At 38.0% G+C, this 144,179-nt stretch overlaps 3 protein-coding genes across 4 annotated transcripts; 2 read left to right on the top strand and 1 right to left on the bottom strand.

Moving 5' to 3' along the window:
- Positions 1-19,403: 19,403 nt before the first annotated feature.
- LOC128514410 (suppressor of cytokine signaling 6) lies at positions 19,404-25,468 on the bottom strand. The gene is made up of 2 exons (XM_053488257.1): positions 25,310-25,468; positions 19,404-23,682 (listed from the first exon to the last, which is right to left on the bottom strand). Exon 2 carries the CDS (start codon positions 23,586-23,588, stop codon positions 22,011-22,013), a length of 1,578 nt encoding a protein of 525 aa, XP_053344232.1. The 5' UTR covers positions 23,589-23,682; positions 25,310-25,468; the 3' UTR covers positions 19,404-22,010.
- A 12,304-nt stretch (positions 25,469-37,772) lies between these two features.
- rttn (rotatin) lies at positions 37,773-120,852 on the top strand. The gene is made up of 49 exons (XM_053487906.1): positions 37,773-37,936; positions 40,362-40,549; positions 41,528-41,711; positions 41,889-41,969; positions 49,045-49,135; positions 49,255-49,369; positions 50,588-50,735; positions 51,026-51,191; positions 52,159-52,310; positions 52,477-52,595; positions 53,014-53,184; positions 55,446-55,658; positions 57,756-57,868; positions 58,031-58,157; positions 61,597-61,722; positions 61,957-62,073; positions 62,426-62,565; positions 63,905-64,076; positions 66,486-66,585; positions 66,908-66,996; positions 67,833-67,950; positions 69,223-69,319; positions 70,145-70,210; positions 73,858-74,049; positions 75,815-76,054; positions 76,157-76,301; positions 76,387-76,541; positions 77,326-77,545; positions 77,729-77,857; positions 81,044-81,154; positions 81,670-81,828; positions 84,415-84,492; positions 85,240-85,408; positions 86,974-87,059; positions 87,182-87,266; positions 87,633-87,822; positions 90,943-91,033; positions 91,232-91,382; positions 92,669-92,806; positions 96,504-96,691; positions 100,878-100,983; positions 102,952-103,049; positions 103,871-103,948; positions 108,450-108,576; positions 114,887-115,077; positions 115,695-115,977; positions 117,160-117,263; positions 117,486-117,555; positions 120,494-120,852. Exons 1-49 carry the CDS (start codon positions 37,906-37,908, stop codon positions 120,574-120,576), a joined length of 6,591 nt encoding a protein of 2,196 aa, XP_053343881.1. The 5' UTR covers positions 37,773-37,905; the 3' UTR covers positions 120,577-120,852.
- A 2,453-nt stretch (positions 120,853-123,305) lies between these two features.
- cd226 (CD226 molecule) lies at positions 123,306-140,104 on the top strand. Of its 2 annotated transcripts, none has more exons than XM_053488336.1 (6): positions 123,306-123,447; positions 130,205-130,531; positions 131,700-132,041; positions 133,786-133,888; positions 136,254-136,308; positions 138,845-140,104. In XM_053488336.1, exons 1-6 carry the CDS (start codon positions 123,381-123,383, stop codon positions 138,974-138,976), a joined length of 1,026 nt encoding a protein of 341 aa, XP_053344311.1. In that variant the 5' UTR covers positions 123,306-123,380; the 3' UTR covers positions 138,977-140,104. The 2 variants fall into 2 exon arrangements, with proteins under 2 accessions (XP_053344311.1, XP_053344312.1); XM_053488337.1 differs by having other exon boundaries at positions 139,954-140,104.
- Positions 140,105-144,179: the final 4,075 nt, after the last annotated feature.

A 144,179-nucleotide genomic window follows, 5' to 3' on the forward strand; every position in this document is an offset into this window, starting at 1 on the left:
GCTAGTGTGACTAGACGTAAGTGTGCCCTGCAGCACTGGCTAGATGTGAGGCACAGGCCTGGGACAATAACTGAGAAAAATAAGTTGAATATTATAAGAACTACAAATCGCATTACTTGACTAAACCCGATAATAGTACAAATAACAGCATAAATAATATTCACAGCAGGGTTTCATGTTTTTGTTTTTTCCCACTTTGTTGGCATCAGCAGGAGTCTTACTATTTCCACACTGCAAGAATCGTTGTATATCCATGTCATCAAACTTTAACTGCTGAAGTGGCTGACATGAGATATGATTGGTCATAGAAGACAGTTGAGGTATCGTAAATGCTAATAAAGCAGTACAATATACAAATTGCTATGGTTTGTTCTTGTAAAAAAAAAAAATATGAATAATCCAAGTTGTTGAGAAGCAGTTCTCGGAATAACTATAGCAAATTTTAAAGCTGCATTAATGCTATTAAGAGGTGTGTTAAAGCTAGTCAGGGGTAGTTTAATGCTAGTCAGAAGTGAGGTCAAGCTAGTCAGAGTTAATACTAGTCAGAGGTGGGAAACGCTAGTCAGAGGTAGGTTAACGGTAGTTAGGGGTATATTAATGCTAGTCAGAAGTGGGGTCAAGCTAGTCAGAGGTGGGTTAACACTAGTCAGAGGTGGGTTAACGGTAGTCAGGGTTGGTTTAATGCTAGTCAAAAGTGGGTCAGGCTAGTCAGAGGTGGGTTAAGGCTAGTTAGAGTTAATGCTAGTCAGAGGTGGGTTAACATTATTTAAAGGTGGATTAAGACTAGTCAGAGGTGGGTTAATTCTAGTCAGAGTTAATACTAGCCAGGAATGTGTTCCTGGCTAGTACCGCTAGTCAGAGGTGGTTGAACGCTAGTCAGTGGTGAGTAAACGCTATTACAGAAATTTAGGATAAATGCCATTTTATACAGCTTGAGCCTTATGAGCAAAATCTCTACTGTGATGTTCCTACAAATGAGACAATAAAGATATAGGTAATTAAGAAAAAACACATGGTATAATAATAAATATGTTATGCTTATAGGAATAGTCCACAGGATGCTGTAACCTACAAGTAAAGAGGCTAAAACTTGGAGTCAGCGTACGTTAATTTAAACAAAAACAAAGGAAACACTGGGAATCTATAGCTTGTAGAACCTTGTGAAGCTGCTTCAAATACTTCTGTGTTTTATGCCCAAGTGGCTTGTATCTGATCCTCACCACACGAGTGGCATTACTAAGGAAGAGATTTCCAGGCTGACATGCTGTCCCAGGGATGTTCTAGTTGGTCAAGACCCTTATGATGATGCTTCTGTAGAACGTAGTGAGAATGAAGAAGGGAGAGTATGGCTGTGCTGAGTCAGTGCAGTATGTGGAAGTACTGCTTTTTGGCTAGGTATAAGATTTTGTAAGACAAGGTGAAGTCAGTGGCATGTGTTCCTGGTTGCAATGTTTAAAGGAAAGAAATCTATACGAAATATATTTTACACTTTCGGTAGAATGTAGAAATGTTTCTATCATTATAATAGTACAATTCATACAACCTACTGTAGTTGTATCATCCCACTTTAATATCTGGTATGGTTTTTGAAAACGTCGATGAATATCTTGTTTTGAGGTATAAGTGTTTTGGCCGTTGATAACTGTGTGTTGTAAGTGTTTGTAATTAAATGATCCTGGCCAGTGTAATATTTAAATAAAGAAGAAAAGAGCAGCATGGGCACTATTAAGGCTGAATTAGCAGGAAATGGCTGCTTTTCACCTCCTGCTTACAAAGAGAGCAGCTTTATTGAGAAGTCAGATTCCCCCTTTGCTTCCTTTATTTCATTATATTTTATTGTAACTCTGGAGATACTGCTTCTGCCAGCTCAATATTTGGAACTATATTTATTTATATACTTTCATATAACACCCACATATTCTCTCTCTCTCTCTCTCTCTCTCTTTCTTTTTCTCTTCCTTTTTCTGTAAAAGCAGTTGCAGGCACTCATGACAGGTCCTCATCGTTGTGATTCATAGATCCACACAGTGCACATATTACATATTTTGCATTGTAAAATCTGGTTTGTAGAGAAGCAAAGGGAAAAAACCATGCATGACAGAGAAGTCAAAGAATTCAATTTTCCTGATATTCATGGTCGAGGTGTCAGAGGGCTACAGAATACAAATCTGAAGCTTTTACCTGCAGAAGAGGAAAAAAGGCAAAAAAAAAATATTATTAATTATTATTCGAATTGTACGTAATGCACGGGTGCAGGGGTATGATGTACATCCTTGCATGCCATGCATTCCAACTCTGCATGATTGCCCACAATTAAACAAGCACCTGTGCTTTCACAGTGTGTTTTCATCAAATCTCCCTCTACGCTTCTCTATGGTTGGATTTCAGTCACCATCTTAACTTTGTCGTCTTGAACTCGGCATCATTGTTAACTTAAACTTATGCGGTTGCCATTCCATTTTCTTTTTCCCAAAGAGACAAAACGACTCATAAATCTACACAATAAATATTACATTATTAAAAGCTTTATCATTACAATAATTGTACAGATTTACATGCATTAAAGAATACTTTAAACCACCATATTTTGGCAGTGCAGTCATGTATTTAATGCTGCCTTGTCCACTTTGCCTTGCAAAATGAAAATGAATTGCCTTGCCTTGATAATTTTTTTATCAGCATGATATTTTTTGATCCAATTTGTAAACATCGTCAAATCTAACTAAAACTGACTTGCACATCCAATAAAAAAAAATATATATATATATATATTTATTATAAAAGTTATAATATTTTATATTATACAGCAATCCTGCTGTACATCTGTCTTCTTTTTTCTTTACCCTAATAGACTTCCCATAAACTGTAACAGACCTGTTTTCTCATAAGACAGTGTGTAAAGCCGATGAAATCACTTCACTGCACAAAGCCTTACAAGAGGAAACAGAGAGCTGTTTCCAAATCACTAGCTGAACAAGGACATCTAGGGGGTGAACGCTGGTATATCGCCTCTTAACACTCTTATCGCCTCTGAACCCACAGCTGGGCGGCTTATTAATAAATGACACCAGAATAATGACATTAGCAGTTGAAAAATTCTGTACTAATTAGCTGTGAAGAAAAACAAACATCTTAAATCCACTTCTCTTCATGTCAGGTTTGATCAATAAACCCACCAGGTTCATGATCTGGGATCAAAGAAATAAAGGGCAAATCCTTCTCGGCATCATGGATCTAGATAACAGAAACAGGGTCACGGAGAGACAGAGCACACAAAGCTTATTTTTATAATAGGATATCAACCATTTAAACCAAGTGCAGTGATGTGTTAACCAATTCTATTACATTTATACTGTAAGTCTAATGATAATGCTTTCAGGAAGAAAAGGAAGCAAATTAATTAATTTAAGAAATGTATCACTTACAAATAGGCTTCTTGTATGTGCTTGAAGAATTTTTTATTTCATTACAAATTTAAATTTAAAATTTGTGTTTGGTCAATACGCATTCCTAGGAGGGGTGTTCAAGTCAAACTGGGACTTCTGATATAAAATCTCTTGTGAATGAAGGTGTAAAATCGATTGACATTTACAGAGGACTTCAAACACAGTACGTTGATGAGCCTCTTAGCCACAGTAAGACATATGAATGATGCAATTATAAAAGATCCTGGCCAAGGTGGCTTGGAGCCCACAATAGTTGTTCCTGTAAAACATTTAGGGAGTAAAACACCTGATTCGTTAAAAATCAGCAGATAACATGGCGCAAATTTGAAAAAGAGATGCATCTGTCTTTGGGAACTGTACACAAAATCATTCCTGAACACCACGTGCACATTACAGGAAATTGGCTGGGAGTTTTCGCCACATCTCCTTTTACAGTCCTGACTTCCCTCCAAGTCATTTCCACATGTTTGGTCCATTAAAGGAGTTCCTGGGAGGCCAGCGTGTCAGATGTGAGGCAGGCAGTCCCATCGTGGCTCTGGCATACTGAGGAAAAATTTCTGCCTTGATGGTATCCAAGCACTAGTGAAACGCTGGGATAAGTGAAGTAGTGTAGCAGGGGATTATATAGAGAAATAAAGGTAGTTTTTACTCTCTTTACTCACTCTACTGTGTTCTTTTATTCGGCACAATCAAAAGTCCCAGAGCTTCCAGTGTCAGAACCTTCACCTTTCTGACACTTCAGGACGTTGAGGGTTATGCTTTTGCATTTTTTTTATGTAACATGGTGAGTTGTACAATGTATAATAATGTAATAATACATTTTTATGTTATTAATTTGAAGAGAAAGACTGGGAGAGACTGGTGAAAGAACAGTTGTGTATGACTTAAAATCGACTTATAATTCATTATATCATTTATTTTTAAAAAATTGTCATTTTTAGACATTCAGGTGGGTCTCCAGTTTTTGTTTCTTTGATTTTCCCTCCGGCTCAATGCTTATATGTCAAGCTCCGCTGTTGTTTCTAAGCCATTTTAACAGTAAACAATGCTAGGCTAGGAGCTAACGGCTAATAGCTAGCGATCTTTAGCTTTTAAAAGGGCCAGGATTTCCCTAGCAATTAGCACTCAACCGCTAACAGCTAACCTATCTTTCTTTGGCTCTGAAGAAGAGCTAGGTAAGCTGTTAGCGGTTAGCAAATAAATCAATCAATCAACATTTATTTATGTAGCACATTATAGCACTCTAAATGGACAAAAATGCTTCACAGCATTAAACTTAATGACAATTAAATAGCAATAAAATATACAAAACACATACAATTATTAAATACCAAAAGCCATTCTAAATAAATTAGTTTTATAAAAAAAAGTTTTACTTTAAACAAAGGCAGGTCAGTTATATTATGTAACTCAGTTGGAATGGTGACTTCTAGCGTTTGCACTTCGACAGAGGGAACATTAGTAAGTTTTGGTCAGCAAAAGAAAGTGTTATAATAAATAAGAAGGTATAGCTAATCACTATTTACTGTAAAAAAAAATGCATCATGAGGCTTGTAATTTTCATAAAAAAAATTTATGTAATCATTAAAAATAATGTGCATATTTCATTTAAAAAAATGGTTTTCTGTGTTTCTTATAATATATTGAGAACATTTCACTAATAAAATTAAGAAATAAATTTTACCTATTTTTTAAGGAAATGAGTGCAATTTTAGGCTTAATTTGAGAAACCATTTAGGCAAAAATTTTGAGGAAAAAAGGCTTCATATTTAAGAGAATTGGCCCAATTATCCGGGTTTTATTGAGTAACCTTCATTTGAATCCCAACAACAGCAGTGATCAGACGCCATTTTAAAGGAGCAGGCGAACAGTGTAAAATGTTAAGAAGGAAGTTAAGCCCCTTATTAATTTTTATATTTTATTTTGATTTCTTAAATAAGCTCCTTTTACAAATTGTTTTACAGATCTTAAAACTGCTGCAAATGTTATATACACTATTTTACACAATGTTTACCAGCGAAACATGAAATAAAAGCATGTTTAACACCAAAATGCATTATGTATTAATTTCATTATAAAATGTTTTTTATATTATTAAGTAATTTTCCTTAATACATATGAGTACCTTTTGTTGTATCTGCTTAAACTAAAAATTATTCCACTAATAATGTTAAATTCATCATGTGTCTGGCTAAATAATTTAGGCTTTTTTTCAATGATTTATTCAAGTAGATTCTGCTAGGGGGAAAAATAAAGCCGTAAATACTTAAAAATCGTCTGGCCAAATAATTTAGGCTTTTTTTTCAATGATTTATTCAAGTAAATTCTACTTAAAAAAATCAAACCTTAAAAACTGCTTAAAAATAATATGTGCAATATATATATTTTTTTAAGTAGATAGCACATAAGATTTTTTAACAGTGTTGGCTAACTTAGAATTCTTCAGGTCTTAGTTGTGTTTTAACTTTTAAATCACTAAATGTCATCATAAATGAACGCTCTTACATATATTGTTTTCCATATATGTTTTAGCTACAGCCACAGGTACTGTACAAACTGTACAAAGTATCGCTTATTTCGGGACATTTCATCAACATTATAATGATATAAGGCCCAAAAAACAAAGTATGATTATTTTGTTCCTGTATATATCATTCAGTTTTCTTAATCGCTGTTATTTTTTTCTTCATCTATTCCTTTTGACTTTGTTTACTAATGGTAACTTTTACATTTTTAAACGTTATATAATCTTTTCTACTTTAGATATTTATATAGTCATAATGAGATTACTAAGCCTCAGCACCCTTCGAGCAGTTTCATTACTAACAAATCTAAGATGTACCAATTACCTGATGCAAGTGTATCCTAGTTATTATCAACACTCTTTTGTAGTTTAATAACTATTAGGGATTGGTGAATTTACTTCATCAATTATTATCTTACTAGCTTTTACCCAACTAATTTATTGCCATTTTTGCTTATATTTGATACATTAAGGAATCCTATAGCTTAAAACATATACTAGACATACAGTATGTGCCTCCAGCTTTGTGGCAACAGTTTATGGAAGGACCATACAAGGTGGTAACAAAAAGTGCAAGACTAGTTTTGTAACATTTTTTTGTAAGACTAGTTTTGTAACACAACAGATTGCAGCACAAGGATGTGTCCTGTGTACATTGGGAGCTGTGCAACTGGTGCTATACTGACCGTGTGCGTTACCACATCTGCTATTTAGTCATGGACAGCAAGTTCAAACAAAAAGAAAACATGAAATTCTGCATCAAACTGGGCAAATCTGCCACAGGGACGTTTCACATGGTTTGGCAAGTTTTCGGCGATGCTGCAACAAGTGTCAGTGTGTCATACGGAACAGACCAGGCAATCCTCACATGGGATTTGAACATGTGCTGTATTGCTGCCAAGTTCATCCCCAGGCTGCTGATCCAGGAGTAGTAGAAACATCATCTCGAAGCCTGCGAAGAAATTCATCAAGGTGCTTTGGATGACCCGTTCATGTCAAGGTACATTACCAGTGACGAAACTTGAAACCCTGAAATCCTGAAACCCTGAAATGATGCAACAGTCTTTACAGTGAAGCAGCCCATCATCACCACGACCCTCAAAGGCGAAGCAGGTCCACAGCCGCCCAAGTGCATGCTCATCGTCTTTTTCGACATTTGTTGCATTGTGCATCAAGAAATCATTCCCAGGGGCCAGACCTGCAATAGCGAATTCTACTGCCAGGTTTTAAGGCGGCTGAGAGAGGACATACGGCAAAAGGGAAAATTTTTGATACCACCTTGTGTATAGATGTGGTCAGGTGTCCACAAACTTTTGGCCATATAAAGTACCTAGCACAAGAAGCTTATAAAGCACAACCTGATGTGAAGAACACTAGGTTCTAAACTAGAAAAAGTTCTGAACGTACATATCTAAACCATATATATTTAAAAGCATTAGATTTATTTTTTTAAATAAAAGAAACAAAATGAACAGATCTTAACAGATTTGCGTGCAGAGAAAAGAAGAAAAGCGCACTATTGGTGTGGAAAAGATCAAGATCAAACAAAGCTGTAAATGACAGTTGACCTACAGACCCAACCGATCCTCCTTTACCCTCCACTTAAAAAAGTCAACATATCCATTATGTTTAAGGCAGATCCAGGAGCACTAAAGCATTCTCATCTTGGACAGCCTCCCAGGTGGATCGGCTTCGCGACAGCTGTAGATATTTAGCCATCATCCTCAAACAGAATTATTTCAGTTCTGCTCATGTCTGCTCCCGGGGTTCATTATTAATGCATGACTCAGGGCTAGTCGGCTTTGACGCAGATGCTTTACATTATTTACAAACTGGAAACAAGGTGGGAGATGTGGATTACAAGGTGGGAGACTTTTAGAAAAATTTGAATAATGGATGAGAAAAAAGGGGTGCATATATCTGCTTCTAATTCATCTATATGCTTTGAGACATGCATATCTGTCTTTCTCTTTTTTAGAAGAAGAGTTTCACATGTACTTTGTACAAACAGGGATGATTGTGGTGTAAGTGCTGTTTCTGCTGCTGTCTTTTAGTTGTGGTTCTATGACCTTTCTATCTGCTTTGTCAACCAGGTACACCAGGAATTTGGCATGGAGCGTGGTCAGGAATGACTGTGTTTCAATGATTTGGCGTTCCACTCACTGAATCTTAAGGGGAACAACAGAAGTGGGTTCATTCATGAATGTATACCTTCTTTAGAATGTTTAAGCCACCTTTTCTTTTAACTTTTGCTGTCTGGTCAAAGCTACAGAGTACCGAACACTTTTTCCCCAGGCGATTTACCTCATGAATAGTTAAATGTTTTCCTCACTGTGCAATAAAAATATGTGCAATATTAAGATGTGCAATAGGTGCAATACTGTGCAATACCACTGGTATTTATTTGACTTATTTAATAAAACTCCACATCCTACTCCATTTGTTGTCAACTATTTTTTTTCTTCTTTTTTTTTTTTAGTGTTGCATGTGTTGCAAGCTTTTGTCACCAGAGCAAATTCCTTGTACTGTTTGTGCAAACATACTTGGCAAAATGATCCTTCTAATTCTGAGAAAGTCTCATCACCATACTGTGCTTGAATCCTTTTGTAATTGTCAATCAGTTTTACACCTTCATTCACAAGAAACATCACAAGTCCCAGTTTGACTTGAATGTGCTTGTGCAAAAGTAATTTCTTCATCTTTTGCTCAGAACCAGAGTTTAGGGCTCTGATTTTCAGTCCAGTCCCTGTACCAGACTGGTTTCAAAAGAATGTTTTTGTTGACATATAAATCATTTAAGAATAAAAAACATCTTCTTATCAACTTAAGGCATGAACCAGTGAGAAACCAGAGCAGATGATGGCAGATGATCAGGCCAGTGATTAGTGTAATGGTGATGCTGAATGATGCTGATGCTGAGTGGCTGGAATAGAAGAGAGGGGGAAATGAGGCTGCTGCTGAGGTTGTTACTTAGCAACCAATTTTTTTTATTGTATCCTTAGGCATTTCGCAGTCTGTCACAGTAAAACATTTGATCTACATCATTCATTTTTATGGAGTCCTGGGGAAACCTGGTGTCACCTGAGACAGGCATCAATAGGTCTTACATATTCATGAAAAGTCATGGATTGTTCAGTGAAACAGAGGCTCTAATGAAAAGAAGTCACTTTACCCCAAATAAAATGATTTTTTTTATTATTATTATTTGTAATGCGTACTTTGACATTGGTTTAAAAGTCACACATGAATCTAACATATTTACATTGGCCACATTACAAGAGACAAAATGTATACAAATTTAAGAAGAGCGCTGAATCACTGCGGGTCTTCAGAAAGGCCTCTAAGGGATATATTATTCATAATTATTAACATCAAGAAATGAGGGGTGGCTCAAACAGTCCTTTGCACTTAAGCAATGGAAACAGATGTGTTATGTAACCGGCTGCTATCTATACATTAATTTGAAAACAAAAAAACACGGTCTCAATTATCAGACACTCTCATTGGTACCATAGTAAAGGGCGCACATGGATTATGGGTATTCATTTCAGCAGTGTGATGACTCACCACACGAAGCTATCTCAGCACAGAAAACGGTATGATGACGGTTTACACCCACCGATGTGACTGTGAGCTGTGAAATCTATACAGTGAAATAAAAGAGTGAAAATCCAATGCTTATTTCTGTCTTTCTTTTTCTGTAAGCCAAAGACAATGACATCCAGGATTTAAAAAAAATAATAAAATGAAATGAAAACTGAAGCCTATAATATATGGTTGAAACAGAAATGTGTCCTACCCTCATGGATGTGTCCTTCCTGTGCACTCAGATATATCCTCCATATTCCCATCATTAGGAAAATCTATAAATATTTCCTGCTTCTGTCAGGCCTTTGTCAAAATCCAGTGAGTCATTGCAAAGTCTTGGCTGTGTTGTCAGTAGCATTTTCTCATTGCTTGGTTTGTTTCAAATGCTCCGGCTGTTAGTCTATGCAGCGTCCCATCTGTAGGATGCCCTCATTTTATAGACATTAATACACAGCACAAATCATTTTAATGCTATATACAGGATATGGAAACAGTACTACACTCTGAAAGCTAGCACAGTCCTGTCCTACCCTACTGTCTTGTCTCACTAAGCTTCCGTTTTATACTACTTTGGTTTATGCAATATAAAGATTTACAATGCATTATCTAATGTTTTGAACACCTAATGTTTTACAGTTTAGTCACTGGTCACAGCAGGTCACAATCTATTATGTCAAATGTCCATCTATTGTCTACACCCCTTATCTTGTCTAGGGTCTCAGAGGGCCTGGAGCCTATCCTAGTTTGGATGGGGTGCCAACTAATCGCAGGGCACAATCACAAACAAACCCACTACAGGCAATGTAGCAACACCAATCACAATCATGTACAGTATACCTTATGCCTTAGGACTGCGGCAGGAAACCCATCAGTTGTACCCCAACTTATTAAACACCCATGAAATGATTCCCCTTTTGAATGACTCTTTTACAATTTTAGTTTTAAAAGGTGTATTTATTGTTTTTAATTAATGGAATATCCTGGCCAATTAGTTCGTCAGCAGTGTTGGGGGGCGTTACTTTTTTTAATTACAAAATTACTGTCATTAAAAAGTAATCAGTTACATTACAGCGTTACTTTCGGATAAAAGTAAAATGTAAAAGTAGTGTGTGTGAAAGACTTTTTAACTTACACACACACACACACACACACACACACACTAACGGAATCATTGCTGTCTGGCTCACGGATTAAATAAATTGTCTGATTAATGGATTACATTTGTTATAAAATGTAAAATATAACTAAATAACTGAGTACTTAAATGGCGGAGCTAACATGTTAGATTACTTTTTACATCCAGTTACTCCAGTTACTCTCGTACTTGTAATTTGTAACGCGTTACACCCAACACTGGTCATCAGCTGACTTCATATTATTGCCAAATATCGTGACTGGGGCTAGACCTGAGCTCCTGAGGCTTGTACAGTGGTCACCATGCATGATGGTTTTATCGCTGCATGCGCTTCCCTCCCATGATGTTTTTAAAAAAAATTAAGTACAATCTTTGTTCTCCCTAGCAAATTATAAAAACTAATCACATTGCATCACTAAAGGTGTTGAAGTAATCGTCTATCTTTTTTTTTGGTTTGTTTAGATCACATAACATCCAGACAGGTGGCTGTTCACCTTCCAGGTTTTGTAAGATTCTTAACCCAATATCATTATATCCTTAGTGATGCGGGCAAATAATTTGACCCTTCTGAAATGGCAATTTTTTTGGCAAGTTATTATATTGATTTTTTGTTGTTGTTGTCATTTTTCTGTTCAAAACTTAAGATGCACTTATTTAGAAGATTTTTAGTTTCATGTGTTTAAAAAACATTTTTTTTTTAAGTTTTGTTTTGTGTTTGTGTTATTTTTAGTTGATATCTCATTGCCATTTTACTGTCATTTTTTAATGCTGTGAAGCACTGTGGTTCAATTTACAGTAGGTTGCTGTAAGGTGCTATATAAATAAATGTTAATTGATTGATTGATTGATTGATTGATTGATTGATTGAAATTAAAATGCATTGTGTTGTAATACATTAAAATGCATTGAATTGCAACCTCAAAGAGAATAATACCATTTTCAAAAATGTTCTCAAATCTCCAGACTGCTTCCAAGAAATCTATGTCTGTCTGGACAGGAACTCAATCCGTTTTTCAAGGATTTGTTTGGTTTAATTCTTGGGGATTTGTCTTTTTTATGCATGGCTATTTTCACATGACATAATTGCCTGAAGATTTATTGTTTAATTAGGTTCTGTGAAATAAATAACACAGTGTCTCCGTCGTGACTAGACTGTTGGCCTGGATTCGCAGACCTTCATCTAAACTAAAACTTTTACTGCCAAACATAAAAAGCACATCTGTTCCCTGCAGGTACTTCAGGGCTCATCGTTATGCAAAAGATGAGCTGGCATTTCTTTCTGCGTGTCGTTTTAAAGCCATACTGTATATGCAGTGGTTAATCAGACTCATCTTTATTACCTGCTGGTGATAGACAAAACTTCATGCCGAGTACCAGATGGCAAGACTGAGACATAAATCTGACAGACGATTGATAGATGGAGTTACATAAGAAACCCATCTGACTGAAAAACAAATAGTTTCCAATTCTAGTCGACTGATCTAGACAAATCACTTGTGTAATTTATGAACTGGTATAGGGTTATAGAGTATATAAGCTTCACTTATTGCATACTTTAATTTATACTTTTATCTGCACTCGTACTGTTTCGTATTCAGATTAGTTATTTATTTTGGATTGCATCATTATGGGGCTGAAGCTCACCCTGGGAGTATAAACCTGATGCCAGAACATCACAGAGCATCATGCATACAGTACACATGCACACATTTGTTCACATTTAACTATCTAGGGTAGACAATTCACCAGCCACAATGGGTTTGGGAAATGAGTGGAAACTGGGGAACCCAGAGAATACCCACATGGACACGTTTTTCAAGAACATGAAAAACTCTACACAAACAATAATTAGCTAATGGGCAACCCAAGGACCCAGAAGGTGTTAACACTACCGTTTGGGCCACTATGCTACCCTCTACATGGGGCTGTGGTGGCTCAGGCAGATGAGGCCCTGATTTGCTGATCAGATTGTCGGGTGTATGAGTTCCGTCACCACTGGGTCGTCAGTGTTGAGTCCTTGGGGAAGACCCTTGAACCTACACCTGAATTAAATAAGCCACTACATGTAGTGGCACTTCCAAGCCTGGTTAGGAAATGAGAGGGTTCGATAGGAATGGCATCTAGCTTAGAAAGTGTGCCAGTGACTGAAGTACATTCTTCAACCTGAGTCTTGTTGGTTGTCTTCCAGGGGTCTTGAAGGATGGTAAGTCAGTCCTAATTCTGCTTTTTTTTGACTTGAAAAGAGAGAATCAAGATGACCAGGATGACCAGTCAAGTATTAGTTGCATCCAGAGGTGAAGAACTTAAAGGTGGTAAGCCAGGATTGCAATGTGCTGAGAAGGATAGCTTCTCAAAGGCAATGACAACGTTAATAGACAGTAACTGATTCTTGTTGGGTTAATTTTTTATTTAACAGCATGCCTGTAAGGGTTACAGACAGGCACCGCATGGAATCATGGAATCATGGAAAAAGTCGGAATTCATCTCCATAGCTACAGTATACTATCAGTAGGCCAGACCAAGTGAAAAGCTTTAAGAGAACAGGTGCAAATGTACATGAGAAGTAGTTTGAGCACCGGGCATTGTGAAACACCACTATGCAGTATACATGCAAAAATGGACATTTGATAAACCCGCCCCCACAGACAGTAAACGAACTGATGCTAAGCTTAAGCAGTGATTTTAAGTATGGTGTTGATGAGCTTAACTGGGTCAAAATCTCCCGAGAAGTTTAGGTGGATCAGGTTTGATGTCCGTGGCTAATCATTTGGCTTGGAACTGCTCAATCACTAACACCAAGGATGATGAATGTGCTGGTTTGATGGATCCTTAGTGCTGAAAAAAAAAACACAACAATAAAGCAAGTAGCCAGCATGCTCAATACTTTTTAATGTAAGAAAATAGATGCATAGCTGAAAGGTAACTGATTTGATCTTGAGCCTGAGCTATGGTCTGCACATGTTTTTGGTTTCTTTCCACTTTTTTAAAACTTGCTTCTCTATACTAGGTGTGAATAAGTGTGTTAGTGTGTGTTTGCATAGGTCCCTGGAAGGGACTGGTATGGCAGGATGTATTCCTCTCTCAAGTCTGCGGCACCTGGGAACCAGACCTACAGATAAGCTGGGCACTGAAAACGAATGAATGAATAAATGCAACAACTGATTCTGAATTATCTCCACAGTGTTTCCTACATCTCACAACAAACAACACTTTTAAACTTTCTCGACTGAGTTTCACCCCGTTCACAATGACACTTTATTTCATACGGGATATGTACCAGTATGACAAGCAACCACCACTGTGTGTTATGAATAAATCATAAGGCAAAGAAAAAGGGATATTTGTTACACTGTACTTTTCCATTCTGAACCATGTTGTCAAGATCCAACTTCATATGATGTGTAACACTTTCATTTTGCAAAACTATGCATAAAGCTAATCAGAAAGTAGATTTGATGCAGCAGAGTGGTGTATGATATAGTGCTGTGATAGTTTGCTGTGAAATCTGAAATTGTTCTTCTTCCCCTGGATGCTCCGCCTCAGATGGCCATGTTTCCTGCTTACAATGTCACAAGTTTTTGCATTCAGGGGTAGTGGGATGATGAAGGGCCCCAGTTCCATAAATAGGAAAATGATATAACAAGATATCTCAATACTTGAAATGCCAGTTAGTACCTTTTAAAAGAAAATAAGAGTTGCAAAAGTTGCAAACAGGCTGCTCTGGAAAAAAGTGATGTTGCTGTTTCAAGGAGAACAATAAGCAGGTACTTGAACACAAATAACCTGCATGGTTGAGTTGCCAGGAGTTACTGCGCCCATGCCATGAAAAGGCCTGCTTGCATTATGCCAGACAGCACCTAGACAAGCCTCACAGCTCCTGGAGCAGCCATTTGAAGTGATGAGACCAAAATTGAACTTTATGTTTGGAGAGGGGTCAACATGGCCTACAGTCAGAGGTGGAAAAAGTAATAAACTTTTGCACTCAAGTACAAGTACTGTTACTTTAGTACAATTTTACTGAAGTACAAGTAAAGTCACCTAAAAATTCAAAAAATCTACTCATGTAAAAATAAAAATTTACTCAGTAAAAGTTATCGAGTTACTTTTTTTTAACAGCAGGGCTGAGATAGGGGATTCTAATGTAGTTCCAACGAGACAAGCGGATATCAATCTCAAACTAGTTGTTTTTAATTGAAGGAACACTTTTGCATAATAAAGCTGATGCCTTTCTTGTGCTTGAAATCAAAGTGGTCTCTTAAATATGGTTTGATGCTTTGTGCCGGATAGCCGAGAGAAAAAAGAGCTCAGAGCCAAGAATAACGTTCAGCACAAAACCTTTATCGGACTCTTTCAGCGTCACAAAATTATAATACAAAACATAAAGTAAAAGTAAAGAAAAGCGTAAAAAAATAGAGCGTTTTTGGGGTGAAGGGCACACCTGAGCTCCTACTTCGTTCTCTCCATCTCAACACACACACTGAGGGAGGGACGGCAACATACGTATATAATGTAGTATACAACATAGTAGTGGCCGTTACAATGGCCAGGGGTTTGCTTAATAAGAAAAAAAATTTTGTCCATCTCTATCGTTCTTGTGAATTTAGCGCGTTAGTCAGTGCAGTGGTTTTCGGGGTGCATTTTTTTTTCTTTCTCCATTGCATTATTTTTATTATTCTTCATTTTACAGATTTTAAAAACTACTTTTAAAAAGTAGAAGTACTCAATTACAGCAAAGCAAGTAAATGTAATTTGTTACTTTCCACTGCTGCCTACAGTAAAAAGTAGACCTTCCTCACTATAAAGCATGCTGGTGGATCTCTTGTGGCTGTTGAGCCGCAGTGGCACTGGGAAGTTTATCAAAATTGATGGCGAATGAATGCAGAAAATACTGGCAGACAATCTGCATTTTACAGCATAAACACTGTGTATGGGACGCTCTTGGATGTTCCAACATGACAATGATGCAAAGCACAAGGCCATGTTGAAGAAAAAGTTAAAGGTTCTGGAGTGGCACCACAGTCTCCTGACCTCAACCGAGATCTCAAACGTGCAGTTCATTCAAGGTTCATGGAGGCATCGTGCCAAGAGAGAATTAAGGACCTTATGCATAATTAATACAATATAATATATTACAATATGATTATTTCCTCATGTTATTTATTGTCATGTTTTGTTTGATGATTTTGCCATTCTGTTATGCCAAGCTGATGAATATCCTATAAGAAATAAAATTAATTTGTTTTGCCTTCTCACTCATGTTTTCTTTAGAAATAAATCAGACCTGTCTGACCCATCCTGGTGCCCTGCTTCTGGTTGGAGATTTCGTCACATGGATGCCCCGTGTGTCTCTTTGGGATGCGTCTGGTGTCTGGGGATGGTTCTCTCTACTTAGAAGACGGTTCTGGCCTCGACTGGTGTTGGCAGCTGTTAGGACTTGACCGTTCTATAGTTCAGGACTGGAACTTCCTACAAGTCTACCTGAGTTTTTAATAACTACCTGGACTCCATATTAACATCAATTAACATCAACTATTATAGCTGAACTGCCTGCCAACTAACACACAGTATGAATGCAGATCAATTCCTGCTCTCTGTTTCACCCAAATGAGGATGGGTTCCCTGTTAGGTCTGGTTCCTCTCCAGGTTTCTTCCTACTACCATCTCAGGGAGTTTTTCCTTGCTACTGTCGCCCTCAGCTTGCTCACCAGGGACTATCTGACCTTTTTGATTCATACACATTCAAATTTCATACAAACTTGCCAATTGTTAAAAGCGCTATACAAATAAAATTGAATTGAATTAAATTGAATAAATGGTGCACATTTTGCAAAATTCTCCCACATATATATATTCTTTAGTGAAATAATGCACTTTGATAAAGAATTAGGTTGTCATTTTAACTTTGCGCTATATGGTTACGTGTAATGTACAATATACAGTGAAACCTCAGGTTGCGAGTAACGTGGTTTGCTAAGACGAGCAAAGATTTTTAATAAATTTTGACTTGGAAAACAAACAAGTCTTGGTTTACGAGTACCGAGTATCATATATCATGCATGCGCTTTTTGTTTTGATGCCGAGCGTCACGTGATCACAACTGAGCCTTTTGGTGACTTTCTTTCGGTGCACACAATACATTTATTGTCCACAAATGTTTATTTACTTGCACTTAACATTGCATTGCACCAAACATTTTTTGGCATCTCTTTTAACAGAATATTGAAATCTTTAGCTATTTTTGCATCATAATTAAATCAAGTCATGATATAGCAATTCTGGATTGTTTTTTATAGTTTGTGTTTATTTCATTGTTTCATTGCTTCCATTGTTCATTGTTTGGTTTGACGTATGATTTAAAGATGTATTCAGCTTATTTTATGAACTTTATTAACCACTAATCTTTTTGCAAAAACAGCAAGGCTCATAAAATTTGGAACAGCAAAGTGAAGACTAATTCAAGGGGGTTGACAAAATGTCGCATTAACAAATTCAATAACAATAGCCATTTTCATACAACCACTTACCCCTTTGTGGCTCATAAGCATTGGAACAAACTAACATAATTACAACCACAATTATTGCCTTGAATACTTACACGGCAATCCGGTAAGTGGTCTGGAAACCAAGGACCTGACCAAATGCTGAGCTTCTTCCTTTAAGATGCTTTGCCAGGCCTTTACTGCAGCTGACTTCAACTGCTGCTTGTATGTGGATCTTTCTGCCTTCAGTCTTGTAAGTGAAACGCATGACTGACATGTGACTGACTTGGCCAGGGAAGAATATCCCATTTCTTTGCCTTGGGTAGCTTTCACTGTATGTTTTGGGTCATTATCCATTTGCAACATAACACAGAATCCTATTGGTTTTGCAGCATTTGGCTCAATCTTAGTGAAAAGTAATGCCAGAGAATTCATCGTGCTACTTTTATCAGCAGTCAGGTCATCAATAAACACCAGTGACTCAGTTCCATTGGCAGTAATACAAAGCTTAGGCCATAACACTGCCTCCACCATGTTGGACAGATGATGTGGCATGCTTTGGATCTTTTCATTTCATCATACTTTTCTTTTTCTGTCATTAATATTTGTTTCATCAGAAAAAAAAAAATCTGGCAAACCCTTCAGGCAAAGTCTTATCTGGCCTTTCTGTTCTTGAGTGTTAGCAGTTTGCACCTTATTGTGAAGCGTCTGTATTTACTTCATAAATCCATCTCAACTTTAGACGTTGACAATGGCATGCCTACAGTACCGCCTTAAAAATGTCCCAGACCTGGATAGATGTTGTGAGTTGTCCACCATGGACAGAATTCTGCAGTCGTCCACTTTAGTTGTTTTTCTGTAGTCTTTAAGCTTGCCAGTTCCTTCCCTCTTTTTAAGAATGTTTCAAAATGTTGTATTGCCCATGCTTTTGCTCTTTGATGGGTTTGTTTTCAGCCTAATGATATCCTTCTCCTTTGCAAAGACACCTCTTCTGACCTCATGCTGATCATTTAAGTGAATGGCTACCTAATGCAAATGTAACACTCAGAATCACATTCAGTTTTTTTTTTTTTTATCTGCCTGATTAATGATGGAGTAATGAAAGAACAGGACACACCTGGCCATGCAACAATTGTCAAACCCCTTGAATTAAAGCTGAAAGCAATGACTTTGTTTGGGGAAAGAAATTCTATATTGGGAAAATTATTTTAATGAAAAAAGTGTATTTTGGGGAATTCTAAATACTTATTTTTAAAGATCTTTAAACTATAAGTTGAATATATGTTTAAGTCAAAAGAGGGCTTTGGTAATTTATAGATCCAATTTTCACCAGAATAAGTATACCATTACTGCTGAAATATTCGTAAAGGTATTGTGAAATATGTTTTTGCAACTTTGTCCACCCTTCATTTCTTCATTACATCCCTCAGTGTTTAGTACTTCTTAAAACACACTACTAGCAATGAAAATGGTGCACATAACTGAACACATTTAGGTGCTTGTCCTCTATTAACACACTGTTTAAGGCTTTGTGCACATTACAAACAACATGAATCGATTCTGACTGTTCAGTTGGTCGTGATCGTAGTTGCATGTCAAGACAGTTCACATTCATAATTACGAGTGACTTTTATCTGACTCTAATGTGGACACATCTGTCCTCTGAAACGGCACACATGAGCACGACACATCTTCGCTTGCGTCATCAGGGTTAAAACATATTTGTGCGACCGCTCATTCACTGAATTTAAACAACAGATGAGAGTTTACCAAAAGTATGCTTGGGATTTTGCTCTGGAGAACGGCAAGCAGTTGGTCAGCTGTACTTGTTGAGGTCCAGAAGAAGGATGAAAGCCAGAAATCCCTCTTTAGCCGTTTTATTAGCTGTTGCCAGTGCTGACTAACGTGAGAAAGTGCCCTATGCAAAAAGTCACAGGAATACTGATCTGCCTATTGTCATTCCAGTCATATGACCATGTATCGGATATGTATCTGATTTAGAACCATGTATGTATGTGACTCAGATCCAATCTGAAAAACATCAGATTTGTGCATTTAGACTGCCATAAATTTTTTTTAAAAAAAACAGATCTATCGAAATCGGAATTGAATCACTTTAGGCTGGTAACATAAACGTGGCCAAAATTCATCAGCATTTAAATCTCTTAAATGTGCTAAGCAAGACTCATATATAATTAATGCATTTGTAGTGAAGAATTTCAGTCACTGACTGTATTTGCAAACTTTATTTCTTTATAAAGCTGTGCTCGTGAATGACGTCACTCACCCAGGTTTCACAAATCATTTCTCCCAAAAAAAAGTAATTACTCAATTACCACCAATTACTATTCAGCAACTGCTCTTCATATTAAGTCGATAACGTTTGGGGGGGAAACCGGGATGTTAAAACACAACATTGATAGTGATAAAACAATTTGAGGAAATACTGTAGGAAGCACAAATATCACACATAGAAACATAAAAAAACAGCATTCTTCTTCATCTGTTCCCTTTGAACATAAGATCCTTGGCATGTTTGTTTAACCTGCATGTTGGATATTTGACAAAATATCTGTTAAGGCATGTGCCGATATTGCATTTTTCTAACATAATAAATGGTTTAAGGTTTTTTCTTTTTCTTTTTAGAAAAGCCGAGCTATAGTTCTGCTTGCCAACGTTTTCTAAAACCTCGTTAACACAATTACATGATTGCCTTCAAACCTGTCTAAAAATGACGACTTTCATGCAAGGCAGGCTTTATTCTGACTCCCTAGGCAGCCTCTACCTGAACGGAACACTGGGTTACTAATGATATTTTGCGTTCTGAGTAAGAGAATTGAGTCAGGTGTATATCTTGCTGTATTATAGAACTGGTTATCGGCGCATGCCTAACATAAATTTGCATTTGCGGTGATAGAAAAATGTAAATTTGTTGTTGCAGAGATTTTTCTATAAACGTTTTAATTAAGGAACCTGAGTGTCGGGTGCCATCTTGTATCTGCGCAAATAATTGGAGGTAACTAAATCGGATGCTAATTTCAGACATTTACAAACGTTTAACTGTAGCTGCCACTGAAGATGCATTATTATCACTTTATTACTGTTAGTCCTGAAATTGTAAAATAAACCACGATATTATGGTGCGCTGTGTTCACTCCTATTTCGTAAATAACGATTCTGTAGGACGCTCAATCAGAAGTCCGTAAATGAAGCACCTTATTGACTAAATCATATTTTACCAATAAATCAGAATTTCAAATAAAAGCTATTCATCAACCTCTGACAGGATCTATGTTATTACATTTGGACTGCAATTTAATTCATCTGAAAACTGATCAAAATGAAAGTACCGATGTCAATTTAAAAACTGCAGAAGAAAATGTACAGGAAAAAAACTAGTATGTCAATTTATAAAGTTTGCCATCAGTGAGAATGTTTATAATTAAAACAGCCCGATGTATCTGTTAATGCACCAATCAATCGTCTTGCCCATGTACTGATAGGTATTAACAGACCGTGAGCAAATAATGTGATGTGAATGCCAATCAAATAATTAAGTATAGCTTTCTAAGCCTGGATAATATCCTGATCAGACATTGGGCTGCCATGTCTTCAGCTTATTTTTACTTTATCAGCATCACCAACCCTTAAAAAAACAACAACACCCTGATCAACATGCGCATAACGATGTAATATAATTTTTATAACGAACGTGATCTTGAATCAGTCAAGATTTACAGCACTATGCAAAAGTCTTTATGCACATGTAAATAAAGGCTAAAGAGCAAAGATATCTTAAAAATTTAAAAATACAATATAAAGCACAGTAAACAGTAATTAATAAAAAAATATTTTCAGTAAGTCAGTATTTGGTGCGACAATGCTTTGAGCATAATTGAGAACAATTTGTGCCGCTTAATAAGATAACTAGCTGCTAAGTTTTACTTAGCATCTGGCAGAATCACCCACAGTTCCTCTGACGACCTTAACAGTTGCACCTGATTCTTTTTTGCGTGCGAAATCCAGCAGCTGCTATTTTGTTTTTCTTTTGGTCTGAAAAGTAGTCGCTTACATAATGTGCTGCTTTTTTTTTTGCCATGCAATTTTTTTTTCTCTATTAGTTTTTTTACTACTGATGTTTGAAAATTAGAAATGTACCATACTGACTTAATCTTAATGCCAGAAAGTTCTAAAAGAAAGTTTGTACTAAAAAATAGACTTTTGCATAGTACTGTACTTTGAAATGTCTCTCACTCTGAAAGTTTCCTTCATTACCCACAATGCTGTTCGTCTAGCTCCTGAGAAGTGGGATTTACCACTACCATCAGCTCAACCTAAACACATTAATGCAGCAGGGTTTTAGTCCTTTACCCAGTCCAGCTCTTTCACTTCCTCATCTGTGATCTCTGCACAAACTTATCAACACTAATCAAATAATTTGCACTAGAATTGCTAGACATATCAGAAATATTTCAATATAAGCATATTACATGAGTTTCAGGTTAAACATGTCCTTTCATCGACTAAAACGTATGTTCTGTCATATTCATTATAAAAGCAGCATAAATTAGAAACTAGTTTGAATGATTTTGGAAAGATGTGGTGACGACTGATGATCACGTTTTTAACTAGAATTCTCCCGTCAGGTTCCCCAATTGATCTGAAACCAAAGTGTACCTTTCTAGCTAATCTGAGCAACAACAAATTGACCAAGATGAGACAAACCAATGTTTTTGATACAAAACAAACCTAACGGATCACTTGAACTCCACAAAATGTCTGTAAACCATTTAACATCAACTCGATCCAAAAGTGCAATTTTACTACTGTATCCCAGTTCAGTAGTGCTTTTCCTGCAAGTAATCTTTCATTTTGTTTGGTAAAGGTAGTTTCTGAATCAGGTCAATCCGTGTGTATTGCCGAATAACGAATCGGCACGAGTACTGCAGCGAACGCACTTGCATGAAACGAGATACGGGATTGGTCAATCGGACCGGGTACGTCACAGACCCTGGCTGCCGCGATCTGGAGTAACAGAAGGCGCCGTATTCTGAGTCCTTAATAGAGTGCTCGATAAGGTCAACGATGGATGTGTGTCCTTCTACATCGGGCTGTTCGTAAAAACTGAACCTTCCGTTCGAATGTTCGATCCTGGTGTGAAGAGTCTTGCTTTGTGATCGGAAGCTCAAGCTGAGAAGATAGCGGTCGTCTGAGCTATCGCGCACCAAAAAAGAACCGTCCTGAAGATTGAGAAGCTTGTCCTCAGCCTCCCATCGCGTTATAGGTCCCCAGTACCAACCCTGCTTAGCGAGTTTCTTCAGCTCTTCCGTAAGGCTTGTGACAACCATTGGTCCACTGCTTTGTACTGAATCATATACCCTGCTAACTCCAGGGGCGAAATTAGGGTCGAAATTGAGATGCTGCCTCACTCTTTCGGCAACGTGTGAATCAGCACCACCAAATCCAGAATAGGTTCTTGGAATTTCGCCGCCAGAAACAGGGGAAAGCGAAGGCGAAAGTGAAGGAGCCTCGGATCCTGAATTTTGAAGGACTATTCCCGGGCTGCCGAGTACAATCCCGTTCACGGACTGATCCATGAGAATATCTGATGTTAGGAGATCATGGTCGACATGTCCTTGATCCACATTTAACAGTTCGTCATTGACTTGTTCCATCACCTCTATCGGCGAGGTGCCATCCAAGCACAGCGAGTGGGACGATTCGGGGTACATTCCCTCATCTAAAGGCATTGTGTACTGGATGTAATCCTGAGGTCCAATAACTACAGGCACATGTTCTTCCATGTTTAAATGCAAGTCATTGTTTGGAGGCTCTAAAGTCTTTATAGACTCGCTTCGATCATCAAAAAGTCCCTCCATCTGGATGTCATGGAATTCTTTTCTGACACCATTAAAGGATGGACTGGAGCTTGGTGTGTGAACCATGGCTTTTACCTTCACCTCCATCTTAATACAGGCTTCCTCAGGGTCAACAGCTCTTATGGGCCAAGGCGAAGGGCTGTAGTGATGACTCCGCAGAGATGCTGATCGTAAAGGGCGCTGGGCTTTGGCTTCATTAAAGCTTATGGGGACTGACGAGGACGAGAATGTATCGTCATCATCTCCCAAGCCCACTGAAGCTGACCCACCTTTACTTTTAGGTTTCTGCTTAGAAGAAAGCCTCCTCTTTAAGGTCCCCATAAGACTTTCGCTCTTGGATCTGTTCTTGTGGGCCCTTGCGTCCTCACCATGGAGGTCACAAGCTAGCTCTTTGGCGTAACAGCTTCCAAAAAGTGAGTCGTCTTTTGTGAACTCGGGGGCCAACGTCGGCTTCTGAAGCATCACAAAATCTCCATCCTCTTTGCCCTTGATGTTGAACGACTTTCGGAACGTCTTAAGGCTAAATGTCTTCTTCATCCTGACCTTTCCACGGCATGAGAGGTGATAGCCAAGGGTTCTATCCTTCCATGCAACTGGGAGATGCTAATCACAAAGCAGTTAATCTCGTCATCTGTGGGGAGAAAAAAAGACAAAAAAAATTTTCTTTACCATAATAAACAAGTTGTATGCATTGTGTATACCTATTAAATTACTATCTTTAGCGTAACTACCTCAGACACTTAATTAAGGATTAGTGAAGTGAACTTTCTTTATATAGACTGCAAAAACAAACAAACAAAAATTCACACAATCCAAGATTTTACTGACCACCTTTAGCTTTGATTATAATGCACAATGTGGTGGCAAATTCATGTGTAAAAATAATTCTCTCTTTCACAATTTAAATACTGGAATATGCCTGTGTCATCAGGAAAGAAAAACTCTATAGATGTGATAACCTGGTCATTCAGTACATACAGGTCGAAATGCGTGTACATAAGTCAAGGCCTGCTTCCAGAGGCCACCATGCACTCTGGAACAAGGTAAATTTTGACTGGTCAGACCACATGATCTTTTTCCATTGCTCCAAAGTCTAATCTTTATAAACTAACAAACTAAAGCCTTTTTTTTCTAATTAGTTTCACAGACAAGTGGTTTTCTTATGGACACACACCTGTTTAGTTTAGAGTGAGTTCTCATCACATTGTGTGTTTATTAAAATGCTCTTACTTTCACTGTAACAACAAAAATTTGGTTTCTCGAAGGTTTAAGTGATCTCTTTTCATAATTCCACATTTCTTTTACAAAGTTAACGATTCAGCACTATACTTCCAGGTCTCGATAATGTGTTGATGGGTGCTTAACCCAGTTCCAGTAATTTCAAATCTCCGTAGTTGTTTTCTTTGCTTGATGCAGCCCAAAAAACAAAAGAAACCCTTCTGAAATAGCAACTTTTTATCAAGTGGTGTATATAAAATGTATGCAATTTAGTAGTAGACATAAAAATATCCAACTTTTTTTTACTTGATTTTATTGTGCAACACTTTGCCCAAAAATGCACTGTTTTTGTTTCATCAGAAACTGACTACAAACATTGTAAAAACGTTTATGTATTTATTCACAGCTCTTGGTTACTGTTTGTTTATTTTGCTTTACATTATTCACATTTTGCAAATTTAAAAAATATATATTTTTTTTATTTTCAAAATTGAAAGTGACAATTGCAATTTGCTATAAATACACGTAGATACATCTGGGATTTAATACAAGAGCATAAACTAGCTGTGTTCTCTAACATTACATGCTGGCTAGTTAGCTACCTAGCTATATAATAAACAAAATGCGTTTGTCAGGAAACACTCTAACCTGCAACTTAAATATTCTGGGATTTAAATATCTTTATTTCCAAAAATAAGTAAATTCCGCTTAGCTAGATAATCTTTCATTTGCGTAGCTTTAACCCAGGTATGGGCCTAACTAAGCTAAGCTAAGTCAGCATACTCCAGGCCTAGACATACCACACTGACACTAAAAACACTATAATATTCAAATGTAACAGCTAAAGTGCTGTTTCGATACAGAAAAGTTTATTAACAGCACTTAACTCTGACTGTTTCAATTTATTTAACGTAAAAGCAAGCAAAACTTAGCGAGCTAGCCAACACTAACAAAGCACAAATGAATAACGTTAGCTTAGCTAAACAGAAAAAAAAACAATAAAAATAGAAAAGAAGCAAATAAATAAATGTAGCACTTACTTCAATAGCATTAAAAGTGAAATTCACCTCCCGTTGTATTTTTTTTTAAACGGCTTGAGACGGAAAGGCAGGAATGATGTGTTAGCTAAAACGCTAACTTCTGTGCTATCTGGCTAACTTAGCTAGCTAATGTGTGTACATCAGTTTCACACAGCGCGTCTGCATTGTGTACCGGTGTGTTAACGGGTCATGCGCGTGAAGCAGACGTTATAGCGCTTCCAACTTTATTTATTACCTTTTTATAAACAGATAATAATAGTGCTAGGCTAAGTTGTAGTTAAGCCTCTATGTCGTTTCTTCCTTTCTTGGGGGCTTTGCTGTTTTCCTCCTTCCTCCCAGGGTTGCCAGATTGAGTCCCGAATCAACCTTTCTAATTAGAATAAGCCACAGTGTCAGTCAAAAGTTTGGACACAAGTTTGTATTTGGATTTATTCGGACACGTCTCAATATAAACTGTTCAAAAGAAATGATTGCATATTTTTGGAGGCCTTTAATATTTTTATAATGTAGAATAAAAATAAAATCAGGAAAGATCATGGAATTAGAAGGTGTGTCCAAACCTCCCCGCACCTCCAGGGTCGACGGTTCGATTCCTGCCTTGGGTCCTGCTGTGCTTGCTGGGTTTCCTTTGGGTACTCAACAATACAAAAGAAATGTCATTTTCGTCAGATTGAATTAAATATATAATAACTACTATGACCAGATTATGAAGTGTGCTACTGGTCAACCACATGTTAAAATCAATAAATAAATGAGTTATGCTATTTTCCATGATGTACATCATCAAAAAATCTTTTTGCATCATAAACTGCACTGTGTTTAACTTTGTAACGTTGGGTATTTATTTTTATTCTTATTATAATTCTGAGCTGTTTAAAAAGTAGGTGGCCCAGGAAGTCCAGGGTCGAGGATCCGAGTCCTGTCTCAGGTTTGTGCATCGTTCTCCCTGGGCATGGTGGGGTTCCTTAGGTTGCTATGGTTAGCTTACACATACCAAAGACATGCAGAGTAGGCAGAGGTGTCAAGTAACGAAATACAAATACTTCGGTACCTTACTTAAGTAGAAATTTTGGATATCTATGCTTTACTGGAGTATTTATTTTTCAGCCGACTTTTTACTTCTACTCCTTACATTTCCACGCAATTATCTGTACTTTCTACTCCTTACATTTTAAAAATAGCCTCGTTACTCCTATTTTATTTCAGTTATTTTTATTTTTTTTGTCATTCAAAAAAAAAACAAAAAAACAAAACATACAGATAAATCGCGCCATCCGGATGGAGCGAATTTGATTGTGGTTAGATGAGAAGTATAAACATACCATTCCGACACCCTATTGGTTGGTACGCGATCCATCGCACCTGCACATGACGTCACGTCACACACTCCAGCAAGGACGTTTGAATAAAATAGCATTTTCGGTTGATAAGGTAGTTATAAGTAGACGAAGATGTGCGTGATAAAGACTCAAGATTCGAGCGAAATGTCACAACCAAGCACCAGCGAGGAAGGTAACAGGAATTATATATATATATATATATATATATATATATATATATATATATATATATATATAATTAATCATTCATTCTGACAGCACTAATGTTTATTGTAGACAACCATACAAGGGTAATTGTTACTAAGCCTGCCCTGGGTACACTAATTTTCTTGTATGTTGCCCTCACAATTTCTGCAGCTAAGCTTGGATGTACATTTACATTTCAATAAAGGTTACCGATGACATGCCTCTGAAGGTTGACTTTTTGCACAATTAAAATACTTATAGGCAACTAGTTATCATATCTTCTTCTTCATAAAACATGTTAATGCTCAGTAGTATACATATATGGTGCTTTAATGTATTTGCATTGTACTAAAATGCATTATTTTTCAATTGCCATATACAGTATCCCAAATCACTATGGCTGTTAAAAAATACAACAAAAAAACAACATATTTTTCTTTTTTCATGAGGTGTTAGTGCAGTACAGTATATAGGCCCGAGGCTTTTATCCTTAATGCTTTTTTCCCCCCTTACGTTACTTTTACTTTTATACTTTATGTAGTTTTGAAACCAGTACTTTTACACTTTTACTTGAGTAAAAAGCTTAAAAAGTTTTGAGTTGATACTTCAACTTCTAAAAAAGTCTTTTAAAACCCTAGTATCTATACTTCTACCCAAGTAATGAATGTGAATACTTTTGACACCACTGAGAGTAGGACAACTACTCCAAATTGCTCATAGTCTGTAAGTGTCTATGTTGCCCTGTGATGGAATGGCACTCAAACCAAGGTGTACCCCGCCTAGTGCCTTAAATCCCCTGGGATGAGTGCTGCTCTACCCTGTACAACAATCTAATAGAGTACAACAATCTAATGATATATTATAATTCTATATAATATAATTTTAATATATCATATTATATATATATATATATAATATAGTTTATATAAATTATAATATTATTATTAGTAGTATTATTATATAAACCGTTATATTGTTGTGCAGTCTCATGCAGCACCTATCACAGAGTCCTTGGTTATATAATAAAAAAATATAACAAATCCAGCACAATAAAAAAGTAAAAAAAAAACAAAAAACAATCTTATATATTGCTAATGAATTTTATTATATTGTTTGTATTATTAAGTTACGGTCTATTATGTTTGTTTCTGTTATGTGTATATGTGTGTGTTTCTTTGCTCAGTGATGAATTGGCACCCCATCCAGGGTGTACCCCACCCACCGATAAAAAGAATTAATGTTTAATGTGTAATAATACAACAGTATAAGATTGAGGTGTTGTAAGTAAATGTAACAAGTTTATACACCCAATGCCTTACGGTATGTACTACATAATCTTGTTAATGTTTATTAAAAAGAGACTTCACCAGTGGGACTCAATACTTTTTATGACTTGGAAAAAAAAATAGTCTGTCTAGTAAATAAATATAAGTTAATTGAGCAAATAAGTAAATAAAGTTTTAAAAGAAAAAGAGAGAGGAAGAGAGAGAGTGAGTACTACTTAGGTCTAGTTAGTTTGCATACAACAACCTCTTACATTTTTTTTTTATTCCTGTCTCAAAGTTCATATTCTATTTAGTAAACAAATGATTTCTGGTGATGAACACCCATTATTTGTTAGGTTTTCCCAACTGTCCTGGTCAGGGAGCACTGATTCTTATACATTGAAGGTCCATAAAAATGAATTTAATACTGAATAGTTACCTAGTGTCTTGATTACACAGTAGCAACCGAAACCTTCAATAGGTCATCCACCTAATAATCTTTTTTCATAAAATCCAAGTGCGATATTAGGTAGAACAGTAAGAAGGCACTACGCTCAATCTGGCCACCCTGTGTCCCTCACCCACTCCTTTGTTGCTGTTAAAAATGCTGGTGATGGAGGAATACTGTATATGGCTCCTTTATACCCCATGTATTAAAATCATCATCATCATCATCATCAACCAGTAATGTAAAATTATGCACAGCCCAGTGCATAAGCATATATAAACCCCACATACCTGAAAGGAGCATATGCAAATAAAATAAGTTATGAGTTTCTTAATGAATTATCCAAAGCAAATTATAGATGTGATTTTCAGTCTCTATAAATAATAGCATCCTTATACTAGTACAATTAATAATAAAAATTATTAAAAAATCATAAAAAAAGAGAAATTCTACACAGGCCAAATTTGCATTTTACTGATACCATGATGGACCTTTAAAAGTTTTTATTTTATTCTTATTTAACATATTCTATCAATTCAAATTAAATAAAATGAAATTCTAATTTTATTTGTCACATACACGCCAAGGCGACTTGGTGGCTTAGTGGTTAGTACTATTGCCCCATATTTCCAGAGTCAGGGTTTGATTCCCACCTTGGGTCTGTGTGCATGAAGTTTGCATGCTTCGTGCCCTGGGACAGGCTCCAGGTCATAAGTATACCATTAATCAAAGTTATTTAGTAGCATATCTAGTCATATGAAAACATATAGTGTCTCAGCTGTTTAGACAATCAGTAGAGGGGTTTAGTCAGAGAAAATTCTTCATGCAGATCTTTTGTGTCTCTTGAGGGTTGATGGGTCAATCTGAGCCATGCTAGTGTCTGTATGAGAAGCTGGTGCAGAGGGAGGTACAGTATGATAAGTAAGAGGAGTCCAGTTCATTTTTGGCAGGCGTCAATGTTTTAAATTTAAAGCAGACAGCCACAGGAAGCCAATGTAGAAAGATGATGAGAAACTGAAAACAAGCTATCCAGCTGAATCAGTTACAGAAGACTGAGTATATGCACAGGGAAGCAATGTACAGTAATACAGTTTGAGTTTGAAAGGTTTTAAACAATCCCTTTCTTGGCTTTCAAAGTCAGAAACTATATGTGTCAAATGTTACAAAGGAGAATCTCTGATGACCTGAGTAAGGCTTACAATGAATGTAGAGAATGATAGTTTCACCAAGGTTTCATACATTGTCATGTGGAGTTATCGAAGGAATCTCCAGCATCTCAGTCTGCCTGGCATTTAGTTTCAGGTGATAAGTTGACATCTGTGACAAGATGTCTGCCAGACAGGCCGAGATATGAGCTGAAATATGACTCTCCAAGAAAGCCAAAGAAAAGATGGGTTTGTGCTATCAGCATAGCAATGCTAAAAAAGCATGTAAGATTGTTACTTTGCTGAGAATGCAGATATAGAGGAAGAATAGTGGAGGACCAAACACTGAGCCTTGTGGAACACCCTGCATAATTCTAAATATTTTCACATGTAAAACCTGTAGCATCTCATTGAGCACTCATTTATTAATGTCTGTGTGCGCTTGTGCAATGGATTGACACACTGTCCAGGGTGTACCCCACCTCATGCCCAAAATCTTCTGGGATAATCTCCAGGTCCTTGCAACCTTGTATGTAAGACAAATGAATGCTTAATGAGATTTTACATAATTTATATCTAGGTTGACATTTAAAAATCAAAGCAAAGTCCTTACTACAAACATTTTAGTTTAAATTTTATTTATTTTTTATATTATTCTTGTCAGGAAAAAAAACATTTAAAAAATCCACATGGGATTATTTGTCCTACCTCAAGAGGAACCCGAAGGAGGGAGACATGATTTGTTCAGCATGTCCAGAGCATCACTCAGACTGATTTAGTACCTCAAAGTGACAGTTTGTGCCAATGGCAAGGTAATCGGAGGTCCCTGCATGAACTGAAGGAAATTCACAGCAGAAAATATGTCTTATTGACGTTTCAGACAGAAATTGTAATGTTCTGACCATGTTGATTTGGTGGTGTTTCGCATCCTTAGATTCTTCATGTTTCTCGTTTGCGGTTCTTAATTTGGCAGTCATTTTTAGCTGAAGCAGCTTGCTGTTCTAGAAAAGAACCAAAAAAAAAGTGAGATGTGTGTAGGAAGAACAATAAAAGCTATAAGGAAATATGAAGCATGATTCATAAGCCATATGCCCCAAAATGTAAAAGATTCACTTTATTCAGATCTCCCTTTCTCCATCTTTGCATTTATTTGTTCCAAAGTGTAACTAAATACAGCCAGTCTTACCAACACCTCTATCTGCATTGAAAAAGTCACATGTTTTGTCTATACACACCACACACACACCAATGTGGAAAAAAACAGCATAGCCATTTCTGAATTATTTAAAATAATTCTATGATCTATGATCACGATCAAATCTATGATGAACAAAGACCTTAAACTAGATGCATATGACCAGATCAGGATACATTAAAGAAGAGAAAACAAGACTGCTTCACTTTTTCGAGCCCTTTTACCCTCATTAGGGCCCTTAAGTTGCCTGATATACATTGTATTAATTACACCTGCAGCAGATGGAGTCCCATCCAGGTCAAACTAATGTTATTAAGTCAGCTGGTGTAAAACCCTGAATATAGAAAAGTAATCATGGTTTTAAAATGCTTATATTTATTTATATTAATACTTTCATTCCAAAATATTCCTAATCAGTTGCTTATCTTTGCTCCATGATAGCAACTAATCCAGAAAAGTCTATTCTAATACAGTACTGCGCAAAAGTCTTAAGCAACCCCTGATTTCTATATATTTTGCTTCCAAAAAAAAAAACTTTCTTGTGTTTTTTATTGTAGTCTTCTTCCAAACACACTCCCAATGCAGTCAAAGCATACCTCGAGTCCCCAAAGCCCGGATCTCAACATTATTGAAGTGGTGTGGGATCATCTTGACAGAGAATGGAACAAAAGGCAGCGAACATCCAAAGAAGAGCTTTGGACCATCCTTCGTGAAGCCCGGAGAACTATTTCTGAACACTACTTAAAGAAATTACAAGAAAGCTTACCTAAGAGAGTTCAGGCTGTGTTAAAGTACAGCTTACTTGTTTTATACTAAATATTTGCTTTAAAGCTTTTTATAATTATACATACTCCTCCTGTATTTACATGTACTGTATGTATGCACATGTTGCAATAAATTACTGTATCTGCAGTCTTGTGTAATTTTTTTTTGTGAAATACACTGTCTGGACAATGCTCTTCATTTTCATTCAATTGTCTTTAGCTTTGGTTGCAGCACACAATGTGGTGATCGGTTTATGGGTAAAAATGATTCCTCATGCGCCCAGAACCACTGTTTCACAATTTGGGTCCTGGAATATGCCTGTGCTATCAGGGAAGAAAAACTCCATTAATGTGAAAACCTGCTTATTTAATACATTCAGGACTTCAGCTGACTTCATTTTGTTGCCACATAACGTTGCTAAGCCTCGACCTGACCAACTGAAGGAACTCCAGGTCGTAACAATGCCTCCAGAGGCTTGTACAGTGGCTACTAGGCATGATGGGTGCATCACTTCATGCACTTCCCACCTTGATGCTGAATCACACATTACCCTGGATTAGGGTCAATCTGACCTCAACAGTCCACACAACTTTTGTCTATTGCTTCAAAGTCTATTCTTATGCTCCTTTTGTCTTAGCCTTACTAGCAAGTGTTTTTTAATGGTTTCAGCTATTTAGTCCAAATCCTGTGAGTTCTCAGATGTTGATAATGTGTTGAATGGTTCTTAACCTAGATCCAGTAAATTCAAATGTCCCTAGTTGTTTTCTTTGCTTGATGCAGCCCAATAATTCAATGCTCTAAAATGGTTTTGTTGTCAGGCAGTGTGTAAAAACATGAGGAGAAGCTCAAGACTTTTGTACAGTACTGTATACTGCACCTTCCTAATAAGATTTGCTTGTATAATGTAGATTCCTTATACAATGTCAGCTAAACTTGGGCCACATTTAATTTATGAGGTATAGAAATCTAAACGATATTGAAATTATGAGAGATTCCACTTCAAATACGTTTTATTTTTTTTATGACGATTAAACTCAATATGATTTGCCCCGAGTTAAACATTTTACACTATCTCTCTAACTTCTTTCACTTCTTTTACTTTAAATACTATCTGTTGGAAAAGATAAATCTCTAAGCCCCGACTAAAATCCTCCCAATAGACCACAGTCATACTCGTAGGATCTTTTTTTTTGCTTCAATTGAGAACCCATATATGTGCACATTTTTTAAGTATCCACTTTATCACCATACATGCTAAGAAAATGGAAAAGTGTAAATCAAGCCCACGGGTGTGGTTTAGCCTAAAATAACAACACTGACACACACTGGTGTATTGGCCATTGGGTGCACAGGGACAAATCCCGGTGGGCCGGTGCATCAGTGGGCCTGTCAGTTGTCAAAAAACAAACAAGAACAGAGCAAAAAAAAATGTATAGATGATTAAAAAAAAAAAACACATCTTTACCATCCCTTTCTGTCTCTCTACCGGCCCGTCTGCACTTGGCTGTGTGTGGGCTTTGTGACTAAAATTACAAAGTTAATTTATGCTAGTTAACATACATTACCATTCCAGAGTAATTAAAGATAAATTTAGAGTAGCTCGCTGCAGAAACATGCCCAATGGAGATGAAGTAAGGAGGGGCTAAAAATAAATATATATATTATATAAGTATATATAATCAAGCTGTTGTATATGGCAGCACTATGTCGCCTGCACGTCCAGGGTCTAAGCTCGATTCCCATCTTGGGTCTGTGTGCACGGAGTTTGGGTTTTCTTCCCATGCTTTCTCCAGGAATCTGGTTTCAGTCCAAAGACATATAGCTTAGGCTTATATATTGCACGTAGCGTGATTGTGATGCACTGATCTGGCAACCCGACCCCTTAAGTAACTGCCATAAAAACAACAGATATACCTCAAGGGTATAAAGTAGAATGTGGGCGGACACATGCAAAGTTGTAAGTTTCAGTTACACAACACAATATGTATGTGATAAACAGGGTTTCAGTGTATATATATATATTTTTTTTTACTGTAATTGTTTACATTTCTTCACACATACAGTATATGCAAACACATATTTGACCTCTCTACACCAGTCCAGTCCAGTGTGGAAAGTCCAGTCCAATTCTGAATTCCCGTTCCCAGTACACTCCTGGTGACACATATCTTGATTCAGTCATGCGCATCATCTGCATGGTTGGTGCAGAAAAGGGGCTGTCTACAAGAAAAACAACCTCACTGTATACTATCTGTTGTGAAAATTTATGAGATTATTATCGCTTCAAGGCTTGTTTTTCTGCCAGGAGATGGCATGTACATGACAGTAGGTGGAAGTTTTAACAAGAACAGACAGAACATCAACACAGAAATGATTGAAAGAGCAACGCGTCTCCAGTTGAATTACTCACAGAGGTGCACTCATCTGCAGGGAGAGCTAAACATATATGGCATTGTAAGGGCGGCAATTATACCCATATGTATGTAATTATATTTCATGTCATGTTAAAAATGAAAGGTATCAATAACTCTAAAGTTATAAGCTTACTTGGCAGATCAATTTCTATCCGATCATGTTTCTTACAGAGCATAGATGATAATCAGAAAAAAAAGATGATGCATCCATCAGAGTGCATAAGGACGAGAGGACAAGAAACCAACAGGTAAAAAATGAATACAGAAATAACTCTGTGGGTCTGAGGGCCATTTTGCTGAGATACACTGCTGTCTGAGGAGACGTCTCGCTGAGAAAGGGTGTCTCACTGAGAGAAAGGCACTGATTTTTACAATGATTTTCAGCGTGAGGACAAAAAGGATGAGTAATATGGACGCGAGGACACACAGGCTCTGTCCATTTCCTGCGCACCAAGTGATGCGAATGAGTGATCCCAGATCAAACCTGATTACCAGTACAGGGTTTCACACAGAGAATAAAGAACAACAAGTCAAGCCGAACCCATTCACACATACTGTGTTAGACTGGCAGCAACAAGCACAAAGTTTCAATTTGATCTTCATTCACCACATCTGTAAGATATCTGTGATTACCATGGATGGAACATTGGAGACGTTATCCTATATTGAGGACAGAACAAACAACCAGAAAAGTCACTTATGTTGGAAATCAAAGGTCAGTTGAATTCTGTTAATACAGATTTCGAGAAAGTGAATTCAGAAAGGTAATTATGATATCGCGTTTTCTTTTTTGTTTACAGAACAAACGCGGTATATACTGTAATTCTTAAGCCATCCCCTGACTAAATACTAATTAATATGTTAGCCTATCACCAACCACCATGCTGGTGGGATACGTGAGGAGGATTGAGGTATACATGCGCCACTACATCTTAGAGCATGAGCAATTTGCATGTTCAATATACCCTGCATTTCCAAAAAAATGGAAAAATTTCTGAAGGGTCGTATTGTTGAGCTGGAAGCAAAGATAAAAACTAAAGAATATAAAATTACTAGATCAGGTTTAAGAACCTTTTAACACATTATCAAAACCTGGAAAGATAGTACCAAACTAAAAACTTAGTGGAAGAAATGTGGTCGAAAAAATCATGAGAACTCACAGGATTGGGAATAAACAAATGTGTAGCAATAAAAATACAGTTGTAAGGGTAATAAAAAAAAAGGCCTTCAATTTCCTAAAAAGCATAAAAACTTTGAAGCAATACAGTCATGTGGTTTAATCAGTCCAAATTTACCCTGTTCCAGAACGATGGGTTAGTGGTCCATCAAGCATAGGTCTCTGGAAGCAGTTTGATGATCTGGGATTGGTTTAGTTGGGTAGATGTAGGCTCAGCAATGGGGCTCAGCAATTCAAGCTTAGGACTCAAGCAGAGACCTGGAACTGTGAAACAGCGGCAATTCTACTGATCAATTATCTAAATGAGTGTCTGTGTTAAATACTCATACAGTACGCTACAAACTGGAGTTTCATTTTGAAAAGTGTAAAAAGCAACAGTACATGCATATGTGTAGGTATGTAGAAAGGATGTTTAGAAATCAGAGATGTTTGCGTATGTGTACTTCCACCACCGTGCCTCCTGGCGCCCACATGCTACCATTACCTACGGCATAAGCTCGGCCTGACGTACCTGTTTTCGTCATAAACGAAACTGCGTGCTGTTACATTCAGTAAGGAACGCCTGACAAAACATGCACATAGAATTACAGCATTACCACAAAGATAAACTACACACACGCAAAAATCTATTCTTTAAATGAAAGAAGAGTTCCCTTATCAATACCTTCTACAAACTGACATTTCTCTCTATTAGGTCTAAAATGTCAACAAATAAGCGTTATCTACCGACACGGCCAACAGCTGATACACATCTGGCTATATTGACTGGTGTAAGATTAGCACTAAATACACTCTTTCATTTCAGTACAAAGGACTACAGTATCAGAGCCAAAAAAGCCTCGAATAGTAGATCTGCTAGGATATGCCAGTATTGATCTCCAATAGAAACAAATCCTTGTGTGTAAACCATCAAAGATTGATGTTGTGCTGCCATTTGTTATCACTAATAGATGTACAGTGCAAATGCCAAGGGTGCACTTAGGGCTTGCCAGAGCATAGACAAGGAAAAAACTGATAGCAAATATATATATATATATATATATATATATATATATATATATATATATTTTTTTTTATTATTATTATTTTTTTTATTATTTTTTAATTGGCTGTGTAGCAATGAGGGTTGAACCATAGAGCTAATACAGGCTTCTAATGTCTTTTTGGTTTTGAACAATTCATGTTTACACTTACTTCATTTAAAACAAAAATAATAATAAAATTAAATAAACTGAGTCTCATTTTGTTTTCATTTTTTTAAACAGACAGGTAAGAAAGGCTGCTCTGTTTAAAAATAGAGCGAAATTGGTGTAGCAGAGATGCTAGGAGGAAGAAAGGAATAAGTGAAAGCAGCATTGGCTAAAGATAGTAAATTATTTTAAGTTAAAATATTAATTGAGAGTTGTGGCTAACATTTTTGCAATCATTCATCCATATGACAAGGATATTCCAACATCACTAGTGTTAACCTAAAATTGCTGCTTGCAGTGAAGGTACGCTAGCTAATTAATGCTAGCTAGCTAGTCATGACTAGCATTTTTATAACATAAAGATGCTCGTAGACCAGTTCATCTACTGCACTTGCTCAACACTTTTTAATTGATTTGAATTTTTGAGCTGTGTTCAAGTTAAATCAGGACTTTCCTTACGGAGAATAACAGAACGCAGTTATGAGAATAAGAACTCCTTTTATGTCTCTATATACGTAATCCCCTGCTACACTATTTCACTTATCCCAGCGTTTCACTAGTGCTTAGATATGAAAACTCTGGCCTCCCAGGAGCTCCTTTAATGGCCCAAACATGTGGGAATCATCTTTGAGTGAGGTCAGGAACGAATAAACTGTTGTTAAGTGTCTTTCACGAAAAAACCCAACAACACGATTTAACAAAGCATCAGACTTTTTAAAGGCATCACAGGCATAAAAAAAACATGTTTAATATTTCAATTATTATTTTCTATTATCTGGACAGGGTGCCAATCTCTTGCAGGGCACACACACACACACACACACACACACACACACACACTACAGACAATTTGGGGACACCAATTAACCTAATCTGCTTGTCTTTGAGTTGTGGGAGAAAACTCACCAAGTATATGGAGAACATGCAAACTATAATGCACACACATCTGAGGTGAGAATCTCACCCTGGAGGCGCAAGGCCGATGTGCTAACCACTACACCATTGTACTTATGAATATTATTATTTGTTTGTTTACTTATTTACATACTAACTTATTTTTATAGCATATTTTAGAAACAGGATTCTGCGTGATGTGTTCTTTTATCTTACAGGGTGCCAAAACTAATGGTCCTAGCCCTATCTTGTGTCTTGCAGTTTAGCTGTCACTCCATTGCAGCCGTGTTCTTACCTGAGTCCTAAATTAACACTTAGTGCACTAAGTATAGTGTCTAGACCATTACTGTGGTGCTTGGTACTTAGTACACACTTATAGGGCACAAGGAGACATTCAGGATACAGCCAGCTTTGCAGCTCGGCACAGAACCGGAAGTAGTCGAAACTGGCGCCGTGGTTAAAAACAAAGCCGCGACGGTGCACTTCAAAGTGAAAGGACGTTAAACGAAAACACGAGAAGCTTCTAAATGTTGGAAATAAGTGTGTAGTTAGCTACTGCTAACCTTAAAACCGCGCCATGGAGCTAGCATCACTTATTAAAAAGCTCGGTAAGTTGACGGCTGCGTTCTGCGCCAGAGTTAACGTTTAAGCTAGTCGACTTTAGCCGTGTGTTTGATAGTTTGTGTGTGTTTCTATTTAGAAAGTGATAAAAAAAAAGGGGTTATGTATTAAATAAACTGTCTAAACTGTTTCTTTAATCTAAAAATAATATTTAATTGCACGTGCGCTACACTTTAAAAGTGTTTAAATTAAAAACGTTGAGTTAAAGTCCATATACAGTAGATAACTTACCTGTATGGTATTTCTATAATGTTTTATACAGTTTATCTACACTAATAATTACATTTGACTTTGAAATACTCGAGTAATATACCTTTATTATGTTATTATATAGTCATTGTCCAAGTCAGTTTGTGTTGCCATGGTGATTTCTTACCGTTAGCCGTCAGTTATCAAAGTTGTTCAGGGAAAAAAAAATATTTACTTAATTTAAATTTATATCAGATAAACATGTTTAAATACATGTTAAGAAATGAAACAGAGCAGAAATTATTCTGTATTGTTTATTCTTGTATTTAAAGTCTAGAAACTGATCGCTCTTAGCAAGGTTCTATTGGAGCAACTCATGAATATGCATAAATATGCTAATTCTATTAGAAACGCCCCATTTCTATCTGATGTCATAAGTAGTCTCCATCCATCCATTCATCCAAGAACCTCCGTAACTAGGGGCCGTGAATGCCAACATATTTATTCCCATAAATATTAGTTTGAGCAAATGATTTTTTTTTATTATTATTGCGCAAATAATTGTACAAGTAATTGTTTGTTATTATTATTGAGCAGATGATTGTGCAAAGTTTGCAGTGAATGTCCTAAGATCTGTGTTATTAGTTAGAAGCAGTCTGATTATTGGTTATTTTTAGAAATGAGCCTTAAAGGGAAAGTTTACCCTGAAACATATTAGACGTGTTTCCATTGACCTACTTGTTGTATGTTTAGTGGTTGTGATGCTGATTTGTTGGTTGATGTTGTAGTGGTTCTGTGTCGTGCTGATGTCACAGGGGAACGTTACTGATTGCAGTTGCAATGGTGGTCAGTAGAAGCAGGGTCCAGGATTGAGGGTTCGATTCTCGGCTTGAGTCTGTGTGCGTGGAGTTTGCATGCCATTCCATTGGTTTAAATGTAATTTAAGTGTTTTAATTTAAACACGTTGAGTTAAAGTACATATACAGTAGATAACTTACCTGTATGGTATTTCTATAATGTTCTTTACAGTTTATCAACACTAATAATTACATTTGACTTCGAAATACTCAAGTTATATGCCTTTATTATGTTATTATATAGTCATTGTCTGAGTCAATTTGTGTTGCCATTGTTGGGTTTCCTTAGGGTACTTATGCAGATAATATTGGCACCCTGACCATGGTGTACGCCACCTTGTGCCCTAAATTGCCTGGTATAGGCTCCATTCGCTTCAACTTTTTTTTTTGGTGCAGAAACGTAGGTAGCAAAAGGACTGGCACCCAAACATGTTTCAAAGGCATGCAAATAAAATTTTATTTATTGGAAATAATAATTGAAACATAAAACATGGAAAAAGTGATTTTATTAAAATATTAATATTCATATACTTTTGTCTGTAATATATAAGGGGCGTTCAAGTCAAAGCAGGACTTTTTTGCTTTGAGGCAAATGTCAGGCAAAACTGATTAGGAAGTCTGGGCATTATGTAGAAAATAAAGGTGTTCTGTCTTTCCGCACTATCACAAGGTTGCAAAATCCCGGTTTGACTCGAATGCCCCTTGCATATAAAATGTTTATAATGAAAGCATGACTTTCAATGACGAGTTTATTTTTTCCTTGGGATTTAGTCCTTTTGTCACGCTATGTAAAGAGAGTGTAGCATCAGTTCAGTCCTGATAAGTTCTCTCACTTCCCAACTGGTACACTTTCAAAAGGTGTACAGTACATCTTTAAAAAAAAAATACAGGCTTCAATGCTATCATGCTCGTAAACTCATAGATCTTTACATCAGCACAGCTCTGATGTACAGCCGCACTGCATTCTGGAACGCAAAGTGCAACATGTTGGATTCCATCACTGCTTCTGTCCTCATTAATATGATGATAATAGTGGGCAAAAAATAGTTTGAGATGAATACCGCAGTTACTGCTAACTTTTTACAGGAGGTAAAAAAAAATACATCACTAAAATAATAAAGCTCAAGAATTGCATTTCACATCTTGTAGATATTTAAAGTGTTTTAGAGCAAAGGTTACTATTAATGAGAGGCAGTCTTGCAGACCATATGTCAGTGTGAAATGCCCATGTAAGTGTAAGGACGTCATGTAACAGTAGGTGATCGTCCTTCAGGGCATTCTCTGTGGATTTTTCTTGCTGTTGTTTGTTGTTATTATTATTATTATTATTATTATTATTACTGTTGTTGTTATATTTTTCCCCCAGCTCACTCGTTAGTGGAGATCCGAGTTCGTTCCCTGAGGAACATTGTCTCCAAGCTTCAGCTCAGTCTCATCTACCCGGCTGATCTCGTTCAGGAGAGACAGCTCTTCATCAACCTGCTGCACTGGTTTAACTTCCCCGAAGTCCCGCTGCAGGAAGACGTGCTGCAGCTCATTAACACACTCGCTATGGTAGTGTAGCACAAACGATCACACAAACTACAATACGACCTGGACCTTAAATCTGCCAGGGAGTATTTTGTTATGCACTCAGATTTTATTCTGTGAAATGAATAATCTTGACTTTGCAACGTGTCCAAAGGCTCCACCACAATTACTGTGGTGTAGTTATCGAATAAATCCTAGTCTTACACATCATAAAGACAGTGTCACTCATTCCTGCCACATTGCTTTGGCGATTTTTTTTTTGTACAGTACTGCACAAAAGTTTTGAGCTACCCCTTATTTTTTCCATATTTATCGTACAAAGAGCTAGACTTTATTGTATTTTTAATGTAGTGTTGAGGTATAATTCTCCAGGTTTCCTAAAGGATTTCTTTTGGCTTTCAATTACAGTCCAGGCCCTGTACCTGAGCAGTTTCAGATAAAGATGACCTATGAATCATTCAAGCATAAAAAAAAACAAAAAACATCTAGCTTAAGGCATGAACTAATGAGAAACATGATGATGACATTTGATCAGGCTGGTATTGTCTCATCAGGCACTTTACAGCCTGTCGCAGTAAAACATTTGTTCCTATTGGGGATGTTGCAGTTTCGCAAAGTTGCAAAAAATATTTAACTTAAAAGTGCTATTTTGTATTTAGATGTATTTATCTAGGTACAAACAATCTTAAAAGTATTTATCTCCTCAAAATAAAACAAAACACAACATCTAATAATTAAATTATTCACAAACTACATAAAGTCTTGACTAATACTGTATATAATTAATTGTGCAGCAGTTCAATCTTGTTCTCCTCATGACTGGTCATTGTTCTCACACTTGATCAGTAAGGATATGCAGTTTATACTGCATTGTGTACAGCCCTGCCTTTAAAATGGAGTTGATTTGCGTTTAAGTGTAAATCATCAAAGATTAATACAACCCAACAGCTGCTTATTTATCATGCTACCTTTTGTTTTTGTTTCTTTTCTTATATGTTAAAGCATCCAACCGGTGCACATATGTTAAGAGACGTAGGAGCAGTGGACTTCCTAACCCAGCTCTCGTCCAACATTGACCCCCAGCTTCGAGGCATCACAGAGACGATTCTTGACCAGCTCTTCCACCTTCACACTCACCCAGCGGACACTTCCTCCGACCAGCAACCGAGCTCTTCTTTTCAGCCCAGTAAGCTTTTAATGCACGACACACCGTGTGCCATTATGTTGATTTGCAGCGACGCATAAAAGAACGTCCTCCAAGTGCGCCACCCTATCAAAGAGTACCAGCGGCACCTCTCATTCACCATGCCGGTATAAAATTGATTTATGGCTCCTTACTGAAGCTGTTTTTTAATATTCTCAGTGGAGGAGATGTCACTTAGAGGATATTTCCAGCAAAATGCGTCGAGGCCAACAGATGCCGCACCAACGCCCAGCGTGTCAGGTATGTTTCCTCCGAGAAACCTTATATTGACTTAATGATAAAGACTTTTGTGGTTTTTACAACACTACACACAACTCATTGTATAGAACTTGATTCATTCGACTGCTGTGGAATTATGGGGAAATAATCAGGTTTGGAGTAAACATATACATTCCCCAGTTGTTGATTAGTTTAATCTAACAGAACCTCCCCAAGTGCTTTATTTATTATATTTACACACATTTTATAGATCTGTCCACCACTGATGTATTTATTTTATAGATATGATAATTATAACATGTAAATAGTTCCAAAATGTGGTGTGACGATAAATAAATGGCAATGTATAAATTAAAGTGATCCATTTTTGTCCTTGCTGAGTAAACAGCATGGCTTGAACTTTTCTAGACAAAACTGTTACCTTTTTTTTTTTTTTTTAACTGACAAAAATCAAAGAAAGTGGTGTTTCTCATGCAACAGACTAAAAGCCCCGGAGGAGCTTTAGGACGTGAGAGGTGGCTCCTTGAGCATGTCAGTGACAGGTGGCAAATCTCAGCGACGGTCTTTAGTGAGGTTTGCTCAAAGCATGCGGCAACGCTCGAGGTTCAGCGCAGGACCGGCAGGCCTCAGGCGCACTTCCTCGGGCGAGTCTGCAGGGAAATAGAGAGAGAACAGAGCGAGCACACGACACAAAGCAAATAGAGTGCATCCAGTATTTCTCTGTACTAAAAGTCTGTACAGGGTTTTTATTCTTCTTCCTTGCCTTGATTTCCAGTCAGACAGACTTATTGCTGTTACAGCCATTTAGCTGGTAAGAATAACAGAAAGGATGTAATGGAAATGTCTTAAAGTTGTGAATTTTGCTCCCTGGACTCAAAAGCAGCACCCTGTCTAGTGTGTGTGAGCAGCTGAGGGTTAAGGGGCCGTGCTCAAGAGCCCGAATTAAAAAATATATATTTTTAAATCCTGTTTAATACTAGGGCTCCAGATCAACAACTCCAAAATGTAACCCTTTTCATAAGGTAACCAGATGAAATCATGTTGCTACGCTGATTTAAACTAGGGCTGCAACTAACGATTATTTTGATAATCGATTAGTTGGGCGATTATGGTTTCGATTAATCGATTAATCGGATAAAACTTAACCGCTTCTTTAATTTGATATTTTGCTATAAAAAAAAAAAAAAAAACATAAATCAGGGTATTATGTATAAAAAAACTTTTAAAAATGCAAAAGCCACATATAGAGTTTAATAATCTTTAATTTTGACATTTTAAACCTTAAATGAAATGTAGTATATAATATATACAGTATATATATATATATATATATATATAGTTTAAAAAATACACTGATCTATTGGACTATAAAAAAAAAACTGTAGAAATGCAAAAAGCTAATAGTCACAAATATACTGTTATTTGCATTCACTGAAAACCACAACAATCACTAAATGTAATATTCTACTATTATTCGCACCGTGTAAATTAAGCTTATCTAAAATAGCGCCATGTAACTAATCACTATTGTTCGTGAGGTGATTGCGCAATGCGATGCGAGCGAGATACACGTGAACAGATCTAGCGCGACTGTCCCGAAGTTAGCAAACAGTTTAAATAAAAGCACTTAAACTATACAACTTACACAACTTACACGATGAAGAGATACAGTTTTTACCGACCCTGCTGACGTTTCACCATCCGTAACGCCAACATGTTTTCTTTTTAAGTGTTCGTGCATGACATGCAATGAAATCTCGGTCTTGAATAGCGTGCAGGTTACCGTCTTCTTAGAGGAGTTTAATGTAAATTGCTATAAAACCTTGGAGGACTCGGGGCGCGCGCTTTTTCCTGCCGGTGCTTCTGTAACCTCCATTGCGCGAGCAGCTGTGTATGTGTGTGTATTTGTGCATCTTGTGGTCGCGCGCCTCAGTGACGTAAACAGCCCAACTAATCGATAACGGCATTCGTTGACAACGAATTTCATTATCGATAATTATCGATTTTATCGATTAGTTGTTGCAGCCCTAATTTAAACTGAAGCCATAAACACAAAAAAATTAATTAGCTATCTTATTTAATGATGCTGACCGAATATGGAGTCAGTACCTCAATGTGAGACTGTACTTGGGAAGCTCACTGGTTAAGGTGTTGGACTACTGATGGGAAGGTCCCTGGTTCAACCCACGCCACCGCCGAGTTACTCCTGTTAGTAGGATAAAAATTTACATCGCCCTGAATAAGGGTAGCTGCAAAATGCTGTAAATGTAACCTTTTACTGGTCAACTCGCTCTTTTTGTCGATGGCACCTGATGTAGAGGTGGGAAAGGTTTGGATGGACAAGAAGTTCTTGTCAGTTGTCCGTGTTTTTTGACTAACGATCAGTAAATACAAATGAAGTGATAAATGAATCTCTTAATAATCTCCAACTGCTCATCTGTGCCTTCATTCAACCAAGTACATTTACCATGGACAGAGCTCAAAGTACAGAAATGCACATGATACCAAGTCTGCGTTCAATAACGAGCAGTTGCAAAAAGTTTGCCCGCATATGGCAGTTGAACAGTCTTATGTTTGCAAGCGCTCTCTTTACTGAAGGCAGACCCCGCATATATATAACCGAAAAGGCAAAAGGAAACAAAAAGATCAAATCCCCCTAAGTAAAAGATATTTTTTTTAGGATGAGGTTTCAGTTATGGTGTTGAGAGAGTTTGTCTGTAGGGAAAGGCTGAGCCAAAAAAAGTATGCAGTCTTTGCTGAAACTAGACGAGTGTGAACCCTCTGAAATGAAGATGGTGTTTATACCAAGCGCATAAAAAGTGTTTTTCTTATTTGAAAAATTCATACCTTAGGAGGAAAACTAAATCTAACATGGCCATCGATGAGGTTGAGTTGAGAAGCGAAAAAATGGAATGCCTAGTTAAGCATCCCTAGTAAATGAAATGTCCTAGTTGTTTCAAAACGGTGTCCAGGAGAAAAATGGCATCTGCAATCGATTAACTACAGTAATAGCAGACCGTGCCCTCTCACACTACTGTTCCTGTACCTGTTTGTTCTGTTCCTGCGAGAGTATATAAAAAAGTATAAGAAGTGCGTACTGACGGTACTGTGCGTACTAACCCTTAAAACTCAGCATGAATCCGCGCTAGCAACACAGCATTGGTCAATAAATGTTTATAAAAAGAAGGCTTTAAGTTAAGGTATCATTAATTTAAAACATAAATTGACATTGCAAAAATGTAAAAGTCACGTAGCACTTAAAAAAACAGAGCATTAAAAATTTTTTTTTATAAATAAATAAATATGCTCTACCATTCAAAAGTTTTAGAACACAAATTTCTCTTTTTTTTGTTTAGTGATTTATTTTCTACATTTTACAACAATACTGGGGATTTCAAAACCATAAAATAACACATATGGAATTGGGTAATTACGTAACAACAAGAAAAACAACAGTTAGTTATTTTAAGACACAGAGGTCAGCCTTTCTGTAACAGTTCTTGCAAGAACAGTATTGTCAAGTGCATTTGCAAAATCCGTCAAGCACCATAATGAAACTGGCTCTCATGAAGGCCATCCCAGGAGGGCGAGACCAAAACCTACCTCTGCCGCAAAGGAGAAGTTCATTTAGAGTTATCAGCCTGAAAAATTACCAATTAACAGCACCTCAGATTAGAGGCGTTATGACTTCTGTACAGAGCATAAGTAGCAGACACATCGCAATATCAACTGTTCAAAGGAGATTAATGCATTTTTTTGGACGCCTTCAGCATTCCTTTACAATGTAGAAAAAAATAAAAATCAGGAACCATCATGGAGTTAGAAAGTATTCTAAAACTTTTGAACGGTAGTATATATACACACATACATACATACATGCATATACACTCACCTAAAGGATTATTAGGAACACCATGCTAATACAGTGTTTGACCCCCTTTCACATTCAGAACTGCCTTAATTCTACGTGGCATTGATTCAACAAGGTGCTGAAAGCATTCTTTAGAAATGTTGGCCCATACTGATAGAATAGCATCTTGCAGTTGATGGAGATTTGTGGGATGCACATCCAGGGAACAAAGCTCCAGTTCTACCACATCCCAAGGATGCTCTATTGGGTTGAGATCTGGTGACTGTGGGGGCCATTTTAGTACAGTGAACTCATTGTCATGTTTAAGAAACCAATTTGAAATTATTTGAGCTTTGTGACATGGTGCATTATCCTGCTGGACGTAGCCATCAGAGGATGGGTACATGGTGGTCATAAAGAGATGGACATGGTCAGAAACAATGCTCAGGTAGCCCGTGGCATTTAAACGATGCCCAATTGGCACTAAGGGGCCTAAAGTGTGCCAAGAAAACATCCCCCACACCATTACACCACCACCACCACCAGCCTGCACAGTGGTAACGGACGTGATGGATCCATGTTCTCTTTCTGCTTACGCCAAATTCTGACTCCACCATTTGAATGTCTCAACAGAAATCGAGACTCATCAGACCAGGCAACATTTTTCTAGTCTTCAACTGTCCAATTTTGGTGAGCTTGTGCAAATTGTAGCCTCTTTTTTTCTATTTGTAGTGGAGATGAGTGGTACCCGGTGGGGTCTTCTGCTGTTGTAGCCCATCCGCCTCAAGGTTGTGCGTGTTGTGGTTTCACAAATGCTTTGCTGCACACCTCAGTTGTATTTCAAGCTATTTCACGTGCTATTTCAGTAAGCTCTTCTATCAGCTTGAATCAGTCGGCCCATTCTCCCCTGACCTCTAGCATCAACAAGGCATTTTCGCCCACAGAACTGCCGCATTCTGGATGTTACACAGGCTTCCTGGTTTACATTTCCACGGCCCATGCACAGAAAGCTGATTGGCATTTTAAGATTGCTCATAATGTGTTAATGGGTGTGTAAATGTGTGTGCTTGGGCCTTGTGATTGGTTGGCACCCCATCCAAGGTGTACCTGCATTGTGCTCCAAGTTCTCTGGGATAGACCACGATTCTCTGTATAGACAATGAATGAATGAATTGATCTATAATTTTAACTTCTGATAATGGTGCTAAACTGGAAAGTTGTCAGTTATATCAAATAAACTGGATCAAAAGCTACTAATACATAATCACATGTAGCAGTGCATCAAATCTAAATCAAACAAGCTCCGTCCTCAGTACAGCATACTAGATGCACATTTAGGGCAAACCCAGACTTTGTCATGTTACAGGTCCAGGGTTCCTAGTTCAATCCTAGACTCAGGTTATTGTCTGTGTGTTCTTGTCATATTTGTATGGGTTTTTCTTCAGTTTCCCCGGTCTTCTCTTATTGTATTTCTGCCCCCTAAAATCCTGATCCATTCACCTTCACTACATAATAAAAAATTTTCATTCTTTGCTACCTTTTCCCCGAGATTAGACTTAGATATGCTGTGTTTAGAGACTAGACTATTAGAGATGCTGTGTTTATGCAGTTCTTTGCACTCTTTAACTCTTCTGAAATATTGTGTTATTGTAGAATCTGTTGAAGCCCCTTGTTTCAAATCAGCACGGAGATATCTGGGTTTTTAACCTTCCACGTTCTCCTCAGTTTGTCTTTCAGTTGCTGGTATTTCTCCAGCCTTTCCCTTTGGATGTCACAGTTACTTGGGATTGTCAGATCTATCCCCACTACTGTTTTCTGCGCCTTATCTATTATTTACTCCTGCGCGCAGCTCTGAAGTGTTTGGATGGTGCCATTTGCCGTTGGCTGAGACTGGAGGATTCTTTTGATGATGTTTACATGCTGGGTGACTTTCACTGTAATTGTGGATAAACATTTTTTTTTTTTTATTTATTCATTTTTTTTTAACCCACAGCTCTTTCGCATTTCACGTTTAGCCTTGCTCTGTACTATTTGCAAGAGTTTTGCCATGAGCACCAGAGCTAGATTTACTAGATGTGGGGAAAATTGATTCAGTTATGTGTCTCAGTTCTTTGTGTGATTCATTTATCACCACAGTGACTTCAAAATCGATTGAAAAAAATTAATTAATGAATTCATATGAATTCATTCATATGTTTGCATTTGAGGTGGTCATGTTGCAGAGATCCTTTGTAATCATGTATGTATGAGTATGAATAACAGAAAGGATGTAATGAAAACGTCTTAAAATTGTAAATTTTGCTTCCTGAACTCAAAAGCAGCACCCTGTCCAGTGTGTACCCCGCCTTTGACCCTGTACAGAATAAGCAGTATATAAGATGAATGAGTGAATTAATATATTGTACATCTGATCAGATTAGGGTTAAGGGCTGTGCCTCAAGAGCCTGAATTCACTTTTCAAATACTGTTTAACTAATATTTTAATACTAAATTTATTGCTATATGCTTTACAGTTAAAGCTTCGATTGCAGGCATAATTCATTCTGAAAGTGTGCTTGTATATCAAAGCACTTGTATATTGAAGCACTCGTATATCAAAGCAAATTTCGCCATAGGAAATAATAGAAACTCAGATGATTTGTTACACAACTCCAAAATATGCATATAAAAATTATAAATACAAAATGTTAGGTAAAAATATAACATTAACCCGCACTGCTGCTGCTTCGAATTGTAAGCGGTGCGTGTGTGTACAAAACAAGACCTAGGTATCGTGATAATGTTGTATCAGGTGGTCCCTTGTTACTTCCATCCCTAACGTTTACATCGATATTTCCTTGATCTGATTGGAATCATTCCGATTAGAGATTTTACCGTTCACATGTTTATATAGACGCTGATAAGATAAGTTTGTGTTTAAATGGAATACAACTTTTTGACATGTGCATAGTGGTTTTTCCTGCTGTAAAGCATTTAATCTTTTAAAAAATTTAACAGAAGTTTAAAAAATAGCACTATTTTTTTTTCTTCTTTTAGCCTTTAAGGTTAGTTTAGGTTTCCCTTTTTTTTGATAATTGTTTTCTGTCTATTTGTCCTGATTGTCTTCCCAATTTTTTTCGTGGCACGAAAACGAAGGCTATTACGTGTTTCCTCCGAGAAAAATGAAGACATGTTGGCTGTTGATTGTTGAACCTTTTTCCTGATTGTGATAATTTTTGACTCTTGTATTTATCCTTTGCTTTGCAGTGAACACTTCTGTAAGATGCTTAACGTTTTCAGTCTTCCCTTGGTTGTCTTTGACTGCAACTGACAGACATATTTTATCGTCAAATGAAAGGTATGTGTGCTCAAAGCTCATCATTGCTGTCTTACTGTCTAGGATAAATCCACTCATATTTATTATAACGTTCAAGGATTGTGTTTGAACTGTCTGACTCATTCTTGTTTAATGCACAGTTCTTTAAGAAGCGGAAATCCAGACTTGGTACGGACCACCTGCGAGCTTCTGCGAGACGTCATTATGCAGGATTTTCCAGCAGAAATATTCCTGCAGCGGCCAAGTATAGTGCAGGTAAGCCATTTTTATACATAAAACCTCCTTTACTAGATCTGACAGATGCAAAGACCACGCCTCCTTTGTTTGGACAACCTACCACAATTTGTTTTCTTGGGCTGATATCTACTTAGGCCACACCTTCTTCTCTACAAAGCCCTAGCAGAGATGACATGCCTTTTTTCCCTCTCTCGTATTAACTGCTACATTGACTATACTTCCCTTTCTTGGGTTAATTTGTGTATAGGTCACACCTCCTTTACCAAGACTGACATATACAGAGCCAGTGATTCTCTCCCTTGGAATAACTGGTACGTAGCCCCTGCCTCCTTCCCTGGAGGTGATGTGCAGTGGCCACACCTCCTTCAGTAAAGCTGAGATATAGAAGCTATAGTATGCGTCTTTCACTTAGACTTACCTATACATTGGCCATTGATCCTTCACTTTGCCAACATGTATAGGGGCAGGCTTCCTTTAAAACCACACCCCCACAGTAACTGATAAGCACAGCTTCTCAGTCACACCTTCACACCTTCTCAGTGATCGACAGACACAGAAGCCACACAATTACACTCTGACTGACAGTCATAGAAACCACAGTGATCAACAGGCACAGAAGCCGCATCTCCACAGTGACTTACGGGCACAGAAGCCGCTCCTCCACGGTGTCTGATGAGCACTGAAGCCGCTCCTCCACGGTGACTGACGGGCACTGAAGCCGCTCCTCCACGGTGACTGACGGGCACAGAAGCCGCTCCTCCACAGTGACTGACGAGCACTGAAGCCGCTCCTCCACGGTGACTGACGGGCACAGAAGCCGCTACTCCACAGTGACTGACGGGCACGGAAGCCGCTCCTTCACAGTGACTGACGGGCACAGAAGCCGCTCCTCCACAGTGACTGATGGGCACAGAAGCCTCACCTCCACCCTGACTGACGGGCACAAGCCACACCTCCACCTTGACTGACGGGCACAGAAGCCGCACCTCCACCCTGACTGATGGGCACAGAAGCCGCACCTGTTGGCATTCATGAGTGTTTTCTGCTTACACCTTACTATTTTTCGACAGGGTGACTGTAAATGCTATAGAACACTGCAGCAGGGGTATGATGGTTTCAAGTTATTCACTGAGAGAAAATGCTGGACTATTGATTTACTTGGTTTATTACTACTAGACATGATTTTTGTGTATATATGTGTGTTTTTTTTTTTTTTTTTCATTTTCTTCTCCCCAGAATCTGATGCAGCTTCTCAGTGTGAGCCCAGAGAATGATTCCACCTCGCTGGCTCTCCACGCTCTGGCCTGCCTTCAGCAGCTCTGTGGAAGCTTGAAAAGTCGGCTGCGTTTTCACAGAGATCCCAGCTTCTGCTCAGCCAAGCACGGTATAACACACCGGACTTAACACACACCTCTCCACAACTCTGCAAGTGTTTTCTCACTTATTAGTACTTTCTGTATTACCTAATTTTTTAATCAATTTCTGTCACTAGTACCTATGTTAGGGAGCTATTCTTATAGCTAGTAATGTACATGAAAATATTGTTTGTTCATTTTTACTCAAATGTCTAAAATTCCTAGAAAGGACCCATGCTTCTAAATGACCAAGTTTAAGGGACAATATGAAAGTTGAGCTTTCTGAATGGGACTGAATATATCTCTCTGTTCCTTGTAGATCCACTCTCTCAGAACTCTTCAACATCGTATCCTCAGGAGGTAAGAGGGACCCAAAGGTCAGGGGTTTCGACTCCAGAAGACTTATCCCCCCGCCCTTCTGTTCTAGGACGACCTGTGATGAGAGTCCGAGGGGACGGACAGGACGGCGATGCTGCCTCTACCAGGTTCCTATTAAAGAATTTTACTATTGTTGTATCATGTTATACAACTAATAACAATTTGTCAAGGTGGAGTTAAGCAGCTTTTAAATTTTTTTTAGCTGGGCTGAAATAAACTTCTAACAAAGATACAGTATATGATTACTGCTGGTTTAAGAAATTACATACCTCACTATTATATAAGGATCATTTAAGTCAAGTCAAACCTGGACTTGAAATTCCTTGCCAATAAAGGTGTAAAACATGCATTAACATTTTAAAGAAGACGTATGGTGAAGATAAATATGAAGATAAAGCGTTTGAATGGTTCAAAAGAAATCGATGTTGAGAAAACGACGATCCCGGCGGTATCTCAGAGCCCACTGCAGTCATTTCCATGAACATTTAGCGACTGAAACGCCTGATCATTAAAAATCAGCAGATAACTTGTCGGCAACTTGCAGAAGAGACACATTTGTCTGTGGGAACTGTACAGACAGTCATTCACCACCACCACTTGTATATTACAGGAACTCAACTGAAAAGATTTGGCTTATTCCATCTATCATACCCCATCCTGTCCTTGCTCCAAGCCATTTACACATGTTTGGGCTATCAAAGGGGGCCAGCGTTTCATCCAAGCTCTAGCGAAACGCTGATATAAACGCTGATATATTTGGTGTAGCAGGGTATTATATAGAGAAATTAAGGGATTTCTGCTATTCTGCACAATCAAAAGTCTTGGCTTGACTTGAACAGCCCTCATATTACTCCAGCATCCTTCATTTACACAAAAAGAAAATGATTAAGTCTCCCGCTTCCTAAAAGACTAAATCTAATTTTGTATAAAGCAACGTAAAAGAATTCATTACAGCTTAGTTTTTGCTTTGTTTACAAAAAAAATATTACAGAAACCGGCTGTGATTTTTTTTTTTTTTATAACACCGTGCCTGTAGCGAGTGATTACAGATTCTCTTTGACTCGGTGCGTGCAGCAGTAGCAGCAGCAGCTCTCAGAGAGAATTTCCCCTCGGGCCCAACCTGGAGCCGGAGGGTGAGGATCCGCCGGAGCTCCGGCTGCAGCAGTGGAACATGGCCAGATTTTGTATGGAGACCCTACAGCACACACTTCCTCTCCTCGGGACAGGTGAGAGTCTTCTCTCACTTTACTGTGAGAGCCTCCAGATGTTTTTCCTTCCTTTTTAAACTCCTCAGGAAAAGTGAGAGTCCTCAAACTTCAGCTTCAGAAATGTTCCTTCCCCCCACTCCAACTACTCATCCTGCTCTCTTGTGTCTCCTTGCGGATGTTTCAGAGAAGATGAAGGTTTTCCAGAAGACGCTGGAACTGCTGTCGGATATCCTCGCGTTGCTGAGGGTCATCGTGTCCCCGAATGAGCTCTGGGACGAGTGCAGCATCACCGCCAACGAACTGGCAAGTGCTTTAAATTTGTTCATGTTACAAGAGCGTGACTGATAATATCAGGGGTGTCTCATTTGCTTAAATAAATCATTTGAATAATTCATTTTGGGCTTAGTCTGTTCATTTGGAAAGCATTTTTTTGTATTAAATTGCACCTCTTGGTACACAGTACACTTAAAATAGTGCTGAATAGATTTTTTCTGCAAAGCTTGAACCTCTCCTTCATTTATTTTTAATGCACCCTTTGCAAAACAGAGCTCGCTTCCACTAAAACTCACTTTGAAATGTGTTGCTGCCCCCTGCTGGTTTTCTGTCACCATTGACTCAAACTTAAAAAAAAAAAACGATTAGCAACTTTTTTTTTCCCACTCTCTCTCTCTCTATCTCTCTCTCTCACTCTCTCTCCCCCCCCCCCCCCTCCCCCCCACAGAGAGAGAAGCTGCGGGTGTGTATAGAAAAGCTTGGAGACATCATGTGCCATCACCGTCACGTGGCATCGTCAGAGCAACCTGACTCAACTCTGATTCACCATCGCATGTCCTACATGGGGACTTCTGTCTTCACCATTCGCCTTCTGCAAACACTCCTACCTGTGGAGAAGGTGAGAAGGCATAGAATTAGTATTGGCTATAAATAATTAATGCATGGCTGTGTTCTGATGCACGTACGTACAGCATGCTGAGGAAAGTCTGTCTGCCTATTTCACAGAGAAAGGGGCACAGAATTTGTAGTGCCATTCTTTTAACATTAATAAGGAAAATCAAATGGGTTTAGGTGCAGTTGATCGGTACAGAGGGCCCCAACTTATCCTTTTCTTTCCACATGGTATTTTTTTTTTCCTTTTAGCATGGTTTTATGTGAATATGCTCCAATGAAAAGTGGAGTCACAATTTATATCCCGGAATTGCTTATTTCCTGTCCTCACTTACTTATCATCTATACCGCTTTTTATTTCCTGTTCTGAAATGTTTTATCATTTTTATAGTATATCAGTTTGTCACTCATTACATTTTTAAATATATTAATGAAATACAATGAACAGCCATTTCCTCCCCAGACCCTTTCTTTTGAAGTAAATAATCTAAAAGAACAGCTTGATATTTTACTAAAAGGCCAAAAAGGCTCAAAATCCTCTGTCTTTAGGATTTCACATAAACCACTACATAAAGTCTTTCTAGACCTTTTAAAAGGATAAAAGTCAGGACTCTGTGGTGGCTAGTTCATCTGTAAAATTATTTTTCATGCTCCCAGAACCACTCTTTCAAACTTTTATTGCTGGAATATGATTGGATAACCTTATCATTCTGTACTTTCAGGTCATCAGCTGACTTAATTTTATTGCTACATAAACTGAACAATGAAGCAGGATCAGATCATAACTCTGCCTACAGTAGCACTATGCATGATTTTATTTATGATGCTATTCATGCTATTCTTAGTAGGGTTGGGAATCACCAGGGATCACAAATTATGATAATATCAGGACACATTGGTGCCAATTTGATTTGCATTTGATTTGCATTTGATTCTATAAGTATCACAATTATAGAAAAAAAAAATTTCCTCATATTTTGTTATGGTCGTAAACGAACTTTTATACAAATAATTTGCTCCTACAACACAGGCTCAGTGGTGCTTGCCAGTGTGGGAATAGTTTATAGTGCCACCTGTAGGCTCATAGTGGAACGACACTATTTTACACCTCAAATGCAAAAATATATAAATTCAACAGTTATGTATTTTTTTTAAATCCAGTTTGGATTCAGTGTGACAATACATAATATGCCACACCAAAGAATCGCGATATATAACTGGATACATTTTCCCTCCATCCCTACTTCCTTTCCAGACAGGAATAGGCTCAGTCTAAATTCATCAGACCACATGACCTTTTTTTCTATTGCCTCAAAGTCCAAACTTTAGGCTTGCTGTCAAATTGATTAATTTATCCTGATTAGTCTCACTATCAAGTGATCCTTAAAGCTGTTTAGTGAGTTCTCACCACGTTATGTATGTTGCAATGCTCTTACTTTACTTACTGCAATGCTCAGGGTTCACTAATGTGTAAGACAATTTTTTTAAACTCATGAGCTTGCTAAAAGTATTGAAACTTAGTTGTTTTCTTTGCCTGATGCAGGCCACTAATTTAACCTTTCTAAAACACAGTTGCATCTTTTCCACACAAGTTTTAGAGTTGCTGTTATGGAAAAAACCAACATCTTTTGACCAATCAGGAACAGTTGTATAAACTGTATGTAACAGTGCATATTATTACTTGTATTTTTTTTAAGAAGTTTTGTCAACTTTGATTTTCAGTGTTTGTTTATAAATACTAATTGTTGCTGGAGCAGCTCGTTTTTAGCTTTTTTTTTGGTGTGTGAACCGTTTTTCAGATGCATTCGATTAGCAAATATCTCACACACTCTTGGCATTTGGTTATATCGCGGTTGGTGTTAATAGCTTTTGTAGGTTCTTTGCAGTAAAATCCTTTTGTATCACTTGGCAGTTGTCTTTTCACATCTTCTAGTGTGAAATTGTTACCCAGCAAATATTGTTTTTTAGTGCCACAGGTCAATGCTGGCTAAGAATAATCTCTTTTTAGATTAATTTCATTCAATCATTAATTTTTTTTTTTACCCTCCTTACATACTTAGTGTTTCTCTGCTGTGCAAGAGTACCTAAAGCCTTTTTTCTTACAAAACTATTAACAACAACCTTAGATGTAATTGACAGTAACGTGTATTCTTTAATTGATTATCTTTACAATACTGGCACATTCTGTACATGTAAGTGTATTTGTGTGTGTGTGTGTGTGTGCACATCAAGCCATGTTAATCATTTGCCTATCATTTCTTCTTAAAGGCGAGTGAAAACGTCCCTGAGGGTACGACGTTCGCCATTTTCCATCTCTGTCTGGATTTCCCCTTCAGTCTTGCGTTTCCCAGCATCCACGAGTCAGCCGTGGCCTACCTGGAGCAGTCAAACACCGAAAACCATGCCCTGTACCGCAGAGTTAGTCAAGCTGCTAACATGATGGAGGCTACTTGTTCCTTCCTAAAAGATGTTCGGGCTGAGGTAAGGCTCAGAGAAACAGCGAACCTGAATATGCTGAACGAGCAACCTTATTGACGGTGCTTCTTCAAAGTTTTAAAATTTAAGCTATGTTCTTTTACACCAAACTCAATCATCAATGTGTTTATGGAGCTTGCTTTGCGCACTGGTAAGCAGTCATGTTGGAACAGGAAGAGGGCTGTCCATAAACTGTTACCACAAAGTTGGGAGCATGAAATTGTCCAAAATGTCTTGGTATGCTGAAGCATTAAGAGTTCCTTTCACTGGAAGTAAGGGGCTGGGTTAAACTCACGAAAAGCAACCCCACACCAGTGCATAAAGCAAGGTCTATAAAGACATGGATGAGTGGGTTCAGTGTGGAAGAACTTGACTGGCCTACACAGAGTCCTGACCTGCACTCGATAGAACACCTTTGGGATGAATTAGAGTGGAGACTGTGAGTCAGGCCTTCTCGTCCAACAATAGTGTCTGACTTCACAAATGCGTTTCTATAAAAAGGGTCACAAATTCCCATGAACACACTCCTAAACCTTGTGGAAAGCCTTCCCAGAATAGTCGAAGCTGCAAACGGTGGGCCAACATCATATTAAACCCTATGGATTAAGAATTGAATTAGACTCAAGTTCATATGCATGTGAAGGCATGCGAGCAAATATTTTGCCATACTATACCAGATATGAATCTCTAATATAGATATTTGATATAGATATACATAGTATCAGCACTGACCTATATATGGTATATAAGTGTTGATACAGTGGTGAATAAGACTAAGTAGGAAACACTGGATTGTGTTTCTGGTACTGTTTAAGTAAAATTTAAACTAAGGAGAAATATACGTCTGGTTATCATTAATCAGTAATTACTGTCAAAAAAAGAATTTTTAAAAAGCAGCAGAATTAAAAATAGAAGCAAGAAGTAAAGACAGACATCATCACTGATGCAAAGCTCTGTAGGTTCCCGGTGTCATCTTAACAAACAGACAAACAACGGCTGCTTGAGTGTTAATCGCACCCCTTAAGAAGATTCTTCAGGGTGCTAAAAGCGAGGGCGTCGTGCTGCCTTCAAGTATTTTCAGTTACACACAAGAATAATTATGTGAAATTAATATGTGAAAATACAGTAAGTGCTATGTTGTTGTAACATACCTTAATGTTTAAAAAAAACATTTACATGGCTATCTAAGCAAAAGTAAAGGTTTGCTTAGAACATTTACAGGTTACAAGTATTACAACTTACAACCCCCACCTTCCTTTGCCTTGAAGATTTTATACTTTTGTTGCCCAAAGAGTTTAATTGTTTTGCTTCATAGTCCAAAGCAAGTGTACAAGTTCTTTTCACATGGATCAGATGTTTATCGTTGTGATGTTTTCCCAGGTAAGATTTCTTTCTGACGACTCTTCTATGCAGATCATGTTCATGCAATCATGTAGACTGGTGCATCATGTTAGCTAAACCTTCTTGCAGGTCATTTGGAAATCATCTGTATCCTGCTCATGCCTTGACATCCACAATTTTCTTTCATGGCCATTTCTTAGTGACGATGGAAATAGTGAACTGAAAATTATTTGGAAATCCTCCTTTCCTTTACCTCAATTAATTATATTTAGTTCTTGTGTAAAACCTTGTGTAAAATCTTGTTCTTCTGGCCAATTTCATGTTATAACCTGATATTTATTTATTATTTTTTAATTTATTATTATTATTATTATTGTTATTAAATTTTTTTGGAAAGGTTTTTTGCTCTCTACCTTTTAAATCCCTTACATTATATTTACAACTTAATATTATATTGGTTCATATAAATTAGTTTAGTAATTTTTAATATGTATCTGCCATGAAATAGCCTGTGAAGCTGATATGGCAATAAACCCTAATACAAACAATACAACCGGGTGTGGGTCCAATTCCTAATTTATTTTACTCATAAAATCCACTGAGTAACTGTGCATTAACATTTGTTTGCATCCACATCAGAATGTCTTACAGTGATATAACAGTAATGACTGAAGATGGATAAATAAGGCAATAGTGGTATTGTACTGTATAATGTAGGTATTAATGTGTTTTCTGAAAGCATGATATTGTTGTACTCTGCAGGGAGAAAAGAATTGGCTGGAGCTGCTGGAACTCGCTGGCCAAGCTGTAGATGGCTTTCCCTACCATCAGCACCTACCTCTCATTAAGGAATTCATCAACATCTGCTCCTTCTTGTAAGCTTTTCGAAGTATCTGTAATTACTTCAGGAATTATTAGCTTCTGTTAGACAAATAAAGGTCAGAGTTTTTTTTTTTTTAAGCAGCAGCAGTTGTTTTAGAATTAATCTTTAAGTATCGTTGCTCTGGATATAGTTTGTGTGCATTCTGTGTTTTTAGGTGGAAATCTGCTCAGGCAAGCCCACTGCTTCAAATGGAAAGCCAGAAGATTCTTCTAAAGCTATTATCACATCCTTTGCTGCCAGTGAAGGCTGAGACGTACGCACGCATTTTGGAGGTGGTCAAGGTGGTACAAACTTAAAATGCAAACGCTTCGTATTGACTAACAGTTATTTAGGTTATAAAAGGTGAATGTGAAAACTAATGTTACACAAGTGGGACTCCTGATTGTGCAGGATGGCAGAACCTCTCTGTTTATTTCTTTACATAATTCCCTGCTACATTTTGCACTTATCCCAACTATCCTCACTAGTGCTTGGATACCATTGATGTAGAAAGGTTTCTCAGTACCTTGGAGTCCATGATTGGACTGCCTGCATTATGTCTGAAATGCTGGCCTCCCAGGAACTCCTTTAATGGTGCATGTGAAAATGGCTAGGAGTGAGGTCAGGACTGTAAGGTCATGTTACAATAAGTGGTTAAGGCATGGGGCTACGGTTCGGAAGGTCCCAAGTTTAAATCCCACGACCACCAAGTTGTCCCTGTTGGGACCTTGAGCGAGGCCCTTAACCCTCAACTGCTCAGTTGTATAATGAAATAAAAAAGTAAGTTACTCTGGATAAGGGTGTCTGCCAAGTGCCTGAAATGTAAATGTGTCTCTTTTGCAAGTCGGTGACAAGTTATCTTTCATTTTTTAAAGATCAGGTGTTTCACTCGCTTAAACGGCAGCAGTGGGCTCCGAATAACCTCTGCTGGGTCCATCATTCACGGACTGATAGCCTTCTTTAAACCGTTTGCACCATAAAAGGTTAAACTGTAGCTAGTTCTCTGATCACCGTGCTGTATCTGAAATCTTCTATAAACCTTCATTAACAAGAAATTTTATCACAAGTCTCTGTGTCACTTGAACACTCCTTGTATAATTAAAAACACAACGACTCAGATTTACTTACCAGATAAGTAGTACTAGGCGGCATGGAGGCATAGTGGTTAGCACTGTCGCCTTGCACTTTAGGCCAGGGTTGATTCCCATTTCTGTGTGCATGGAGTTTGCATTTTCTCCCCGTGCTTGGTTAGTTGAAATGCAATTTGCCTATGTTGCCTGCAGTGGATCAGCACCCTGTCCTGAGTGTACCCAGCCTTGTGCCCCAAGTCTCCTGTGATACGCTCCAGGCCCCCCGTGACCCTATAAACAGGATTAATCAGTATAGACGATAAGCGAGTGGGTAAATAAGATAACAAGTACTAGTTTGCATGTGTTTTAAAGTTTGATTTAAATAGAAGGTAAATGGATAACATATAGCAAAATGTGGATTTGTCCAAATAGATGTGACAATTTACATGGAGAAAAGTTACAAATACTGTTAGGTGTAGACAAAAGTAATATATAAATGAAAATATTTTCACAGGCTCTGTGTAAAAGCTGTCGGTATTGGAGGTGTGGACATGCAGTGAATATTTAATACGAACCCAGAATCACCTTGGCAATAATAAATCATACATTTTAAGCAGCTTTTGAGTATTTCACTAGGGCATAGTCCCTAGGGCATTGTTGCGCATTAAAAAAAATAATTTTAGCTTATTAAAAAGGGATTGTTTTAATACATGCAGTCTGTTATTTTAAGTTGCAATATTTTTCTAAAGTGATATTTAGGCGTTGTAGGTCTTTTTGCAAGTGCAAAATTCATTAATTGATGTCTTATGTTTTTGCTAAAGAAACGTTCCATATTGCATGTCTTGGATGTTTTGTGTAGTTTAGACCTCTGATAATAGTGACACTAATGCTGTAATGCAATTTTAATGAAAGAAAAAATGTAAATTACTTTCCCCTTCAATATCTTTCCCTTCCCCAGTTATACTCTGCTGCATTCTGATCAAAGCATTGCAGAAGGTCTTATTTTGTTAGTTCCCTGGGAACAGACTTGACAACAACTTCTGGAACAGACTCAAACAGGGTCCTTGCTCTCAGCGAAGCACTTTTTAACCCAAGAAGCAGATTGCAGTAATTGACCACCCTCCCAACTCACACCGTCTAGCACTGTGAGGCTTTTCCCTAAAATCAAGTCTGCACTCAAAGTAACCTGCTTGTTCCAAAAGTGAAGAAGAAAACGACAGGGCATATGAGACAGCTCAAGGAAGAAGACCGAGTGCACCGCTCTGAATAGTGAAAGAGGAGAATGAGGGGAATATATTCATGGGGAAAGCAAACAATATATATATATATATATATATATATATATTAGATTTTTTCCTTGATTTTCTCCCTAATTTAGTCGTGTCCAATTCCTCCGAGGGCTTCCACATTAAGGCTACTACTACCACTCAGTCAGGAGGGCCGAAGACTATCACGTGACCACATGACTCCAGCCGACTGCATCTTTTCAAACTGCTCCCTCACGCACCGTTGTGGGCGGCATAACACACTTAGAGGACAGCGCTATCCGCTCCTTCCGCTTGCGTGAGCTCACAGACGCCCCTGATTGCCGTAGAGCCGTGATTAATGTGGGAGCACTAAGTACCTCTCATCCCTCCCCTCTGAGAGAACTCGGCCAATCAGCTCTCTCTAGACCTCCAGCTGCGAGAGGTTACAGCATAACGCGGGATTTGAACTCGCGATCTTCCATGGAATCTTCTATAAGATTCCATAATTAGTTTTTCTTTTTTTAAGGTTTCTGTGAAAATGTTAGGATTGATGTTAGGATTGATTGATTCCAGGTTATAAAACATAATTATTATCTCATGGTTTAACTAAATTCCACTGAACGTATGCTGTGATGTGCAAATTAATTACAAAGATAGCTTAGGTGAGGTGGAAGGTTTTTTAATGTGCAGAGTACACAAACCCTGTAAAAGTAGAGATGCCATAGCCTAAATATTACTCAAGTAAAAGTAGAAGTTATGATTTAAATTTTACGGCTGCAGAAATAGGAAAGTTACTTACCTTCAAATTTACTCAAGTATGACAAGTACTAAGATTGTATTAGCTTACAGTAGCCTTGAAGTCAAAGTAAAGATTCTCTCTCTCTCTCTCTCTCTCTCTCTCTCTCTCTCTCCCATCTGTGAATATGCTGTTTTGTTGCCATCTTCAACTGTCTCCACTTCTGATTTCAAACATCTGTTACATAATTAGTAAAGGCAATTATGCATAATAGCCAGTGGGTGGTGGGTTACTGCTTCAAATACTACTCTTGTTATGTAACACAACATGACGAAATGTAGTGAAGTAGAAAGTACAATTACAGAGGGGCCCAAAAGATATACACACACACACACACACACACACACACACACACACACACACACACACACAATGTACATATTTGATGTAGAAAAAAGTAGAGTAAAGGTAAAAAGCATCCACTAATAAAACTGCTCATGTGAAGTTCATATACATGAAAACTGCGCTTAAGTACAGTAACAAAGTAAAAGTAGATGTATAAATTAATCTATGCCCTCTAGCCATTTGGATTTAGGAATCCAGCAGCTCTGTGTGAAATGACTGTTTATTTTATTATGAATTCCTTAACACTCGTATTAATACAATACGTTTTTTTTTCTCTCTGCAGGAGTGTTTGGGGGTTCATAATGTGTCCAGACAAGCTTCTTCGATCTGCACCGGCGTGCATTTCATATTCCACCCCCGTGTCCTTTATGAAATCAGTGCCTTCGGCCTTAACGACCAGACAAAAGAGGTGAGTTTCCTGTTCCTCATCAGCCAATGAGAAGCTGTTAATGTCAAAAAGAATGTTTAGATTTGTTGACCTATTGCTTTGTAATGTTAGCAAGGGTCACACTCAATGCAACACTTGACATTGGGAGAGACATATCAGCACGTGTGTTTCATTGCGCCGAGTCTTGTTTGGATTAAATGGATCGTGAGCTTGACATCATAGAGCCATCAGCTTGCTTTATGTGTGATCCAAAAGGTGAATTCAGCTGCCAAGGATCTTCTTCTGTACCTGCTAAAGGGACGATTGATGATGACTGCTTCGAGTTGGAGTAAATTTAATGAAGCCCTTTACCCGGTTATTCCCGTACTGCAGGTACACACACACACACACACACACACACACACACACACACACACACACACACACACACACACACAAGCTTGCAAGTGAAATGAAAATGCAGAATTAATTTTAATGTATTAAAACCATGCTAGAGGCTAAATTTTAATTCCCAGCATTCTGCTTTAAGAGTCTTTCATACACTCCTGCTAAAAGTGAAAAAGAAACATTCACGAGTGATGAATATTCATTGTCTCGCCACGTCTCATTTATTTTGTCGAGGACGCTCAGTAATTGGATCATCCTGTCAATAAAGCGTAGCTGAAGTACTCGGTCTTCATGATTTAAAAAAATATATATATTTATTTTAATTTTGCTGTGTTAGAGTCATGCAGGCACAGAGGATGCCCTGGGAACCAGCATCCTGCTGATAAGTGGGCTCTCGGATGAGATTGGAGGCACAGCCCATACCTCAGGAACTCGACTCTCTGCCATAATCAGACTGCTCTTCTCCAAACAGCATGTGTGAGTTCTTCTGACCGACAATTTGGCATTCTGTACAGCAGCTTGGGGGAAAAAAAGTAAAATAGTGGTGGGTTGTGGGTCTGCCGAATTCACAGCACGTCCTTATGGTTCTTAGATGTGCTTCTGTGGGTTTCCAGTTGGTTTTTGCTTCCTGATGAGCGGCATACGACTTATGAACTTGGTATCCATGTTAATCTGTTGTATATATTTTGGTTTGATGTGCTTTCAAATACAAAAAAGTAATGTATATTTGCTTCATTTCTGTAAAATATGGGGTAACTGGAAATGGTGTAAACCTTAGGCTTCCACACAATACTACGCAATACAGCTTCTTAGGCAAAGATCAAATAGTTTCTAAAGCTAATGCATCTGTTATGATTAAATTTCAGAGCCTTTAGGCATGTAACTTGGATGTATCGAGTTAAGCATTCTGTTAATTATGCATCTAATGCAGTTACTGTTTCACCACCACAGGTCCCAATCTAAAGCTAAAATATAAAGAAAACACGACTGTCGCATGACTGCATTGTCATGGGAAGCCTGTAAGATCTGTATTTGTGAATTGACCATTAGCTTGATGGCTTTGGGATGAAATGACCTGTTATGACACATTTTGTAGTAAATGACTACGAGTTATAACTGTTTAAATTATTTCTGCAGTAGCTTTCAAATGGCACTGAAGTCAACGGAAATCTGTCAGTTTAGCTGACTTTGGAACTCTTAATGTTTCAGTAGATCGTTCTCTTTTTTTTCCCCCCTTGGTCAGAGAGTTAGTTTATTTAATCAAAAGAGATGTGGTCAACCTATAGAACATTTTATTAACAATAACGAAAGGCGGTTTGTTGTTTGATTAAGTTTTATGTTGACAAAGAATTTTCTTATGCCCTGGTTAAGATTTAGAAATAATAAAAGGAGTCTTTATTAAGCCAGAGTTTGATTTAGAAAACATGAATTATTGTTTACACACAAGTTGTTTGTCCTGTTTATAAAAAAAATATGATAATTTCTAATCAGTTAACTCAATTTATAATTGATAAGGATTACTGCAGTTTTTTTTTCTTGTTTTAAGTCAATGCATCAGGGCTTACAAGGTTGGCCTTGTGTGTTGAGCTTAAGAATGTCCTTGATTATTACTGTTTCTTATATTTTTTCTTGGTGGTGTTGTGGGCTTGTTTTACCACTGTAGCTGAATAATTCGAGTAAAACCTCTGTTAATATTTTAAAGCAGCACCGTGCTTAGTAGCTGAGCTCCGGCACTAACTCGTGTTAGTGTTAAGCGGCTAAACATCATCTGAGCCTTTTTACTCTGCTGTAATTTTAACATCTGTTTTTTTTAAAGGGTAAGAAACAAAGCAGCTCAATACCTGTCATCTCATTTGGCCAATTCAGAAGACAACAAGGCGTCCCAGCCTGAAGTGGACAACTCAATTCTGTCATCACTGCCATCTCTTTTTGTCACTGACAAATGTGTGGACATCAGACTAGGCGACTCCAAGAAGTCTTATCTTAAGGTGAGCTCACATCATTTTGGAGAAAAATAAAAGAGTTAGTCCAAACGTTTGCTCAAGCAGTGCTTTGTCTTCTTTTGGAACTGGTTTTGTTCACGGCAAAACTCAACAAAATACAGTATCTGGCATGTTGTGTCTAAAATGCCAGTTACTCAATTTGCGTTTTTTTGTTTATAGAAATGTTGTATACAACCAATTTCACACAAGCAAGAGCATGATTGTGGGCATGACATTTACGGTCCAAACACTAGTAGTGTGCAGGTTCCTCTTGTTCTTCTAAGAATTTTTTTTTTCCATCATCCAGGCCTTTTTGGGACCTTAACATGCTCAAAAACTCTAAAAATTAGCAGACATGTTAAAATCTGCAGTCATTCACTTTGGCTTGGCCCTGGAAGTGGCACACGTCTGTCACTGCATAACCTGGAAAATCACTTGCAGGTTTACCGGTACAAAGTTTACATCTCATTAAACTGAACAACTTTCGCTCTGTTATTAGGTCTAATCCACAGGAAGTCATTTATTTTGTGTTGTTTGTAAAACATACCCAATAGAATTTGATATACTCCTCCTAGGGGATTTTTACAATTGACACCATCCAAGCCAATGTGATCTCAAGACTTGGACAATATTTTTGAGATCTCAAACAGTTCAGCTATGGCGATATAAAAATTTATATTGTAATATAGGTTAGAAGGAGAGTCAGTTTTCTTGTTCAGTGTACATTGCCGAGATCAGTTTTATTAGGCCCAAATTTTCACTTATGTCCTTTTGGTATTTCCCCTTAAAATGCATGTGCCTACTGTGCCCACTGTCTTTCTGGTATATATTTATATATTTATGTAATGGGTGAAAGTAGGTCGGTATGGCGTATGGTACTGGAAAGAGGAGAGAGCAGCTCAAATTCAAAACCAGTCTACCTGAGCCACCAATAATGAACTGGAATCCATATTAACTTAAACACGTCTCCTGTTATACTGAACTTCCAGTCTCACACAGTATGATGCAGATCAATCCCTGCTATCCGTTATCACCCAAATGAGGATGGACTCTCTGTTGAGTCTGCTTTCTCTCAAAGTTTCTTCCTACTACCATCTCGGGAGTTTTTCCTTACCACCGTCGGCTTGCTGATCAGGGACAGTCTTATCATTTTGATTTATACACATTCACATTTCATACGAACTTAAATAATTCTTTTGATTGTGTAAAGCTGCTTTGCAACAATGTCAATTGTTAAAAGCGCTATACAAATAAAATTAAATTGGGGCGGCACGGTGGTGTAGTCTTTAGCACTGTCGCCTTGCACCACCAGGATCCGGGTTCGATTTCCAGCCAGGCTCGATTTCCGTCTCTGTGTGCATGGAGTTTACATGTTTTCCCCATGCTTCGTGGATTTCGTCTCGCAGTCCAAAGACATGTAGGTTAGGCTGTTAATTGGTGTTTCCAAATTGCCCGTAGTGTGTGAATGAGGGTGTGTGTGTGTGTGTGCCCTGCTATGGATTGGCACCCTGTCCAGGGTGTACCCCTAAGCCTCCTGGGATAGGCTTCAGGTCCCTGTGACCCTGAATACAGGATAAAACGGTATAGTAGATGAGTGAGTGAATTGAATCGAAAGCATTTTAAGCAAGAAAGTACGTCTTGATAATGTTTCTTTAATCAACACTTTGCCTCTAAAGTAATTGGATTTAAGTTGTTCTAAATTGCCGCTAAACTGTCTTTATTGTTCTTTTTTTCACGGCTAACACGTGCAAATTACACGAAACTGAATCCTAAATCCCTCTCTAACCCCTGAGCAAGGGCACTACTTGGTGCGTGGAACAAGCGATTGTAAACCCTATGCATCTATGCACACCATAATGTACTAGTTTTTACACTATTTGGGATCCAATCCTGGAAATCAAGCTGAACTTCTAATGCGGAATAAGTAGAAATATAAGGTAACTCTCTTAAGTTTCTCAGCACTGTGCACCACCTCTATGGTTAATTACACTAACTTTTGCTCTATATCTGTTGTTCACAAAATAATATGTGTTTGTGCAAGGGGAAGGGTTAACGTTCGAGCACTTTAGGGTGACATTTTCTATTTCCATGGTGCAGATACTGTATACCCGAGCACAGCTGGTCTAGTAGATGGCATGTCAGAGCCACAACATCTGTGTCCATCTGCTTTCCATTTTTCCTACCAGCATGAACTTTGTCATCATCTGCACTTTTGAAAACTTTTGCCCTACAGGCATTTACTAATATAGAAAATTTAGGCCATCTATACTCAAAACACTCTCACTGTAACAGATTGCTACAGAACAGACCATAGCTAAAGAAGGTGAAATATTTTAAAAGGTGCAGTAATAGTTGTGTATTATTTATTTATTTATGTATTTTTTAATTTTTATTATTTAAACTGCTTTTTCACAGGTGGAGTGTGTGAATAAGCTATACAGTATCTTTACCTCAGAAACGGTGGATATGGTCCTGCGCAAATCTGCAGCCGAGCAGCTGGTGGTTGTTTTGCAGGGTGAGAGACGTGTCGACTTCTTCCTCTTAGTCGCACGCTTGAGGTTTAGTGGATTATTCCTGGATTTTGTGAGGCGAAAGGGGCTAGAGTGTGTTCAAATTCAGTAAATATGTTGTCACAATAATAGCATTAATATCTTACACCTACTATAAAGATTTTCTTTTGTATGTTTTTTTTTTAAAGGAACGTGTGTAATCAGCAATAATCAGATTTATATATCACCACTCGATTAAAACATTCATGTCAACAGCTTATAAGAGTGATATTGTCTTAAAGCTATAACCACATAAAGGTACAGTTTGCTTTTATTTGTTTTTTTTAGATGCTGCAATGCACACAGTACTGAAGACACAGGGACTGACGGACAAACTCGTGTCTTTGATTACAGAGAGTGTGAACATCAGTGGAGGGGTAATTTTTTTTTTTCTTTTTTACCCGCAAATTAATTTGTATAGAAACAAAAAATCTGTGTATATATTTTTTTTCCTACGGGGGAAAAAAAAAAGACCAGGAAAGACTTTTTGAAGAAATCCGACCAGCGTTGCGCTAATGATGTCAGTCAGGAGTTCGTCAGTGTTAATTAGCCTGTGTGGTATGATGAGGGCCTCCCCAGGCCGAAAGCTGCCAGTGCAGTGGAGTGTTTTGCCCTGCTAATGAGGCTAATTACGGGGAATAATGTTTCATAATATCTGGCAGATACCCGTAGAGAACAATCTGATAAGCTGCTGCAGCTAGTTAACGCTTTTATGGAATGTTACAGTATCTCATACACCCTGCTGAGCTCTGCACTTTTCCTGATTATTTTTTTTTGATCCACCACCGTATCTTATAGAGCGTGGAAATGATCGAGATCATAAAATGAAAAGTTCAGAGAAATTGTACTGTAAACATGCTGTGCTAATAGGCATTATTAATATTAATATTATCAGTGTAAGGGTGTTCAAATCAAACCGGGATTTTTAATGAACTTTTTGTGTAAATGAGGGCATAAAACCATGGGCATGTATCATTAATTTTAAAAGAGAGAAAAGAAGACAATGGGCGATATGATATGTAATGTATGTATAAATGTGAACATTAAATCTCTCTTAATATACACCTCCCTCAAGAAAGTCCTTTTCTGTCACTCCTTTTCCAAACACACCATTTCAGTGTCTGTAGCTTTAAATAAACTGCCTCTGAAACTGCGTCCCTTTGCTGAAATGCATATTTTTTCTTTCCTTTTTTCCCTTTCCCTTCTCCTGCAGTCTGTCGCGTGCCTGTCCGAGCCGGGTGTTACGATGCTGAGGAAGTTAGTATACGAAGATCCGTCACTGCGTCACACACTAGCTCAGCAACCGGCTTTTCTCCTCACACTGGTCCGAGGTACAAACTGCACTCTTTACTCCTCCAGCAACTCAGAGAACATAATACAGTACTTAGCAACATGTGTATATATATATGTTATATATTTATTTATTTTTATTTTATTTTATTTTTTACTAATAGAGTAATTCAAAGCAGAATTTTTCCTCTCCTTTATTTATTTATTTTTATTTGAATATTTATTTATTTCTTTTTAATGTGTGCATTATGAAATGCCCAGGGTTAATTCAGTTAATAAATTATACATCTGTATTTATCTTGGACTGAAATAAAATTTTATTTGAAATGTAACCCTGTAAGAAAAATATGAATGAATTAATTTTCCGATCTAAACTTAATTCAAATTTAAAATCACACATGGCAATAGTTTTTTGATAAATTTTTTAATCCATCCTGTTTTTAATGATGCCATAAATATATATTTATTTACTATTACATAAAAGTGAATTATTACTTGAAGTGTTACATTGTTAGAAACCAAGTTAACACTGTGAACACAAGACGTTTTAGCTCACACTGATTAATCAAAACAGTCTAGTGACTTCAGTGTCCCGTTCTTCCTTTTAATGAGCTCTAATAAGCTTTAAGGCTCTGGAGTAAGCATTGTTAGCATTTTTGGCTTCATCCCCTCCTTCTTCCTCGCCCTTCTGAAAAGCGATGCCAATGTTTATTCCGGTTTTGCAAATGGTAATTGCCGTTAAGTAATTTGAAAGCAGCGTGTGTGGTTTATTTATTTTTATTATTTCTTTCTTTTTTTTTTCCCCTCACAGGAGAATAATCTGCCTGTTCTGGCCACTTAGTTAATGGTTTCAACCATATTTTAGTTTCAGAACAGAGTAGAGGTGGGGGATGGGTTCGGGGGGGCATTGGTAGGTGTCAGTAAAATGAAAGACTAATATTCCAATAATAAGAATAATATCCATTATGCAAACACCTTAGTTGGAATGGTCTGATGCAGCTTAATGCAGCTATTTTTAAATGGTGAAAATTAATATTGTATTAATAAAAAAATATATAAACTTCATGACTTTTTTGTTTCTTCATGGTTGGAGTAAATCACTATTTTTCTGGGCATATTTGCCCCATTTAGGGGTGACATAAGGTGAAATAACACATTACCGGGCGGAAAATTTAGCTCTCTTTCCTGATCAGTAAACTCAGTGTGAGCAACTCTCTCTCCCAGCAGGCTTTACTTCACACGTTCATCCACTGGGTCTCTGTCTGAGCATGGCTGTAATGACTTAATTGTTAAATTTTGTTTAATTTTTTAAGCCTCGCTGCTTATGAAGGCCAATCAGAGAGATGTGACCGAAGCCGCAGCACTGATGTGTTTCCTGCTTTTTGATGAGATTGCAACAGTAGATGTGTGGTATGTACAGTACAAATGTCAAAAGATTTCAAGGCTTTTGTGTGCTAGAGGTCCCAGGTTCAGATCCCGGAAGAGCCCCCAGTTCAGCCACAGTGTCACTATCTAGCGACTCACTCATTTCTTTTAACGCACACACTCTGCCATTAGTTTTTAACATGGCTTCTCCTCCCAAAAACAAAATAGTTTATCATTATTTTCTGAAGTGGAATGGATTTCATAGAGCAGTACAACAATATCTGTCACTATTAAAGTGTTGAGAGTTCAACGAGGCAGTCTTAAATTACTTAAAATGGTTATATTTGAAAGATTTCTGTGGTACAGCTGAAATAACGCTCCTTAACATGTACTGTCAAGTTGTGGAAAGTATAGATTCACACAATTTATTGTTATTTCTTTCTGGCACAGACACACAGAAAAAAAATGCATAAGTCAACAAAATCGTCTATGGTCATCCTCAGAAGTAATTTGGCAGTGACTTTTTTTTTTTTCCATCTGTAAGTGTCCCTGCCCGCGTAGCTGAGTGTGTAGATGTCCATATTAGCGCTCTAGATGGACGAGTAGTGAGTGCATACCTCTGAGCCAGTGTTAAAGCATTCTTAAAGCAGAGAAGTTAATCTACAGTGTAGATATGCAGGGATTTCCTTGTGATTAAAATTACTTTGCTTGATTTGTTTGCTTTTTTAAATGTTTGAAAATTTATACCACTAATTCAAAGGATTATCATGTAAGTGATGGTCATTTCGGGTATGTATTTATTATTATTATTATTATTATTATTATTATTATTATGTCAAGGGTTAATGTGTGTCATGCATTTGTTATCAGCACTGGGAAAGATGACACGGGTACAGCTTTTACTCCATTCTCATTGCCCCTCTGCATTATCAGAAGGTAAGTGTGTTTTTTTTTTATACATTTTTTTTTTAATTAAAATCATGTTTTCCATAAATAACTAAAAATAATTTGGTTCAAATGATTAATAGCATTGCTGAATGTGTGGCACTAATTACTAAAGAATTTCCACACATGGCTGTGCTTGTGTCTTTTATGTAGATTGGACATTTACAGTGCATCCGGAAAGTATTCACAGCGCGTCTCTTTTTCCTCATTTTGTTATGTTACCGCCTTATTCTAAAATAAATTAAATTCCATATATATTCTGATTCATTAAAAAAAATAATAATAATAAATACAGTGGTGTGAAAAACTTTTTGCCCCCTTCCTGATTTCTTATTCTTTTGCATGTTTGTCACACAAAATGTTTCTGATCATCAAACACATTTAACTATTAGTCAAAGTAAACACAAAATGCAGTTTTTAAATGATGGTTTTTATTATTTAGGGAGAAAAAAAATCCAAACCTACATGGCCCTGTGTGAAAAAGTAATTGCCCCCTGAACCTAATAACTGGTTGGGCCACCCTTAGCAGCAATAACTGCAATCAAGCGATTGCGATAACTTGCAACGAGGCTTTTACAGCGCTCTGGAGGAATTTTGGCCCACTCATCTTTGCAGAATTGTTGTAATTCAGCTTTATTTGAGGGTTTTCTAGCATGATCCGCCTTTTTAAGGTCATGCCACAACATCTCAATAGGATTCAGGTCAGGACTTTGGCTAGGCCACTCCAAAGTCTTCATTTTGTTTTTCTTCAGCCATTCAGAGGTGGATTTGCTGGTGTGTTTTGGGTCATTGTCCTGCTGCAGCACCCAAGATCGCTTCAGCTTGAGTTGACGAACAGATGGCCGGACATTCTCCTTCAGGATTTTTTGGTAGACAGTAGAATTCATGGTTCCATCTATCACAGCAAGCCTTCCAGGTCCTGAAGCAGCAAAACAACCCCAAACCATCACACTACCACCACCATATTTTACTGTTGGTATGATGTTCTTTTTCTGAAATGCTGTGTTACTTTTACGCCAGATGTAACAGGACACACACCTTTCAAAAAGTTCAACTTTTGTCTCGTCGGTCCACATGGTATTTTCCCAAAAGTCTTGGCAATCATTGAGAAGTTTTTTAGCAAAATTGAGATGAGCCTTAATGTTCTTTTTGCTTAAAAGTGGTTTGCGCCTTGAAAATCTGCCATGCAGGCCGTTTTTGCCCAGTCTCTTTCTTATGGTGGAGTCGTGAACACTGACCTTAATTGAGGCAAGTGAGGCCTGCAGTTCTTTAGATGTTGTCCTGGGGTCTTTTGTGGCCTCTCAGATGAGTTGTCTCTGTGCTCTTGGGGTAATTTTGGTCGGCCGGCCACTCCTCGGAAGGTTCACGACTGTTCCATGTTTTTGCCATTTGTGGATATTGGCTCTCACTGTGGTTCGCTGGAGTCCCAAAGCTTTAGAAATGGCTTTATAACCTTTACCAGACTGATAGATCTCAATTACTTTTGTTCTCACTTGTTCCTGAATTTATTTGGATCTTGGCATGATGTCTAGCTTTTGAGGTGCTTTTGGTCTACTTCTCTGTGTCAGGTAGCTCCTATTTAAGTGATTTCTTGATTAAAACGCGCGGAAGGAGTGGCTAGCGCTTCCTCCGAGTGTGTTACTCCGCCTCTAACGGTGCGTGAGCGAGCAGTTCGAAAAGATGCGGTCGGCTGACGTCACGAGGTTCGGAGGAAACACATGATAGTCTTCGCCCTCCCGGCTGAATGGTAGTAGTAGCCTTAATGTGGGAGCCCCCTAGTGACGGGGAGGAATTGGCTACGACTAATATTGGGAAGAAAATTGAAAAAAAAAAAAAATATATATATATATATATATATATATATATATATATATATATATATAAATAAAAACTGCATTTTGTGTTCAATTATGTTATCTTTGACTAATAGTTAACGGTTTTTGATGAGCAGAAACAGTTAAGTGTGACAAAAATGCAAAAGAATAAGAAATCAGGACAGGGGCAAATAGTTTTTCACACCACCGTATATATAATATCCTAAAATATACAGTGTATATATATTCACACTCACATCTACACACTCAGCTACACAGTGTGTGTGTGTGTATGTATATATATACACTCACCTAAAGGATTATTAGGAACACCTGTTCAATTTCTCATTAATGCAATTATCTAATCAACCAATCACATGGCAGTTGCTTCAATGCATTTAGGGGTGTGGTCCTGGTCAAGACAATCTCCTGAACTCCAAACTGAATGTCAGAATGGGAAAGAAAGGTGATTTAAGCAATTTTGAGCGTGGCATGGTTTTTGGTGCCAGGTGGGCCGGTCTGAGTATTTCACAATCTGCTCAGTTACTGGGATTTTCACTCACAACCATTTCTAGGGTTTACAAAGAATGGTGTGAAATAGGAAAAACATCCAGTATGCGGCAGTCCTGTGGGCGAAAATGCCTTGTTGATGCTAGAGGTCAGAGGAGAATGGGCCGACTGATTCAAGCTGATAGAAGAGCAACTTTGACTGAAATAACCACTCGTTACAACTGATGTATGCAGCAAAGCATTTGTGAAGCCACAACACGCACAACCTTGAGGCAGATGGGCTACAGCAGCAGAATATACCAGGGTACCACTCATCTCCACTACAAATATATTTAGTTATTTATGGAAAACAAAGGAAAAAGAGGCTACAGTTTGCACAAGCTCACCAAAATTGGACAGTTGAATACTGGAAAAATGTTGCCTGGTCTGATGAGTCTCGATTTCTGTTGAGACATTCAAATAGTAGAGTCAGAATTGGGCGTAAACAGAATGAGAACATGGATTCATCATGCCTTGTTACCACTGTGCAGGCTGGTGGTGGTGGTGGTGGTGTAATGGTGTGGGTGATGTTTTCTTGGCACACTTTAGGCCCCTTAGTGCCAATTGGGCATCGTTTAAATGCCACGGCCTACCTGAGCATTGTTTCTGACCATGCCCATCCCTTGATGACCACCATGTACCCATCCTCTGATGGCTACTTCCAGCAGGATAATGCACCATGTCATAAAGCTTGAATCATTTCAAATTGGTTTCTCGAACATGACAATGAGTTCACTGTACTAAAATGGCCGCCACAGTCACCAGATCTCAACCCAATAGAGCATCTTTGGGATGTGGTGGAACGGGAGCTTCGTGCCCTGGATGTGCATCCCACAAATTTTCATCAACTGCAAGATGCTATTCTATCAGTATGAGCCAACATTTCTAAAGAATGCTTTCAGCACCTTGTGGAATCAATGCCACATAGAATTAAGGCAGTTCTGAATGCAAAAGGGGGTCAAACACTGTATTAGTATGGTGTTCCTAATAATCCTTTAGGTGAGTGTCTGTGTGTGTGTATAAGATTTTGGATCTGTTTTTTTGGAGAGGCTTGATGGATTTTCATCTATCTTTGAATGTCTGATAAGAACAAGTTTTCAACTCATTTAGTCCAGTAATCTGTTTCGTGAATAATTACTGTGTAATTGTGTTGTTTGTGCCAAAACCATCTCCACTTTTTTCTTTTCCAGCAGTACAAGTGTATCTCCTGTTTAGCATATGCATTTGCAAACTTGTTTTAACATAGTTCTAAAAATGCAATTTTGCTTTGCACAGGTATAATCTGCCTTTTCGCGCTGCGTCTCACCACGCCGTAAGTCCCAGCTGCACCGTACTGCCTCCTTATACTGATCTGATGGGTCGGAGAGCTGCCAAAGAGGCGCTGAGCATTAGCTGGAACAGAGCCTGGCACTGCGGCACCGACACTCTGCTCTCACACAGGAGAGACAACACCACTCACACACCTGAGTAAGACACCACACACATCGAGTATCCGTGGCTAGGAGGTTACACCATTTCGATTTAATGTGGAAGTCATTTGCCAGGAGTGCAGTATGTGTAGGCAAAGCAGTGACACAGAGAGGGTAAAGTGTCTGTGTGTGTGTCTGTGTGTGTGTGTGTGTGTCTGTGTGTAGTGGACCAGATGCAGCAGTGTTCCTAGCCTGTTTACACCTACCTTGTTTTTTTCCATTTTAAAGGTTGTAGGTAGAGGCTGTAGATAATATTTTCATATACAGTGCACTATATTTTAGAGCTTAATTAAGTATGTATAGTAAGGAAAGCAGAGAGGTCTGTAAAAGAGCTGATTTTCAGTTTAATGCTGTTCATTTAAATCCAATTTGCAGTGATTAATGTGGTACTTACAACTAGGACTTATCATGCAGAATAAATTGACAATATACCAGACTCCTATTAAATTTTAATGCTTGCCATTTCATGTTCATATTCATCATATATCATATGTCTTTACAATTAAGCGAGGCTGCGCTGGTTTTTTTTTTTTTTTTTTTTTTTTTTACATAAATGGTCGCGTTTAAAGGCGGTGGTTTAGATTCTGATGAAATATCTCGACTCATATCTACTCACGATAAAGCAGGCATGTTTGTGGTTAGGTGTACGTTATAAGGTATAAGAAAGTTACAAGGGTTAGATAAACTAATTGTATATAATAATAATGGATATCATTTACATAATCTGAATGGGACATCCAGAACATCAGCATGAGTAAGTAAATACTCAGAGCAATGTGGAACTTTACTTTTAAACCAGGGCTGTGACCAGATTCGCATGTGGATCTCCATGTTGTTGTGGCATTAGCACGACAATGCCATTTTCAGCCGTTAATGCAATCTAATGCATACTCCGTTCTTACATGTTGATGATTTTTGGCACTTGCTGGCAAACTCAGACAGTTCGGAGAACAGTTTTTGAGAATCAGGTCTTATTAAATTCAGCCATTTTTGTAAGTCTAAACTGGTATTAGAACTGTTATTTCAAACTTTATCTGGAAAAGACAAAGAAAAAAAAAACTTAAAAAAAGACAGTAACAGAAATTCTTCTTTGACAGGCTCCAATAATTCACACACATTAAAAACACAAGCAAACAAATAAAAGAAAAAAATATATATATACTTACATATACAGTGAAACCTTGGATTGCAAGTAACGCGGTTTGCGAATGTTCTGTATGTATTTTGTGTCTGTATGCGTGTGTGTACAGCGCGTGTGTAAAGCAAAAGCAGGTCTCATTAGAGAGGTTAAAGATCCATTTTCTCTCTCTGTATCAGCTTGCATTTTGTGTGCCCCCTAATTGGACACCGTGCCCCTTCACACACATACACACTTTCTCACACCACACACACACACACACGTGGATGAATAATTTGAGTTTCCATTATTTCTTATGGGGAAATTTGCTTTGGTTTACAAGTGTTTTGAAATACAAGTCCACTTCTGGAACGAAAAGTGCTCGTAATCCAAGTTTCCACTGTACTGCAATTTACTCATATTGCACAGAAAATTACAGAGAATAGATTTTATTTGTACATAAAAGCTCTCAGCAACAATCTTTTAATCATATGAAGTTTTGGGGAAAATTAAAATTTAAACATTTATAGGAAAAACACAGTAGTTAACAGTACAACACTTTACTGTTACAAACCTAAACATCACAAAGACTGCTCTGTGTTTGCAGTTGGGACAGTTATTGTAACTAATTTGTCCTTTGCTACAGGTTTCATGCAGATCTGGTGATGTCAGAGTCTCTGGTCATGTCAGTGCGAGTGTGTGATCTGAAAGCGGGGCTTCAAGAGTGTGTTCATGCCATTCGCACAGCCGGATCGCACGCCGGCGTCACCAACGCTGTGACCAGAATACACCTTTATCTCCTGACCGATCAGCTAGCTCTTAAACATGACGCACACGCTGCCAAGAGCACACTGCAGAAACTCAGCTGGCATGGCGCTCTAGAGAGGTACATATATAATCACACACACACTTAATGTTACGTTTTCAATTTTGGGTTTTCCGCCTAAACCCCAGTGGTGCGTGGAATATTTTTTCCATCACTGTCTAGATTTCTCCAGGTAAAGCCTGCTTGTCCCGAGGACGAGACGCTGCTAGGTGATGTCTTGTCGTTCCTGAACACTTTCTTCAAGCGATCTCAGGCTGATTCTGATGATCAAGATCTGAAATGGCTTCTAGAATTACTCCTGAAACAGGTAACTGGGCATACGCTAATTCCATATGGTACTGAGACAAGGTGGTCAAGATGGGAGGACGTGACCGATATGTGTGTGTCTGTAGGACAAACATGTCCTGCTGGACCTGCTGCTAGAAGTGAAGACGCACGGGGACCCTCAGAAAGACACCGCGATTCAACGCTGCGGACATCAACTGCAGAGAGAGCTGATCTCGCTGTTCAACACACTACTGCTGAGGCTCACACACACCTCCGACAGGTTCGCCATGCACACACATGCAACAGCTGATCTCTTTTTCTGGCTTCTTCTCTCTCTCTCTCTCTCTCTCTGAACTTTTTTTTGATGCCTCTGGCTCTTGTCTTCTCTTTCGATTTTTTTTTTCTTGATCTGTGCTATCTCTACCACATTGATGATTGGAGGATGAGTATTCATTCGTTCATTCCTCTTTACTGACCACTTTATCTAGCCTCTTTTTCCTTTATTGAACATCTTATTTTCTCTCTCTGTATCTCCCTTTCTGTCTCTTTGTCTGATTTCACTCTTTCTTAAGGACGTCTCTTTCTTTCTCTTGCTGTCTATCTTTCTGTCTCTGTCATTCTACATATGTATCTCCCCTTCTCTTGTTAAATATCTGATCTCATTCTTCCTTTAGGATCTTTCTGTCTCTTTATCCATACTTGATCTTATCAATCTTTTTCGATCATTAAGGATCCGAGTTCATTCATTCATTCATGAATTCATGAATTACTTCATTCGTCTTCAGTACGAATTTTTCACTTTCTGCTGGTTACGCTATGTCTTTCATTGTATATCTATTCATATATCATCTCTCTCTCTCTCTGTGGCTCTTTCTCTTTCTTTTCCTTTATCTTGTTGTCTCTAATTTCATTACACAGGTCTAAGATCTCTCTTTCCTCTCTCTTCCATTCAGGACCTGATTTATCTCTTGCCTTCCTTTAATATATGAAATTTCTTCTGTATTCAGCATTTAACCTGCCATCCTCTCGCTCTGTCTCTCTCGCTCCCTTTCCCCCATGTTCAGGATGTGTACGCTGCTCGCCGGGCCATTTGCTTCCGAGTTTGCTGTCCGTCTGCTGCAGTGTCTTCGTGTTTCAGATGCCCCACGTTTTTACGGCCTCCCCTCTCTGGAGCGTTCTGTACGCAGCATGACATACACCACCGCTCTGCCCGGCTGGAGCACTCACACGAGCAGCATGGAGCCACACGCACTCTGCCGGAAATATCTCAGCGGCCTACTTGAGGTACACACGCTACACACACTAAAGCATGCACGTGCATACACACACGCTGTTTTGGCTGTTATTTTCATGTTGCATACCATGTAGCTAAATACGTGCATATGGAGATGGGGATAAGCTTTATTTCTTGATTATTGTTTTATACTTATTTATTAATTTATTTATCTATTTTTTGTTTGTTTGAAGGTAATTTCCTCTTTTTACGTGGAGTGGGGAGGAAATGCCATGTCCTTTATGGGAAAAGGAGTGACCAAAAATGCAGTGATCTCTCTGCTTCATCTTTCCCATGAGATAATGTCTGAGAGCAAGCAGGAGGTACGGAAAGTTATTGAAAAATCATTTATTTTTTGCAGTCATTAAAAAAAAGACTAATTATTAATGTAAACCACGACTCGATCAACTTTGCATCATATAATTTGCATGAATTACTTAAACTTTAATATATGATCCATATTGTCGAGCTAAAATAGCCTATTTTTTAATTATGGTTTACAGCATTTAGTGAACACCCTAAACGACTGATAGAAGTGCTTTAGAGCCTCTAATAAAATTTCATCTTTGTGCTGGTTCATTAGGTCTAGAACTAAGGGTGCTTTCTATGGTGGCTGAGAAGTGCAAAACTAAATAACAAATTCAAAAACAAAGTAACAAAACGAAATAACAAAACCCGAAAACAAAATAACAAAACCGAAAATGATATAATAAATCAGAAAACACAGCGACAATTCAAATAAACTAGAAAATGTAAGTGTAGTTTGCGACAAAATTCTTGCATCTCAGTGGCAGATGTCTCGTCCAGTAAGCGCTAAGACTTTCATTAGCAAACTACACATTCCTTTTCCAGTTTGTCTGAATTGTCGTATTTACTGATTTGGTATTTTGTTTCCGGTTTTGTTATTTTCTTTTCGGATTTCTTATTGTTTTTTATTTATTTTGTTTTTAATTAATTTATTTATTGAATTTGTTATTTTGTTCTTGGATTTATTTTGTTTTTGGATTTATTTAGTTTTTTAATTAGTTATTTTCTTTTTGTTTTGTTTTTTCTTTTTGGGTTTATTTTCTTCTCTGATTTTTTTTTTTTTGTTAAATGTTGGATTTATTTGTTTCTTGAGTTTTTTTTTTTTTTTTTTTTTGGATTATTTTTTTTTTTTTTCTTTTTTTTTTCTTTTCATTTGTATTTTTGTTTTTGAATTTGTCACTTCGTTTTTTAATTTTTACTTTTGCTTTTGGTTGTGTTTTCTTGTTTTTTGCTTTAGTTATTTTGTTTAGCACTTTTCTGCCACCGTAGCTTTCACGATAAGGACTTGGGCACAGACTCCAGAACATTTAAATGCTGGTACATTTGTGTACTGTGAACACTCTGTACTAGGTCAGTGTGCTATGCTTGAGTCCACTTTCACGTCAGGCATGATTGATTCGGATCGTGCCTGGGTATGGTTTTTCCACTTTCCCTCTCCCTTGCTAGCCAGCTTTTACATTAAAAATATTGTTACATACCGAGTACACTTGCATGTTTAAACTCTTCAATACAGCAGGTAGTAGTATACACCTAGTTGGTTTATAAGGTGGCAGTAAACACAAATAGAAGAAGAGTACAAGAGTACAACATGAACTTTTGAACACATTTTTACACAGAACGATGGTTGTTATACGCACCACAGACTTGGAATAACCCGAACCATCCCTATAGGGCAGTGGTTCTCAAACATTTTCTGTCATTTTCCACTTAAGGGGGTGGGCGAATTTTCAAGCCCCACTTGTCAACAAAATGATAACGAAATCAGCCAAGTTTACTATTTATTGAAATCAATTTCTAAACCAATAAGATCAAATAACACCAAGTTCAAAACGGATAAAATATGTGTGCTATTGTTATAACAGGCTTACTGTCACTTATCTAGAGCTTTCTTTCGAAGAAGTCGAGTGGCTTATTAACCTGACTGGGGTGTGTTGTCTCTAAGTGTCTTCGTACTTTGTTGGGTCTCGTGCTGCCAGCTGTTTAAAAACACACACAGGTCTCTCCTCTGGCCCACCATGAATCCAAGTGCAACATAGGCTTCATCATGGTGTCCTTTCAGCTGGCTATTTGGTTGATTAGGCTGATAGTGCTGAATCACCTGCTATTTTGTGGTCCATGGAACAAATGTATCCATTGACGTTATTTAGCTCACTACATACAGTACGCTACTGACCCGGTGTTATGCTGTAAAATGCCCCCCCTGCTACGGATTGCCCCCATACCCCCCACATAATCTCTTTCAAATAATATATTAGAACATAAATTCATAGGTTTAGGGTTTACAAATGTTGTATAGGTGAAAAACATATATTGCTAATAAAAATCGTTTATAAATAATATAAAGCAAATAAGATACCCACATATATTTCCTCTCTATATTGTCTCTAAGCTACATCCGCCTTAAATTATACATGTTTAAAAGCATAAACACCGTTATTCTCTACGTTGCAACGGATGATTTAGGGATCATCGCAAAATGTCGCACACCAACAAAAAGCGTAGAACGATATTTATCTTCCCTTCTGTTCAGCGCCTAAAGGATCAAAAAGCAACTTTGTTGCCACACTGGAAACTAGAAATGCCAGACTAGAACTGCCTGATAAAATATTAATTTTTAACAAAAATACAGAAACATCAGCATACACACTGAAATAAATGAAATGACATATATAATACCGAATGTTTCCTTATATATTGTTCCTCTGCAACTAACATGCCGACGTTAAACCGTTATTGTTGCACTATGGTCCCACTTTTTCTCTGATGTTATTTGAATTTATTTGTTTTAATGATCCATTTTTTTGCGTGTGATTGTTTAGTTTTTCGAGTGTCCGATCTTTATTGTCAATGAAAAAAAGCATGAATTAGAATAGGTACTTTCCTATTATTTTCCACTAATTCCCTCCTGTTCATTGCGCCCCACATGTCATGTCTGTATTCCCCACTAGTGGGGCGCGCCCCACACTTTGAGAACCACTGCTATAGGGGAGCTGAGAACAGCGGCAGCAGATAATCATCCCCTTATGTTGTTACTATTTAGGCCTCCTCCCTAAATATGTCATGAATTTTTCATCAAATGTGTTTTGACTTGGCCGTGGTAGCTGTGAGATTAATGCATACACTGCTGAAAGAGTCTGTATTCTAAAAGCTAGTCGCATTTTCTCCTAATGTGCTACCGCATGAAACATACCGCGAGATAATAATGCGAAAACGATCAAGCGTCGCGCGGGGTAGTCAAAACAGAGCTCGGTTTCTTTTCCACGGAAGAGCTCTCTCCCGCGCTGTTGACGCCGAACGCGGGTTTAAAAAGGACTTTCTCGAGTCATAAAGAAGGACCGAAGAGAATGAGTTAGTGTTTGATAAATAATAAAATACAAAGTGTTCTTGGCAGCAGACTCAGACGTTTGGATTCTGCTGTATGTATATTTAGAGGATGTAGAGTCTAGAGTGAGTGTGTGTGTGTGTGTATGTGTTTTCTCTAGGACTGGATGTCTCTGTGGTCTCTGGGGCCTGAACAGAGTGCTGATGATCCGAGTTCTGCTCAGTTTGGCCTCGCTTGGTTAATCCCACTGTGGGTGGATCGCGACCCCGAGGTGAGCCACACAAACACTCTTAAGTACGCATCTTTATATTTGGCATGGACATTTATATTCATGCAGTACATCTTGGCCAAATATGCACAATTTCGCTCTGCACACGTACAGACGGTACATGAGATGCGACGAGAAGCCGCGTTATCAGACTACAATGTGTTGGTTTCAAGGAAAGGAGACAAAACCCACTTGATGCCACTTTGCATCCGCTGTAGTTGTAGTACTGGGGTTAATATAAGACATGTCATTCAGGAAACACACACACTCTCACACAAAGAAGCAAGAGTGTGTGTGTGTTTGTGTGTGGATGATACTGTCGAGTAAACAGGAAAGTTTTAAGCTGAGCTTTGATAATCAACAAAGAACATAACGTGCACAAAGCAGTGCCAGGGAAAATGCTTGCCAAGTTTGACTCTGACACTAGATATGTACAGTATATATGTGTGTGTGTGTGTGTGTGTGTGTGTGTGTGTGTGTGTGTGTGTGTGTGTGTGTGTGCGCGTGCATGCACTTAGGTACGCTGTGCCAGCCTGGCGCTGGGCGCGGCTCTCTCTTCGTTAGAAAGCGGCTGTGTGATGTTGTCGAATAGCTGCCAGAACATCTCAGGCGGTTTGTGGGCGACGCTGCTCAACATCTTGCTGGAGAGACAGGAGTGCAGCATGGTGCGCAGAGAGGTGGGCGCATACACACACACACACACACACACACACACACACACACACACACACACACACACACACACACACACACACAGTGCACAGCTTTTGTTTCACATTTCTAAAATGTCAGCATACTGAGTGCAAAAGGTTGCTGCTCTGAATCTTCTGTATAGAAGCAACAAAGCTCTGCCATCAAAAGCAGTTGCCCTACACACACACACACACACACACACACACACACACACACACACACACACACACACACCTGTCTTTCTTTCTGTCTTTATTCTGTCTCTCTGTCACTCTCCTGTCTCCCTCTCACTCTTTCCATCTCTCTTTAAATGTGTTTCTCGTTCCCTCTCTCTTTGTCTGTCTTTCATCCACTCTGTCTCTTTAATTAACTTTCACTCCGTCACTCTTTCTGTCCATCTCACTCCCTCCATCTCTCTGTCTCTTACTCTCTTCGTCTATTTTCCTGTCTCACTCTCTCCATCCTGTCTTCTTCCCTGTCTTTCTTTCTGACACTTTATCTCTCACTCTTTGCCTCTTTCTTTCTTTGTCTTTCATTGCCTCTGTCACTCTTTCTGTCTGTCTCCATTACTCCTTATATCTGTTTCTCACCTTCTCTCCATTTCTTTGTCTGTATTTTTCTCACTCTCCTCTTCTCGAGTGAGAGAAATACAGACAGTATTCTCGGTTAAACCTTGTCACTTGATCTCTCCATCATTTTCCCCCCTGTCTTTCTTACTGTCTTTCTTACTCTCTATCTCTTTGTAACTTTTTTTTGTCACTTCTCTATCCTGTCTGTAACTCACTCTCTCCATGTATCTGTTTGTTGTTTCTGTGTTTCTGTCCGGCTTTTAATATTGCCACCTTTCTTTTTTTTTTTTTTTTTAATTGAATTTTGTAAATCGTTACAGCAATGCCAGGCTTGATTCCCATCTCTGTGTGCATGGAGTTTGCATGTTCTCCCCGTGCTTGGTGGGTTTCCTCCGGGTACTTCAGTTTCCTCCCACAGTCCAAAGACCTGCAGGTTAGGCTAATTGGCGTTCCCAAAGTGCCCGTAGTGTGTGAATGAATAAGTGTATGAGTGAATGTATGAGTGTGTGCCCTGCGATGAATTGGCACCCTGTCCATGGTGTACCCTGCCTCGTGCCCTAAGCCTCCTGGGATACGCTCCAGTCCTCCCGCGACCCTGAATACAGGATAAAGTGGTATAGAAGATGAGTGAGTGAGTGATGTTACAGCTATAAACAATTTTCAGTCAATTTTTGTTGTGAAGTAAATGAGAAAAAAACAAACAATGCAAATTCTTTTTTCCTTTTGCCATCCTGCTTTTAGCGAGTGATATTTAAGTAAAATGTTTATGATAATATGGACAACTAAATGCTGCAATAAACTAATATAATACAACAAAACATGCACACCGATCGGCCACATTAAAAGCACTGACATGTGAAGCAAATAACAGTGATTCTCTTTCTGTATGGTCGCCTGGCAATGCGTGGAATATATTGGGCAGTAGATGAACAGTCAGTTCTCAAAGTTGATGTGATAATAATGATAATAAATATATTAATCTTTTTCCGAGCTCATTTTTTTTTGGGTTGACGGCTGACTGCAAGCTCCAGTACATACACGCGATAAAAGCATTTATGGTTTGCTGCAGGTAGATAATTTAAGTTCGGCTTTTTATTTCATAAATTCGAGGAGGACTTAAATAGACATTGAGGATTTTATTTAAGAGTAACATTTAACCATGCGCCTTTTTTTTTTTTTTTTGAGTTTAAAATTGTTTTTATTGCATGCAGAAAAAAAAATCGTTTTTGATATTTTAGATATCTGAAGAGTTTCGTTGGTCTCTGTGTTTTCTTTTCTGTTGGAAACTGGTCCAAATGGCTTTTTGAGTGTTTAAGGTTGCCGACCCCTGATGTAAACCTATCGGTTATTGTGATGACGCAATATACATAAGTACACAGTCACATCAACATGCCGTCGCCAAATTTACCAAATTTAACACCTACCAGAAATTTTACAGACCAAGTATTCCCTGATGGCAGCGACCAGTTTGAGCACGATACCAGCACCCTCCAGCACTGCAAAATCATTTCGGGGTGGTGTGAGGAAGGTTAAGTGTTCACAGCGCCTAGAAATTTCCCGGCTCTCAGATCTGATCGAGCGTCTGATCCACAGAGGCCACAACTTACAGGGTTAAAGGATCTGCTGCTCACCAACACACCTTCAGAGCTCAATGTGCAATCCGTGACTCAGTGCTTCAGAGTTGTTTTGGTGAGAAAAGACAGACTGACGATATTAGGCAGGTGATTTTAGTCTTTTTTTTTTTTTCTCCCCCACCGCAGCCACTGTTACTCCTACTAATATTAATCTGTAGTAATCGTTTGTGTTTTTAATCTTTATCATTACCCTTGTTTATATGCAGAAGCCGCAGTATAAGGAAGCTTTTCATACACCTGAGCGTCATTTGACTTCACATTAGTTTTTCTGCTGCATTTTGCAGACAGTTTTAGCAGCCAGATGGCAGCATTGCTGACTGAAGTCTTGTTTTTCTTTTCTCCTCCTCTCCTCTCTGTCCTTACTCAGGCAGCGTTTCTTCTACAAAACCTGCTGGTGATGCCGATGCCTGCCAACACCGAGGAGGCCCGAGACTGCTTCTGGCAGGTAAAAGAGCAGAGCTGGAAATAAACAAAAGTACCTCAGTAAGCTCGTGTGCAAAGTTTCGGCCATTTGGAGAGTGAATTGTGAGGGATGGAGGGTCTGACGCGGAGTGTGTTTCACCTGCGCTGCTGGAATCGTTCACACCCACACACACACACACACACACACACACACACACACACTGTTGTGTTCTGTGTGAACGACTAAACTGTGACTTTTAGGTTCAGTAACATGTAAAGTATATAATCACAACCGTATGTTTTATTTATTTCCATTACACACCGTCTCTGTCTCTTTATTTTTTCTCACTTCCTCCATCTCTTTTTTTTTTTGTCTCTTACACTCTCTCTAACTCTTTTTTTTCTGTCTCGTATCCTCTCTGCCTCTCTTTGGCATCTCTCTCTTTCGCATTGGTATCATGGTCTCAACCTCCTTCTGTCTCTCTCTCATTCTGTCTATCTCTCTCTCTGCCTTTTTTTCTGTATGTCACTGTGTCTGTCTGACTCCCTTTATCCTTGTCTCTTCTCATATTTGGCATCACTCTGTTCATTCTCTGCCTTTCTGTCTTTCACCTATCCCATGTCACTTTTGTCTTTCTCTTCCCTTTGTCCTCCCTTTTGTCTTTTCTTCTGTGTTTCACTTATCTCATCTCTTTTCCTGTCTCATCTTAAGAAAGACAATCTCATCTTTCTTTTTGTCACACCCCTTTCTCACTCTTTCTGACTGCTTGTCATCTCTCTCCCTCTTTAGAGCCCATGTGTTCATGATGAAGGATCTGGCGTGTCACTCGTGGGTCTCCCGGCCCTGCAGGCTCTCCTCTATCACTGCCATTTCTTTGATCATGTGACTCAGATGGTGAGGAGCTGCTACTCGTCTCGATACACTCCCACGCCCCCCTGGTCGGTCGGCGCCGCCGCTGGTATGCACACAAGTCTAATGCGTTTGTGTATGCACGCAAGAGTTCCCTGTCTTTCTTTCCTTTAAACCTGCTCATGTCATAGGACTGTCCACGATCCCGAGATCATCAGTTTTTTCCTTTCTCTGAATATTTAATCAATTAGGTAAAATAAAGCAAAGTATCTGTTTGTAATTACTAACCTGATTTAACTTTGATCCTGACGATGTACATTTGTGCAACTATATAGTGCTGTGAAACGTATTTACCTAATTTGCATTTGGATAATCAAACACATTTTAATGTTACACAAAGATACCCTGAGTAAATACAAAATTATGTTTTAAAATTGTGAATTTAATAATTTATTTATTGGGATTTTCCCCAGTTTTCTCCCTCATTTAGTCGTATTCAATTCCCACTCACCACTAGGGGGCTCCCACATCAAGGCTACTACTACCAGACATGGACCACGTGTTTTCTTTGAACCGAACCATGTGACACCAACCGAGTCTTTTTGAACAGCTCGCTCACGCACCGTTGTGGTCGGTGTAACACACTCAGAGGACAGCGCTATCCACTTCTTCCGCTTGCATGAGCTCACAGACGCCCATCTTTGGCAGTAAAGCCGGGGTTAATGTAAGAGCGCTGGATGCCTCCCACCCCACCCCGCTGAGAGAGCTCGGCCAAAAAGCTCTCTCCCGGCCTCCGGGCTGCGGGAGGCTACAGCATCACCCAGGAATCGAACTAGAAATCTCCGGGTGATAGAACGAGAAATTTACCACTGCGCTACTCGGAGGCGTGATTACATTTATTATTATTATTATTTTTTTTTTTTTATTAAAAGTAGTGTTGTGGTCTCGAGCTGCTTTGGAACTTCAGGTCCTGGATGACCTCCCTTATTTGCTGGAACCGTGAATTCTGCGCTCTACCAGAAAAATCCTGAAGGAGAATGTCCAGCCATCAGTTTGTGACCTTAAGCTCAAGCGCACGTGGATTTGCAGCATGACGATGATCTGCAACACACTAGCAAATCTGAAAAGAAAAAAAAAATCTAAACTGGCAGGGGCCTTGTCAGAGTCCAGACTTAAATATGACTGAAATCCTTAAACAGGGTGTTTATGCTCGAAAGCCCTACAATGTGGCTGAATTAAAACAATTCTGTAAAGAAGAGTGGGACAAAATTCCTCCACAGTCATGTGAAAGAGTTATTGCTAGTTATCGCAAACAATTGATGGGGGAAAAAAGGGTGGCATGACCAGTTATTAGGTTTAGAGGGCAATTACTTTTTCCATATATGGTAGGGCCAGGCGGATTCGGGCAGCTTTTTTTGCTGAAATTATTAAAAATTACGTCTTTGTGTAATATAACATTTTGATGATCTGAATCATTTAAGTGTGACAAATATGCAAAATACTGTAATTTCTCATGGTACTGTAAGTGAGGTGTGTGTGTGTTTGTGTGTGTGTTTGTGTGTGTGTTTGTGTGTGTGTTTGTGTGTGTGTTTGTGTGTGTGTTTGTGTGTGTGTTTGTGTGTGTGTGTGTTTGTGTGTGTGTGTGTGTGTGTGTGTGTGTGTTTTTACATGTAGATAAGTCCGGTAGGCACTGGAGAGACGGCTCAGCTGTGTTGAATCACACACACGGCTCAGACTCCATTTCCACCTCCAGCACCTTGGTCAGTCGATGTTAAAAAAAAATCATATTATAATCTTTGTTAATCAATAATGTATTATTTGTTTTATTTATTTATTGTTTGTAATTGTGTGTGTGTGTGTGTGTGATCTGTTTGTTGCCCAGCTCCTGAGTGACACTCGTTCTCCCGTCGTCTGCTCCTTCTCCGGAGCGGCACAGGAGCCTTCGTTCAACAGACTTGGCACACAAGGTCTCTCACACACACACACACACACACACACACACACACACACACATGCACCTTTACACACCTGCGCTCACTTACACACATAAACAAAGCACACCTTACTTTCTCCTTTGCAGAATTTCAAAGTCCTTGACACTGGAGACTCCTTCCTTTCCTCACATGACATTTCTCATTAACATGTTGTTTATTGTATTGCAGTTTATTAGTGGTAACCATGGAAACGGCTTGTCAGACTTGTGAATTCAAGAGAACTGCTGTAAAAATATGGATTTATTATGTTTTTTTAAGTAAGTGAGCGCAGGTCCGTGAAGGTGTGTGGTTGTGTGTGTGTGTGTGTGTGTGTGTGTGTGTGTGTGTGATTTGTTTCAGGTCAGAGTGACTCAGACAGCTCCGAATCACTTCTTCCTCAGGAGTGTGTAGGAGGATCAGAGTGCATCTCTGTAGTAACCCCTCACCTACTGTCAGCTGTGTGTGGATTACTAACCAACCTGCTGTGTGTGCTGCCTGAGTTTACACACACAGCGCTCAGAGAGAACCACGTCCTGCAGGGCCTGCTGAGGTTTGTACAACACACACACACACACACACACACACCATTACGAATGCATGTTTTCAGTTTCTTGCTTTATCTAAAACTAATACCGGAATGGTGTACCACTAAGCTATCGGTCTGTGAGTGACCAACACACCACATCACACACACACACACACACACACACACACACACACACACACACACACACTGAGTAATGAAACCACCAGACGCCCACACACCACCACGGTGCATGTGTTTGCTTGTACAAGCTTCTAATTGACAATTACCAGTGTGTTAGGAGCGTCAGGGGGGAGCAGGATCAGCTGTAACACTATAGCCTGGATTAGACTCGCTTTAAACCTCGACTGCCTCGTTGCTAAAGCCGCACAGTTACACCGATTACACGATTAAATCTGATTCGTTCTGTGTCAGTTTTCAGTTAAGAATCGATCACTTTTTAAATGATTCAAGCAAACGTGAACTGGTCTAAAGTTGGCAAATTTCTTGAAAATATACTACAGCTTTCAACCCCTTAGGTTATTGTTGATGATGCCAATCACTTTTTTTTCTCTTTGCAAGTGTTTTTGTGAATAAAATGATATTGTAGCAACCTAGAAAAAATATGTAGTTAAACAGTAGACGGTTTTCTTTCCAAAAAGGTAATTGCCAAATTAATGTTTGTTATTAAATGAATGTTAAATTTATGTCCCTGTGCTTAGCGCTCCATTCAAACGCAAGATTTATGTAAACGTCTCTATTCAGATGTATGTCAATGCTAATGCTGTGTTGTTTGGGGGAAGTTATGTGCTGATGCATGCCCGTGACCAACAGAACAGGAAGAGCTTGAATTAATAAACAAAAAAAAACATGTTTAATATTTTCATGTAAATATTCTGACACGCACGTAAGAATCTCTCCATGATAAAATGACTTAAATCTACGTGAAGCGCTTCACTCACTCACTCACTCACTCATCTTCTATAACGCTTTATCCTGTATTCAGGGTCACGGGGGGCCTGGAGCATATTGCAGGAAGCTTGGGGCACGAGGCAAGGTACACCCTGGACGGGGTGTCAATCCACCGCAGGGCACACACTCACTCACACACTTATTTACACACTACAGGCGATATTTTTTTTGGGAACAACAATTAGCCTAACTTGCATGTCTTTAACTTGTGGGAGGAAACCAGAGTACCCGGAGGAAACCCACCAAGCACGGGGAGCCCATGCAAACTCCATGCGCACAGAGACGGGAATCAAACCCGGACCCTGGAGGTGCAAGACGACAGTGCTAACCTAACTTTAAATAATTATTCAACACTGGACACACACAGCAAAATAGAAATACAGAAAATACAAACTGCTTCCATCTTCTGGAGTACATACAAATTAATAATTTTTTTGTTTGTTTGTTTTTGAGGTGGTTTCTTCTTCTTTTGAATTTATGGGTGCTTTCCACCCTCCTGGACTGGAGTGTGGAATAGAAGGTCGCAAGAAAAAAAACAACATCGCAATGACATGACATTTAGTGTGTTTAAATTTGGGTCGGACCAATATGTGACATGAAACATTTCGTTTTGGTTTGCTTGTATTCAGTAGTAAGTTCCAGTTCGCTTATTTTCAACATCGAACCAAAAGCCATGTGGATTATATATGGTGGTGTCTTTACCAGCTGAAAACTCATAAAGAGTTTATTAAATGTAAAATTTAATATTGAAAAGAACACAAGCTTGGCTCCAGATAATAAGAATAAAATGTCTCCAAAGCGCCTTATGTTTTTATGGCGCATTGGAGACATGGCGACTGTCCCCCACAAATGAATGAATTAAAAATAAAATGCAAACGGTGATCCGCACCACAGTTTATTTTGGAAGCAGACAGAGACTCACCTTTTCAGGCGGACTCAGTTTGTGTACCGAGGTTTGGATGACAGAGTTAACATTTGTTCAAGTGAACCGGACTAACAGAGCAACCACTAAACCAACATTAAGACAAATTACCTAGCATTTTAAAGGGAGATACTTTACTTACTTTTCCATTCTCAAATGTTTTTTTCATTCTTCCTGTTATAATATAAAAAATAATATTATGTAAATACTAAAAGAGAAGGCGGAAGAAGAAGGAAGATAAATAAAAAGAAATAATAATAAGATAATTGTAAATCATCTTCTTCTTCCTCCTTCTCTTTTTCTTTTGATATGTACAGTACTGTGCAAAAGTCTCAGGCACAATATTATATGCTGTACCAATTTTGTTATAGATGTTTATCATGTCTGCATAATTATGTACAAAATCATGTAGTATTTCCATATATAACTTAAAAATGAAAAAATAAATAACATTACAGAACATATGCATGGCTGTAAAGAAAAAATATATAGTACAAGACAGACCAGTTTTCAGATGAAAACAAAAAACCTAATGTACGCTCCTGGGATTTTCATAAAAATAGAAAGGAGCAAATGTGACAAAGTTACCAGAAGAACTCATATTTTCCAGCAAGTTCAGTAAAACCTAACAACTGTTTTACTTATAAAACTGCACAAATCTGTGTCTAAAACTCCTGATTTTAATCAATGACTTTTTATTTTAATGCTCTTTATTGCTCTTTATAGAAGTTTCTTTTATGCAGAAATGTTTTTAAAAGCATCTTTTGCTTATGCCATATAAGGTAATACCAGTTACCTTCTTTAAAGGTAACTGTTAGATACTTTTATTATTTTATATATGCTCAGAATGAATGAGATGAAAAGAAATAGAATGGATGGAAACACACACACCCACCCACACACCCACACGCACTCACAGGCTCTTGTCTCGGTTTACCGCTGGCTTTTTATAACCATAACCACATCTGTAATGTATCATTTTCCTACCTCTGGATGTGGCCGGGCCGGTGGTGAAGCGGGCAGGTAGGATGCTGAAGTGTGTGAAAGTGCTCGGGGTTTTACATTGTAAGTGTTGGATGCTGTTGGATGCTTTAGAGCGGCTGTAGAGAAACGAGAAGTCACATGTTCCGCTTTCGGAACGAGACCCGGCTGGTATTGACGCTGCAGAAGTGAACCCAGATGGGACGGGGTGTAACTATGAGCGTGTCAGCACTCCAGCCTGTGTGTGTAAGTGTGAGCTGTGTTTATTGCAGTGTGCTGGATGCAGTGGAGCTGGAGCGATGTCTGACTGAGCTTAACACACCTGATTTACCTTCTTCTGATGTGGAGGACGCCAGGAGCCAGGTGTGTGACACGCACTCTCTCTCTCTCTTACGCACACACACACACACACACACTCAAAGTCCTGCCCTGGGACTATTTTAAGCCTTGCTGTGTGAGGATTGTGATATTAATGCTTAGTGCTTCATATAATTGACATGAACGTGTTTCCTTGAACTCATCACCCCTCTCTCTCTCTCTCTCTCTCTCTCTCTGCCTCAGGTGTTGAGTAGTGTGTATTATGTACGGAGTGTGTGCAAGCTGGTACAGGCTGATGTTGTGCTCAGTGAGGATTGTCTCTCCCAGTCAGAGCTCATTAGACCTCTGCTGAATAACCTCATCTCCATCCTCATGCTCTCACACACACACCTCGGTAAACAGCAGCCAGCTCCCCTAAATTAACCTTCAACAGAATGCAGCATGACATCTCGATAGGTTTATAGTCTGTACCTTACTCTTCTTCTTCTTCTTCTTTTTTTGTTGTAGTCATCTTTATCTTCCTCCTCCTGTTTTTCCTTTATCTTTATAATCTTTCTTTGCTTCAGATCCTGCTGTTTCTTCTGTTTTACTCGTCATCTTCTACTTCATCTTCTTAATCCTCATGCTCTTTTGTTTCCATCTTTTTTTATTCGCTTCTTTTTCCTCTCCTGTTGTACTTCCTTTATCATTATCATTATATTATTATTTTCCTTCTTTTTCCTCCTGCTATTTTTCTTTTGGTATTTACATTTTTTTATCCCCATCTCCTTCTGTTCTTATCTTCATCCTTCTTTCCTTATCATTACCTCAACCCTTTTTCTCTTTCCTTCCTTCCTCCTCCATCTTCTCTTCCTTCTTTTATTAGTGTTCTTTATCCTCTTATATTTGTTGATTCTTGCTCATCCTCTGTTTGTCACCTTTCTTCTTCTTCTGCTTCAACCTTGTCAAAGGCTTCTTCATCCTCCTCCTTCTCGTCCTCTTTTTGTTCTTTCTTTAGTATCTTCCTTCTTCTTTTTTCTTCATCCTTTCCTTTTATTATAGTGTTGTTTATCCTTCTAGTTTTTTTCCTCCTTCTTTTTTTTCAGTTTTTGCTGCTGATTTCTTCATCCTCCCTATCTTTCTTTATCATTGTCAGTCTTATTCATCCTCCTCCATCTCATCCTCCTTTTGTTCGTTCTTTGCCATCTTCTTTCCTTTAATTATAGTATTGTTTTTTTCCTTTTTTTCCTCATCCTTCTTTTAAGTTATTGCTTTTTTTTCTTCATCTCCTTCAATTTTTTCATCCTCCCTATGTTTTTTCTTCATCATTGTCAAAGACACATTAATACTCCTCCTTTTCAATCTCCTTGTTCTTGTGATTTTTTTTATTCAAGTTTTTTTTTACTGTCTCTTTGTCACCATCTTCCTTCTCCTCCTCCTTCTTCATCGTCACCTTTCTTTTTTACTTTTCTCCTCCATTTCCCTTTAATTTTATATTTTCTTCTCATTAATTGATCGATTGTTTTGACAAAACTGTGTGTATAATATAGAAGTTTCCCTTGTTAACAGTAATAATGATCATTATTAGATAAACTATTTGATTAAAATAAGTGCTTTTTATTCAATGATTAAAACATAAGAAAAGGATTTATTGACTCTTCTGCCTCCATCAGCCTTTGATGCCCATCTGTGTATCCTTAGATATGCATACCCAGAATGCATTACTGCACACCTGGACAGATGTGTTTACGCTGCTGGCGAGTCTCCTGCGCAGGAACTACCCCGCATGTGGCCCACTTGTGTGCGGGACTCTGGGGAAACGCTGGCAGCACTTCTCAGGTGAGCAGAGGAGAGCAGGAAAGAGGGATATGAGGATACGTGATGTGTGATTAATGAGGGGTGCGAGCAAGGGATCGCGAAAAGAAAGGATCCAGAAGGGAAGAGACTTGTGGGGCGTCGCAATACAGGAGGGTGATAAAGGGGTAATGGAACGAGGGATGACAAAGTGGAAAAAGCAAGAAAAGACTCTGGAGGGGAGAAGCAGGGAGGACAGGATGATGACGGGGAGAACGGGGATGAGCGATGAAGGAGATTTACATCAAGGATTGATAAAAAGATAGAAGGCGATGGTTAAGGAAATGGAAGAAGAATGAGAGTATGTACAAGGGAGAGGAGGAGAGGGTGCATGAAGAAAGATACAAGAGAAATAATTAGGAAGAGAATGATAAAAATGGGGAGGGAAAAAGAGAAAAAATGATTTTAACTGGAAAACTGAATGAAATCAAATGAATAAATGAGGAAACAATCAGTTCTAGATTTAAGGAAGGAGAAAGTGGAAAAAGAAACGAAAAAGAGGGACAGGTAATACATAGGAGAGAAGCAGGAAAGGTGTAGTGCTGGATGAAAAGGAGAAAAGGAATAGAGAAAATGAAGATTATAAAATAGTCACAGAAAGAACGAGTCATAAAATGGTGGCATAAAAGAAGAGAGTATACAGGAAAAGAAAAAATGAAAAGCCAAAGCTGGAAATGAAACAAAATCTGTGTTAAAGGAGTTAATTAGTTCGGTAAAGAGTTGAAGGGGGGAAAAAGAAAGAAGAAACAACAGATAATGGACAAGTGGGGAAAGAAATTATGCAGAAAGCAAGCCATAATTCTGGAAAAGGTTAAGGATGAGTGAGTTCAAGGGGAATGGACAAAGGAAGAATATCTTTAAAAGATTCAGCTTTGGAATAAAAAGAAGGAGAGTGATGCAAAAGGGGAAAGAAGGAAACAAGGGATAAGTCATGAATGAGTCACATTCTATATGGGAACGAAGTGCAAGAGAACCGATGAGGCGTTACCGGCCGACGTACTGTATAAGAGACGAGGAAAAACACTGCTATGAGGTATAAAAAGATGACGAAGGAAGGAACGAGTGACGAAATGATAAAAGCAGAAGGGAAGACAGCTGCAGGAAGCGAGAGAGATACAGGAAGTGAGCCGGGTGACAGAAAGCATAAAGAACGGATGAGCGGCACAGAGAAAGCCATGGGAGCTATGGCACAGGAAGGGAAGATGAAGTGATGAGAGAGGAGCCGGGAGTGAGGGATGAGTGCTGAATGAGTGACAGGAAGGGGGGAAGCAGGAGAGTGAAGAAAGGAAGAGAGACAGCTTGTTATTCCTGGGTGGGCCGTGCTCCTGCTGTTCGTGACAGATCGGGATGGAGGGATGTGAAAGGAGGGAGAGGGAAGGAGAGATTGTAACTCTGATGGATGTGTGATAGTCGTGGAGCAGGTGGGTGGGCTGAGCACTCGCCACAACACCTCTAGTGATCCGTCGACTTTACTACTCGTTAAAAGCTTCCGGTTGATTCAGTGTCACAGTGACGTGTCATAGAGATACTGGAAGGAAATGATAGATGGAGGATGGCGGGGTTCATGTATCTCCACACTGAGATGTCCTTATTGCATTACTGCCACCTATAGGTCACACTCCTTCTCATCTTCCTGGCCTCTTCAGTTTTGGAAACGTGTTTTTATGCCGTTAATTAGCAGAAGTTATGTGCGGTTAAAAGCCTACAATCTGCCCTTTTCTTCAAACTCTGTGAGCAAATAAGTCTCCATTACACCTTACACACGCTTTTACACCTCTCTCAAAACACCCCAAGCTCTAATAAATCTCGAAACATGCTCGCTAGAAGCCCTGCGCGGCCGTGTACTCAAAACTGCTAAAGCCTCAAGACTTTGAAGGCATTTGAGGCTGTAGAGCGTCACCTTTTCTTTATAGTCCTACAGGCGGTACCCCTAAATTATTCACACATTAGCATCCTGTGTGAAGGTGAATTAATATTAGGAGAGAATTATTTTCTAAGTTTGTTTAGAAATAATAACTGCTTAGTAAATATGTAGCTTTTTGTTTCATTTCAAACACTGTGAGGGTTTTTTGTACTGTTTAAATGCTGCCCTTGGTTTTAAGCGAGATAAGGAATGGCTCTATTCAGTTCAATTTAGTTGTTAAACAAAGGTATAAAACTTTTATGTTATGACAATTTTTTTTCCAAGGTTCTAAAATTTAATCAGAACAAAATCAGAAAACAAAATTGATACAAAATCGCAATTCATGATTTCATGATAATATTGAAATGTATCATGATAATATTGTATCTGGTGGTGACTGATGATTCCCACTGCCAAAGGTAATGTTCTCCAAGTCCCCTTGGTGCAGCTCTGACTTGCCAAAGCATGAACTTCACTAGTTCTTTAAAGGTCTTCGAGTTCTGTAACTTGCCAGTTGGGGCCTCCATGGATTGACCTCAATGGGCTTGTTTTTTAAGCACATTTCACAGACATGCGATCAGATCAAGATCTGGGGGGTTTAGCGGGCAAGTCAACACCAAGAACTCTTATGTTCTTCACATTATTCCTGAGCAGCCATTAGGGAACACCATTTCCACAAAGAGGTGTGTGCTTGTCTGCAGCAATGTTCTGGTAGGTGGTCTGTCTCAAAGTTGCGTCCATATGAATGCCAGGACCCAAGGTTTCCCAGAAGAACATTGACCACAGTGCATCCTGGTGTAGGTGCTTTTGGGAGTGGACAGGTGTCTGTACGGGCACTCTGATTGTTCCGTGGCTACAGCAAACTGCAGTGCACTGTCTGTAAGCTTGGACCAAGTTTGGTAGGCCCTGACCACCGCAGACCAGGAACATCCCACAAGAGCTGCAGTTTTGGAGTCGCTCTGACCCAGTTGTCTAACCATCACAAGTTACCCCAGTTGCATCAAACTTCCACTTGCCCATTTCTCCTGCTTCCAGCACAATAACTTCAGGAACAAACTGTACACTTTCTGTCTAATATAAGTCCTTCCAACTTCCAGGTGCTATCGTAAAATGATAATCAACTTCACTTGTCAGAGCTTATAAAGTTATTTATGATCAGTGTATACAAACCATAGTTCATTTAAGGCTTCAGTACTTTCTACTGTGACTAACACAGTTAGACCATTAAGAAAAAATAAAATAATTATGAGCAAAGATAAATAAGGCATTTGATGCACCGTGTTTCTTTTTTATAATTCAGAAAGAATTCCTATAGGTCTTAAATAACAAATATGACCTTGCTCTGAGCATTCTTGGTAAATCTGTACAAAAGCATTGGAAAGCGTTTAGACGATCAACTCGAACTGCATTGCTCTTATTATGAACACACAGTGCAGGGTGTACTTTATACATACACCTACATATGCACTAAACCAGATGAATTATAATATCACTGAAAATTCCATTAAGGGTTTACTTTTTTTTGATTAACAGCTCTTACTCATAATTCAGGTTGCATTTATTGACCTGTTTGATCACGATTGTTCTTTTATTCCCACCCCTGACCAATGTAGGATTAATATCGTTCACAGTTTGCAATTTACTCCTACACCCCTGATTACGGGGAGGAAAATGACTCTTAGATAGTCTGATTGCTGGCTGCAGCCCAGCCCTACTAGCCTGCTCATACTTATTACTTTTTTCTTTTCATTTTTTTTTCATTCTGTTTTCTTTCCTTAGAAACCATCCGTGCATGTGTGGACCAATCTGGTTCGGATTCATCGCTGTATACTGTGGCTGCACAATTCCTGTGTGTTTTGTTTTCTGAAGAGGCGAAGAAGAGAGGGACGAGTGAAGAGAAATCGGCTCCTCTGACTGCTGCTCTGAATTCCGAATCAGGAGAGAAACTGTGCGAATTGCTGCTGGAGGTAAAGCTGGGCTGTTCACTGAAATAAAGTGCAGGCACCTCAGTGGGATGCAGGAAACTATTTCGCTTAAGGCCATGTGTCTTCTAATTAACTGACAGCAGTAGATAAAATAATATCTGCGGTTAAAGTCAGAAGTTTACATACAGGTTTGACAAATATATTTCGGAACGCAGTTTTTCCACAGTTCCTGACATTTAATTGTCACTATTCCTGTTTTAGGTCGACTACTTCATTTTAAGCATGCAAAATATCTAAATAATAGTAGAGAGAAAGATTTATTTTAGCTTTTATTTCTATCATCACATTCTCATTCAGTCAAAAGTGTACATACACTCAACTAGTATTTGGTAGCATTGCATTCAAGTTGTTTAAATTGGATAAAATATTTTCAGTAGCCTTTCACAAGCTTCTTACAACAAGTTGCTGGAATTTCAGACCATTCCCCCTGGAAGAACTGGTGTAACCGTTGTAGGCCTCCCTACTCGCTTTTTCATTTCTGCCCATAAATTTTCTGATGAATTGAGATCAAGGCCACTCCAATACCTCAACGTTGCTGTCCTTTTTTTTAATTTATTTTATTATTATTTTTTTTTTTACAACTTCCAAGTATGTTTGGGTTCATTACCCATTTGGAAGTCCCATTTGCAACTAAGCTTTAACCTCCTGACTGATGTCTTGAGATGTTGCTTCAATATATCTACATAATCTTCCTTTCTCATGATTTTGTGAAGTGCACCAGGCCTTGATGGTGCCACACAGCTTGCAAGCCTACACCTTTTCAATGGCGCAATATTGATAGTCATTATGACCAAACAGTGCACTTTTTTTGTTTCATCACACCAAAGGAAATTTCAGCAAAAAGTAATCTCTTTTTCCACATGTGCAGCTGCAGACCATAGTCTTGTGGTCTTGATTTATGGTGGCATGTTTTTTGCTGAGCGGCCTTTCACGTTACATCGATTTAGTTTTAATGTGGATTTAGATATTTTTGTACCCGTTTCCTCCAGCATCTTCACAAGGTCCTTTTGCTGCTTTTCTGGGATTGATCTGGTTCCTCAATGTTTCTTCCTGTTGCCATCTCAGGAAGTTTTTCCCTGCCATCGTCGTCCTCGACTTGCTCATCAGGGACAATCTGATCATTCTGATTCATGCATGATTCTGTAAAGCTGCTTTGCAACAATAATGTTTTATACAAATAAAACTGAATTCAACTGAATGTTCACTTTCATACCAAAGTACATTAATCTCTAGGAGCAACATGATGGCAGTGCAGATTCATGGTGTTTATGCTTGCAAAGTTTTGTTTGTACAGATGAATATTGTACCTTTTGAAGGTTGTTTTAATTTCTGAGGTCTTGTCGGATTTTCCCATGATGTCAAACAAAGTGGCACTGTATTTTAATGTAGTCTTTATAATACCTCCGCAGGTACACCTGCATCTGTCTCAAATGTTTTCAATTAATACATGACGCAATTTTATGGAATTTTCCAAACTTTTTAAAGGCACATTTAGCTAAGTATATATAAACTTCTGACCCACTGGAATTGTGGTAAAGTCAAATGTAAGTGAAATAGTCTACCTGTAAACTTATACTTGTGTGTCGCATTAAGGAGATGTCCTTACCCGACTCGCCAAAACTATCAAAAAATTATTATTTAAATAATAGTATGGTTAAAAAACAATTTATAAAAATTCAATCTAAGTGTAAATAAACTTTAATTAAATTTTATTTAATTTTATTTGTATAGCACGTTTAACAATAGTCGTTGTCGCATAACAGCTTTACAGAATAAAAAATAATATGAAAATGTGTATAAAATGTGAGAAAATTCACTGTATGAATCTTAATAATCAGATTGTCCCGAATGAGCAAACTGAGGGCAACGGTGGCTAAGAAAAACTCCCTGAGAAGAGAACTGGTGTGATATAGAGTTAATAGAGTCATAAGCAGATCTATAACACCACTTATTAATAATCGGTCACGCTAACATGTAAAGGGCACAAGAAGTTCTGGCTTCAAATTACTTTCGGTCTCAATATTAGATATAATTCGTTACTATAAATAAAATTAAAGGTCAGTGTTTTTGATTGAAGTTAACTGTCGCAAGCTATTCAAAAACACTCCCATCAAATTTCCCTCAAAGCCATGCCCACACAAGCTGCTGAAGCAAAACAGGTTTTTTTTTTTTTTTTTTTTTTTTGCATATACAGTAAGACTGTGCACTTAATATGCTTCCAAACAGACAAGTGCATATACTATTACTCTTATTATTACAATACTATTTCACCTCGGGGCATCTCTGTCAAAGTGTTCCTGATCCCAAAATCTTGCCTTCTCATCAAAATGAACAACTTTGTGATTTTGTTACGCTGTGGTGGAGAAACAATAAAAATCTTAGGTGAAATGCAATAAAAAAAAAGAAACAAAACAGTGTAGCTATTTTTATAGTCAGTGCTATCAGGAGTGATTTTTCTTTTATTTATTTATTTATTTATTTTTGGAACAGGTCTTAGGTATGACCTGCTATATAATGTCTTATAAAACAAATTATTATTGTGCATGAAGCAAATAGTTGCAAAGTTATGTTATTTCTTTATAGCCTTGATCTCTAAACTATACTTTTATGTAAAACATCTCGCATACATCCAATAGCATGTAAATAATGTGTTTGTCATGAAACTCGACTATTAATGTTTTTTTTTTTTTTTTTCAGTTTTTTCACTTTCTTACAAGTGAAAACAAACTGCCTGAACCAAATAAAATCGTATATACATTAATATTAAGTTCAACCTTTAACTTTGATTATGGAACATGGTGTTGCGATAAATTCATGTGTAAACCAAGTTGGTTCCAGAGCTATTTTGTAGCAGGGCCCAATTATGAACCAGTTGTCTGTTTTTCAGACAGTAAATGCATCGGCCCTAAGACCGAAAAAACGGTTCCATGGCGGCACAACACTTACGTCATGGGCTGTGGGTGGGATAATCATCTCCATCTTTACAAAATAGACTCAATATGCAATAGGCAGCTCAAATGCTTTCTAATAATGATAAAGCCAGGAGAACTGCTCGCATAGCTGTGTTGAAGTTCGCCATTGTTGGTGTGCTTGCCACTAGCATTTTTTTTTGTTGCTAGCATTTTTCTTTGCCACATGGACTGGACTGATCTTTTGATCTTTGACCTTTTTTCATTGCTCCAAAGTCCAACCTTAATGCTTCATATCAAATTGGAGCATTTTTTTTTCTGGTTAGTGTTGTGTGGGTTCTCTTCATATTGTGCCTGTGTGCCTAATCACATATCTGTGATTTTAACTGTAAATTTTTATCTTTATCTTTTTTTTTTTTTTTTCCAACCACATTTTTTTTACCACAAAATTGACAGTCAATCTCCCTAGTCATTTCTCTGACATCAGGCTCCCTAGTCGTTTGCTTTGCTTAATGCAGGCCAGTAATTTACCTCTCGGAATTGATTATTATTATTATTATTTGTTTTTTATTTTATTTTATTTATTTATTTGCAAGCAATAACTCAAGGACCAGATGGGATTTGGTAAAAAAAAAAGTGGGTAAAAAAAAATAAAAAGTCCCTTGATGAAACACCCCTTTGTGGTTTTTATCTGGAACTGTCATAATACACGTGAACATTTTGTAAGGTCTAAAACGCTTCAAGACAGTCAATGTGTGTTGATTTTTATCAGTTTCCTGCGCTCACATTAACCAAACGCCTACACCGGAAAGTTTCTCATGGAGCACATACAAAGCTCTCAGTCGTCAATGCAGACAAGTCCTGAACTGCATCCTTTGTTCTCACTGTTTTGTAACTGTATTGCTATTAAAAGCAGAACTTCTGTATTTAAATGAGGACCGGATTTAATGATCTAGAAATTATTAGTGCAGACCCCATAACTCAAATTGAGCTGGGGTGATGATGAGAACAGACACTAAGCTTCACATTACTATATTCTTGTTTGCGTGCATCTAGAAAATAATGGAAAATATTTGAGCTGTAATTGTTTCCGTATTGTTGGTAGTGCACTCAGACCTTTGCATTACACTATAGTGCTTAATTTTATTTATTTTTTTGCTATGTCAAATCAACCAATCTTGTGAAACACCTTCCTTTTCAAGCTATGATTGATCTCCGATGGAAATGTCAAAGATATTCCATTCTGTTTGATCACACAGAGATATGACAAAACCCAGTTCCAGGATCCTCTTAAGAAGGTCACAGCGAAAGTCCTGATGCCCCTCCTAGCCTGCAGCTCCAGCGCTCAGAGTTATGCGTGCAAAGGTGAGAAATCATCATGTTGCAAGCCTTATGAAGCATACATAACCTCACGCTAGTACAGTATAGAGCTCAAAATAGTTTAGTGGGAGTTTGTTTTGAATACTTCTATTGAATAATGGATTCTTTTGTTGTGCTGGCTTGACAAAAAAAAAAAAAAAAACACAGAAGCGCCTACATTTCCGCTCTTATCAAAAAAAATCCATATTTAATGAAATGCAAACTGAAACGTCTCCAAGCCTACACACTGCCCTGCTTTTCCTTTGTGTTGCTCAGCCTTTGTTTGCATATTAGAACATGACAGAACACACCGCAGTTCGATCTGATGACATTTTTCAATGAAATGACTGACATTTTCTAATTTATTTATTTATTTATTTAACAAATCAAACGAGAGAGATTTACTTATTTTAAAAAAAATGTTGATTTTTTTTAGCAGGGTTTATGAAAGTTTTTAGGATTGCATTCTGAGAGCCACGGCTGTAAAGAGTGACTGTTTGAAATACTATAGCCAATGCAACAGACAAATTCACCCCTCCTTTTCTGATGTTTGGGCAAATGATTGGCAGGTTGGGATTGGCATAACCTCAAATTCACCTTATGGCTCCAAAACAGCTCTGACCCCTTGGGGTCGTGACTCCACAAGACCTCTGAAGATGTGTTGTAGTATCTGGCACCAGAATGTTAGCTGCAGACCCTTTAAGAGCTGTAAGTTATAAGATGGGCTCCCATGGATCAAACCTGTTTATCCAGCAAATTCCGGATTAAGATCTGTGGAATTTTAAGGCAGGATTAAAACCTTGAAGTCATGCCTGCTAAGCCCCATACACATTAAGCTGTGCTGTACTGAGTGTTCTGATATCTTTCGATGATAGCCAGGATTAACTTTTCTCCAGTATTTTGTGCTAAACTGGCTTTTCTGTGGGATCGGACCACACGGGTGTCCCTTTGGTCCCCACAGCAGGTACAAATGTGCGTTTTGATTCTCTTTAATCTTGTCACAGGTATTTAATTGGTAATGTTATTTAATTCACCTGGCGGTCATGTTATGCCTGAAAAAGTGTACTACGAGTGTAATCGGTGAAACAGTCAAGGAATTTAAAAAGTCCCAAATATTTTGTAATAACTCTCACTAAGATGAAGCAATCCAAAAAAATACGCTACTGTATATACCGTGACACATGTCTAATCGATTGCATTACACGTGTTTTCCGTTTTCCGCCTGACACATTTTGCGATGCTTCTTGTTCCTGAACGTATCTACTGTAAATGGCGTCATGGCCAACCGCCTCCTACCATATCAGTCCAACTCAGGGACATCCCTACATGTCCAAAGGAGGATCACATTGTACTCATTGTTGTTTTAGTCAGATTGCTTCGTCCTAGTGAGAGTTATTCCAAAATGTTTGGAGCCTCTTGAGTACAATTCATTTTACAGTTATGGGCCTTTTGAGAAATGTTAATGTCTGCACAAAAGGGGCATTATTTAATTGTCTGTGCATAAATTTGTGCACTCTTTTGAAGGAGACATTAAGGAAATATTTATTAATTTAATGCTGATTATAGTCATTATTTCCAGACACTCTTGAGAGAAATACGTTAAACCCTGTTGGCTGGAATATATTTTTCCCCCAGTCGAGAGACTATTTAAAGGACACACCATAGATATGTTATATCCAAAAATCTAAGTTATAATTGAATCTTAACTGTACACTCCTTGGTATAAAATGCAGTTTTATCTGTTGTTGAGTAATGCTTACATTATGCATTATGTTCAAAAAGCAATCTAAAACAGCATGAAGTTTATAACTGACTTCATGTCCCATGAGAGAATATTTTCCACTTGCCTGTTTAAAATAATTCCTATATTTAAACCAGACTACATTTTTTTTTTTGCTAACAAGACGAAGTTTTATCACAAGACACGTCTGATTCTATGTTACCATCTGATCCTTTCTTGCACTTGGTCTCCAGCGGGTCTTATCGACAGCTGTGTGGAACAGATGAAACAGATCCACTCTCAGCTTCACCTGGAGTCTGTAAGACCAGGCAAAACCGCACACAGGAAAAAGGTAACTAGATCTCTGCAGTGTGTGCGTGTCTGCGTGTGTAGGTGTGTGTGTAGGTGGTAGAATCCCCACTGATAATTTGCCACTTCACATGCTGTGATATCACTTTTGGGTTAACGCAAGTTTCCACATTTTCACAAGAGCTGCATATAGTACGTACTGAACAGTTTCGCACCTCTGATTTTATTTTTTTAACTTGCATACGACAGTTCATCTTTAGAAATATCTGGTAGTACTGTATACAGTAGAAATGTTATGATGATATACAGTGCAAATCACATGAGAACTGCCTTTAGGGTAGAAGTACAAAACAGCAAGAAGGGAAAGATATTTTTAGTTTTTTAGTAATTTTCTAGAACAGCATGTCTGACCATATTTCCAACCGCAAGGCAAATCAAGTTTATGTTAATACATAATCATGTCTACGGTAAAATGTGCACTCGTTCATGGTACAGCAGAAGCTCAGCTTTACTGGCCTGTGGGAAATGAAAGCGCTTAAAGGATCAAAAAAAGAAATAGCAACTATGCCACAGTCCTCAGTTCGAGTTTAACAATGCAGTAAAATTATGGACAGTTAAGGTTAATCACAGCAATACCGAACAATTATGGGCATCTATGCTAAGCTTGTTGGGTAATACAGTGACATAAACTGCAGTAAACATTCTTTACACATTTACTTCATTTGCATTTCAGTTATTCCTTACAAAATCTAAATGTTAATAAAATGATTGTCTAGCAGCAGCTTTGTTGTGACAATTGTCAGACATTGGTGTCAGATTTTATACCCTGTGATTTTTAATTGATCATTGCTTGTTGATGCACAGGAGGAGAACACAATAAAGGAGCTTAGGATGGTGTTGGAGATCCTGCGGAATTGTCTCTATCAACATAAAGATTGTAAAGTATGTAGCTGCTTTATATAGTTCGCCTCTTCTACAGATTTAAAACTGATCTATTTGTCACAGCTTGCTTGTTTTCTGTTTTAAATTTGTTTTTATCCACATGCAGTCCCTTGGATTATACAGCAGTGATTAGACAGTTAGCGGTTTGAGATCTGCATTGCAGCCGGCACTCAAATCGACCTTGCCTGTAATCACTTGGAAGTTTATGACCTAATGTAATTTTGACTGAGTTATATACACATTCACCCCATGCAGTTGTCATAATTGAAAAATGTAACTACACAAAACTCTTTTTTTTTTTTTTTGTACCAAGCTGCAAACATGCTTATTTTTGTTGTAAAGCTGGGCATTTTAACATGAGGGGTCTTTTGGAATTGACTCACTTTTTAAGCCTGGTGGTCAGTCAAAGAACTGCACGTTTGTGCATTTCTGCTTTGGACTCTTTTCAGAATCGAAGGTTGCCCCTTGGTGCTTGCCTATCTGATTACTAGTGATGTTTAAATTGCTTTTATAGGAGGAGAATTGTAAATGTGCACGTTTGGGCAAGCGTGTGAGGTGTCCACAAGTCTTAGGCCTTGTCAGTACTAAATTTCTAATTTACTGAAGTACTCCCAAAAGTCTACAGTGAAAATTATGCACACGTCCGATCAAAAACCTTTACATGATTATTTAACCAGTGGTTTAGGTACATTATACTGTGCAGTAAATCATGAAATTTTAAGGGCAGCTGCTATGCACAATTGGAGCAGTGGTCTCTCAGGTGGTTGAGGCTCTGGATTGCTGATGGGGTTGAAGTCCCACTACCACCAAGTTGCCACCATTCGGCCCTTGGGTAAGGCCCTTAACTCTTTGCCCACAGAAAATCACTCCATCGTTGCTGGACCCAAATGGCCAGATATAAAAGGAGGAGGGTTAAGAATCAGGGTAAAAACCCACTCCTGCAAAGTCCACTACTACAATAGAAATGATGGACCTCACCAGAAGTATATAACAACACGGAAGGGGCAAAAGAAACATACACATGCAAAATATAAATTTTTGGGCATTTACATGAGTCTCCAGTCTTCAATCTTGTGTGCACACAGACAGATATAATGTGATTTTTGCCATAAATGTTCTTGAATAGGTCAGACGAGACAGACAGTGTGAATAACTTTTTTTCAGGCATGCAGAGAAAAAAGGCTTGGCAGTTTGCATACAAGGAGCAATCTCCTGCTCTGAAAGTGCCAAAATATCACCACCAGAGACTGGCTCCAAAAGTCAGTCAATCCCTATAGACCCCGATGTTAAAATGCCTAACTTTTCAACAGAAGTAGATGTTTGCAACCTCATACAAAAATGGTTTTGGTCTCCATAGCTAGATTTTCAATTCCTGACAACTGTACATGGGGTGAATTTGTATGTAACTCATCAGTTAGGTATTATTAAGCCATAAAATTAAGCATAATCAGGGCTATGGCAGATTCACATGGCAGCTGCATAGCTGGTGTCGATTTGCTAGCAACCATTGTAGTTTCATTTATCACAAGAAATATAGGAGTTGACACAAGACGTCATGTAGGGTATGGATAACAGAGTTCAATCATATGTAACTTTATTATTTACACTACCAGTCTAAAATTTGGACACAAGTTCTCCTTTCTGTATTTTTGCTATTTTTTATACGGTAATACTGAATACATCCAAACTATGAAATAACACATGGGGAATTACAGTCATGGCCAAAATTGTTGGCACCCCTGAATTTTTTCCAGAGAATCAAGTGTTTCTCACAGAAAAGTATTGCATTAACACGTTTTGCTATTATTCCCTTTGTTCGTATTGGAACAACAACAACAACAAAAAAGGAAGACAAAGCAAATTTTAACATAATGTCACACAAAACTCCAAAAATGGGCAGGACCAAATTATTGCCACCCTTTCAAAATTGTGGATAAATAAGATTGTTTCAAGCATGTGATGCTTCTTTAAGCTCACCTGCGGCAAGTAACAGGTGTGGGCAATATAAAAATCACACCTAAAAGCAAATAAAAAGGACAGAAGTTCAAAAAGAACTGTGTGAGGACTTGAGAACCAAAATTGTGGAAAAATATCAACAATCTCAAGGTTACAAGTCCATCTCCAGAGATCTATATTTGCCTTTGTCCACAGTGCGCAACATTATCAAGAAGTTTGCAACCCATGGCACTGTAGCTAATCTTCCTGGGTGTGGAAGGAAGAGATAAATTGATGAAAGGTTGCAACGCAGAATAGTCCGGATGGTGGATAAGCAGCCACAGACAAGTTCCAAAGAGATTTAAGCTGTCCTGCAGGCTCAGGGAGCATCAGTGTCAGCACGAACTATCCGTCGACATTTAATTGAAATGAAACGCTATGGCAGGAGACCCAGGAGGACCCCACTGCTGACACAGAGACATAAAAAAGCAAGACTACAGTTTGCCAAAATGTACTTGAGTAAGCCAAAATCCTTCTGGAAAAATGTCTTGTGGACAGATGAGACCAAGTTAGAGCTTTTTGGTAAAGCACATCATTCTACTGTTTACCAAAACAGTACAGGCCTACAAAGAAAAAGAACACAGTATCTACCGTCAAATATGGTCAGCAGGACAGTGGCCCTAAACACACTTCAAAAGCAGCCCGGAATGGATGGAAATAAGGAACTGGAGAGTTCTGAAGTGGCCAGCAATGAATCCCGATCTAAATCCCATTGTGGAGAGATCTTAAAATTGCTGTTGGGAAAAGGCGCCCTTCCAATATGAGAGAACTGGAGCCGTTTGCAAAGGAAGAAAATCTAAAATTCCAGGTGAGAGGTGTAAGAAGCTTATTGATTATTATAGGAAGTGACTGATTTCAGTTATTTTTTCCAAAGGGTTTGCAACCAAATATTAAGTTAAGGGTGCCAATAATTTTGTCTAGCCCATTTTTGAAGTTTTGTGTGACATTGTGTCAAATTAGCTTTTTTTTCCTCTCTTTTTTTGTTTTGTTCCAATACACACAAAGAGAATAAACGTGTATAGCAAAACATGGCAATGCAATACTTTGCTGTGAGAAATACTTGATTTTCTGAAAAAAATTCAGGGGTGGCGACAATTTTGGCCATGACTGTATGTAATGTAGTAAACAAAAAAGTCTTTAACAACCCAGAGTAGCTACCATTAGCTTTAATGGCAGCTTGGCACATTCACATAGGTGTCTCGTCAGAGTCACCTGGAAGGGTTTTTAATTTACAAGTATTCTTTAAGAGTTGATTTGTGATATTTATTGCCTTCATAATGTGCTGTAGACCATCATTGCATCATCATCTTGTGCAGAGTAAGAAGTACTGATACAGTAGTAGCTGTATTAGTGCTACTACAACTACTTCACAAAGTTATATTTTTGCAAGAAGCACTCAGGTACTTTAAGAAATAAAGGTCATTTAATCCGGAAAATCTCAAGAACTTTGTATGGAAGGAGGACATCAACTATCAAACATTATGATGAAACTGGCTCCGTCCCATGGAAGGAGGACCAAAAGCTACCTCTTTCGCAGAAGATAAGTTTATTAGAATGACCAGCCTCAGGAACTGCCAGTTTACAGTACCTCGGAATAGAGTGCGTTTCCTTCTGTCAAGTGTGGAGGTGTGGTAGTGTGTATGGTAGCAGGGCTTTGCTGATGAAAGGGCACACTTTTCCAGCTTGACTACCACACAGTTTTACAGTTTCACGAGTTCACTTAGTGGAAACATCATTTGTTTTTCAACAGCCCAATGACCCCAAACACACGTTTAGGTTATGTTAGAGCTATTTGTCTAAGAAGGAGAGTGATGTAGTGCGGCATCAGCTGACCTGGCCTCCTCAGTCACCCTATCTAAATCTAGTTAAGATGGTTTGGAATGAGATTGTTGGAAAACCATTGCAGGTGACTACCTCATGTGGCTGACTGGGAGAATGCCAAGAGTGTGTCAGCAGTCATCAAAGCCCAATCAAAAATGTAAAACACATTTAGGGTTATTTAACACATATTTTTGTTGACAACAAATTTCATATTTGTTCGGTCATAATTTCAGTGTCTTTAATATTAATATAAATTTGTATGTCACAGAACGTTTGTCCATCCTTTATATGGTCCATCATTGCATTATTGTCAACCCATGGGCAAGGTTTTCAACTGTTCTGATAAATGCAAAAAGTGCATGGGGTTCAGTGGGGGGAAAGCAGCACACATATGAGCTGAGTGGTATTTAATCTGGAACAGTAACGGACACGTTTTATAGACCTTTAAGAAGTGATTAATGAAATATTAAATGATAGCTTTAAACACCTAATGCATTTATCTTCACCCACGGTTACATAGGTGAACCTTTTTAACATTTGTATAAAATACAGGTACAAGAATGACAAAACAAGTTGCAAAATGACATGTAGCTTTAAATGCTTCATCTATGAATATTATGTAAAATTACAGTGGGGTTTAGTTTTAAAAAAGTGTAATTGTTCAAATCTTGTATCTCCCTTACAGGAAGTAGCAACAGATTTAAAACTTTCCTCTGTGGTGTTGTCTCTTTGGCCGTGGCTCCTCCTTACCGACTTCAGCATGAATGCAGCATTAGAACTGCTCTGTGTGTACACAGCCAACTGCACCGCAGGTGAGGCTCAAACCTTAAACGCAGTTGCCATGTCCATCATTATAGTGCGAGTCGTACCCAGCCGTGAACTGTCCGACACCCAGCAATTTGAAAATTATTACATTGTTCTATTTCATACAACCTTTTTTTTTTGTTCAGGTGATAGAGACGCACCGTATTGCAAGAAAGTAAAGCATTACTAAAAACATCACGTTATTACATTATGACTTGAATCAAATTATACTTGTTACAAGGCCTAGACAGGAACATGGTGTTTTAATTAAACGAAGAATGGTGTTAGTAAATGTGAAGCAGAAATATGTTGTATAGCATTACCCTGATATTTTTTCACACACACACACACACACACACACTATTAGAAAGAGTCCAATCACGTTAAGGTCTCCAAAGCTTTATATCGAGCGTAACTGAGATTAAGTGAAGACAAATTGTGTATTAAAAAAAATTCTAAGTAGCATAGGGAGTAAACATTACAGGAATTATAAGCAGAGGTGTCAAACTACAGAAACCCAGCACTTGAGAAAAAGTAGAGATTTTCTTGGTCAAGTCCTCCATGTACTTATTAAAAATCTCTCTCTCTTTTTCTCTCTCTCTTTCTGCTTCCAATTTTTAAATGTGCTGTTTTTGTCACTGTCTCCGCTTCTCATTTCAAACACCTGTTATGTTGTAAGACGTGTCCCAAAGGAAAGGCAAGACACGCAATTGTGCATGGTAGCCAGCAGGTGGAGCAATTCCTGCTGATGCATACCGAAGCACCATGCCGAAATGTAGTTAAGTAAAAGTATAACGTATTAAGTAAAAGTAAAAAGTATCCTCTAATACATGTACATTTATGGCATTTGGCAGACGCCCTTATCCAGAGTGACGTACTGTACATTTTGTCTACTTATATTTGCTAATACTTCTATACTATCTGAGAAGTTGAGGGATAAAGGCCTTGCTCGAGGGCCCACCTGTGGCAACTTGGTGGTCTTGGGGATTAAACATGGAATCTTCCAATCAGTAGTCCAACACCTTATCCAATGAGCTACCCTGCCCCAAATAAAACTATTCTCGTAAAGTACAGATATGTGAAACGTACTTAAGTAAAGTAATGAAGTCATGTGCGCGAGGCTTTCTGCACCAGTCATCACTCTGTACTGTAAGGGCTTGTATGCTCAGCATAAATGACTGACATAAGCTTATAGCCACAATAGAGACACTGTTAGTGTGAGTGGACTGTTTTGAATTGCGGTAAAGCCTGAGCAATTTTTCATACAAAGTAGTACACACAACCTACATTTGTTACGTTAACCTACTCTTTATAGTTGTGGGTAGTGGAGATTTAAATTTTGTGGTTTCTCAAACAATGAAGACAAAAAAACATTTTGTTTATTTTTGTATATTGTTAGCACCCTGAAGGTAATTTTTACTATAATAGTATGCCTTAAAGCATTCAATTCTTGTATACCACAGAGATTGACTAATGATTACAGTTTTTGAAAATTTTCCCTGAAAATTCCCTTTTTTTTTTTTTTTACTTGGTTCCTGTTATTGCTTACATTATAACTGAACCAATCAGAAAACTGTCAATGATTTTTACTGAAGTTAATAAGCAGAGCATGTTGCCTAAAGAGAACAATCTTAGAAATATCACAGCCACTGTTACCGGAGACTCCTTCCTTTGATATTAATTATTAACATACTGTAATACCATCAATTACAAAACATTTAACTACATACTGTAGTGCCATGGCTGCCTTTTCACAATCAAAAGAAAGTAACATCAAAGGACGAGGGGGTGTTCAAATTAAACGTCTCTATATACTGTAATCCCCTGCTACACTAATGCACATGTCCCAGTGTTTCACTGGGGCTTGGATATCATCAAGGTAGAATGTTTTCTCAGTATGCTTGAGCCATGATCTCCGACTGTCTGCTTTACAGTATGTCTGGTCTGGGGGAGGTCAGGACTGTATGGAAGATGTGGCAATAATTCCCAGTCAAGCTCCTGAAATATGCAAGCGGTGTTTGTGAATGATTGTGTGTACAGTTCCCATACACAGATGAGTCTTTTGTGCAAGATGGCGTCAAGTTATCAGTCAGTTTTTAAGGATCAGGCATTGCACTTGCTAAATGTTTATGGAAAAGCCGTCAGTGTGCTCGGCCAGGATCATCATTCACGTCTTTAAAGAGCTATTTTTATAGTAGCCCCCTCATCTGTTTGTGTTCTGGTTCCATTCACCTCTTGCATCTTCTCTGTAAGAGGAACAGGCCTTGTCCGGTGCTTCAATTTTTATTCCATGCCAGTCCCTAACACATACATGTACAGTATATACTGTATGTATAACACATACAGTTATTACTATTACTCTATTATTAGAGTAGATCTCTTTAAAGATGTGAATGATGATCCTGGTAGAGCACACTGACGTTTTTTTTTAAACAGAATTTTTTTTTTGATAATTGAACTTTATCCATTATTACATTTATAGTGTGAATTTTTGTGTAAACAAAAAAAAGTTTACCTGTAAAGTGCTGCAGCTCTCTGTTTTGGTTTTCTGTTTTAAAAGCACTTGTTGATCTATGTGGCTGTCTGGCCAAACCTGTCAGATGCCTCTTTGGCTGAATTCTGGGAAATGGCCCCAAAAATAATGAATAGTCTTCCTTTTACTCTGTACCGATTATCCTGTACAGGGTCATGGGATACCCGTCTATCCCAGGGCATTAGGATCAGTACACACCAGATTGAGTGCCAATCCATTACAAGGCACTCAATCACACACCTACCCACACACACACACTCACTTACTCACTCACTCACACACACAGTAGGGGAATGCACTTAGCTGAATCTGCATGTCTTTGGACTGTGGTAAGAAACCCACCAAGCATTTGCAAACTGTGAGTATGCAAACTGCACGCACACAGACCTGAGGCTGAAACCAAACCTTCTGCAGGTACATGGCCACTAGGCCACAGTGCAAGAGTGAATAGTCATTTTTTTAATGATTATAATTATTATTATTATTTTTATTATTATTATTATTATTATTATTATTATTATTATTATTATTATTAATAATAATAATAATAATAAATAAAATTAAATAACCAAAAGTAAGAAATCTTTTTTACACGCTTCTTCCAAGAATCATCTTTAATTGGCAAAATAGACTTAAGTGTTAAATATTTATTTTGTAAAAAGAGTGCTAAAATGCCTGTGATTTTAAGATGCTAGAACTTTACTTCTGTTTGAAATTTATGTTAAACTGTAACATAGTTCAGTTCAGTTTATAGTTTTCTAAACTATATAGTATAAAAAGGCAATTTCCTAAAAAAAAAAAATTTCTAACTACAAATAGGTAACTGTAAGGAGCCATTGGAGTCAAATACCCCTCATTAACGTACGAATTGAGATGCTGCAGTATATCTCTACCACACTGTCCTTCTTTCAAGAAGACCTCTCTAGAAATTTGAAATTGTGCACTGAGAGCAAATGGTGTAAGTGGTGCTATTTTTATCAAGCTATAAACCTCGGACGTCACCTAGGGAAAAATGGTTACATGCTGTTAGTGTAACAATGAAGCTTGAGCTCATGGAACACCAAAAACTAAACAGGATGTGGCTTCACACCTGTGATGCAACACCTTTTGTTTTGTTTTTTTCTTTGCTTCATTTCGAGGTGTGTTTGCCTTGGTTTTTATACAGGGCTGTGCTTTACAGCTTTCAGCACCATATTGAACCAGTTCTCATTTTTTGCCCTTTTTATTAGAAGGAGCAGTGTAGAGTGCACATCCTTCAGGTCGCTATTATTGCAGTTCTTTGCTAGTTTTGTTGTTCACCCCTTTTACTTTCAAAACAGTCTCAGCTGCTTGTGTTTGAATCACACATTTGTCATACAGAAAAGAAAAAAAAAAGAGGAACAACTCCTAGCTTTGTTTATAGTCTAGATGTAAACGGGAGGTACCACTTTTTCTTAACAGATCTGATTTATTTGGGAAGCATGCTTTTTTCCCCTCATGGCTTTTTCTCAGCCATTAGCATGGGCAGCCAAGGCTCATTTATGCCTAACCTGTCTGGTCTGATCTTGGCAGAAAAGCCAATGTGCCATAACCTGCTTAAAAAAGTCAACAATAGAAAGGTATTAGAACACGGGATGCTCCAAACAAACAAGTCCGATTCATGGAGGCTGCATCTCGCAACTCGCAGCACCCAAAGCACACACTACCAGTGTCCCAGTGCCAGACACCACAGCCATGCCCTGAGTGAAACCTACTGTACAAGGGGAAAGGATAAATTACGATAGAAATGGTTCTGTGCATCATTCGCACAATGGCTGCACTTTTTAAATGCTTTATAAGCATTTCACTGCATATCGTACTGTGTATGACTGTGTATGTGACAAATAAAATTTGAATTTTAACATGCCTCTGTTTGTGGAAGTGTATTAGGTTTAATTTGAAACAAGATTCTGGCGGCAGCATATTGTTTCAAACTAGTCCAATGTGCCATAAATCTGCAACCCTAGCAACCGTCTCATTAGCCATTCTGTCTTCGGCTCCAATCCTGAGCATGGGGCAGCGTGAGTCCGTCCCCAATGGGCTCCTAGTAATGCTTGTTGCAGTTCTTATATTGTATTAATGGGTGCAATAATCACTTTCTAGGCCTAAATGCACTGCTACACTAATGCACTTATCCCTGCGTTTCACTAGTGCTTGGATACCTGCAAGATAGGAAGTTTTCTCAGTCTGCCGGAGCCATGATCTCTGACTGCCTGCTTTACGTTTGAAGCACTGGCCTCCCAGGAGCTCCTTTAATAGAAATGGCATGGAGTGAGGTCCAGACTATACAGGGGATGTGGCCATAAGTCCCAGCTAAGTGCCAATATGCATCCATAGACAGATTTTGCAAGTTACCCATCAATTTTAAAGTTTTCTGAATAGTAGAAGTAAATCTGTATAGTGTAAGGGATTATATATATGGTTTATACTGTGTAGGCTGACTGGGCTTGGAGCCTATCCCAGGGAATTTAAGGCAGGGGACACTCTAGATGGGGTACACACTCAGCACACAATCAATCATACATTATGGCCAATTTGGAGACGCTAAAAAAATCCCATTAATATCTGGGGAAAATGCACAAACCCCACGGCCACAGACCAGATGCGGTATTCAAGTCCCCCAGGCTGGAAGTGACTATAGTATTGTACCAAATTATTAATCAATATAAAATTAATGGTTATATGATTTTGTTTGTTTTATTATATTCATAAGGAGATCATTGCATTACATGTAAAACAGTTAAAGGTAAAGCTTTTTCATTAGATTAGATTATTCTTTTCTCTCATTCTGCTAAGTACATGTACAGTACCATGGTAATGAATGAAATGAAGTATGTGGGGTTTTTTGTTGTTGTTTTTTTTAAGCAACAGGAACATCTTCATTACTGAGGATGTTGGGTTTTGCGGTTTCCCAGTAACTTATTGTGTTTTTTTCCCTGTCATATTAAATCCAAGTGAAAGTGAGGGAATAAATGTTTATTGCTGATGTGATTCAGTCATTACAGAAATGTACATGTTTTACAGACTGTCCTGACATTACGTTTCTATAAACGGATTAACAGACTCGTTTCACAGACTTGACACTCTTTCATAAATTAAACACTGTTATCATTGGCAAATTGCTGTACAGTAGCAAGAACATTCAAATTGCTCATTTATATAAGAATTAAAACACATTGGGAAATTTTTTGGCGGAGACAAAAAAAAACATCACCTTAGGTTTTCACATCAACCCAATTCAATTTTGCGCTATTTTATTTGTATAGTGCAAAGCACCTTTACAGTATGTATATACATCAACTTTATAATATTAAACTTTACTATACGTCAACTTTATAATGCTAAATGTATTGCTATATGTTGTATATTATTATTAAACACTATTATTAATAATATAATAATCTCTTTTTTTTTTTGCCTGACTCTGTGTGGCAATATGTATTGATACTGTATATGGAAATAATTTAGAAAACAGTAAAAGGGAAAAAACCTTATAATTATCAGTTTGTCTCTGCTGAGGAAGCTGGGGATGACTCATGGTGTCAAGGAAAACTCTCCCTAAAATGTAAATAGGAAAAAACCTTATGAGGAACCAGACTCATTATGGAACCCATCCTCATTTTGGTGATATCAGAAAGTACCAGTCTGAATATTTTCCTATAACAGGACACCCTCCTGAGTGTTTTATTCATTACGTATTTTACAAATAGCTTCTCCTGTTGTCCGTGCTGTTTATTCATGCTTCATTTGTGCTCTCTCTGTCTTAGCATGCAGCGCTGTATGTGGTAGTTCAGCTCACGCTGCTTTACCTAGAAATCCTGTCACGAACTCTCTGATGCACGCGGTGATGAAGCTGGCGTCGCAGGTTCCTCCTGATAACAACACCATCCACGCACTTTCTTTTTCTCTGCTCGCTAATCTGTCCATCTCCAGAGACTGCCGATGCCTCCTACAGAAGGTACAGTTCATTTCATGGCCAGTTTTATATACCGTAATATAATTTCTTAGGAGGAAGCTGAATTTGAAGGCAGCTCTTGTTGCTTTGTGATAAAGTGCCACTTGAACAGACTTGAAAGAGAGAGGCCTAGGCATCCTTATTTTCAGCAGCCTCGATCATGGGGCTGCTTTCCAGAGAAGAATGATAAGTGCGGTGAAATGTTGACCGTTCTATAAAAAATAATTTCAGAAACTTACCTTATGTATGTCAACAATTGAGGCAAAATGAGGCTCAAACACACCACACAGTTGTTTCTTTAATAATGTACAGTAGCAAGAACATTCAAATGATCATCAAATATAGTGTTTTTAAAATGACAGGAAAGGTGAACTTTGTTGATTCCCATAAGAAACATAGGTAGGATTCTGAGAATATTACAAATCTCAAAACAAGATAAAACCTAGGGTGTGAATTTTTTTTTTTGAGAATTATAGTCGAACTTCCTGCGATTTGATTAAATCTACGAACTATGAGTCTACGAACTTACTGATTGAACTCGGCAATCATGTTTTTATTATAATAATTAGTCACATAAAAAGACACCCAAAATCCTGTTTTTTCTTGTTTCCCACTTTCAGAGCAACTTCCTGCAGCACTTTCTGTCTCTCCCGTTGCCTCGGGGGAGCAGTAAAAGTAGTAAAAACAGCACAGCAGCAGCCATTCTGGCTCAGTGGCTCCAGCTGCTCCTGAACATCTCTTTCGAAGAAGACGGTCAGCAGATGATCATGAAGATGCGAGGAGCTCTGGAGTTGTTGACGGATCTGGCTCAGGGCAAACACGGAGAGAAAAAACACACAGCTCTGCTCATCCTTCATAACATCTGCTTCTGCCCAGCGAACAAACCTCGAGTTCTTGCTTGTGGTAGGAACAGAAGAATAAGAAGTGTCGTTTTATGTGCCGTCATAGTGGCTTAGTTTGATTACACATTTGTTATAAGACATTTATTAAAAAATGCATACGCTCAGAATGGTCTAGTGCTGCATTAGTGTCCTTAGCTAAAACGACACTGCCCAGCCAAAAAAAAGTCACCACCTAGATTTAACTAAGCAGATAGTTATGGACCTTCCATTGGATAATTACTGCAATGATCATGTTCCATCTGGGTACAAGTTATTTGACCCAAACTGATACAGTGAGTAGCTTCTAGGTACTTAATTAACTTATTAAGAAGACATATCCTGTGTTCATGGCAAAGATGTTACTCTGTTTCAGAAGGGTCAAATTATTGTTCTGCATTAAGGAAAAAAGTTAAGAAAATTGGAACTACTAAAATCGGGTTAAGAACTGAAAAAACCCATTATTAAAACCTGAAAGTATGGTGGTGAATTGTCATTTTCAAGGAAAAAAAATTACTGAATGAGCATGAACATAAAGGCTCAATGAAAATAAAAAAGTAGAACTCAGCTGTGTTTAAAAGTAAAAGAGGAGAAGAAAAACACTTATCACTGGGGCTGATCACAAAAAAAAGGGCGTCAGTTTGCCATGGAGCACAAATGATGCATTGTGAAGCAGTAGAAAAAGGTCACGTGGTCTGAAGAGTCCATATTTACCGTCCTCCAGAGTAAAGGGAGCATGAGGGTAAGAATAGAGGCAGATAAAGCGACACTGTACCAGCCTGTAAGGTCAGTGTTATAGTCTGGGGTTGCTTGTGTTGGTGAGGTCTAGGTTCATCAACTTTATGTGCCCTAAAAAGAGATGTCATTTGACTAATTAAATATAGTTCAGGTCTTAACCCTATTGAGAATGTTTGGGATGTGCTGGAAAGGGCTTTCCGCAGCGGTCCGACTCTATCATTATCAATACAAAATCTTAGAGAGAACGCTGGATGGAAATGAATGTTATAACATTGCATAACCTTATCGAAATGATGCCAGGGCTGTAATCATCGCAAAAGGCTGTCCAATAAAATTAGTGCTGATTTTCTTTTCCTTTTTTTTTTCCTTCTAGTCAGTTTGGTGTATAAAGTGATATAATTGATACAGAAAAGCTCATTTTCTATACATGTTTAATCTAATTTACAGTGATTTTCTCTCCATCTCTCAGATAAAGCTGTAGACCTGCTCGTGTCATGTTTGGAGAGCAGCTCATTAAACACCCGTGCTCTCGGAGCTTCAGCACTGTGGGCTTTACTGCACAACAATCAGAAGGTATTCTTTATATGTATCACTGATTTGTGAGATATAAAAAAAAAGCATGCACATTTTTACCACTTATTTCATTTTGACACTGATGAAATTTGCTGCACTTTTGTAAGTGTGTAAATAACTGCATAGCTTAGTAGCAGGTCAGATATTAGACTTTGAGATTGGACCAGAAATTCCCCACAATGATAATGTGTGTAAATTATATGTCTGGTTTTCATTTTAAAGGCAAAGGTGACTCTGAAGTGCCCCTCTGTCAGACTGAAAGTGGATGAAGCATACACGCACGCTAAGACAGGTTTGGAAAACACATGCACACAGTGAAATCAGTGACAAAAAGTGTTACGTTGCTTGTACTGAACAATATTAGGTTTTAGTAATAAGGAATCTAGAAGATATGAACATACTGCTTTGTTAAAACTTTCGCATTTTATAGTAGTCGCCTGATCTTACTCCAATCTTCTGTCCAGTTTGGGTAAACTAATGTCCACTGTAGCCTCGGTTTCCTGTTCTTGGCTGACAGCACTAGAATGCTGTTATAGTACATCACCCTTAGGGGCTGATGTATTGATCATTTTGAGATGCTTTTTGGCTTCCCATAGATGTTAAAAAAAAGGGCTTTTTTAAGTTACTGTAGTCTTCTTTTCTGCTTAAACCAGTCTGGTCATTCTCAACTGACCTCTTTGATCAACAAGAGGGTTCTGCCTACAGAAATGTACATTTAAGAGACTGGTCTGTGTAAAAATGCAAGGAGATCAGTAGGCTTCATACTTCCTTAGGCAGACTGCACTGCATTTAAAAGTGGAAAGTACTGGAAATAAACTGACTCTTTGCATGATCTTTGCATATAAATGAAAACATTTTTACATATACAGTGCACCTAAAAAAATTTCATATAATAAACAATGCCTAATAATACAGATGAGCTAACAGTCACTATCAAAGCAAACAGGTCTTCAATAATTTTTTAGCAGTAGCACAGTATGATGGACTCCATGCTGTGCCTCATTAAGTCCATAAATTAACAGAATGAACAAAATTCTGTAGTGTAAAGTTTTTGATTGATTTTAGGAAATATTCTAATGTTTTGAGATATTGGATTTATAATTTTCATGAGCTGAAAGAAGGCTTTAAGAATGTGTTTTATTTTTAATTAAATTACGATTAAAAGAAAATGTATTATATATCACTATAGTATTAAAATACCTGGGGTGGCCCTGAAGTCAAGATCTCTTAGCATATTTCCCTTTAAACAATTATAGCTTTATTTTTATTATTATTATTATTATTTTTTACACGTAAAATGGCTTCTAATCCAACACTAGAAGATCAAATGGCACCAGACCTAACACCATTCGGCTTTTTTCTTTGGGGTCATCAGAATCAGCCCAGAGCAAGAGCTGTGCTGAAGGAGGAAATCTGCGTGTAAAAACATAAGTTCTGATACATCATTGTTCAGTGTATTTTTATTCAGTGAGTAGCTAAAGCTCTAAGAAGTCAGAAGCCCACAGTTGGAGTATTTGCTATAATTAATGGTTTTAAATACATTTTGGATTGTGGATCCAGACTTATGGGACCGGTAGAAAACTCTGGCCAAATCTATGAGGGGCGTTCAAGTCAAACCAAGATGTGATAAAATTTCTCATGAACGAAGGTGTAAAACTGATAGACATTTACAAGACTTCAAGAATAGTGCGCTGATGAGACTCTTACCTGCAGTAAAACATTTGAATGGTGCAGACGCTTTAAAGAATGATGAATGATGATCCTGGCTGAGGTGGCTCAGAGCCCACTGCAGTCGTTCCTGCGAATATTCAGTGAGTCCTTAAAAATCGACAGATAACTTTTCACCAACTTGCAGAAGAGACGCATCTATCTGTGGGAACTCTACACACCATCATTCACCAACACCACTTGCACATTACAGGAATTTAACTAGGAGTCATCAGGCCATTTCCACATGTGTGCCTATAAAGGAGTTCCTCCCAGACGTAAATAAAGCAGCATGATCATCACTCTAGTGTACCGAGAGAACTTTCTACCTGGATAGTATCCAGGCACTAGTGAAACACTTAAATAAGTGCATTAGTGTAGCAGGGAATCATATAAAGACATAAATGTAGTTTTTATTCTTATAACCATGTTCTTTTATCCTGCACGATCAAAAGTCCCGGTTTGACTTGAACGTCCTTCATTGATTTTTGGATGCTTTCAAAGAAATCAATCACTGAAACATCTGATGGCGTTTTCCCACACGGCAAAACATATATTACATAGCAATGAAGAGAATATTTCACTAATATCATTCAGACATAACCAGTATTTGTATTGCCTTGGTATTATGATAACAGCATGATATATACTCAGCAAAAAAAGAAACGTCCTCTAACTTTCAACTGTTTTTACTTTCAGTAAACTTAAAGTGTAAATATTTGTATGAACACTAAAAGAGTCAACCATTTAAGACATAAACTAAAAATGTTTCACAATGTGTCCCTGAATGAAGGGAGGCTCAAATCAAAAGTACCAGTCAGTATCTGGTGTGGCCACCAGCTGCTTGAAGTACTGCAGTGCATCTCCTCCTCATGGACTGCCTATTGCGGACAGTCTGAGCACTGATGGAGGGATTGTGTGTTCCTGGTGTGACTCGGGCAGTTGTTGTGGCCATCCTGTACCTGTCACGCAGGTGTGATATTCGGATGTATCGATCCTGTGCAGGTGTTGTTACACATGGTCTTCCACTGCGAGGATGATCAGCCGTCCTTCCTGTCTCCCTGTAATGCCGTCTTAGGCGTCTCACAGTGCGGACACGGCGATTTATTGCCCTAGCCACATCAGCAGTCCTCATGCCTCCCTGCAGCATGCCTAATGCACGTTCACGCAGATGAGCAGGGACCCTGGGCATCTTTCTTTGGGTGTTTTTCACAGTCGGTAGACAAGTCTCTTTAGTGTCCTGCGTTTTTAGAACTGTGACCTTACTGTAAATGCCTACTTTCTGTAAGCTGTTAAGGTCTTAACGACCATTCCACAGGTGCATGTTAATTAATTGATTATGGTTAATTGAACATGCATGGAAAACATTGTTTAAACCCTTTACAATGAAGATCTGTAAAGTTATTTGTATTTTTACAACATTATTGTTGAAATACACAGTCCTGAAAAAGGGACGTTTCTTTTTTTGGTGAGTATATAAACTGATATTCTTCCCCTCCCCCCTTTTTTTGTTTTATTAACAGGTGCAGAACAGAAAACAGAAGAAAACACAAACACACATTTACTGAAATGTCTTGAACATCTAAGCCACCTTTTAAACACATAAGTTCCATAAACAGTCTTTTAGTTTTAATAAATGTTAGTGCAAAATTTGATGGAAAATGTACATTCCTATTTTTATTTTTAAAAAATTGTTTCTTATTTCAACATATTTAAATACATTTGATGCTAATGTTATTTAAATCATGGCTTCTCCAGTATGAAATAAATTTTTAATAGTGTTTCTGTTGACCCAGTCTGTTGCGTGTGAATCCTATTCAACACATTACAAAGAAAAACACATTACAAAGGAAACTAAAATCTCAAACAAAGTGAATGGGCAATGATTTGGCAAATGTGAACAGAAATATACAGTTATGAGAAAAATAAAGTACACCCTTTATTATTTCTTTTTTTTTTCCTAAATAAACAATTGTCTGACCCACTTTTAGCTAATTCTATCTAATTAAATTTAATTTCTGCTACTTTTAGATGATTAAATTTAAGTAACACATCCTACTTCCAGTCATCAAGTGTTATTTATGAGATACACAAGTTTAGTTAATAATAATCTCTATAAGAGCAGAGTAGTTTGGGGTTCTGGAGCACTCAGGCTAAGAAAAAAGACAGTGAAGCAATTGTTGATATTCATGACAGATCTATCATATTTGTGAAGGGTTAAAAGACGATCTCCAAACTATTTAAAATTCACTGATGTACAGTCCTGGCAAAAGTTTTAAGAATTACATAAATATTGGAAATTGGAAAAGTTGCTGCTTAAGTTTTTATAATAGCAATTTGCATATACTCCAGAATGTTATGAAGAGTGATCAGATAAATTGCATAGTCCTTCCTTGCCATGAAAATGAACTTAATCCCAAAAAAACCTTACCACTGCATTTCATTGTTGTCATTAAAGGGCCTGCTGAGATCATTTCAGTAATCGTCTTGTTAACTCAGATGAGAATGTTGACGAGCACAAGGCTGGAGATCATTATGTCAGGCTGATTGGGTTAGAATGGCAGACTTGACATGTTAAAAGAAGGGTGATGCTTGAAATCATTGTTCTTCCATTGTTAACCATGGTGACCTGCAAAGAAACGCGTGCAGCCATCATTGCGTTGCATAAAAATGGCTTCATAGGCAAGGATATTGTGGCTACTAAGATTGCACCTAAATCAACAATTAATAGGATCATAAAGAACTTCAAGGCAAGAGGTTCAATTCTTGTTAAGAAGGCTTCAGGGTGTCCAAGAAAGTCCAGCAAGCGCCTTTCTTCTGCAGAAAGTATGGTAAATGGACTGCCGAGGACTGAGGCAAAGTTATATTCTGCAATGAAGCCTCTTTCCGATTGTTTGGGGCATCTGAAAAAAGGCTTGCCTGGAGAAGAAAAGGTGAGCGCTACCATCAATCCTGTGTTATGCCAACAGTAAAAAATTTTGCCCAAAAACACAGCCATGAATAAAGAATGGTACCAAAACACCCTCTAACAGCAATCCCATTGAGAACTTGTGGTCAATCCTCAAGAGGCGGGTGGACAAACAAAAACCCACTAATTCTGACAAACTCCAAATAGTGATTATAAAAGAATGGGTTGCTATCAGTCAGGATTTGGCCCAGAAGTTAATTGAGAGCATGCTTAGTCGAATTGCAGAGGTCCTGAAAAAAAAGGGCCAACACTGCAAATACTGACTCTTTGCATAAATGCCATGTAATTGTCGATAAAAGCTTTTGAAACATATGAAGTGCTTGTAATTATATTTCCGTACATCGCAGAAACAACTGAAACAAAGATCTAAAAGCAGTATAGCTGCAAACTTTGTGAAAACTAATATTTGTGTCATTCTCAAAACGTTTGGCCACGACTGTACAATAAGAGGGATTCAAATAGCGAACCTTTAAGACAATTGCTGATATTCCCACAGGACAGATTGTTTAATGCTCAGTGAAAACCCTAAGAGCTACATCTTGTGACCTATTTAGGAAAAAATAGTAAACTATTTGTAACAATATCCTTTGGAGTAGTGAGACCACGCTAAAGAAGTTCATGCACAGTGCAAAGTTTGGTGTAAATGAAATGCAGCGATCACCACAAACACCTTTTACCGTATGACGCATTTGATGATTTAGCTTGATTTGCAGCCATGTGATTTTCATTGAAATTCGTCTAAAGTGTTTGCATACTTTGTACTTATAGTAATTTTGAAATTTCAGGCACTATGTGGGTTGACATCTTTTTTTAGCATCAAGCTACAGTAACTAGCTATTTGTGATACATGTGACATATTGGACGTATAGTGACTAATAATACTTTTATTCTTAAACAGCGATGTGATATGTCATTTTCTTTAGAATTTAATTTTGTCTAAATGAATTATTTGTATAACTTATTTAGGTAAAGTATAAGACGCACTACTCTGTTTACTGTTGATTTGTCATTACTTGTTGAACTTGTGGTTGGGGAGATCTTTCTAAGTTTATGAGTTGGTATTACCTTTTTAAATTCAGTGTTGAAAGGTATATTAAGGTAAAATTTTAGACTTTAACAACTTGAGCTTCACTGCACATAGTATATTCTAGCTATGTTTTCTTCACATAAAAAAAGATTATTATTATTTTTTAATAATTATAAATACTTTCATTTCATGTTCTTTTGTCTGTCTCTTACAGTCAGTGTGGTTTCAATGTTTCACTATGAGTAAAGATTTTAAACCAGGTTAAAAAGAACAATAAATGGTTAAGTTTCAGTTATAGTGAAAGTCAATCGGCCTCCTTGAATTCTGAGTTGCTCTTGAGTGTCTCTGAACAGGAAGTCGTGCTTTTCGTGTCTCCCCCGTCAATGCTGCATTCATTTTCACTCAGACTGTGACGATGGAGGCTGTACAAAAGGATAACTGGTACTTCGTGGCACTTCTAATTTCTCTCTCTTTTCTCAAAGGTACTGTACTGCTGATTTAATTTTAACGATATATATTTATACGAAAAAAATGTGGTGTGGTATCAATCAATAGTTAAATAAATAAAAATACATAATACCTACAGAGAATGCTGGAAGTTCTACATGTATTACTAAAGTGAACTAGATTTCTTTAGTACAATAACTCATTAGCTTAATTGTATTTTTTTGTCTCTCTCTTTATATTCATGTTATTTTAAATGGTAAATTCAGTATGTTTTTAATAAAATGTTCTCAACAAACTGCCCACTACTGTAACTCACTTGCTAAAGATTTATTATTGCACCACATGCTAATCACAATGTCTTAACCTATTCACATTTTTTTCTAAAAATTGTAAGTCTAAGAATTAAGTCTGCTACATTTTTAAACTTAATATACAAAAAAAATTATTATACATTTTAATATATCCATAACGTAACATTTACCCATATCAACATAGATTTGTTATTAAGGAATTTTCCAGGCCAATTTATTAGTATATTTTATAGCAATGTCATTTATTTAATTGGTTACCTCTTTTGTGTATGGGTATTACATTTGTGTATGGGTATTACATTTGTGTATGGGTATTACATTGAGTGTTTAGCTATGTGTTTAGCTATCTATCTGGTATCAATCTGATATTCAATACCTTATTGAACACTTTAAACTTGAACATAAAAACTTGTACTCAATTTTACTCAAACAACTTTACATATTTAAATTTATAGCATTACTGTGGGGGAAACAGCTTTGAGAGAGAGAACACATATTTACACCTCTTATTAAACATGCAACAACAAAAAATAATCTTTGTTCAATGTTTAAAAAATATATACATGTATATAAACTGTAACTAAGGGAATGATTTGTCCATCAATATATATTAAAAAAGTTATCAATTAGCAAATTGCCCTTTGTCATGGCAAATCTGTTGTGAACTATGCCAATTCGTACCAATTTTCTAAACACAAACCCAACAACTACCTGAGTATTAAAGGAGCAAAAATGTTTATTGCAACCAAAAGTAAATGGACTGGCCAGCCAGAGGACAACAGACACCCCACAAAAATTCTGCAAGATCCCCTCACTTCCCTAATTTTACATGGTTTATACAGTATACCTTCACTTAGCAATTCCATCATTTTTTGCCCCTCCTTACTGTAAGTCAAATAGTTACTTAATATTCATTAGATGTAAGCTACTTTTGTTCAGGTCAGATTGATGTGGCACCTCCGCATTATGTAATTTTTTCCCTCTCATCTCATATTTATTCATGTCTGGGTCAGCCTAAAAGATATTGTTTTAATTTAATTAAGTTTGGTTTGTTCCTGTTTTAACCAGACTATTGACCACTGCTGGTGAAGACTTGGGTTTTTGTCGGAAAAAGTTTTAAGCTTTTTCTAAGATGCATAATAATCTTATTCATATTTTCCTATTCCTATTCAAGAACTTTCCTTAAAGTTATTGAAATAGTTTATTGGTTTATTTTTATTTTTATTATACTTTATTTATTAATTCTTTTTATGATCTTTAAATTATAAAGAATAATTATTGGACTTAAGTACAGTTAGGGTCTATATGATTAATTTTGTCAACGCTTGATTGCATTAGGTTTTGTTATTTTAAATATTGTTTTTATTGCATAATAATTATAAAAAAAAATTTATTTAAAAGACTGATCATTAATAATCTGATTCATAAAATAATCCTATTCTTCTTAAAACATATTTCAATTATTAACCTATATAATTTTAAACATTGACGTTTGATAATATACTTATACATTATGGATTAGTAATTATAGTTATATTAATGAATTCATTAATATTCAAAAAGTTACAATCTTCACTGATAATTTTTGGGTATGTAGTATAATATAAAGTGTAGTAAGGGATAGTAATGGATTTAATTATTAACTATTGATCCCTTTGTTTTTTAGCTTTAAAACGGGAAGTCTGGCTATCTGTGCTGCGTGTCCAGAAAAAACGGAACTGAAAGTTATTTCTGCACTTTTCCATTATGATCTGCCTGCTTTAAAGTTCCTTATTTCTTGCTCTCTGTGTGTACGGGTTGTTCTTGGGTCTCACTTCGCATACTTTTTTTTGATTATCATTAGTTATAAGTAAACAGCTATACAATAAAATTAAAAGGAGTAAATGTTATTAGTATTATTATTTCTTCTAGTTTTTTTTTTCTAGTTTTCTTCTCAGAGGCCTTCTGGGTATTTAGTACTTTCCACGCCTTTCACAAATAATAATAATTTTGTTAATAAAAGTCGGCTTACTGTTGTTTTATTGTTTTCCTATAACATGATGCCTTCTATATGTTTTATTTTTTTCCTTTTGACTATATTAAAAAGGAATCCAAGAAAATCCATTCCAATGTAGATTGAATACAGAATTCAATCAGCTTTGTGGAACCAACAGGTTAGTCTAGGGTGAGTGCAAGAGCAATAACAGTATAAGATTGCAGGTTGATTTGCTTGGGATGATGGTGGATGAGTGTCACCGAAGGTAGGGGGTACTGTTTTTTTAATGTTTTTTTGATCACATCAGCAGTACTGGCATTTTCTCAGTAGCCGAGTTTCCTTTCTGTTTAGACATGTTCTAAATTCCGGTTTACCTGCTAATGTCACATCACCTTACTGTTTGTCTACTCCGTCAGAATGATGTGTGACAGAAGTCATTAAACCACGTTCAAGATGTTGAAGCCAGCTTGGTAGAAAATAATTTGTGTGTTAAGCCACACAGTGACCTATGTCACTAAAATGTATAGTGATGTATAGTAGTAAGAGTAATAAGTTGGGCAAAGGTTCACATAACTTGGTTTGTGTGATGCTTGAATCTGGATGATTCCGATCATCTGACTCTTTTTAAATCACAAATCACAATGTTTTTAAGGTGAGCTATAAAAAGGGAGGTTAATATTACATTTTGGGTTCCATCCATCTTCTATATACTGTATCTATTATAGAGGTCATGGAACACTTACAGAACAGTGAAGAAGTTATGGAAAACTTACAATAAAGCAAGGAACTTTTGGCTATTGTTTTGAATGAAAACAACAGATGTTTTAATTTATTTCCTATTTTTCTATTTTCCATGTACAGTTTTTTTTTTTTTAAGTAAGAAAGTATTGAAATAATAATAATAATAATAATAATAATAATAGGGTATATATAACACACTTTTATATATATATATATATACAGTACACACACATATATACACATAAATATATATATGTATATATATATATACATATTATACACACACACACACACACTACACCACTAGTATTAGTACACAATAACATGCGTCAGGACGTGCTGTCCAAAAACTGATTTCTATAACAGCACATACCACATTTGTTATTCATCTTATACCAGTCATTTTCTAATTATGATAATTTGTATGTCAATATGAAATGACACATCACAACTATTATTCCTCTTTTTTTCCACTGCCTGGCAGTGTATTTTAATGGTCATAATAAAAAAAAAAGAAAGAAAATGGTAAAAATGTCAAAATGTAGAGCACACAATATGGAAATGTTCTCACTTTCATTTTTAAACATAACTATTGTTTTTACTGTTGATTTTTTTCTTTTAACCACGCAACTTTACCAAGTGTTTAATTGATTTCCATGTAAGTGATTTTTTTTTCCGACCACGTTTCTTCCACAAAGCTGACAGTTCAGCAATATCCCTTCAGGTTTTTGTTAAAAAGGTTTTTAACCCTTAATTTCCAGTAAATTGAAATATGTTTAGTTGTCTTCTTTACTTGATGCAGTATAATGAATTGGGCTTATTTATTTATTTATTTATTTTCGCCAGGCAGTGTATAAACCTTTCATTTATGTTATAGCCTGACCTGTGCTTAAAGCTGCTTTTGTAAGAAAAGTAATTCATACCCTCTTATTCAACCATGCAGGGGTATACATAATGTTGTGTACAAAGGTTGATCTGAATGTTACTTTTAAAACAACCGCTTGATATATTAGCAGGTCTATATTTGTGATGGGGTGGATTCAGTGCCTCCAACAAATATAACAAAAAAAAAAGTTTTTTTCATTTAGCTGTTTTGCAAGTCAAATTTCTGTTCCTTATAAAGATTTTTTTTTTTTTTACAGAAATTTAATGAAATCTACAGTGGGGGAAATAAGTATTTGATCCCCTACAGATTTTCTAAGTTTGCCCACTTACGAAAAAAAGAAAGGTTCTATAATTTTTATCATAGGTTTATGGTAAAGGATTGAGACAGAATATCAACTAAAAATCCAGAAAAAGCACACGATACAAATGTTATGAATTAAGTTGCATTTAAATGAGGGAAATAAATATTTGATCCCCAAACAAAACATGACTTAGTACTTGGTAGAGAAACCCTTGCTGGAAAGCATCTTGGGATGCATTTTGATCCACTATTCTTACAGATTTCCTCAAAATGTTTAAGGTTTCTTGCCTGTTGCTTGGCAACTCGAAGTTACAGCTCTCCCCGTGAATTTCCTATTGGATTAATACTAGCTAGACCACTCCATGACCTTAATGTGCTTATTCTTGAGCCACTCCTAAGTTCCCTTGGCAGTATGTTTGGGGTCATTTTCATGCTGGAAGACCCATCCACGACCCATCTTCAGGGGGTTCTCATCCAAATTTTTACAACACATGGCCTCATCCATTGGCCCCTCAATGCAGCAAAGTCAATCTGTACCTTCAGCAGAGAAACAGACCCAAAGCATAATGTTTCCACCTCCGTGCTTGACTGTAGGGACTGTGGTGTTCTTAGTGTCATAGTTAGCATTTTCCTTCCTCCAAAAACAGCAAGTCAAGTTGATGACAAAGAGCTAAATTTTGGTCTCATCTGACCACAGCAGTTCATCCCAATCTTTCTCTGTTCATTGGTAAACCTCAGACTGGACTGTACATGTGTCTTCTTGAGGAGGGGAAGCCTTGCTGCGCTGAAGGATTTTAATCCATGCATGCGTATTGTGTTACCTATGGTTTGGTTGGTGACTGTGCTCCCAACTGCCTTGAGATCACTCACAAGCTCCTCCCGTGTAGTCCTGGGCTGGTCTCCCATTTTTCTCATGATTATTCTTACTCCATGAGATGAAATCTTGCATATAGGGCCATTAATGGTTACTTTGTATTTCTCCATTTGTAAATAATCGCTCCAGCAGTTGTCTCCTTCTCACCAAGCTTCTAGCTGATGGTCTTGTGGCCCATTCCAGCCTTGTGCGGGTCTAAAATCTTGTTCCTGACTTGCTTCGAAAGCTCTTTGGTCTTGCCGAATGTGGTGAGGTTTTAATGGACGATAGAGATTTTGTGGACAGGTAGCTTTTATACACATACCACATTGTTGTTAGGTCTTAAATTAATATGTGTACCACAAGAGCACATAACCAGTCTGTGAGAGGCAGAATTACTGTTGGTTGCTTGGGGATCAAATACTTATTTCCCTCATTGAAATGCAACTTAATTCATAACATTTGTATCATGTGCTTTTTCTGGATTTTTGGTTGATATTTCGTTCAATCCTTTACCATAAACCTATAATAATAATTATAGACAATTCATATCTTTGTAAGTGGGCAAACTTAGAAAATCTGTAGGGGATCAAATACTTATTTCCCTCACTATATTACTTAGTTGTCATCAAAATATATTTTGAAATGTCTGATAAATTGATACATTGTTAATATTCCCCAAAACTCTTGGTTTACAATCACATTTTGCACATTCTGTAAATCCTGTGTAATTGATATATATATATATATATATATATAAATTCAATCGTATTTTGTCATTTTTGTAAGTTAGTACTGTATGTATATGTAGTAATTAACCCTTAGAGGTCTGAGGCCTTTCTAAAGACCTGCAGTGATTCAGCGCTCTTCTTAAATTTGTGTAAATTTAAAATCTTTATCAGTATAGTAGCCAATACATTTTCCCTTATTTATGTAGAGCACAATCTGGGCTATTATAATGTGGCTGATAGAAATATGTCAGATTTATGTGCAACTTTTAAACTTATGTCAAATTGCACACACAAAAAACTACAATTTCTAACTCTAAAAATAAGAATAAACAAACCTGGCAGATGTTTTGCCACACGCTTCAGTTTTGAACACGGAACTGAGTTCATGAAAGTGTTGGGTGTGTCCATAGCAAAACAACATTCAGAAAGCCCTTTTATTTGGGATAAAGTGACTGTTGAGCAGAACCTCTGGGTACACTATATTACCAAATGTATTCGCTCGCCTGCCTTCACATCCTTATGAGTAACATCTAATACTTAATCCATAGGGTTTAATATGATGACCCACGGCTTCTAGTCCAACATCAGTGTTTGACTGGAAAATTACCCATAAACTCCCTCCTAAACCTTGTGGAAATCCTATCCAGAAGAGTTGAAGCTGTTATAACTTTAAAGGGGGCGGGGCCAGCATCATATTAAACCCTATGGATTAAGAATTGGATGTTACTTAAGTTAATATGCATGTAAGGGCAGGCGCGCAAATACTTTTGGCAATATAATGTATTTATTATACTGTATGTATACCTTTAATTATTAATGTATATTCCAACTTGGATTTTTACATTTATATATATATATATATATATATATATATATATATGAATACTTACAGTATAATCACTTGAATATGTATTCATGTCTCTTAGTTAAAGGTCTGCAGTTTAAAAGACATTTTATTAAATAACCATTAATCTATCTGTATTTGTCCCTGTCAGTTTCGGAGCAGCTGAAGTCCCCGAGCAGCACGGTGACACTTCAGAATGGGATGCTGTTGAACTGCACATGTCCCTGGACTGGTAAACTGGTCATGGTGACATGGACTAAGGGAGTTAATTCGTCTCCCCTCGCTGTTTATCACCCCGATTACGGCGTCAATTTTAATTCTGCTTATGACGGTAGAGTCGAGTTCATCAATATATCGGCCATGGATGGCAGCATCAGAGTAACGAACGTTACCGAAGAAGACGAGGGTGTGTATCAGTGTTCAATGCAGACGTTTCCTCAAGGGTCATGGAGCAAAGAAACACTGGTGAAAAAACAAGGTATAACAAATGAGAATCATCATCATCTTGCCATGGTCATTTGGTATTTAATTTTGTTTTTGCTTGTTTTAGTGTTTATTAGACAATATTTTATCATTTTGTTTTCCAGAAAAAATCAGATCTTCAGATATTTTGATTATTTATCATCATTCATGCCTGATCAAGTTATTTTAGTACTTTAACAACATTTATCATGATAATCTGGATTTCTGGTTTTAAATATGGATTATGGGTAACAAAGCACGCGGTGGCTCAAACGATTAAGGCTGTGGGTTACCGATCGGAATGTAGGGGGTTCGAGCCCCAGCACCGCCAAGCTGCGACTGTTGAGCCCTTGAGCAAGGCCCTTAATCTGGCTGACCCTGCACTCTGACCCCAGTTTCCTACTTGGGATATGGGAAAAATAATTTCACTGTTCTGTAACATTTATTTATTTAATTTATGGTATTGCTTAGGGTATTTCATAAGCAAAATGAGCAAAATTTATATCTGCATATTTTGGACTTATTTTTACACTGATCAGCCATAATATTACTGTACGTGTTGCAATATTACAATGGTTGCTGGAAGTGGATGGGATATATACGGCAGCAAGGGAACATTTTGACCATGAAGTTGATGAGTTGGCAGGAAAAAAAGTGGGCAAGAAATGGGAGCCACAATTTTTTGCAAGAGCCAAATTGTGATGGTGCAGGTCTTGTGGGATGTTCCTGGTTTGGTCAGGACATACCAAAAGTGGTCCAGGGAAAGAAATCTTAACATTGTAGTTAAGCTAAAGGTAGCTTAACTACAGCTCTAGTAGCTTATTGTGACTCAGGTAAGTACAGTTTGCATGTTCTAACCCCCAGCCAGGCTCCCTTTGTTCCGCCTATTTGCCAAGAAGCTGTTGGATTAACCAGGGTTTTGGCAGAGTCAGTTCCTGCCAAGATGGCGATGAACTTTAAAACCGCTTTTTAGAAAACCTAAAGGTGACGTCAGATTGTTTGTTCACGTCTGTGGTTAGGGGGTGATATCATAATCAGGTTTTAGAATGCACTGGTGGATTATTATCATCCTGTAAATGATTATCTAGCTCTAATCCAGTATTAAGCATTACAACCTCTGTAAATATGTACAGTAGTAAAGAAAAATATCTTTAACATATTTGTCGTTTCTTTTTTCCCTGCAGTCACCCCCACCTTCTCCCAGAACCCCAACACTACACTTAACGTTTCTGAAAACGAAGGCGTGACCATCAGCTGTAGTCACAATGACCTGGTGGACGAAGTCAGCTTGGAGAGGATAGAGGGAGCGGACGGGACGGGCAGGCTGTTAGCAGTGTGTAGGAAGAACGATGACGTGCAGCAGTTTGTTTCTGGTGTAAAGGTGAACTGCACCGACGAGATGGTGATGGAGGTCCGTTTCAACAGCGTGACCCGAGATGACGCTGGGATTTATCGCTGTAACTTCAGCATGGATGCCGAGGTTTCTACCAGCCTTATCCTGCTCAGGATGTTCTCCAGTCCCAAAGGTTTACAACTGCACAGTACCATGACATGAAGGCAAATGTAGTCCATCAGCTGAGTGATGAGTGTCTGAGTTTTCCATCTTCATTTTGGCATTGGAGCTACAACGCTAATGTTGCATGAAGCTAAGTGCAGGAAGCGTATAGCTACCATATTAGCACTAATACAAATTGGATGTGTAAATTAACACATGCTCGCCTCAAGGCTATGTCACATCCTTTTTTTTCTTTTCTGTTTTGTGGTTAACACTGTATCATACAGCATTAGCATACAGCATTAGCATACCTTTTTAAGATTTGTATGCATTTTGATGCAGTTTGTACAATGCTAAACTCTCACTAATTAGCTCCTGCTATAAACTGCTATACTTTAGTTGCTAGTACTGTATGTTCTTTAGGTTGAGTTTTATGTATGCAGTCATGTATTCAGACCTCGGATGATGAGTCTAACAAGAGTGTGAGTGAAACTTAGTGAAAGTTGTGCTAAAGTATAAAGCATAAAACACTTTATGGTGGCCAAAGAAAAAATATTTATAAAATAAATATGAAGGACGTTCAAGTCAAACCGGGACTAATTGCGCAAAATAAAAGAACACAGTTATAGGTAAAAACCTTTATTTCTTAGTATTTCACTAGTGCTTGGATATCAGGTTTTCTCCATGATTGGACTGCTTGCATCCCCTTTGAAACACTGGCCTCCCAGGACTCCCAGGGGATGTGGCAATAACTCCCAGCCGAGCTCCTGTAATGTGCAAATGGTTTTTGTCAATGATCCCCATACTTCCACATGTTATGCGCCAATTTTTAACAATCAGACGATCCACTGGCTAAATGTTCACAGGAAACAGACGCCGTGGACCCCGAGTCACCCCGTCCCTGTATCATAACTCACGGACCTACGTCCTTCTTTATAACATTTGCACCGTTCGAATGTTTTACTGCAGCTAAGAGTCTCATCACCATATTAAGCTTGAAGTCAATCTTCTTCTTTTTTTTTTTTTATGCCTTAATTCACAAGACATTTCTTCACGAGTCCCGGTTTCACTTGAATGACCCTCATACAGTGATGAGTATAAATAATTTAACCATCATTTGTTTCCTGATTTTTTTCTTATTGAATGGTGGCTTGAATGGGGTGAAGTATAAAAACGATAATGATAAAATACCGTTGTGAAGTCATGCATTACATACTTAAAGAGAATGTTGCTAATTTTCAGGAATTATGAAAAAAAAAAAAAGTCTTGCATTTTTCCCCTCGGGTTAAATGATAAGCCGAGCCAATCGACATATGAATCTGGAATGACTGACAGTTGTTGTTTGAACTATTGACTAATACCTTGAAGCCCTGTCCCTATCCTCTCATGCCATGTCAACATCAGCGTTCTGCAATGAAGAACATTTTGAGTTCATTAGTGTGTAATGAAATCTGTCAGTGTGTGTGTGTGTGTGTGTGTGAGAGAGAGAGAAAGGCTTAGCTAACACTAACGTTAGATATATTAAGTACTATATATACAATATGTAATGTTATTGTTATCTTCTATCAATGAGCCACTGCAATTTCCTGGGACAGTGTTTATTTCAATGTCAAATCCACCATTTTGGAAGAAAAAAAGACTAATCTTATCTTATGCACCTTTACATTTAGGTCTCAAATTCTGAATATGGCCTTTAGCCTTACACGAGAGAGAGAGAGAGAAAGAATGACTGGGTCTAAATTACAGTCCAACATCTCTGCCTGCTTTTATTTCAGGTTTCATTGATGTCCAGCACAAGTGGTATATTTACACTGGAGGAGGAGTAGCAGGTGCACTCGTCCTGATGAGCGTCGCACTTTTATTTATGTGGAGAAGCAGGTATGTTACTGCAAGCACTATAGACATCTCTTCTCCCATCCACTTTCGTGAGCGTGAGATGATAATATAATCAATGCCAATCAGATGGCAGCTTAGATATGCAGATACATTTAGCGTGCAGCGCTTCTTTAGGCAGAGGCATTTTGTTGTCCAGAAGGCTGGTCTGACATGACAGGAACTCTCTCTAAGCATATTGAACAGAAAAGCATTTACAGTGGCTACAGTATGAACATGCACATCAGGTTGTAGATGGTAAAAAGCACAGACAATATTTTTCCCTTGACCTTTATGTGCTGAATGGTCATGCTGTTGTAATGAATATCAGCACGGATGTGATGTGGACCTTGAATGTGATATTGCTTTTATACAACAGTTCTACAAACGGCATTTATTATCAACAGACTATGATTCGTTTGTTTATTTAACCAATCATTTTGCTTCTACTGCGACTGGCGGGGCTGGCGATTGACAGTTAAAAGCGGTTAAAGTACAGAAATGTTATATTCTTACTGGTACCAGGTAGTCAAAAGGGAAGAAGAATAAACCCTGGAGGTGGTGGACAGTCCTGATAAGAGATCAAATTTTTATGTGCACTTTTTCTGCTTTAGAATATCAGCGAACTTCCTGGGTTCCAGGGTTGAATCCCAAATGGTGTAAGACTGTGTTATGTACGGTGTACAGTACCCTGTTCCACACAACAAATAGTGTCCTTAATCAGAGGTTAGAGAGGGATTCGGGATTAAGAAACTACTATGATATAATATTATCATATGAGCTTCTGTGACTGATTTTGAATGAGAGTTTTGCAGAGGTTTCCTCTCTTTGCAGTACTGCGGACTGTACCGACCTACAATCACTATGCTTTTGATCGACAGTATAACTAACAATAACTACAGTGGCAAGAAAAAGTATGTGAACCTTTTGGAATTTCATGGTTTTCGTCATAATCTGATCTACATCGAAGCCAAGGGCATTGACAAATATAATATGCCTTAAATATATATATTTTTTAATCTGATCTTTCATGTCGTTATTGAACACCTCAAGAAGGTGAACCCTTGGAATAAACACCTGGTTGAGGATTGTTGTTGGCAACTGGGCACTTCCTGTATCTGTGGATCAGACCTGCACATCGTTCAAGAGGAATTTCAGCCCACACTTCCTGGCTGACCTGCTTTAGCTCCGTCATAATCTTTGGACATCTCATAAGTATGACTCTCTTCAGGTCATTCCATAGCATCTCTACTGGGTTAAGGTCTAAACTCTTGACTTGGTCCCGTGTAGACATCAAGAATTTTTTGATACGCTTGGGAATCCATCTTCCCCTCTATGACTGCAAGCGGGACAGGCTCTGATGCAGCAAAGCAGGCTCAAATCATCGCATTTCCGCCATCGTTCTTTACGGTTGGGTAGATGTCTTCATGATGATATGCAGTGCCCTTTTTATGTAAGATGTAGTGCTGCATGTTCTTTTCAACTAGTTTAATCTCAGTTTCATCAGTGCACAAATATTTTCTTTTTACCAAAACTGCTGTGGAGTGTCTATGTGCTCGTTTGCAAACTGCAGCATTGGTTTTTTTAGTAAGCAGCGGCTTCCTCTGTGGTGGTATGTTTGTCATGTTTTACCCTTCTTCTTCAATGTTTTATGTACTGTAGACTTATGAACACAGATGTCGGCCAGTTCCAATGATGCCTTAGAATCTTTGGCTATCACTCGAGATTGTTCCTTGACCTGACTGAAGAGTCTTTGTTGTGCTCTTTGGGTCATTTTGACTGGATGCCCACTGTTTTGGATGCCCCTTTCCAGATTTATGTAAACCAACAATTCCTAACCATAGATCCTCTGAAAGCTCTTTTTGGTGAGGCACGGCTCACATAAGTGTATTCTTTTTGTGCGATTTTAAAAAGTCTGAGTGGTGTTTACAAAGTAGTTCTTGTCCACACCTCCAAACTCAGACCCCAGGGCCCGTATTCACAAAGTTTCTTAGAATTCTCTTAGAGAGCTCCTATCTTAGCCTAAAAGTCCTAGTTGGGAGTCCTAGACTAAAAGTGATTTAGGAAATTTCCCAGAGCAACTCTGAGTAAGAAAAGTACAAAAACCAATCTTAGTGAGGGGGTGTGGTTGACCCCGTTGCTAGGGAGCAATTCAAGGACTGTAATTGATAAAAAAAAAATAATAACCTCTGACCTCTGTAAAGGTCTTTAAAAGCACTCTATGTGAAAAGAGGTATTTATGATAATAGAACGGACCATGAAAACATGCGTTTGTATATGAAGAAATTGTATAATCATTTAATCTCTTTATTCTAAATAATCGAGTGCACTTTTAAATATCTATTTTAATGTGCTTTCGCTCTTTCTGCAGGAGGAAGGTGAGGAGACTGGAGTACAGGCCCCAGTTACCGACCACCAAAAGACAGGTAAAACACTCAAATTGTTCTGCTTCACTGAGCGTAATAGAGAACCACATCTCACTTAATTTGCACAGTGTCAAGGAATAAAGTACTGCCTTTTTTCTTTCTTTATAAAGACTGCACTAATAGCTACATTGTGAACAGTAAAAGAACGTACGCATATACGACTGTATTCTGTATAAGATGCATCACGATATTTGTACATCATTAATATTCATTATGAGGGACACATCAATACATCACCTTGATTCATATTTGTATTAGTACGTGTTTTAAAGTCATTCCTTAGGCAGAATGCATTGGGCATACAGTATAACCCGAAGATAGCTGTGTCTAAACATAATGATAATGAAGCCGAATCCCATATGAAAGAGGTTCATTTACAGTTCCATTGGCACCCAAGACAACAGGCCAGGACACACCGTGATAATATCACAGCACTGAAGGTGTTGATTAATTTTGTATAACAGCTGCTCTGACAGTAGTATTGACTGTCCAATACCATCTTTTTCTTCTCTCTTGATAAGGAGGATGTGTTGTGCTTAACCTAGCCATCTAAAAAACATCATGCTTAAACAGAGAAACCAATGTTCTTAGGAATGAACAAATAGCTTGTTCATTGCTTAAGGTTAAAATAACGCCATACTGCAGACATGATGATCTCAATCACTGTTCACGTGATGCATGCTGCTCATCTCTTCAAAGCACATCGCTTAGGAGTGTAAGTATTTGTTTGATAGTTTGGGACTGCTGGATATGGCAATCCCCCAACAAAATCCCCCAACAAATTCTGATCCAGTCATTCTGGGTCAGTATCAGACTAATACCGATACTGAATATTGGATCAGCATACAGTAAACATACAGTATAGCGCCATTACCACGTGATTGTGTGGATCTGTTTAAATCTGATTTAAAGTTTAAAACAGCTCTGGATCTGGATAAGAAGGGCTTCTTCAGACTGCTAGTCTCAACATATTCAAATTAAAATCAGATTGCTTTCACATAGTCTAAACAGTTAAATAAAAACAAAAAAAAACAAAAAACCCCACACAAGCACACTAACCTTGTTTTGGCGACCTGAACCATTTTCAGAGTTGGTTTGAAATCAGATTCAAATCTCAGTCTGGATGCTCTACCTGCTGAAATCCGATTTCAAACTGTCCATTATGTCAGCCGCAACCTGATTCGGAAGTTTGTATGTCTGCACCATCACATGATATCGGACATGGATCCATGGGCGAGTGGGAAAATGATGAAAGCAAATAGAGATGATGGAAATATAAAAATGCTTTATTAGTTCATGTGGGTCTTTTTCCTGCTTTTGCTGCTATTACTGCTAAGTACGTAAAAGCCATGCCCTTGAATTCTCCCTGTGGATAAAAATTAACCATCTTTTCTGGATGAGTGGCTGGCTTAACTACAGTGTAGAAATAGAGAACAATAGTCCCTGGACAGAGAGAGAGGATGAAGTGAAATGTCTGATAGCATGCATCAGTACAGGGAAAGCTGGAGGGAATGTGCAGCAACACAGCCATATATTGGGAAATAATGTGCTGCCTGTGAGAGCCTCGGGTGTTATTACCACGACAACCAATGCAGACAGCTAGACAGTATGTCAGATTTGGGCTGCCAGTCTGAACAGATTTGCCAGGGTGGACAGATCAGATTTGCGAAATGAATCAGATTTGCCTACAGTCTGAACAAGGCCTTATTTATTTCTCCTCTCATACAGTGGCGTTTCTTAATCCTTCCTTAATCTTTTTTATTGTTCTTAATTTTGACTGTGATTTGGATTGCTTTCAGTCATTAATATTGAATCAGAGAAAGTGTGTACATACTTTATATTGTAATGAATATATAAGAACATGTATATTTTTCTAAGCTGTGGCTTCATAATTTAGAAATAAATATCATTTAATTCATTAATGTGTTTAGTAATCCACATACTGTACGAAAATTCGGATTAGCTTCACTAACAAGTGGTTTTCTCACATCCATATCCTGTAGCTGTTTAGTTACATTGTGTGCGTTTAGAGAAAGCTCTTACTTTCACTATTAAACATAGCTGTGGTTTTTAAGTGTTTAGGTGAACTCCATTTGTGATTTTTTTTTTCCCTCCACATTTCTTCCACAAAGATGACGAATAATGTGTTGAAACCAAGTTAACCAAGTTCCAGTCATTTCAAATCACATTAGTTGTTTTCTTTCTGAATTGGCAACTGTTTTTTTTTTTTTTTTATTTGTTCTTCAAGTCAAAACTTCCTACTGTACATTTGTAATTTATGAAACTCATCTGACTTTATATAAATGCTCTTGTGAAAATGTACTAATGAACTTATACCTCCCCACCTTTCTAAATGAGATCCAACATACAATAACCACCACATCTGTAACCTTTCCAGCTTCCTCCAGTTGACCATTTAGTGTGTCTTCATAAATCTATGCTTTAAACACATGAATTTCCTACTTTCACTACATTTCCATTACTAATTACAACATTCCCATTATTAACCAACGTAATCTGTTTTTCCTCCACGTAGCATATTTACACTAACGACCAAGGACGAGTGTATGACAGGATGAAAAAGACAACGAGGAACCAAAGAAAGAACAATCCGATATACGTCAACCTTCAACAGGCGAGAGCACAGAAGAAGGGGAAAAGAGGATGAAAGACGACCTTTTCAAGTTTACACTGAAGAGGGGGAAAAAAAAACCCTGCTGAATATGTCATGACCTCATTTGACCTCAGTGATTAGTCTTTGATGGACAGTTAATGAGATCATACTGCCTTTGAGTGAGGAAGGAAGAGACACTGGAAAATGTCCAAGCCACAGGAGGCGTATTATGATTTCATAGAAAGATGAGTTAAAAAAAATATATAAATAATAAAAAGCAACTTCATTTTATGAAACAGATGGGACGCTGATATCCCGTGGCCTCTTGAGATGATGACTTAGCTGCACGTTTAATATTGTACTGATGAATTCCTTCAGTCTAATTAATCAGCAGGTGTTGATTATTTTTCAATAACAGCAGCTCTGAACGGAACCCTTGCTGCCATTCAGATACATTATGGTTGCCATAGTAACGCCACACACCGGCACTTGCGTGGTGGACGCTTTATATAAACGTGTTTTAACGTGTGTATTGATACGATCTGATGCATGGAGAGCTTTATAATTCCTTGGTTTAACAGGAGTTCGCTTGTTTCTCAGATATTCCACAACGTTAAACGCAATGACAAATCAATCAATACAATTGTAATAAATGGCAAATTGCTGTGGTATAAGACGATTCAGGATGTGTGTTAATAGGGTAGTGATGGCATAACTGACATGCTGTCAAGTTACTGTACATCACATCGCCGTGTCCTTGACTGTTACTTTATAACCCCACCCACTTTAGTGTATTATTCCCTAATTATTATAATGCTAACCTAGTTTTCACAAATTCCCAAATGAATGTTTGTGCATCAATTACACTTGGGGAGTTTTTTTTTATTTATTTATATCTATTTCCTTCCCCATGTTCCTCATGTAATCTTTTATTAATTAGACTAATTTTCTACTTTATTATGTGTAACTTTTTTCTCTTTCTGAAACACACTTGAGCCCTATTTAAGCGGCTTTTGCTTTTATACGTACAGAAATGGGGAAACGATCTCTGAAGATGCGGTGATGAGAGAACAACATTTACAGTGTCCGTGGTGGAAGATGAACTGGCTCAATGTGTTAAACTTATTCACAGATTTGAGTTTAAAACAGCTGGCTGTAATGTGAATTATTTGGGTTTTTCGAAATGACCTCATGATGAATAAAAGTGTTTTCGTTACCTTAAAGCCTTCTTTCATTAATAAAAATGTGTACAGTATGTACAGTATTTGCACCCTGGTTCCACATTCCTCCATTTTTTCTTCCAAATTTCCCTCTATCACTCAACAGTTACCAACCCGGTGGGTGAAGGCTACCATGTGCCAACCTTGGCATGTGATATCTGCCCTCTTCTACACAAATGGACTCAGACACTATACCTCCTACCCTAAGAACACAACATAATTTTTAATAAACAATGTCACAAAGCAGCTTTATAGAAATTTTCATTTACAATGTATATTTAAAAAATTTGTAGCTTTAATTCCTAACCAGTCCATTTCAGTTTAACGGTGTAGCTCCTAAATAGCTCATAGCAGTACAAAGTGACTGTTTTTAGTATATACCGATCAGCTGTAACATTAAAACCACCACCAGGTCAGAGGAATAACATTGATTATCAATTATATAGCTGTAAACTGGTGACAGGGTCACGGGCACCCAAGGTTCACCCTTGCCCGTGTGGACAAAAGGCCAACATGTCTGATCAAATCCCACAGAAAAGCCAGTTCTAAAAAAAGTCAACGCTGGCAACAATATAAAGGGACCAGATACGCACTGCACCACGGCCCAGGGTGTACGGGCCCAGCAGGCAAAGAGCCCAAGGTTGTCAACCAGGCCTCCAAACTCCCCAGATGCCAATCCAGTCAATTACCAGACAAAAAGTCTGAACCACAGAGGCCGCATCCTGCAACCCACAACACTCCGCTGCCAATATTCTAGTGCCAGATCCCCCCTCTCTAAGAGCCACGTCCTGAGGAACCAGAGCCGCTCTGGTGGCACAATGTGAACCCAAGTTACAACCTAGCTAGTTTCAATGTTATGGCTGATCAGTGCATCTCTCTACATCATCCCAAAATCTTACAAACACGATGGATAAAGTTTTTTTTTTTTAATAACTGACTGGAAGAAATCTGTCCAAGGGAAATGTCTCTTAAGCACATGCAAAAATTAGTAAAAGATACATTTGTTTTTGTTTTTTTTATTTTCCTGTATGTAAAAGCTATGTACAGTACACAACCAGTCACTCCACATATGTCTATGAACAGATCAGTGTGAGGAGAAAATGATTAACAGAAGCAGCTACATCTCTGTATCTCAAAACAACAAACACGTTTACGACATTCGAACAGACAATTTTCCGCCGTTCACGCTAGCAATCGTGGTACTACAGGACTGACAATGTTGGCGTGGCAAAGTGGTAACAGTCTAAACAAGAGCCAAGTGTGACAATAACGAGTTGCATTAGTGGGAACCAAGCAACAATTTATTGAAATTTTATCTTCTAAATCCTTCTTTTTCTTTTTTTTTTTTTTTACATTTTTTCCTTAATTGTGTAACTAATTCCTACACACTTCACATCCAACCAGGGAGGTTTTAGAACTTTATTTATTTTTAATTTTTTTCTTTTTCTCCCTAATTTAGTCATACCCAATTCCTCCCTGTCACTAGGGGGCTCCACATTAAGCTACTACGGCTCAGTCGGGAGGGCTGAAGACTCTCACGTTTCCTCCGAACCACGTGACGCCAGCCGACTGCATCTTTTCGAACAGCTCGCTCACGCACCATTGGGGGCGGCGTAACACACTCAGAGGACAGCGCTATCTGCTTCTTCCGCTTGCGTGAGCTCACAGACGCCCCTGATTGCCTGTAGAGCTCTGATTAATGTGGGAGCACTAAGTACCTCTCATCCCTCCCCTCTGAGAGCGCTCGGCCAATCAGCTCTCTCTAGAGCTCGGGCTGTGGGAGGCTACAGCATCACCCGGGAATCGAAGGTTGTAGAACTTTCACCTTCACTTTCACCAACACTCGGAGGTCAGCACTATCTGGTCTTTCTGCGGGTGTGTGCTCACAGACGCCTCTGATTGGCTGTAGAGCAGTGATTAATTTAGTTTCTATAACAGCGGTTCTGGCTGTCTTCAAATCAAAGGTTAGAATGTAAAGGAAAAACGTTTTTTTCTTTGATGCTTCACAATATTGAATATAGCTACTGAACGTGTATTTATTATCAAAGAAACTGGGCAGAGGTAAAGGTTAAGTTGTTGGACTACTGATCAGAGGGTCCCTGGTTTAACCCCAGCACCACCAAGTTGCTACTGTTGGGCCCTTGAGCAAGGCCCTTAATATTTAACTGCTCCGATGTATAATGAGATAGAATGTAAATCACTTTGGATAAGGAAATCTGCCAAATGCCATAAATAGAAACTGAATAAGCCATGCCCACATTAGACAATCCTGAAGTGACATGAGCAGCTTGCTAATGTGAATGCAGAATTAGGGGAACTCAGCAGTCGGTGACATTTTAAACATTGCGACATGACACATTAGACGGTTTACAGTTTTAAAAAAACATAAAACGAAACCTTACATTTCAACAGCGAGTCAGAAAAAAAAGAGTAAAACAGGACATCCTTTAAATAAAGAAGACCTCGTGTAAACACTTCTTTATTCCAGTATTGTTTTCACCTCGACCTTGTTGACTGGTTTTGCTGCAGCGCTAACAAGATAGCTGAAGTGATTTCCTCGGAGACTTGCGCCACACTGAACAGAGTCGCACAACACGGTGCACAATTTCCCATCAATCCTTTATGCTGGAAAAAATAAAACCTATTCTAACCCTAGTTAAATATTAGGGTTGTGAATCAGGGATGTGTCTTTTATTGCCCTTGTTTAACCTTAGCAATGCATTCTGGGAAAGAAAAAAAGTTTTTTTTAATTTCCCTAAAATTCGCTGCGAACAAGTGATGGATTCGAACAAGTCAGAATACAGGTGCATTATTACCGATAGATCAGTGGAAACAGGAATACAGTTACGTAATTAAGGCGATCATGCACCTTTAGGATGTATCTTTCACCTGGACACATGAATACAGTATTTATTTAAAAAAAAATAACAATAAATAAAGGTGCAGAATTGGTGCCTTTGATCTACAAGCAATTAAATGCACACGTCACACACCTTGTCAGGTTTAAAAATACACACTAAAGATAAAAATGATGCAGCCTTGACATTACTACTCCAGCGACAAGCAGAAAAAGTACACTTTGATACCATTATTTTATTTTTTTTGACTGTGCATGTTCTGCTTTGTGCAAGACAGGAGAAAAAGAAGGAAAAAAAAAACAGGAATCTCAGTGTCACGTCACAAATATCCACAATACACAAAGAGCCAAAAACACAGTGTGCAAATCAGGCTCGGGTTGAAAGTGCAGGGTGCGAAAAAGACAGTTGTTGAGGAGGAAAGACAAGCTGAGAACTAGACACTCCTGTAATGTGTGTGACTGTAAATGGAAACATACTGTATACAGACAAGCAGCCTACCATGTTTTATGGACTATAAGACTAGAAGTTTCAAAGTTCTAAGAGGCTCTCGTCTAAAAAAAAAAAAAAAAACTCCGGGTATGTTAAAACCTCGGTCTTATCGCCGCCTTCTGTTCAGGGCTACTGTCTCTCCAGTCACTGTTGTGCAGGTGTGAATGAGTTACATCAGTACATGTGTAACTGGGGTGGATGCCGCGTGTACCCGCTGTCCAAACTACTCACGGAAGAGTGTAAAACTTACAGTTTTAAGCTTAAACTTTGGATTAAACGTAGACTACCGCTATCCAAGGGCGTCGAGATCCTTCATCACCATGCACGTCTGCATACTTCTGTCGACCTTGTGCAAAAACTTCGTTTTGAGGTGTTAAAGCATCCCCCCTATAGTCCTGATCTTGCTCCATCGGACTTTCACCCTTTGGTCCCCTGAAAGCAGTGGCTGACAGATGAACAAAGTGTATTGAAAAGCAAGGAGATTATGTCGAACAAAAGTTGTACTTTCCTTTTTTAAAGTTCATTTAAATTACTAATTCTAGAGCCAAAGTGAAGATTTTTTCTTAAAAACCTGTCGCCTTTCCCAGTTCAACAGTAGTAAAGGTTTGGCTTGTGCTCATAGTGCTTAAAAAGACGCACTCATGCAGCAGCCTTGGTTTCTGTCCAGGTAAATGGACGTTTTTTTATAAA

Source organism: Clarias gariepinus, chromosome 26, assembly GCF_024256425.1.
Source record: "Clarias gariepinus isolate MV-2021 ecotype Netherlands chromosome 26, CGAR_prim_01v2, whole genome shotgun sequence".
NCBI lineage: Eukaryota > Metazoa > Chordata > Actinopteri > Siluriformes > Clariidae > Clarias > Clarias gariepinus.

Excerpts from the sequence above, each read along its gene's own strand:
- cd226 (XM_053488336.1), top strand. The coding sequence starts at position 123,381 with ATGGAGGCTGTACAAAAGGATAACTGGTACTTCGTGGCACTTCTAATT. Across the intron at positions 123,448-130,204 it reads TTCTCTCTCTTTTCTCAAAG|TTTCGGAGCAGCTGAAGTCC; the intron begins GTACTGTACTGC and ends TGTCCCTGTCAG. Across the intron at positions 133,889-136,253 it reads TTATTTATGTGGAGAAGCAG|GAGGAAGGTGAGGAGACTGG; the intron begins GTATGTTACTGC and ends CTCTTTCTGCAG.
- LOC128514410 (XM_053488257.1), bottom strand. The coding sequence starts at position 23,588 with ATGAAGAAGACATTTAGCCTTAAGACGTTCCGAAAGTCGTTCAACATC.
- rttn (XM_053487906.1), top strand. The coding sequence starts at position 37,906 with ATGGAGCTAGCATCACTTATTAAAAAGCTCG. Across the intron at positions 41,970-49,044 it reads ACCAACGCCCAGCGTGTCAG|TGAACACTTCTGTAAGATGC; the intron begins GTATGTTTCCTC and ends TTTGCTTTGCAG. Across the intron at positions 58,158-61,596 it reads GCATTTTGGAGGTGGTCAAG|GAGTGTTTGGGGGTTCATAA; the intron begins GTGGTACAAACT and ends TTCTCTCTGCAG.